The sequence below is a fragment of the Bombina bombina genome, chromosome 8 (genome assembly GCF_027579735.1).
Source record: "Bombina bombina isolate aBomBom1 chromosome 8, aBomBom1.pri, whole genome shotgun sequence".
Classification (NCBI taxonomy): Eukaryota; Metazoa; Chordata; class Amphibia; order Anura; family Bombinatoridae; genus Bombina; species Bombina bombina.
In genome coordinates this window covers 78,131,590-78,275,768 of record NC_069506.1, presented here as the reverse complement: position 1 = coordinate 78,275,768, position 144,179 = coordinate 78,131,590, and the positions used below count along the sequence as shown (strand labels likewise).

The 144,179-nt window shown below is 39.6% G+C and overlaps 1 protein-coding gene across 1 annotated transcript; it reads right to left on the bottom strand.

Annotated features, from left to right (window-relative positions):
* Positions 1-27,123: 27,123 nt before the first annotated feature.
* Positions 27,124-135,064, bottom strand: RCN2 (reticulocalbin 2). Its single transcript, XM_053690419.1, has 8 exons — positions 134,964-135,064; positions 133,535-133,698; positions 130,002-130,107; positions 109,462-109,658; positions 109,191-109,304; positions 39,890-39,986; positions 29,938-30,080; positions 27,124-27,533 (listed from the first exon to the last, which is right to left on the bottom strand). The coding sequence occupies exons 2-8, from the start codon at positions 133,682-133,684 to the stop codon at positions 27,381-27,383; spliced, it is 960 nt and encodes a 319-aa protein (XP_053546394.1). The 5' UTR covers positions 133,685-133,698; positions 134,964-135,064; the 3' UTR covers positions 27,124-27,380.
* Positions 135,065-144,179: the final 9,115 nt, after the last annotated feature.

Genomic DNA, 144,179 nt, shown 5'->3' with positions numbered 1-144,179 from the left:
GTCTGCTCAGAGCAGGCGGACAGGTTATGGAGCAGCGGTCTTTGTGACCGTTGCTTCATAACTGCTGTTTCTGGCGATGATACATATGCCCCTAAGTCTCTTGCAAAATCCTGACCTTGTTTGTGCATTAGTAATCTGTACCAACCAGATATCTTATAGTTTCCGGCTATATAAGCCTTTATATATGGTTCTAATTCTGACCACCTCCATATTCTGCCATGATCCCAAATGAGATCTGAAAGGAGATATCTAATCTAAAGATAAGCATAGAACTTCTTATTATGCAGAGAAAATTTATTTTAAATTATGGACCAGGATGCATATTTGGTTTCTTTCAGCCAGTCTACTGCAATTTTTACAATACATAACCAATTTTAAAATTAGTGAATGTTAGACACCCCCCCCCCCCCCCCCCAAGCATCTTATTAAGGATAATCTGTTTAGGGAATTACACCCCTCCAATAAACCTTGAACATTAAAGGCTGGAAATTCCAAGCATAAAGCTAACACCTTACACTCACCTACTCCTAGATAGTGAGCACTCAGTCTGAGTGCATCTAGAGATCAGAGTAACATGAAGTCAAAACTATAAAGTGACAGTGCTAAACATAGGGGAAGGCAAAGCTAGAACCGCAGATCAGCTAATCAGATTTTCTAGTGTTTTCCATGTCTACTTAATGCCCCTCTTTTGGTCGGATTATTTTTCTTTTAGAAGAAAACTGTAGTGTACTCTGGAAGTTTTACCTTCACAATACCTGTTTAAGGAACACTGTACTGTTAAATAGTTTTCCACTTAGTGTTTATTCAATGTCTTTTTATACCAGATGCAGACTATTAAATGTATGAGAACATTTTCCTTTTGGTTTATTTTTGTATTTGAAAAAGCGGCACAACCCATTTAAACTACATCCATTTGAACATGGCAACTCAAATAGGTTAAGTCTGCAGGAACAGAAGATGTCCTCTTATATTTCTCTAAGGCCAATACTTAGGCATTCATTTTTTTCATTTTCAATGACCACATTATATAGTAGAAAAAACTGGACTACAGAAAAACCCTTCTTTCTAGTTTAGTAGTTTTGTTGAACCAAGAATGAAGCTGAGCAAAGAGGTTACCTCTAGAGTGGTAGCAATCAAACCTAGAATCTAATACAGTCCACTGAACAATGATGGATTATTATCCTGAAATAAATGGTTGTATTAAAGGGATACTAAACCCAATTTTTTTCTTTCACGATTCAGATAGAGCATGCAATTTTAAGCAACTTTCTAATTTACTCCTATTATCATTTTTTCTTTGTTCCCTTGCTATCTTTATTTGAAAATGCCGAAATGTGGGATTAGGAGCCGGCCCATTTTTGGTTCAGCACCAAAAACTTGGGGTTAGTATCCCTTTAACAGTTTTGTAGCCCTTTTTTTCTGGCAAGAACACTCCACACATTTGTGTGCAGGAAAAATGATAGAAAATAAACCTGTCTGATAGCACTAGAGAACTTTTTTAAGATATAGGGGCATATTTATCAAGCTCCGAATGGAGCTTGATGCCCGTGTTTCTGGCGAGCCTGCAGGCTCGCCAGAAACAGCAGTTATGACAAAGTTATGTCACAAAGACCGCTGCTCCATAACCTGTCTGCCTGCTCTAAGCAGGCGGACAGACATCGCCGGAAATCAACCCGATCGAGTACAATCGGGTTGATTGACACCCCCTGCTGGCGGCCGATTGGCCGCGAGTCAGCAGGGGGCGGCGTTGCACCAGCAGCTCTTGTGAGCTGCTGGTGCAATGCTGAATACGGCGAGCGTATTGCTCGCCATATTCAGAGAGGTCTGTCGGACCTGATCCGCACTGTCGGATTAGGTCCGACAGACCTTGATAAATAGAGGCCATAGACTCCTCAACCAGATCTTAAAAGAGCCTGAATAACCATGGAGCAGCCTCTTTTGCTGACAAATACTTTACTCGCCTTATCATACAGATAACGTTTGTTGCATTCAACCGATGTCTTATGTTCAGCAATTGTCATATCAAATTAAACTAATTCAAACTGGAAATTAAAGCATTGCTATTACACCTGGGAATCTTGAAATAATTTGAATATTGAGAATATGTAGGTCAGCATCATTAAAAGGACATCAAAACCAACATTTATTCTCTCATGATTCAGATAGAGTATACAATTTTAATCAACTTTTCAATTTACTTATATTATTAGCTGAACACATTGGGCGAGCCAATCACAAGAGACATATATGTGCAGTCACCAATCACCAGCTAGCTCCCAGATATGAATTGCTGCTCATGAGCCAGCCTACCTAGATATGCTTTTCAACAAAGGATACTAAGAGGAAAAAAAATAATGTAAGGTAATCGGAAAGTTGCATACAATTTTATGCTTTATCTGAATCATGCAAGGTTATTTTTTACTTTACTGTCCCTTTATTTTTAAATTATGTATTCAAGAAAATGACGGTTAGTTACTCATATTCCAACATGCTACTATTACAGATATATTATTCTGAGTAATTAAAGGGCTAGTCTACTCCTGAGGAGGCTTATGTCCCTCTATCTCATAGGCCAAACGGATAATGCTCCTCAACCAAAAAGACAGTGAAGTGGAAAAGGGCCTTTGCCCCTTACACTTCCCTGAATACACAACAAATAACGACGAAGTCTATATGAAATACTTCGTGGCCTGAAGATAAAACTTCAAGGCCCGAACCACATCCAAGTTATGAAGTAACCTCTCCTTAGACGAAGAAGGGTTAGGACACAAGGAAGGAACTACTATCTCCTGATTGATGTTACGCTCTGATACCACCTTGGGGAGGAAACCCCATCCAGTGAGAAGTACAGCCTTATCAGCGTGAAAAATCAGGTAAGGAGGCTCAAATTGCAAGGCCGCTATAACTCAGAGACGATGCAATAGCCAGAAGAAATAGAACCTTCCAGGAAAGAATCTTAATGACAAGCGCATGCATAGGCTCAAACGGAGCCCTCTGCTTTGACCTTAAGAACCAAGTTTAAGCTCCAAGGAGGAGCAGAAGGTCTAAACACTGGTCTGATTCTGGACAAAGCCTGAATAAAGGACTGAATATCAGGAAGCTTCTTGTGTAACAGAACCGATAAGGCCGAAATCTGTCCCTTTAAGGAACTGGCGGCAAGACCCTTATCCAGACCATCTTGGAGAAAAGCCAGAATCCTGGATACCCTAATCTTGTGCCAGGGATATCCATGTTCCTCACACCAGGATAAATAGGTCCTCCACACCTTATGATAGATGCAACGAGTGACCAGTTTCCTGGCCTGAAGGAGAGTATCAATCACTCTCTCCGAGAACCCTCTCTTAGCCAAGACTAGGCGTTCAATCTCCACGCAGTCAGCCTCAGAGAATCGATATTTTGGTGGAGAAAGGGACCCTGAACTAGCAGATCTTTGCGACAGGGTAACCTCCATGGCGGAGACGACGATATTCCCACCAGATCCACAAACACGTCCTCCGTGGCCACGACTGAGCAATCAGAATGGTCCAAGCTTGCCCGTATCTGGGTAGCTTGAAGTTGAGTCTGGATGCCATGAGGTCTATCTCCAGCATCCCCCATCTGTTGCAGATCTCCACAAACACCTCGCAATGGAGAGACCATTCCCCCGGATGAAATGATTGTCTGCTGAGAAAATCCGCCTCCCAGTTCTCCACACCCGGAGTGTGGATCGCTGAGAGCGAACAGTTGTGGGACTCTGCCCACTCCAAAATCTGAGATACTTCCCTCATGGCTAGGGGGCTTCTTGTTCCCCCCCTGATGGTTTATGTAAGCCACCGAGGTAATGTTGTCCAACTGAAATCTGATGAATCGGGATGACCCTAGGTGGGGCCAAGCCCTCAGAGCGTTGAATATTGCTCGAAGTTCCAGATAATTTATAGGTAGAGTCGACTCCTCTCGAGTCCACCTACCCTGTGCCCTTCTGGCACCCCAAACAGCACCCCATCCCAATAGACTTGGTTTTAAGAAGGATGTCCCCTGGGACAGCTGTCCCAGGCGGATCCACCAAGAGAGGGATTCTTTCATTCGGTAGTCCAGAGAAATCTGTTGGGATAGATCTGAGTGATCGCCATTCCACTGTCTCAACATGCATAACCGAAGAGGTCTGAGATGGAACCTGGCGAATGGAATGACATCTATGCTGGATACCATGAGCCCAATCACCTCCATATACCTGGCCACAGATGTCCTTGAGGAGGTCTGAAGGGTAATACAGTTGGACGCAATCTTGGAACGTCTCTGATCTGTCAAAAATATCTTCATAGATATGGAATCTATTATCATACCCATAAATTCCACCCTATTGCTGGGGACCAGAGAACTCTTTCCTTCATTTATCTTTCATCCGTGGGATCAAAGGAGAAGAGCCCTCGAGTGGCCCTCCACAAGACTGTAGGACGGAGTCTGGACAAGGATATCATCCAGATAAGGAGCCACCGCAAAACCTCTGGCTCTCGCAACCTCGTGCAGCGCTCCCAGAACCTTCGTAAAGATTCTTGGAGCAGTCGCCAGACCAAACGGTAGGGCCACAAAGTGGAAGTGTTGGTCCAGAAATGCGAACCTAAGGAACCTGAAGTGGTCCTTGTGGATTGGAATGTGAAGGTAAGCATCCTTCAAGTCTATTCATCATAGATTGCCCCTCTTGAACTAGGGGCAGAATTGATCTGATCATCTCCATTTTGAACGATGGGACTGACAGAAATTTGTTTAGACACTTTAGGTCCAGAATTGGACGGAACGTGCCCTCCTTCTTTGGGACCATGAAAAGGTTTGATTAGTACCCTAGACCCCTTTCCGCTAGCGGTACTGGAACCATTACTATGAGAGAGGAGAGAGATTCCTCACGCATCTCTCTTCTCTGGCCTTGAGGATAGGTTTGACAGGAGGAATCTGCCCCTGGGCGGATGAGTCTTGAACCCTATCCTGTAACCCTCTGCGAAAACCTCAGTGAGTCGGTGGCGGTTAGGAGTCGGACTGTGTGGAGTCAACTGTCAGGAGTAGGACAGGACGTCAGGAGGAGGACTAGGAGCCGGAGGAGCGTAGTAGCCAGAGAGGTATGACCTGACCCCACCGTGACCGTCTGTCACCTGACAGACGGTCACGGTGGGGTCAGGTCATACAACAGGTGAAGTCTCAGTGAGTGCTTGAGTCATTCTATCTATTTTACATGTTAACCAACTTGTGGATGCATTTTCAGGAGTATTATCAAGCATGTCTGTATTAACATTCAAGCTCCTTTAAGCATCAAGTGATATAATTTGTTCTTTGATCTGCAATGTCCTTGATTAAGTCACAAAAATCTCCCAGGGAGTGTGGAAAGTTTAACTTCAAAATATCACAGTTTTTGTGTATTTGAATAAGAACTTGAACTTTGGCATTGAATATTTTTTGCAAATGAAAGTCCCAGTTTTTTGTTTTTTCCACAAATATTTTAGAGGGGTGTGATTTTTTTCTTATAAGTCATTTACAAGAATTTCTGAGTAATATTACAATTGCATTTTGAAAAATATTTTTGCCTGTTTCTTCTTATGGATGGCTGTTTCCTATTTTAAAAAGCATGAAACAAAATGTATTCAATGTTGAGAGAACATATACTCCTAGCAGCAATAGTTGCATAAGATATACATTATGTTATTTAAACGTTTATCCATTGTGTTATTTAAAAAGTTTGATTATATAAAATTGCAGTTATTAGTTAAGTCATAATAACACAGAATTGTATATTGGCAGAATGCAAAAAATTAATAAATTTTTCAATATCTGTCTTGTTATTATGAAAACTAATAATGCGGTGCAACTGCCATGAATTGCAGATGATGTGTTAAAGGGACACTGTACCCAAATGTTTTCTTTTGTAATTCAGAAAGAGCATGCAATTTTAAGCAACTTTCTAATTTACTCCTATTATCAATTTTTCTTCATTCTCTTGCTATCATTATTTGAAAAAGAAGGCATCTAAGCTTTTTTTTGGTTTCAGTACTCTGGACAGCACTTTTTTATTGGTGGATGAATTTATCCACCAATCAGCAAGGACAACCCAGGTTGTTCACCAAAAATGGGCCGGCATCTAAACTTACATTCTTGCATTTCAAATAAAGATAACAAGAGAATGAAGAAAATTTGATAATAGGAGTAAATTAGAAAGTTGCGTAAAATTTCATGCTCAATCTGAATCACGAAAGAAATTTTTGGGTACAGTGTCCCTTTAAGGCATCAATTAAATGCTGGTCCCCTCACTGTAACTATCCCCCTGAACATCAGACCCCCTAACTTTAACTGTAACCATTGGATCCCTTCACCTCAACTAACTCCCTAACAGCCTGATCCTCAATGCTCTAACCCTAAACCCACCACCACAACTAACCCCCTAACAACAGCCCTCCCACCTCAACTAACCCCTAACCTCAAGTCCAGACCCTCCACAGCAACTAAACCCCTAACCATTAGACCCCCACTGATGGCATTTTACACCATAACCACAGAACTCCCAACCACAACTAATCCCCTAATCAACAGATTCTCCACCATAATTTACCCCCTAACAGCTAGACCCTATAGTTCTTAACCCCCTATACACCGGACCCCATGCCACAGCTAACCCCTGAGCAACCAGACCTCCATAGTAACTAACCCCTTACATTGCCCCTTTAACTAGGCCTGTACTTAGGGGAGCATCACATTGTAAGGTCCAGTTCCATGGCACAACGTCTAACCTCTCTTAAGCTCTGTAATGTTTTAATTATTATTTGTATTACAAATCAGGGATCCATGGTTGTCTTATGGGTGTGCATGTTACCCCTCATAATCCCTGGTCTCTGGTTGTGAGAATCATATGAGGCAAATATGAGATAAAATTATTTTGGGTAGGAGGTTCAGGGGAACAGAAACTAAATGCATCACAGTCTCAGCTTTATGCAATGGTAGATCCTAAAGGAGCATTAAATACAGTAGAACTGCATGATGAACAAATGCATTATAAGGAGTCAAAGCAATAACATATTCTCTGAATTTCAGTTGAGTAGTAGATTTTGTGTCTGAAAATTTTACTGACAGTCATCAGGGAATCATAAACTCATAATAAGTAGGGTGACCATATTGCAGCTTTAAAAAGGGACACATATGAAAAATACATATGTCAGGGCTGTTTTCAGGGCTGTTTAAAGAAATGTTTTGTATGTGAACCCTGGCGTGTATTTTTCATATGTGTCCCTTTTTAAAGCAGCAATATGGTCACCCTAATAATAAGGTAATAAGTGATTTACTCCGTTAAAGGTCTGGAACCGGGCTTGCAGGAAATGTGTAACGGATGTCAGGAACAGGACAAGGTCACTGACAGATAAGCAGAACCAAGCGTCAGCACCCAGGGGTAATCCAGAAGAATACTCAGTGTCCTCTCCAAAGAGCAATAAAAGAGTATCCCTCAGGAACCAAATGTCACAGCAGATAGAGGGCCAGATTACTAGCAGCGTGTTAACAGTTACACACAAGCAAAAAGGGGTTTATCGTGGGTGTTTGCTCGCATCAGGTTTATCACTCATATTACAAGTTGAAAGTAAATGCAATTGCTTGAGAGCAATTGAATTTAAATTGCATCGGGATAGTGCATCCTCAGAGCTCTGGTTAACTGTTTTGCTAAACAAAAAAGAGTTACAAAACACATTAAAATGCATTACAAAACACAGTTACATTCATAATAACACTAATAAAAATTATTAAAAAAAAATATTGCTCAAAAAAGTTATAAGGGCTAAATGATATGAGGTATCAGTTGTAAGAAACAACAAAGGCTGGCATAGAGGTACATACATATACATGTCTAAAAAAAAATATATATATATATATATATACTATATATATATATATATATATATATATATATATATGTGTGTGTGTGTGTACATATGTATTTATGTATTTATATGTGTATTTATGTAGTTACAGACATATTTACACATATAAATGCATAAGTATATATGTATACACATATATAAGTGCATCTGAGCCCTTTGCAGTTAAAGGGACTGGAAACCCAATTTTTTTCTTTCATGATTTAGAAAGAGCATGCAATTTTAAACAACTTTCTAATTTACTTAGATTATCTAATTTGCTTCATTGTCTCGATATCCTTTGCTGTAAATCATATCTAGATAGGCTCAGAAGCTGCTGATTGGTGGCTGCACAGATGCCTCATGTGATTGGCTTACCTATGTGTACTGCTATTTCTTTTAGAAAATGATACCTAATAAATGAAGCAAATATATAATAGAAGTAAATTGGAATGTTGTTTAAAATTGTATCCTTTATCTGAATCATGACATTTTTTTTGCGTTTCATGTCCCTATAAGAAGATGAAAACATGTAAAAGCATATTTATGCAATATTTAATAAAGTGTTATATTGTGTATTTACTGTACATATTTCACAATCGAATGTTCTGCACATAGCATAATATATTTTTAAATAGATATTCCTTTTTATATCTGTATATATCTATACCTATATATAATCATGCATATATATATATATATATATATATATATATATATATATATATATATAGGTATATATATATTGTACCAAAATACCATCATATATGTCTGCATCTGTATAAGTGTGTGTGTGCATCTGTATGAGAGTGAGAGTGTTTATGTATCTGTATGAGTGTCTGTGTGCATCTGTATGAGTGTGTGCGCATCTGTATGAGAGTGAGAGTGTTTATGTGTCTGTATGAGTGTCTGTGTGCATCTGTATGAGTGTGTGTGTGTGCATCTGTATGAGAGTGAGAGTGTGTGTGCATCTGTATGAATGTGTGTGCATCTGTATGAGTGTGTGTGCATCTGTATGAGAGTGTGTGTGCATCTGTATGAGAGTGAGAGTGTGTGTGCATCTGTATGAGTGTGTGTGTGCATCTGTATGAGAGTGAGTGTGCATCTGTAGGTAGGCTAAGGAGCAGCAATGCACTACTGGGAGCAGCTGATGATTGGTGGTTGCACATATATGCCTCTTGTCATTGGCTCATTTAATATGTTCAGTTAGCACGCAGTTGTGCATTGCTACATATCCTTCAACAAAGGATAACAAGAGCATGAAGCAAATATATTAATAGCAATAAATTGGACCTGCAACCTGCCAATTTTATCGTAAATTAAAGATGCCTCTGTCAGGTTCATATATGTGTTTCTCGAGTGTATCATACCCAATGCCTCACCAGCTTCTGACATCACTGCACGTCACTGTCGCAGCAGGCTGCTGGCATTGAGACTTGTCTGAGCGAAAGGGACGAAAAGTAGAGCCCTTAGGCTTGTTCTTCTTATCCTGCAGAAGGAAAGCACCCTTGCCTCCCATAACCGTGGATATGATAGAGTCCAGTCCTGGACCAAAAAGAACCTTCCCCTGAAAAGGGAGAGATAGTAGTCTAGACTTGGAAGTCATGTCAGCAGACCACGACTTTAACCATAGAGCCCTGTGGGCTAGCACTGAGAAACCTGATGTCTTGGCATTCAGGGGAATAACCTGCATGTTTGCATCACAGATAAAAGAATTAGCTACTCTTAAGGCCTTAATCTTTTTCTGTATCTCCTCGAGGGGAGTCTCCACTTCGACCATAGCTGATAATGCTTCACACCAATAGGTAGTCGCACCAGCCACCATAGCGATTGCCTCTGCCGGTTAAAAAACGAACCCCGTTTACAGCAATGAGGAGATCATTTCTCTTTGACATATAATATTAAACTGAGGTTCTATTAAACTCTATATATAATTTTTCTGTACAAATTGGTGCATACTATTTCAAACCAATATCCTTACTCATTGGCCCCATATGATATTTTATAGATAGATAGGTTAATAATTTGGGCTATATACTGCTATGACAGACCATGTAAACTTGTCTAGAGTTCTATAGATTGCATGTCTAGAGTTATTGCCGCTTTATATTTGTACTCTGTTCTTTTTTTTTTTTTACTAAGAGTGTACCACACTGTTATCTTTGTTTATCTGCAAATACCTGTTGTAATATTTGCTCACAACCTCAATAAAAATATATTTTAAAAAAAAAAACGAACCCTGTGAGTTTAAACATCTTTCTCAACATAGATTATAATTTTTTTATCCATGGGCTCCTTGAGCGACGAACTTTCCTCGAGGGGAATAGCCATACGCTTAGCGAGCGTGGAGATAGCTGCAAACACTTTAGGAATGCCCCCCCCCATAGCTCGATCTGAGAGTCGGGAATGGGGAAAAGCTTCTGAAAAGAGGTAGAAGGAGAAAAGGACGAGCCAAGTTTCTCCCACTCCCTCCTAATAATAGTAGACATCTTCACGGGAACTGGGAAGGTCTGAGGCACCACCCTGTCCTCATAAACCCTATCAAGCTTAGGGATCAAAGGTTCTTCCGGAAGTTTAGGTTCCGGAAACTCCAACGTAGCAAGTACTTCTTTCAGTAAAAAGCACAAATGCTCCATTTTAAACTTAAAATCTGGCTCCACCGCAGCCAGAGGTTTAGAAGATGTCGATTCCGTCCCAGAGAGAGCGCCCTCCGAAGTATCGGAGACGTCCTCATCAGCAGATAATCTATCAGAGACATCCAACAGAGTAGATGACCCCTGGGATGGAAGGCTATGACTTTCCCTTTGCTTGCGATTCGCAGGACGTGGTAGGGTATGAAAGACCTCAGAAACCGCTGTTTTCAACTGGGCAGCGAAGTCTGGCGGCCAAGAGGCCCCTCCCTTGGGAGGATCAGTAGGGCCCTGGGGAACTGCATGTGTAATTGAAGATGAATGTAGGGAACGCACCTCGCGAGACGGAGAGCCCTCAGAGGTGGACGACTCAGTATTACTAAATATCTTATTCTTTTTAGACATTGCAATCTTGTCAAAGAATGTGGAACACAGTTGAGCAGACGGATTAACCTGTACCTCCTCACAATAAATACAGGTATTAGGTTTAATTAAAGAGGGAGTATCCTCTAACATATCAGAGTCCTCCATAGTTTACACCTTTAATACGGACTAGATAGATTAAATGGCACCTTTATACACCAATGGCCGGGGCACTCACCACCTCCTATGACCCGGACCACAGAGAAACCGTTACGTCTCCCGCAATTGCCGATCAGGAAAGAGGATGTTGAAGAGGCCACACCCGGTCACATTGAGTGTCATGCAAGACCACCCCTGCATTATCGAGAAAACGCACCAAAAAAAAGGCCTAGCCGATCTCTGACTGTTCACACATTACTAGAGCAGCATCAAACACAATAAAGATATTATGCATAACCCCCCCCCCCCCAGTTCAATAATCCCTCTTCCAGGGATATTAACCCTTGATTCTATACAGATAAAGGAGACACACTGTGACCCTGTCTTCATGCGTTATCATATGTGTATAAATGAAACGATCTTACCAGAATCTATGCCGCGGAACAGGAACACGGCCTTTCAAGTGCGACACGTTAGCAGCACCGCTCCTGACATGGACTTGAGTTCATAAAGCAGGCAGTGAAAGTCGTCAACGCTGATTGCTTAAGGAGCTGTTAATCATGAGTTGGGATGGTTTCGCAGAAAGACTCTCCCTGCATCTCCGGACTCTAACTTTCACCCATGCTCTCACTGAGAGGCTGACAGGGTTACTTAAAACTCCAGTCCCATTTTGAAGAGTACTACCCTGCATAAGAGACTACTCCAATCTTCTAACACTTCTCTGCCAACGTCCTTTGACGAAAGGCAAAGAATGACTGGGGGGTGAGGGGAGTGGGGGAGGTATTTAAGCCTTTGGCTGGGGTCTCTTTGCCTCCTCCTGGTAGCCAGGTTCTTAATTCCCACAAGTAAGGAATTAAGCAGTGGACTCTCCTCCCATTAAGATGTAAACTAGACATGTGCATTCTGAGGTTTCAGATACCTCCGATAGCTGAAGAGGAACGCCATTTAGCTATTTTTAGAGCCAAAATTATTCTTGTAAAATGGCAATACACTGGGTTCTGGATTTGCACAGATTTTTGGGTGTTGCAGTTTCACAAGTATAAATTTGGCTCTGAAAATAGCCGAAAGGCATGAGCGGCTGCCTTCTTCCGGATTCAGAGGTATTTCAAACCTCGGAAATCACATAACTACTAATAACTAATTAAGCTTAAACTTCAGAAATAAATACTGGCAGACTTGTTGGGATTTTTTTTTATTCTTATCTGCAGTCAAAATCTGTTTAATTTCTCTGAAAAAAAAAAGAATGTCAAAATTGGAGAAAGATCATAATCTCATTTCTTCGTCTGCCCCAAAAAACTATTTGTTTCAGGTTGCAATTGTCATGTAAAAGGTGAGATATCATTTTAAGCTATGTCTATATATATCATGTTGATTAATTCATCTATATATGAAACTATTTTAAATATAACTTCTGTACTATAAGTTGCATTAAGGACCTGATTTCAGGATGCCTGGGGTGACCAAATACACATCTCAGAGTTCAAAACAGACATTTGTTACCCAACCATAAGGTATAAACTTCAAAAGAGCTTGTGTTCTATGATCTATATCAGGTTAAAATCTAATTTAAATTGACAAGATAAACGTGTTACCTAGAGATGCCCCCTCTGGACCGCAGCCTAGAAGTCTGCAAGTGATCAGTTCTTTGAAGCTAGCAAGATTTCAAGATGACCAGCAATTTAAATAATTCACACTTCAGTGCAAAATAGTACACACTGAGTTTCAATACACGAAGCTCAGACTTACGTCTATATGGAAGGCATGTGGAAGATGTCAATTTTTAAGTTTAGACAAATGGTCCATATAGTTTTTATATAAATTAATATGCCCAGATTATATGAATCCAGGGGATACATCACATGTTGCAGTATATACATTAAATATGAAGTAGAGTGAACAAATAGTTGTATTGGTGAATTAAAAATGTTTAGCAAACTGTTTCAGAATGAATACATAACATTTTCTTTTGTTTTTCAGTAATCTAATGTACAAATGAGGTTCCAAATACGGCTAGTAGATACTGGTATAAATAAAGCCTATGTAATGTGTGCCCTGAATCATATCATATAGTTTATGCACTCAATATTAAAGTGATATCCACAGATATGCAATATTTGTAGTAAATGGAATAAGATCAGATTCAAAAATATCTATCTAATTGATTACTACAGAATTCCAATTGCAGGTACGTATGGAATATGGAGAGGACTGGAAAATGTGGTGTACACTAAATATGGAATATACTGTAGTTATATTAAAATGGAATGATGCTCAAATATAGATATGGCTATATGATTAAATACATCAGACTGCTACTTACAGACTATATATAGGATATAAAATAGTAGGAAATATAGATCATATGTATATATATATATATATATATATTCTAAGTGTATCCATGTTTAGTCTCAAAAATACATGTTAAATTATATTAGATGGGCTATATACTGAACAAATAGTTTATTAAAGCTGGGAAATTATAGATGTATTAAATGTACATTTCTATAAATATATATATATATATATATATATATATATATATATCTTTAAACAGTTAATATCTTTGACAAATGAAACTACATTCCTACTCCTTTTGTTCCCCCAGTGTTCAATACAAGAATTGCAGCCAAAGAAATTCAATCATAGGGATTGGATAACCAAAAGGCAATTCCCCAGTAACCTATGAGATGTGAGCTCCGACTTAAAGGGCGTATCTAGAGTCTACGGAATGATTAGAGAATGAAGGGATGGTTAATGACTGATATAAGCTGCCACACTATGCAAGAAAGGTAAACAGACTCACTTTGTAAAACAGAGATACACACCGTTTAGGCCTACTTTCTCTGAATCCTGGCTGGAAAACTCTCTTTGGGCAAGAGAGATACTCTCTGACCTGTACCATTGCAAAAAAAAATTATGCTTACCTGATAAATTTCTTTCTTTCCGGACATGGAAAATCCACAATGTCATTCAAATTACTAGCGGGATATTCAAGTCCTGGCCAGCAATAGGAGACAAAGAGCAGCCCAGCAAATCTGTTAAGTGTAACTTCCCTTACCTATAATCCCCAGTCATTCAGCCGAAGGAAAATGGAAAAAGAAGAAACACAAGGATGAAAAAGGTGCCTGAGGTTTACTCAAAATAACTGCCGAATTATATTTTAAAAAGAGGGCAGGATCGTGGACTCTCCATGCCCGTTTTTTTTTAATCAGGTAAGCATACATTTAGTTTTCTTTTCTAAGGCATGGATAGTCCACAACGTCATTCCAATTACTTGTGGGAACCAATACCCAAGCTAGAGGACACGGAATGAACAGGGAGGGAGAAAAAGGCAGGAGGACCTACACAGAACGCACCACCGCTTGAAGAACCTTTCTCCCAAAAGAAGCCTCAGCCCAGGCAAAAGTATCAAATTTGTAGAATTTGAAAAAAGTATGCAAAGAGGACCATGTTACCGCATTGCAAATCTGTTCCACAGAAGCTTAATTTTTGAAAGCCCAAGAAGAGGAGACAGCCCTAGTGAAATGAGCTGTAATTCTCTCAGGAGGCTGCTGTCCAGCAGTCTCATAAGCCAAACAAATCATACTTCTTAACCGGAAAAAAAGAGTAGTAGAAGTGGCCTTCTGACCTTCACGGTTCCTCGAGAAAACAACAAAAAAGGGCAGAAGATTGCCTAAAATCTTTAGTAGCTTGAAGGTAAAACTTTAGAGAACGCACAACATCCAAGTTATGCAAAAGACGTTCCTTTTGAGAAGGATTAGGACAAAAAGAAGGAACTACAATTTCCTGATTAATGTTTAGATCCGACACCACTTTATGGAGAAAACCCAATTTAGTACGAAGGACCGCCTTATCTGCATGAAAGATAAGGTACAGGGAATCACACTGCAGAGCTAAAAGTTCAGAAACTCTGGGAGCGGAAGAAATAGCAAGGAGGCACAAAACCTTCCAAGATAACAACTTTATATCAACAACATGCGTTGGCTCAAACGGAGCCTGCTGCAAAACACTAAGAACTAGGTTAAGGCTCCAAGGAGGAGCAACAGGTTTAAACACAGGCCTGATTGTGACCAGAGCCTGAACAAAGACTTGAACATCTGGCAACTCTGGATAGACAGGGCAGAAATCTGACCTTTCAGAGTACTGACTGACAAACCTTTCTCCAGGCCATCCTGAAGAAAAGATAAAATTAGTGGAATCCTCACCATACTTCAAGAAAAACCTTTAGCTTCATACCAAAAAAGGTATTTATGCCATACCTTATGGTAAAACTTACGAGTAACAGGTTTACGAGCTTGAAGTATCAATGACTGCCTCAGAAAAACCGCGTCTAGACAGGACTAGGCGTTCAATCTCCAAGCAGTCAGCTTTAGAGAATCTAGATAATGGATGGAGGAATGGACCCTGAATGAGAAGGTCCTTCCTCAGAGGTAACTTCCAAGGAGGAAGAGATGACATCTTCACAAGATCTGCAAACAAGATTCTGCGAGGCCAGGCAGGAGCTATTAGGATCACAGATGCTTTCTCCTACTTGATCCGAGCAATGACTCGTGGAAGGAGAGCAAACAGAGGAAACAGGTAAGCTAGCCTGAAATCACAAGGAACCGTCAGGGCACCTATTAGGGTGGCCTGAGGATCTCTTGACCTTGAACAGTCCTATGGAAGCTTGGCGTTCTGACGAGACGCCATCAGATCCAATTCCAGAACCCCCTAAATGAGGGCTATCCTGGCCAACAGCTCCGGATGGAGAGCCCACTCCTCGGGATGAAAAGTCTGTCTGCTCAGAAAATCTGCCTCCCAATTGTCCACTCCTGGAATGTGGATGGCAAATAGCCAGCTTCCGCCCACTGCAGAATACGAGTCACCTCATTCATGGCTCACGAACTCTGAGTCCCTCCCTGGTGGTTGATGTAAGCCACTGAGGTGATGTTCTCCGACTGGAATCTTATAAACTGGACTAATGATAATTGAGGCAAAGCTGTCAAGGCATTGAAGATTGATCTCAACTCAAAGATGTTTATGGGAAGAGAGGACTCTTCCCGAGACCACAGGCCCTGAGCCTTCAGAGAACCCCAAACAGTTTCCCAGCCTGACATCCATAGTCACAATCACCCAGGAAGGTCTCAGGAAACAATTTCCCCGAGATAGATTTTCCTGGGAAATCAACCACGAAAGAGAGTCTCTTGATAGGGGGTCCAGATTTATCCTCTGTGATAAATCTGAATGGTCTCCGTTCCATTTACGGAGCATGCAAAGCTGCAGTGGTCGCAGATGGAACCGAGCAAAAGGAATGATGCCCATAGAAGCCACCATCAGACCAATCACCTCCATGCATTGAGCCACTGATGGAGGAAAAACAGACTGGAGGAAAAGGCAAGAATCCAGAAGTTTGGATGTTCGTCAGGAAAATCTTTATGGACAGAGAATCTATGATTGTCCCTAGGAAAATCACTCTTGTAGATGGAACTAGAGAACTATTTTCCAGATTCACTTTCCACCCGTGGGAACATAGAAAACATAACATCTCTGTATGATATTTTGCTAGTTGCAAAGATAACGCCTGAACTAAAATGTTGTCTAGATAAGGCACTACAGCAATTTCCTGGGATCTGATTACTGCCAATAAAGCTCCCAGAACCTTTTTGAATACTCTGGGAGCTGTGGCAAGATCAAAGGGAAGAGCAATAAACTGTAAATGCTTGTCCAGAAAGGCAAACCTTAGAAACTGGTAATCATCCCTGTGGATGGGAATGTGTAAGTACGTGCCCTTCAGGTCTATGGTCGTCATGAACTGACCTTCCTGAACCAATGGAAGAATAGAACGAATAGTTTCCATCTTAAAGGACGGAACCCAGAGGAATTTGTTGAGGTACTTGAGATCTAGGATTGGTCAAAAAGTTCCCTCCTTTTTGGGAACCACAAATAGATTTGAATAGAATCATAGACCCTGTTCCTCTAGAGGGACTGGAACGATAACTCCCAGGGAAGATAGGTCACTTACGCAATTTAAGAAGGCCTCCCTCTTTACCTGGTTTGAGGATAGTCTTGATACGAGAAATTTGCCCTTTGGAGGGCGAGACTTGAATCCTATTTTGTAACCCTAGGATACTATGTCCACAGCCCATGGATCTGGGACATCGCACATCCAAGCCTGCCGAAAAAGAGAAAGCCTGCCCCCCACCTAATCCAAAACTGGATCAGGGGCAGACCCTGATGAGGTACTTGAGATCTAGGATTGGTCAAAAAGTTCCCTCCTTTTTGGGAACCACAAATAGATTTGAATAGAATCATAGACCCTGTTCCTCTAGAGGGACTGGAACGATAACTCCCAGGGAAGATAGGTCACTTACGCAATTTAAGAAGGCCTCCCTCTTTACCTGGTTTGAGGATAGTCTTGATACGAGAAATTTGCCCTTTGGAGGGCGAGACTTGAATCCTATTTTGTAACCCTGGGATACTATGTCCACAGCCCATGGATCTGGGACATCGCGCATCCAAGCCTGCCGAAAAAGAGAAAGCCTGCCCCCCACCTAATCCAAAACTGGATCAGGGGCAGACCCTTCATGCTGATTTAGAGTCATCGGAAGGCTTCTTGTTTTGTTTTCCCATATTCCAGGGCTGGCTGGTCTGGTTTGGAAGAAGAAGAGGCAGACTTCTGTCCCTTAAGATTCAGAAAGGAACGAAAATTAGAAGTCTGACGACCCTTAGGTCTATTTTTCTTGTCCTTAGGTAGGAAAGATCCCTTTCCACCCGTAATCTCTGAAATAATCTCCGTCAGCCCAGGTCCAAACAAGGTTTTACCCTTATAGGGCAAAGCCAAAAGCTCGGCCTTTGAAGAAACATCAGCTAACCAAGATTTTAAGTACAGAGCTCTATGAGCTAGATATCTTAGCTCCCAGTCTAATTACCTGCATGTTGGCATCACAGATAAAAGGTATTGGCCAGTTTAAGAGCCTTGATCCTGTCTTGGATCTCCTCTACTGTAGTCTCTTCTGAAATCAGATCAGACAGGGCATCACACCAATAAGATGCTGCTCCCGCAACCGTGGCAATACTTGCCGCAGGTTGCCACTGTAAACCCTGATGGACGTACATCTTTTTAAAATAAGCCTCCAGCTTTTTATCCTTAAAAGAACAACTATCCTCTATAGGAATGGTAGTTCTCTTAGCTAGAGTAGAAATCACACCTTCTACCTTAGGAACTATGCGCCATGAGTCTCGAATAGAGTCACCAACAGGAAACATATTTTTAAAAACAGGGGAAGGAAAAAAACAGGACCCCTGGCTTATCCCATTCCTGTGCTATAACTTCTTCATACCTAGAAGGATAAGGCCCTTACCTGAGATCCAGTTGTAGGACAGATGCTGCTACATAGGAGTGACAGGCACTTCGCTCCCTGTCATGGACCTGTAGAAAAAGAAAGAACAGAGTAACTAACTCAGGCTTTCTGCAAAGGGGTAGCAAAATGTTAAAAGTAAAGCAAAGACTACCTCGCCGCCTTTTAACTGCTTAAAAGCCACCACTACTCTTACTAAAGAGATTGACATGGACACAGCTAGACCCCAATCCTTTCTGGCAGGGAAGAGTACCCATAAAAGGATTAATATCTTAAGACACCAACTTCGCACAACCTCCAATGACAGAGGCAAAGAGAATGACTGGAGATTATGGGTAAGGGAAGTTACACTTAACAGCTTTGCTTGGTGCTCTTTGCCTCCTCCTGCTGGCCAGGAGCTGAATATCCCACTAGTAACTGGAATGACGTTGTGGACTCTCCATGTCTTAGGAAAGAAATAGTGATACCTTTACGTATGACCATAAGAAATATCTGGAATATTGAACTCTCAAATTGGTTAATTGGTAATGTATTAAGCGGTTTGGTGTTGTTATATTTTTAATGTTTTAAAGCAAAGATATTCTTTATTGCTGTAGTTTAATTGAAGCTGGTATTTAAAGAGTTACTTTATAGTTGCAACGCTAGTATTAAATAGAGCAGTGTATTTAATATATTAAATATACTAGTGCTTAGTAATTTATTATTGAGAAAATGGCCAGGCATTAATATTTATAAATTCAATGGAGTTACTGTGATATATTTTAGAAATTGCATTTACAATTGTGGCTAATTTGGAACTATTTAATGCTATTAAGTGGTATATGTTGAGTTGATAAATTAGTGTAAAAATCTCTGGCTGATTATTTAAAGTATTATAAGACTATTTTTGGGTAATTTAGTGAATTGTATTCCCTGGAAATGTCATTAGATTTGTGGGAGTTAAGATTTTACTGTGAGATTTGGATATAACGTTGTTAAATAAGCTATATATTAAATTGGTTAATATTTCTGGCTAAATACAAATTGTTCTTGTGAAATTCATGTGGGATATTTGTTTAAGTGATTCATTTTGAGTTAAGGTTAATTTATAGAAATATAGTGTCCATAATACTGAGGTACCTTTAATTCATTCTGAGCAAAGGTTAATTTATAGAAATATTTCGTCCATTCATGGGATAATAGACAATATCTGTTGAATAGTAATTTATCTAAATATCTCTATAGCCTGCTTTATATTTTAACATTGTATTGATAAATTGATAGATATAACTGGTCATAGGTGATATTCAGCTACTACATATATATAATCAATGTCTATATAAAGAATAACTGATCATAATTTAGGAATATTTTATATTGAGATTAAATATTAATGTTTAATAATAACATTGTTGTCAAATGTATAGATATCTCAATAGTGTTATTTTAGGGTACACTACAGAGATTTAACATCTTACTGGAGTAGAGAAGCAGAAAGGTAATGCGCTTACCGGAGACCGTGGTACTGTGCTGTGACCAGTACTACTAAGCCTGCTATAGCACTTAAGTCAGTGGCTAGTACACTGTCAGATCTGATTCCTCCCGGGGCTTTATCCTGGGGCCAAGGAATGGTGCTGTCAGCGTTTCTATGTCCAGCAACTGAGGTGTGTTGCTCAATTGGATTTAAAACAGAAATAGAGTGAACAACTTCCCAAGTTTAAAAGATTTTAAATCAGCTTTATTATAACGCGTTTCTCAACCACCAAGGGTCGTTTCTTCAGATATCAAAGCGAATAAAAAGTATTACCAAACTTGACAATTTATACACATTGAATACATAAAAAGGAAGTTGTCACATAAATTACAAACCAATGAAAAACATTTCAAGACTCACCTGAGAGGCCAAACAAAGGGCTTCACAGGTGTTACAATGGGTGTGAAAACAGCATTGAAAGGTCATAATTATTTAAAATTGAATCAGCTGTAGACTTCAGCTAAAAGAAGGTCTTAGATCCATAAACATAGTATATTAAAAAAGACACAAAGACAAAAAATAAAAAAATACAAAATACATAAAAGCAAAAATCTGCAATTCCAAATATCAAATTTAAAATTATATAAATTGTTTTTGTATATAAACATATGATGCTCAAAGAAATTGCACCTATAAAATATATTGGAATGTGATAAAAATCAAATAATCTAAAATGAGAGAACCATGACAAGTTCAAGTGTGTATTGTAATGTGTCTGAGAATTTTGTTGTATATTTAAAGGGATATTTGTTGTATATTTAAAGGGCTATTTGCAATACATTGGATATAGAGATATATCCAAATATTAATTCCAAGCTGGTATATAAATGATGTGTGAAATGATACCTAATGTACAATCATGGTATGTGTGCATAGAAAAATAACAATAATGGTTATATAAAAAATGAGCAAGTAAGATCTATTATAAGTAAAAGACGAGAAAGTGTATTTGATGTTTTTTTATTTAAAGGGACATTTGCAACGAGAGATGTGTCTGTACTTGGTGTATTTCAATTCTAAGTAGTAAAACTAAAATGTAAAAAATATACTAGTGTGCGAATCTTGCATGGAGTGTTGTCAGTTAGCATTTATTGTAATGGAATGTAAGAACATGGTAGTGCTGAAGACTGTTTTTTGGTATACTAGCAATATTGGAAAAAATGAGATAGCCCATGAACATCTTAGATGTTAGCAGTGTACTTAATAGGCATCTATTTTCAAAGCTGTTTGTACATAGTGCCTAAAAACTGATCTCCATTTTGTTTCTAATCTCACCACTATGAGATGAGTTATAGAATTCATGGAAAATATTAGACGATATGTCTTTGACAAAAATGTAACATGTATGAAAAAGGGACAGACCTCAATATTGTTGATGGAAAGGGTGCATGTGTGAAATGTAAGGACAAAGATGATGTTACGATCTGTCTGTTGGTGAGTTGTACTAGCAATATCGATAAAATTGAAAAAACCTAAGGACATCTTTATTGTTTATTAACAGTGTACTAAATAGGCCTCTATTTTTAGAGCTATTTGTGTATAATGCTTATTGACAGTATGTTTGATAGACCTCTATTTTTAAAGCTATTTTTGCATAATGTCGAAAAACTAATCTCCATTTATGTTTTTATTCTTGCCACTATGGAAAAAATTATGAGATTCAAAAAAGTATTAAACGGTATGTATTTGGCATGTGTGTAGCGTGTTGGAATAATGTACAGACCTCTGTATTGTTGATGAAAAAAAGTGCATATATTGTGAAACATTGTGGATGCATGTATCTTGTGTATTATTAATTGTAACAAAAAAGGTTATAGTGTGTTGGTGTATATGAAGTCTTATGAGTATGAATTTAGATATATGGTATAAAGTGGTGTAAAAGTGATGTTAAGTTCAATATCAAAAATGGATGAACTGCAATTGTTGCTACAATAGGCACTCAGACACAGAAAACAATACATCCATATTGTCACAAATGTAAATGTATGGATTTGATGTTAGATGTAATCAGTGTATGGATATGGTACAGAAAAAGCAAAATAATGAAATAAAGGCTATATTGTAGTTTGGGGGTGTGTAGGGGTTGTGAAACCAGAGGGTAAATTAGTTAGCTGCAGTGGTGATGTCAATCAATTGAAGGCTGCCAGATCTAAATTGGCATTGAGCCCCAATGGATATAGTGTTCTTAAACGATATATCCAAAATGTTTCACGTTGTCTCAATTTGAGTAGTCTATTGTAATCATTATTTTTTGGAACAAAATCAATCGGAATGTAATTATAGATATAAGGATTTCCATTATGTTTTGTCAAGCAATGATGGGGTATGCTGTGTTTGATGTTCTTTTTTTTACTGTTCTTACAGTTTCGATGGTGTTCACCCCACCTCGTACGAAGTCTCCTTGATGTGCGGCCTACGTACTGGAGGCCACATATGCACTCCATGAGGTATACTGTGTAGGAGGACTCACAGTTGAAAAAAATAGAAATCTGAAAATTTTCCCCTGTAACTGTGGATTTAAAAAATTTTATGCCAGATTTAATAATTTTGCATGTCCCACAGCCAGATTTGCCGCATTTGTATAGCCCACATAACCCAAACAGACCTTTATTTGGTATTTGGATGTGATTTTTATTTGTTCTCTGAACATGTTTGACTTTTTTGCTGGGGGCTAGTTTGCTTCTTAATGTAGGAGCTCTTCTATAAACTATTTTTGGTTTTTCTTTTACCAGATGTTTAAGTATGGGATCTCTTTGAATGATGTGCCAATGTTTGTGTAATATGTGTTCTAATTGTTGAAAATCGGAATTGAATTGTGTTATAAAAAGCGTCTCTCTTGTCATGGTGTCTTGTGATTGACTATTCGCTTTTTTATTGTTGGTTAGAATATCATTTCTATTTAATGATGATGCCCTTTCTAGAGATCTATCTAATAGATATCGAGGATATTCTTTTTCTAAAAACCTATTATATAGGATTTGGCTTTGTTCCAAAAAAGTACTGTGGTCTGTGCAATTTCGTCTGATTCTTCGAAATTGGCTGTAAGGGATATTATGGATCCACTTTTTGTGATGATTGCTCTTGTAGTTGAGAAAACTATTGCTGTCTACATCTTTGAAATAGGTTTTGGATTTAATTTGATTGTTGTCAATGCTTAGATTTAAGTCCAAATATTCAATATGTGTTGTTTGAATGTTAGCTGTAAATTCGATACCCATATCATTTTGGTTGAGATATTCTGTAAATTTGATTGCTGTAATATTGTCCCCTCCCCAAAGAAAAATCAAATCATCTATATAGCGGCCATAGAAGACCAGGTCTGACCCCAAGTTTGCCGAATAGATGTACTTTTCTTCAAATAATCCCATAAATAGGTTGGCAAAACTTGGGGCAAACCTGGTCCCCATGGCCGTACCTTTAGTCTGCAAATAAAAAGGGTCTTGATATAAGAAATAATTGTGTTGGAGTATAAAAAGAATGCTTTCTAAAATAAAATCACGTTGTAGGTCTGGTAAATAAATGTCCTTTTTAAGGAAATGTTCAATTGCTTGTAAACCTAATGTATGTGAGATATTGGAGTATAGCGAACTGACGTCGCATGTTATCCACAATAAATTTTTGCCTTCTATACTGATGTTATTCAAAAGTTGCAGTAAATGGGAGCTGTCCTTGATGTATGAAGGTAATGTTGTTACATGTTTTTGAAGATGCTGATCTACAAAATATGACAGATTATATGTAAGATTGCCTATTCCAGCGATAATGGGACGTCCTGGTGGATTATTTTTATTTTTATGTATTTTTGGTAGGTGGTAATAGTGGGCTATTCTGGGATTTTGTATTTTTAAAAAATCTTTTTCGTTCTTATTTAATATCTTTAAGGAAAAACCTTTGTCTATGAGTTTAGTGTATGTTTGTAGATATGTGTTAGTTGGATCTTGGTGTAAAATCCTGTAATAATTGTTATCATCCAATATCCTATTTGCTTCTGTAATATAATCCTCTAAATTTTGTATAATTATTCCTCCGCCTTTATCGGCATCGCGGATAATGATATTGGGATTATTTTGTAAACTATGGACAGCTTTTTTGTGACTTAGATAAGCATAGTTTATCTTTTGTTTTTTGGAATGTAGTGCTTTCTCGAAGTCTTCCAAAACCATGCTTTGGAAGAGTTCAATATAATCTTTTTTTACATTGGTCGGATTGAAATTTGATTTGATTTTGACATCAGTGTGTATGTATTCATTAAATAAATGGGTAGTGAGATCCTCAGTTTGTGAATATATGCATGTTAGATCTTTGTTCGATGGCATTGGATCAGTTAATATGACTTGTATATTGGGATTGGCTATTTTACTCGATTTAAGTTTTTTGTTGGCAAAATATTTCTGTAGTGTCAATTTGCGTGTAAAGTGGTTAAGATCTACAAAAATGTCAAACATTCTGGGTGTATTAGGTGGGCAAAAAGATAAACCTTTCTTTAAAACTTTTTTTTCGGGAATGGATAATTCATAAGATGACAAATTGAAAATCCCTTGGTCTAATCTGGATAGTTTCTTTTCCTTGGTGGCAAGGGCTCTACCTCTAGAGCCTCGTTTTCTGTAATATGAGGTCTTTTTCCTGCTCTTATTAATGGACTCTCGTTCCTTGTACTGGGACCTGACCCTAAAAAATGAGTAGAATTATTGCTAGTGCTGGGAGTTTCAGAGTCTGTAGCTAGATTTCTAGGTTCTGAAGATAAAACACTGAACCTATTTGGATGTTCATAGTATTCCTGTTCTTTAGGATAAGTGTTCATGTGTTGAGTGGTGGGATTAGTAATTCTTGGTCCCATATATTGGGATTTCTGAAAATTGGAACTAGGTGAATTGTGGTCTGATGTCATATAACGATCAGCATATACATTGGAGGGTTCTAGTATCCGATTTCTGGGATTATGATGTGTTCTCTCAGATTGGTGTGTATATTGGGGTTCTTGTTGGTGGTGTCGTTGAGTTTGATAGGATTGATATGAAGGTGAAAAAGATGTATGTGAGCTATGAGGTCTGTTGTAATTATGGTTAAGGCGTGTTGAGGTCTGTCCCTTTTTCATACATGTTACATTTTTGTCAAAGACATATCGTCTAATATTTTCCATGAATTCTATAACTCATCTCATAGTGGTGAGATCAGAAACAAAATGGAGATCAGTTTTTAGGCACTATGTACAAACAGCTTTGAAAATAGATGCCTATTAAGTACACTGCTAACATCTAAGATGTTCATGGGCTATCTCATTTTTTCCAATATTGCTAGTATACCAAAAAACAGTCTTCAGCACTACCATGTTCTTACATTCCATTACAATAAATGCTAACTGACAACACTCCATGCAAGATTCGCACACTAGTATATTTTTTACATTTTAGTTTTACTACTTAGAATTGAAATACACCAAGTACAGACACATCTCTCGTTGCAAATGTCCCTTTAAATAAAAAAACATCAAATACACTTTCTCGTCTTTTACTTATAATAGATCTTACTTGCTCATTTTTTATATAACCATTATTGTTATTTTTCTATGCACACATACCATGATTGTACATTAGGTATCATTTCACACATCATTTATATACCAGCTTGGAATTAATATTTGGATATATCTCTATATCCAATGTATTGCAAATAGCCCTTTAAATATACAACAAATATCCCTTTAAATATACAACAAAATTCTCAGACACATTACAATACACACTTGAACTTGTCATGGTTCTCTCATTTTAGATTATTTGATTTTTATCACATTCCAATATATTTTATAGGTGCAATTTCTTTGAGCATCATATGTTTATATACAAAAACAATTTATATAATTTTAAATTTGATATTTGGAATTGCAGATTTTTGCTTTTATGTATTTTGTATTTTTTAATTTTTTGTCTTTGTGTCTTTTTTAATATACTATGTTTATGGATCTAAGACCTTCTTTTAGCTGAAGTCTACAGCTGATTCAATTTTAAATAATTATGACCTTTCAATGCTGTTTTCACACCCATTGTAACACCTGTGAAGCCCTTTGTTTGGCCTCTCAGGTGAGTCTTGAAATGTTTTTCATTGGTTTGTAATTTATGTGACAACTTCCTTTTTATGTATTCAATGTGTATAAATTGTCAAGTTTGGTAATACTTTTTATTCGCTTTGATATCTGAAGAAACGACCCTTGGTGGTTGAGAAACGCGTTATAATAAAGCTGATTTAAAATCTTTTAAACTTGGGAAGTTGTTCACTCTATTTCTGTTTTAAATCCAATTGAGCAACACACCTCAGTTGCTGGACATAGAAACGCTGACAGCACCATTCCTTGGCCCCAGGATAAAGCCCCGGGAGGAATCAGATCTGACAGTGTACTAGCCACTGACTTAAGTGCTAGCGGTAAGCGCATTACCTTTCTGCTTGTCGTATTATCCTTTTTAAAGCAATATCACGCTATGTGGCGCCCTCTCCATTTCTCTTCTTAAACAGTGCCATCCCTGCTCTCTGGGAACAAGAGGAGCTGCCTGCACAGGAACCTTTGGATTAAAAAGACCACCAGACCGATATAGGACTGCAATCATCTCTTCTTAGACTCGTTATTTGAGTGAGACACACTTGGGTTTTATTAATACTTGTATTTTGTATTTTATATTATCTATAGTAGCGCGCCTTCGTATCTCCCAGTGAGATACTACACCATCTTACTGGAGTGTATTGACAAAATTCTGCTATATTAATTGGACATATCGCTGATAATAGTTTTATAATACTATTAATTATTAATATTCATAATTACAATACGTAGCACGTTGGTGGCAATTGCTGCTGATAAATACACCAACATTAAAAACAACCATACCACTCTACCCAAAACAAATAAAAAACAGGAGAAGTGCATTTCAGGAAAGAAGATTGTGTCTGAAGACTTCAAATTTCTGAGCAGTTAATTTGCATATAGAGTACCATTTTCTTTGGTTTTATATCTCCAAAACCAATATACAAATCATCATTGTTGGAAAAGTGTAAAAATGTGATACCGTCTCAAAACAGAAAGAAACTCGAAATAAAGTAAGAGTGAAGATTATATAACGGGTGAGGAACATTTGTAGACATAAACACTATTTAAATAAAATTAACTTTATGTGCTGTCATAATAAAATATTACAGTTAAAGTAAACTATACCCGTTACAAATGAAAACAGTTTGATCGGTAAAGTGATATTACAAACAAAAAATGGGAAACTAGAATTCTTATTTATTGACACAGTGAAAAAAGTAACAATGCAGAACATCAAATACTATATTTTTTGGTCAATATTAATAATAACCCATTTAGACAACTATTGGTATAATTATTAAAAATCATAAAATATTCTTAAGGTTATTTTCCTACATGTAGCTTATTAAGTATAAAGTTGCGTTGTGTTTGGTAAACTATAAATAACAAATAATAAAAAAATGAATAATCCACATTAGGTCAATCCTAGTGTCATTAAAGCTCATCATGGTAAAAGTGTTCATCTAGCAATTGTCTGCCATAGTCTGTAGCTTCACTGGTAAGAAATATATCCCGACTTTTTAGAATTTCACTTTCACTCAACCTTCCGTCTCCATCTTTGTCGATTTCCTCAATTAGGTGATTTGCCTAAAACAAACAAATTAGTACCAAAAACAAAAAGTTAGCTCTGGCTTTATGGGATTCAAAAATAATACTTAGTGTAATTAATGGCAAACATGGTACAGTTAAACACATTTTTAATGTAAACTTCTTGAACATGAAGGTCTGGCTCCAGTCTTTACTCTTTTGTTTTACTTATTTATTCAAGTATTACTTCTTGGTGAAAACTACAGATTTAAGAGAAACTTCAACTTTTCATTACTATATAAATTATATTTTAAAGATGCATTCTCTGAGCAAGTGTGGTGTCATATACATAACAGTATAAAATTAATAAATAAGGTATTGGGTAATTATGGTAGACCAGCTGTTGGCCAGACATTCAACTTTGCTTAAATTAAATATTCATACAGTAACTGTCTTCCAACAGGACACCTTTTAGAATGTATACACAGGCTGCATTCCCTGGGCCCTCAAAATACTCAAATAAAACCATGAGTGCAACAAGAGGAAGGTATGCACCCTAAGGCAGAATGTGCTGTGAACAGAGATGTCATTGCAGAAAATGCAGCATGTCTGCAGAAAGAATAGGACACATACATGAATTGTTAGTGATTTTGCTTTGCAGTGCTGGTCCACATCAGGCTGTTCTCTTCAAACAGTACTGTGCACTGGCTGCATTTTGTAAGTTTTCCTTAACACAGTGCAGCCACGGCAAAGCACTGCATGAAGAGAACAGTCAAATAGAGAGGAGCGCTGCAAACCGGCAGCACATTTATTGATGACTGGCTATCAGGGATTTTTTTCAATTCTGCCCCCTAGTCTTTCCTGGTCTGCAAAGATGCAAATGGTCTGCAAAGACATTCTTCTGAGCAATGAACCTTTTTATTACTACATTTTTACCATAAAATTATGTGATGTTAGACCAAGAGCAAAGGAAACCAATTGATTCAAGAAACATTTTAGACGTCTTTTTAAAAAAAAAAAAAAACTTTCTGCAGCTACTTTGCAAAGCAATTTTCAACTGCTGCAATATATTACAAAACTTTAAAAAAATGGCTTTATTCTCCAGTTAAATCCTCACAGTACAATTGAGCTGGTGCTTTAGTGTAACTGTCTAATTTAAAATTGCATTTAATTTCAAAATGACTCGCAGAACATTTTTCACAAAAAAAAAAAAAATCATAAAGTGAAAAAAGTTCCGCCTCTGGGGATATGTGTACTGAAATACTACAGAGTAAATTAGCTACTGAAACGTTTCATATAACAGAATGGATAAAAGGCTAATGTGAAGGGGAATCCAAGCATTAAATCAAAATGTATTTATATGACTTAAAGTGATGGTAAAGTTAACCGGTATTGAAGACATCAAATCATTTTTCAATAGTAAATTTATGTAGTCGCTAAGTTTTTTTTAATATTACTGCTTTGTTTTTAAAAATATATATATTTCAAATTCCCTACCGTTTCTCACCGACTCCTCCCAACCCCTACTTCCGTGTTCTGCATTATTTGACGTTTTGAGCGGTCCCACCCGCTCTATACCTTGCTCAAAAGCGCATTCCCGATTCTGAATCTAACTGCGCATGCGCAAATCGCCTATGCTGCTTTGCACAGAGCATGTGATAATCGCTGATGAGCAGATTTCAAAGTATAATGATGTGGTTGTCCGTAAGAAGTTGACAACGTAACTTGTGATTCCCCCAAACAATTAGGACGCATGCGCAATACGGGAGCGCACGCTGTTCTTTAGAAGAAGGAAAAACAAATGGCGCATGCGCAGATGATTTAAGTTGCGGATGACGTCAAGTGACGGTCGCCTAATGGCCAGAATTTCAATTGGATCGCATAACAACGTGATCAATAGATAAAAAAATAAAAAAAATTATACGGGTTGAATTATCGGACGTTAATAAATTGCATTTGTAGGGGTGATAACTTTATTTCTACTCAAATAGATAAAAACAGATGAATGAAACATATTGATTTTACACAATTGATGCTATACTGGATCGAGATTAAGGTAACTTTACCATCACTTTAATTAAAAGGGCTTAAATAATAAATTCAATTTTAAAACCTGTCACCTTTATTTACAGTCTCTCTTCAAGAAAGTTAAAGGGATATGAAACCCGAACTTTCTATATAAACTTCAGTTATCAAATGTTCTTCATTCTCTTAATATAATTTGTTGAAAAGCAGAGAGGTAAGCTCAAAAGGGTGCAGAAGTCTACAGCACTATATGGCTGTAGTTTTGCTAAAATGTAATCCATATGCAAGAGCACTAGATGGCAGACCCCAACCTAAGTGTCTCTGCAACAAAGAATACAATTGGAATGAAGCAAATTTGATAATAGAAGTAAATTGAATTGTAATTAAAGAACATTTTTGGGTTTCATATAACTTTAATGAAACCGCTTTTGAATTTTACCTCATCAAGAGAAACGCCTTCATTGTTGGGAACAATCCAAGAAAGCAGTTCTTTTGGATTCAGTCGGCCATCACCGTCTTTGTCATAATCGTTGGAAAATCTGTCTTTTTCCACAACTATCCAATGTGGATCTACATCCATACCTTAAACAAAATGTAAAAACATGATTAATGTTAGCTTGATGCTTACATCAGTAGCGCAAAATGCACTGAATGTCCTCCATTTAGGTTGACAAATTGCTGGTATTTTAAAAACAGGCACAGTAGAAAGTTCTGACAGTTCAGTAAATATAATTTAACTACTTTTCCTGTGGACATCAATATGTCCTCCTCTGCAAGTGGCAATTCTTTCCTTGTGCACAAGTAACTTTGCAGTAGCTTGGACGTTGTGTAGAGTTACATCATCAAGGTGGCCATAACTCAACACCCACATAACACAGAGACATACAACCTTCTCGATTGAAAGAAGGGAGACTTTCAGGGCTATTATGTATCTAAGACACAGGTAATCACAATAAAAAACAGAATTTATGTTTACCTGATAAATTACTTTCTCCAACGGTGTGTCCGGTCCACGGCGTCATCCTTACTTGTGGGATATTCTCTTCCCCAACAGGAAATGGCAAAGAGCCCAGCAAAGCTGGTCACATGATCCCTCCTAGGCTCCGCCTACCCCAGTCATTCGACCGACGTTAAGGAGGAATATTTGCATAGGAGAAACCATATGGTACCGTGGTGACTGTAGTTAAAAAAATAAATTATCAGACCTGATTAAAAAACCAGGGCGGGCCGTGGACCGGACACACCGTTGGAGAAAGTAATTTATCAGGTAAACATAAATTCTGTTTTCTCCAACATAGGTGTGTCCGGTCCACGGCGTCATCCTTACTTGTGGGAACCAATACCAAAGCTTTAGGACACGGATGAAGGGAGGGAGCAAATCAGGTCACCTAAATGGAAGGCACCACGGCTTGCAAAACCTTTCTCCCAAAAATAGCCTCAGAAGAAGCAAAAGTATCAAACTTGTAAAATTTGGTAAAAGTGTGCAGTGAAGACCAAGTCGCTGCCCTACATATCTGATCAACAGAAGCCTCGTTCTTGAAGGCCCATGTGGAAGCCACAGCCCTAGTGGAATGAGCTGTGATTCTTTCGGGAGGCTGCCGTCCGGCAGTCTCGTAAGCCAATCTGATGATGCTTTTAATCCAAAAAGAGAGAGAGGTAGAAGTTGCTTTTTGACCTCTCCTTTTACCGGAATAAACAACAAACAAGGAAGATGTTTGTCTAAAATCCTTTGTAGCATCTAAATAGAATTTTAGAGCGCGAACAACATCCAAATTGTGCAACAAACGTTCCTTCTTTGAAACTGGTTTCGGACACAGAGAAGGTACGATAATCTCCTGGTTAATGTTTTTGTTAGAAACAACTTTTGGAAGAAAACCAGGTTTAGTACGTAAAACCACCTTATCTGCATGGAACACCAGATAAGGAGGAGAACACTGCAGAGCAGATAATTCTGAAACTCTTCTGGCAGAAGAAATTGCAACTAAAAACAAAACTTTCCAAGATAATAACTTAATATCAACGGAATGCAAGGGTTCAAACGGAACCCCCTGAAGAACTGAAAGAACTAAATTGAGACTCCAAGGAGGAGTCAAAGGTTTGTAAACAGGCTTAATTCTAACCAGAGCCTGAACAAAGGCTTGAACATCTGGCACAGCAGCCAGTTTTTTGTGAAGTAACACTGACAAGGCAGAAATCTGTCCCTTCAGGGAACTTGCAGATAATCCTTTTTCCAATCCTTCTTGAAGGAAGGATAGAATCCTAGGAATCTTAACCTTGTCCCAAGGGAATCCTTTAGATTCACACCAACAGATATATTTTTTCCAAATTTTGTGGTAAATCTTTCTAGTTACAGGCTTTCTGGCCTGAACAAGAGTATCGATAACAGAATCTGAGAACCCTCGCTTCGATAAAATCAAGCGTTCAATCTCCAAGCAGTCAGCTGGAGTGAAACCAGATTCGGATGTTCGAACGGACCCTGAACAAGAAGGTCTCGTCTCAAAGGTAGCTTCCAAGGTGGAGCCGATGACATATTCACCAGATCTGCATACCAAGTCCTGCGTGGCCACGCAGGAGCTATCAAGATCACCGACGCCCTCTCCTGATTGATCCTGGCTACCAGCCTGGGGATGAGAGGAAACGGCGGGAACACATAGGCTAGTTTGAAGGTCCAAGGTGCTACTAGTGCATCCACTAGAGCCGCCTTGGGATCCCTGGATCTGGACCCGTAGCAAGGAACTTTGAAGTTCTGACGAGAGGCCATCAGATCCATGTCTGGAATGCCCCACAGCTGAGTGACTTGGGCAAAGATTTCCGGATGGAGTTCCCACTCCCCCGGATGCAATGTCTGACGACTCAGAAAATCCGCTTCCCAATTTTCCACTCCTGGGATGTGGATAGCAGACAGGTGGCAGGAGTGAGACTCCGCCCATAGAATGATTTTGGTCACTTCTTCCATCGCTAGGGAACTCCTTGTTCCCCCCTGATGGTTGATGTACGCAACAGTTGTCATGTTGTCTGATTGAAACCGTATGAACTTGGCCCTCGCTAGCTGAGGCCAAGCCTTGAGAGCATTGAATATCGCTCTCAGTTCCAGAATATTTATCGGTAGAAGAGATTCTTCCCGAGACCAAAGACCCTGAGCTTTCAGGGATCCCCAGACCGCGCCCCAGCCCATCAGACTGGCGTCGGTCGTGACAATGACCCACTCTGGTCTGCGGAATGTCATCCCTTGTGACAGGTTGTCCAGGGACAGCCACCAACGGAGTGAGTCTCTGGTCCTCTGATTTACTTGTATCTTCGGAGACAAGTCTGTATAGTCCCCATTCCACTGACTGAGCATGCACAGTTGTAATGGTCTTAGATGAATGCGCGCAAAAGGAACTATGTCCATTGCCGCTACCATCAACCCGATCACTTCCATGCACTGAGCTATGGAAGGAAGAGGAACGGAATGAAGTATTCGACAAGAGTCTAGAAGTTTTGTTTTTCTGGCCTCTGTCAGAAAAATCCTCATTTCTAAGGAGTCTATTATTGTTCCCAAGAAGGGAACCCTTGTTGACGGGGATAGAGAACTCTTTTCAACGTTCACTTTCCATCCGTGAGATCTGAGAAAGGCCAGGACAATGTCCGTGTGAGCCTTTGCTTGAGGAAGGGACGACGCTTGAATCAGAATGTCGTCCAAGTAAGGTACTACAGCAATGCCCCTTGGTCTTAGCACAGCTAGAAGGGACCCTAGTACCTTTGTGAAAATCCTTGGAGCAGTGGCTAATCCGAAAGGAAGCGCCACGAACTGGTAATGTTTGTCCAGGAATGCGAACCTTAGGAACCGATGATGTTCCTTGTGGATAGGAATATGTAGATACGCATCCTTTAAATCCACCGTGGTCATGAATTGACCTTCCTGGATGGAAGGAAGAATAGTTCGAATGGTTTCCATCTTGAACGATGGAACCTTGAGAAACTTGTTTAAGATCTAAGATTGGTCTGAACGTTCCCTCTTTTTTGGGAACTATGAACAGATTGGAGTAGAACCCCATCCCTTGTTCTCTTAATGGAACAGGATGAATCACTCCCATTTTTGACAGGTCTTCTACACAATGTAAGAATGCCTGTCTTTTTATGTGGTCTGAAGACAACTGAGACCTGTGGAACCTCCCCCTTGGGGGAAGTCCCTTGAATTCCAGAAGATAACCTTGGGAGACTATTTCTAGCGCCCAAGGATCCAGAACATCTCTTGCCCAAGCCTGAGCGAAGAGAGAGAGTCTGCCCCCCACCAGATCCGGTCCCGGATCGGGGGCCAACATTTCATGCAGTCTTGGTAGCAGTGGCAGGTTTCTTGGCCTGCTTTCCCTTGTTCCAGCCTTGCATTGGTCTCCAAGCTGGCTTGGCTTGAGAAGTATTACCCTCTTGCTTAGAGGACGTAGCACCTTGGGCTGGTCCGTTTCTACGAAAGGGACGAAAATTAGGTTTATTTTTTGCCTTGAAAGGCCGATCCTGAGGAAGGGCGTGGCCCTTACCCCCAGTGATATCAGAGATAATCTCTTTCAAGTCAGGGCCAAACAGCGTTTTCCCCTTGAAAGGAATGTTAAGTAGCTTGTTCTTGGAAGACGCATCAGCCGACCAAGATTTCAACCAAAGCGCTCTGCGCGCCACAATAGCAAACCCAGAATTCTTAGCCGCTAACCTAGCCAATTGCAAAGTGGCGTCTAGGGTGAAAGAATTAGCCAATTTGAGAGCATTGATTCTGTCCATAATCTCCTCAAAAGGAGGAGAATCACTATCGACCGCTTTTATCAGATCATCGAACCAGAAACATGCGGCTGTAGCGACAGGGACAATGCAAGAAATTGGTTGTAGAAGGTAACCTTGCTGAACAAACATCTTTTTAAGCAAACCTTCTAATTTTTTATCCATAGGATCTTTGAAAGCACAACTATCCTCTATGGGTATAGTGGTGCGTTTGTTTAAAGTGGAAACCGCTCCCTCGACCTTGGGGACTGTCTGCCATAAGTCCTTTCTGGGGTCGACCATAGGAAACAATTTTTTAAATATGGGGGGAGGGACGAAAGGAATACCGGGCCTTTCCCATTCTTTATTAACAATGTCCGCCACCCGCTTGGGTATAGGAAAAGCTTCTGGGAGCCCCGGCACCTCTAGGAACTTGTCCATTTTACATAGTTTCTCTGGGATGACCAACTTGTCACAATCATCCAGAGTGGATAATACCTCCTTAAGCAGAATGCGGAGATGTTCCAACTTAAATTTAAATGCAATCACATCAGGTTCAGCCTGTTGAGAAATGTTCCCTGAATCAGTAATTTCTCCCTCAGACAAAACCTCCCTGGCCCCATCAGACTGGGTTAGGGGCCCTTCAGAAATATTAATATCAGCGTCGTCATGCTCTTCAGTATCTAAAACAGAGCAGCCGCGCTTACGCTGACAAGTGTTCATTTTGGCTAAAATGTTTTTGACAGAATTATCCATTACAGCCGTTAATTGTTGCATAGTAAGGAGTATTGGCGCGCTAGATGTACTAGGGGCCTCCTGAGTGGGCAAGACTCGTGTAGACGAAGGAGGGAATGATGCAGTACCATGCTTACTCCCCTCACTTGAGGAATCATCTTGGGCATCATTGTCATTATCACATAAATCACATTTATTTAAATGAATAGGAATTCTGGCTTCCCCACATTCAGAACACAGTCTATCTGGTAGTTCAGACATGTTAAACAGGCATAAACTTGATAACAAAGTACAAAAACGTTTTAAAATAAAACCGTTACTGTCACTTTAAATTTTAAACTGAACACACTTTATTACTGCAATTGCGAAAAAACATGAAGGAATTGTTCAAAATTCACCAAATTTTCACCACAGTGTCTTAAAGCCTTAAAAGTATTGCACACCAAATTTGGAAGCTTTAACCCTTAAAATAACGGAACCGGAGCCGTTTTAAACTTTAACCCCTTTACAGTCCCTGGTATCTGCTTTGCTGAGACCCAACCAAGCCCAAAGGGGAATACGATACCAAATGACGCCTTCAGAAAGTCTTTTCTAAGTATCAGAGCTCCTCTCACATGCGACTGCATGCCATGCCTCTCAAAAACAAGTGCGCCACACCGGCGCGAAAATGAGGCTCTGCTTATGCTTTGGGAAAGCCCCTAAGGAATAAGGTGTCTAATACAGTGCCTGCCGATATTATTATATCAAAATACCCAGATAAAATGATTCCTCAAGGCTAAATATGTGTTAATAATGAATCGATTTAGCCCAGAAAAAGTCTACAGTCTTAATAAGCCCTTGTGAAGCCCTTATTTACAATCGTAATAAACATGGCTTACCGGATCCCATAGGGAAAATGACAGCTTCCAGCATTACATCGTCTTGTTAGAATGTGTCATACCTCAAGCAGCAAGAGGCTGCACACTGTTCCCCCAACTGAAGTTAATTGCTCTCAACAGTCCTGTGTGGAACAGCCATGGATTTTAGTTACGGTTGCTAAAATCATTTTCCTCATACAAACAGAAATCTTCATCTCTTTTCTGTTTCTGAGTAAATAGTACATACCAGCACTATTTCAAAATAACAAACTCTTGATTGAATAATAAAAACTACAGTTAAACACTAAAAAACTCTAAGCCATCTCCGTGGAGATGTTGCCTGTACAACGGCAAAGAGAATGACTGGGGTAGGCGGAGCCTAGGAGGGATCATGTGACCAGCTTTGCTGGGCTCTTTGCCATTTCCTGTTGGGGAAGAGAATATCCCACAAGTAAGGATGACGCCGTGGACCGGACACACCTATGTTGGAGAAACAACAATGTTCTTCAGTCACCAATGAGGTTTGGTTAAGGGAGTTTTAAAAGAGAACCTTTTTGTTTTAAAAGGGATAGGGGACTATTACAGAACGCATAACCCCAGCACAGCTTTACCTAGAGGGAAATAAAACCCCACAATAGAACAATGTCAGTTTCTATTTTAAATTGAGGCAATCCCTGCACCATTTAGGCACCAGGGTAGATTTTATTAAGGAGGAGGACTCTTTCAAACACATTAGTTTAGTTCCCTCTTTCCAGTAAGCTTTTTAATTCCTATTTTATTTGTAGGTGATGGGTATAAAATTGTAATAACCTACCTATTTTATTTACTGGACAAGGGATTTCTGTAAAATACGGCATACATTACACACACAAAATACCACTCATATGAAGGAGGGACGTATCCTCTTTCAAATTATACATATCATGGTCATCTAGGTGGCAGGAGATTTTCATATAAATTATAGTCACATGACAACTTGAATGCTCTTCAATATAAAACCTAACCTAAAACCCAGTCTAAAAATAAACAAAGACTGATCTTTCAAAGTAGGGGACCCACTTTCAAATGAAAGTCACATGCCCAGGCAGCTATCAGTTTTCACCACGGCACAGTATCATTTGAAGGACCCTATGTATATACAACAAATTATTGGGGAAAGGGGTAGTGCCTCCCTCAGCCCACAACATATAGAGGAAGTTTACACCCCTTATTTAAAAGAAGCAATCCTCCTCTTTAAATGTTTCTATATCAGTAGAGCTGGCAAAAGACTGTCATAATAACACATATATCACAGCACAGGTCTTATTTAAGGGGATCTGGTAACTCTTAAAGAGACATTGAACACTAAATACATTTTCTAAGAATAGTACTGAGGTTTTGCCCCGCCCCTTTTTAGTCATAGGTTCCGCCATCTTGAAGTCTTTCACTGCATTGCAGTGCTAATATGTTTGCAGGTTTCTGAAGGAGAGTTGCAGCACATGTGCAGTGTACGCTAGGTTACACAATGGCAGCACCCATAATTATAAGGATTAATCATATAATTCCAAGCACTATGAATGCAAATTAATTTATTAAGCATATTAATATATTATAACAGGACCACAACACTGTATAGATATAATATACACAGTATTGATTGCTAAAAAGGGGCCCCAACCATGCGCTTATTCATTCCTCATGCATACATTTTTATTTTATTTTTAAAAATGAATAAAAAAATGAATTAAAAAAAATATCCCCAAGGTGTCCCAAGGGGGGACCGTTATCATCAACTTGACAAAGTCATATATAGACTCGCTTGGCATATATGTCCAGCATCACTTCCAATGAAATCAGCTCAAGAGATATATCAGTGTACACAGCTGTTTTTAAGTTGGAGTCTATGTCAACATAATTGTATCTCCCAAAACCAGCTTGTATGAACTTGTTTCAGATCAAAACAGATGCAATCATCACAGTGCCAGTTCAAATAGCCAAGTTCTATGAATGGTAATTATTCCTGCCAGTATGTAAGCATAGCAGTAATGACTCCCTTTAACCACAGTATTGCAGAGTGCGAAACTTATCCCAATATCCTCTCAGATATGCAAGCCCTTGCATGTGCCCTTATATGTGCAATTGTGGGACCATAATATACTTGCGGTTGCTAGTTGGGACCACAGGATAATGCTGGTTACTTAGCCGTTGTAACCCGATCCAGATACTGATACTTATCTGCTTGTCGTGACATCTACATGCATCGGTCACTATGCAGGTTACAACGACTATGTAACCAACATTATCCTGTGGTCCCAACAAGCAACTGCAATTATATTATGGTCCCACAATTACACATATAAGGGTAGATGCTAAATGCATAACGTAAAAAAAATTAACCACAGAAGTGTGCAAAGATGTGGAAGCCAAGATTACAGCAGACTTGGATTGGGTCATGGCCAGTGCAAGGTCTTGCATGTTATTTACCTCCCCATTTTAGTGTACATTGCTGCTTGTTTGTGTTGCAAGAGTGGGACCTAGGGCTAATGGTGCTCTCCACTGCTTGCGTTGCCTGTTCAATTTCATTTATATATATTATCAGGGCCCACTCTGGCATTTATGGAGCCCTGGGCAAGACAATGTTGTGGGGCTCCTCAGACCTGCCCTATTATTCCCCTTCACTTCTATGGCCAACCATTGTCCCAACATTTAGTGTGTCCTATATAAAGAATAACACCATATATTTATACCTCCTGATATCATAAACACTTCTTCATAAACTAAATACAGGATGTACATTGCCCCTTCTCATACACTCACCTCTGATGGCAGTGTGGAGCCCCCAAATGTGCAGTAGACGGGGCGAGTGCCCCTCTCGCTCCTGCCCAAAGGTCAGGCTTGTTTATTATATATTTTATTTCAAACTATATAAAACATATATAATTTCAGAGGTTTTTTTTTTTGTAATCAGTGGGTGAATACTGACATAAGAGTCAAAAGCTTTAAAAAAATCAATAAAGAAATATAAATAGTATGGGTTTTATTTTATCATTTAAAACATTCTAAAATAATCATGAAAAACAATATGAACAAACCCCTGATCATACTAACATGTTTCTTGGAATATTATATTGGCTGTGTTAATTAGCACAAATTATACAAAACAATTAAAAAGATATAGCTGAGATGGCCGATTTCAAAATATAATTTATTACATTCTCCAATACTTTAAAAATGTCACATAAAACTAGGTCTTTATTTCTATATTTATTCTTTATTATCTATTTGAATTTTAAAACTGCCCTGGTAACATTTTGGCGGAATGGCAAATCCTAGTGACAAACCATAAATAAATGTAGAAAGTCTTCAGCACCAAAGAGTAAAACTCATAATTCTTTTATTTCAGCATCCAGATAAAACAAGCTGGAACGTTTCGGCCATCTTGGCCTTTAAAGTGAATGTCAAGTTTGATGAATCAGTGCCCAGTTATTAAAAACAGGGGCACTTTCATTCATCAAACTTTACATTTCACTTGTTTTGTTGAAATGCTTCCCCCGCCCGTTGCAAGCTTCTTCATATGTCAAAAATGACGAATCCAGCTTCCTACAATCACGGCGTTGCCTCAGGCAATGATTCCCCTGAGGGGGGAAACCGTGATTGGAGGATGCCGTATTCATCATTGCTGACGTATGAAGTGACGAGCGGCAGGAGGGGGAATCGCTGGAGCGGCTTTCAAGATTAAAAGGTAAGTATTTTAACAAAACTAGTGAAACGTAAAGTGCCCCTGTTTTTAATAGGATTCTTAAAAACCGGGCACTGATTCATCAAACTTGACATTCACTTTAATCATGCAAGATGGCCGAAAATGTTGCAGCTTGTTTTATCTGGATGCTGAAATAAAAGATTTATGAGTTTTACTCATTGCTGCTGAGGATTTTCTACATACATATTTGGTTTGACGAGTAAGCAGTAACCCTGCCTGCGTGGACCAGATAATTATTTGGAAGCATTAAACCCAGGATTTTCTGAGCCCAGTATATATACTAGTGACAAACCATAATTAAACATTAATTAACCCTTATTGATTAAACTTGCCTGGATCTCGTGTGTAGTCGCCAAGGTATTCCTCTAAACTCACAAAGCCATCGTTATCTTTGTCATGGTCATCCAATGCACCCTCGATGACAAATTCCTATAGAAATGGATGAAATGTGTAGTAAAAATAAATAAATCCAAAATTATAAGCACCTTCTACAGGGAGTGCAGAATTATTAGGCAAATGAGTATTTTGACCACATCATCCTCTTTATGCATGTTGTCTTACTCCAAGCTGTATAGGCTCGAAAGCCTACTACCAATTAAGCATATTAGGTGATGTGCATCTCTGTAATGAGAAGGGGTGTGGTCTAATGACATCAACATCCAATATCAGGTGTGCATAATTATTAGGCAACTTCCTTTCCTTTGGCAAAATGGGTCAAAAGAAGGACTTGACAGGCTCAGAAAAGTAAAAAATAGTGAGATATCTTGCAGAGGGATGCAGCACTCTTAAAATTGCAAAGCTTCTGAAGCGTGATCATCGAACAATCAAGCGTTTCATTAAAAATAGTCAACAGGGTCGCAAGAAGCGTGTGGAAAAACCAAGGCGCAAAATAACTGCCCATGAACTGAGAAAAGTCAAGCGTGCAGCTGCCAAGATGCCACTTGCCACCAGTTTGGCCATATTTCAGAGCTGCAACATCACTGGAGTGCCCAAAAGCACAAGGTGTGCAATACTCAGAGACATGGCCAAGGTAAGAAAGGCTGAAAGACGACCACCACTGAACAAGACACACAAGCTGAAACGTCAAGACTGGGCCAAGAAATATCTCAAGACTGATTTTTCTAAGGTTTTATGGACTGATGAAATGAGAGTGAGTGTTGATGGGCCAGATGGATGGGCCCGTGGCTGGATTGGTAAAGGGCAGAGAGCTCCAGTCCGACTCAGAAGCCAGCAAGGTGGAGGTGGAGTACTGGTTTGGGCTGGTATCATCAAAGATGAGCTTGTGGGGCCTTTTCGGGTTGAGGATGGAGTCAAGCTCAACTCCCAGTCCTACTGCCAGTTTCTGGAAGACACCTTCTTCAAGCAGTGGTACAGGAAGAAGTCTGCATCCTTCAAGAAAAACATGATTTTCATGCAGGACAATGCTCCATCACACGCGTCCAAGTACTCCACAGCGTGGCTGGCAAGAAAGGGTATAAAAGAAGAAAATCTAATGACATGGCCTCCTTGTTCACCTGATCTGAACCCCATTGAGAACCTGTGGTCCATCATCAAATGTGAGATTTACAAGGAGGGAAAACAGTACACCTCTCTGAACAGTGTCTGGGAGGCTGTGGTTGCTGCTGCACGCAATGTTGATGGTGAACAGATCAAAACACTGACAGAATCCATGGATGGCAGGCTTTTGAGTGTCCTTGCAAAGAAAGGTGGCTATATTGGTCACTGATTTGTTTTTGTTTTGTTTTTGAATGTCAGAAATGTATATTTGTGAATGTTGAGATGTTATATTGGTTTCACTGGTAAAAATAAATAATTGAAATGGGAATATATTTGTTTTTTGTTAAGTTGCCTAATAATTATGCACAGTAATAGTCACCTGCACACACAGATATCCCCTAAAAACAGAATTTATGTTTACCTGATAAATTACTTTCTCCAACGGTGTGTCCGGTCCACGGCGTCATCCTTACTTGTGGGATATTCTCTTCCCCAACAGGAAATGGCAAAGAGCCCAGCAAAGCTGGTCACATGATCCCTCCTAGGCTCCGCCTTCCCCAGTCATTCGACCGATGTAAAGGAGGAATATTTGCATAGGAGAAATCATATGATACCGTGGTGACTGTAGTTAGAGAAAATAAATCATCAGACCTGATTAAAAAACCAGGGCGGGCCGTGGACCGGACACACCGTTGGAGAAAGTAATTTATCAGGTAAACATAAATTCTGTTTTCTCCAACATAGGTGTGTCCGGTCCACGGCGTCATCCTTACTTGTGGGAACCAATACCAAAGCTTTAGGACACGGATGATGGGAGGGAGCAAATCAGGTCACCTAGATGGAAGGCACCACGGCTTGCAAAACCTTTCTCCCAAAAATAGCCTCAGAAGAAGCAAAAGTATCAAATTTGTAAAATTTGGTAAAAGTGTGCAGTGAAGACCAAGTCGCTGCCTTACATATCTGATCAACAGAAGCCTCGTTCTTGAAGGCCCATGTGGAAGCCACAGCCCTAGTGGAATGAGCTGTGATTCTTTCAGGAGGCTGCCGTCCGGCAGTCTCATAAGCCAATCTGATGATGCTTTTAAGCCAAAAAGAGAGAGAGGTAGAAGTAGCTTTTTGACCTCTCCTTTTACCAGAATAAACAACAAACAAGGAAGATGTTTGTCTGAAATCCTTTGTAGCCTCTAAATAGAATTTTAGAGCACGAACTACATCCAAATTGTGCAACAAACGTTCCTTCTTTGAAACTGGATTCGGACACAAAGAAGGCACAACTATCTCCTGGTTAATATTTTTGTTAGAAACAACTTTCGGAAGAAAACCAGGTTTAGTACGCAAAACCACCTTATCTGCATGAAACACCAGATAAGGAGGAGAACACTGCAGAGCAGATAACTCTGAAACTCTTCTAGCAGAAGAAATTGCAACCAAAAACAAAACTTTCCAAGATAATAACTTGATATCTACGGAATGTAAGGGTTCAAACGGAGCCCCTTGAAGAACTGAAAGAACTAAATTGAGACTCCAAGGAGGAGTCAAAGGTTTGTAGACAGGCTTGATTCTAACCAGAGCCTGAACAAAAGCCTGAACATCTGGCACAGCCGCCAGCTTCTTGTGAAGTAAAACAGATAAAGCAGAAATCTGTCCCTTCAAAGAACTTGCAGATAATCCTTTCTCCAAACCCTCTTGTAGAAAGGATAGAATCTTAGGAATTTTTACCCTGTTCCATGGGAATCCTTTCGATTCGCACCAACAGATATATTTTTTCCATATTTTATGGTAAATTTTTCTAGTTACAGGCTTTCTAGCCTGAATAAGAGTATCAATGACAGAATCTGAGAACCCACGCTTTGATAAAATCAAGCGTTCAATTTCCAAGCAGTCAGTTGGAGTGATGCCAGATTCGGATGTTCGAACGGACCTTGAACAAGAAGGTCCCGTCTCAACGGTAGCTTCCATGGTGGAGCCGATGACATATTCACCAGGTCTGCATACCAAGTTCTGCGTGGCCACGCAGGAGCTATCAAGATCACCGAAGCCCTCTCCTGATTGATCCTGGCTACCAGCCTGGGAATGAGAGGAAACGGTGGGAACACATAAGCTAGGTTGAAGGTCCAGGGCGCTACTAGTGCATCTACTAGAGTCGCCTTGGGATCCCTGGATCTGGACCCGTAGCAAGGAACCTTGAAGTTCTGACGAGACGCCATCAGATCCATGTCTGGAAAGCCCCATAATTGAGTTATTTGGGCAAAGATTTCCGGATGGAGTTCCCACTCCCCCGGATGAAATGTCTGACAACTCAGAAAATCCGCTTCCCAATTTTCCACTCCTGGGATGTGGATTGCAGACAAGTGGCAGGAGTGGAGCTCCGCCCATTGAATTACTTTGGTCACTTCTTCCATCGCCAGGGAACTCCTTGTTCCCCCCTGATGGTTGATATATGCAACAGTCGTCATGTTGTCTGATTGAAACCTTATGAATTTGGCCTTTGCTAGTTGAGGCCAAGCCTTGAGAGCATTGAATATCGCTCTCAGTTCCAGAATGTTTATCGGGAGAAGAGATTCTTCCCGAGACCATAGACCCTGAGCTTTCAGGTGTTTCCAGACCGCGCCCCAGCCCACCAAGCTGGCGTCGGTCGTTACAATGACCCACTCTGGTCTTCTGAAGCTCATCCCTTGGGACAGGTTGTCCAGGGTCAGCCACCAACGGAGTGAATCTCTGGTCCTCTGATCTACTTGGATCGTCGGGGACAAATCTGTATAATCCCCATTCCACTGTCTGAGCATGCACAGTTGTAATGGTCTTAGATGAATTCGCGCAAAAGGAACTATGTCCATTTCCGCAACCATCAAACCTATTACTTCCATGCACTGCGCTATGGAAGGAAGAAGAACAGAATGAAGTACTTGACAAGAGCTTAGAAGTTTTGATTTTCTGGCTTCTGTCAGAAAAAACATAATTTATGCTTACCTGATAAATTCCTTTCTTCTGTTGTGTGATCAGTCCACGGGTCATCATTACTTCTGGGATATAACTCCTCCCCAACAGGAAATGCAAGAGGATTCACCCAGCAGAGCTGCATATAGCTCCTCCCCTCTACGTCACTCCCAGTCATTCGACCAAGAATCAACGAGAAAGGAGAAACCAAGGGTGAAGTGGTGACTGGAGTATAATTTAAAAGATATTTACCTGCCTTAAAAAACAGGGCGGGCCGTGGACTGATCACACAACAGAAGAAAGGAATTTATCAGGTAAGCATAAATTATGTTTTCTTCTGTTATGTGTGATCAGTCCACGGGTCATCATTACTTCTGGGATACCAATACCAAAGCAAAAGTACACGGATGACGGGAGGGATAGGCAGGCTCATTATACAGAAGGAACCACTGCCTGAAGAACCTTTCTCCCAAAAATAGCCTCCGAAGAAGCAAAAGTGTCAAATTTGTAAAATTTGGAAAAAGTATGAAGCGAAGACCAAGTTGCAGCCTTGCAAATCTGTTCAACAGAGGCCTCATTCTTAAAGGCCCAAGTGGAAGCCACAGCTCTAGTAGAATGAGCTGTAATTCTTTCAGGAGGCTGCTGTCCAGCAGTCTCATAGGCTAAACGAATTATGCTACGAAGCCAGAAGGAGAGAGAGGTAGCCGAAGCCTTATGACCTCTCCTCTGACCAGAGTACACGACAAACAGGGAAGACGTTTGTCGAAAATCCTTAGTTGCCTGCAAGTAGAACTTGAGGGCACGAACTACATCCAGATTGTGTAGAAGACGTTCCTTCTTTGAAGAAGGATTCGGGCACAGGGAAGGCACCACGATCTCTTGATTGATGTTCCTGTTAGTGACTACCTTAGGTAAGAACCCAGGTTTTGTACGCAGAACTACCTTATCTGAGTGAAAAATCAAATAAGGAGAATCACAATGTAAAGCTGATAACTCAGAGACTCTCCGAGCCGAAGAAATAGCCATTAAAAATAACACTTTCCAAGATAACAACTTTATATCAATGGAATGAAGGGGTTCAAACGGAACTCCTTGTAGAACGTTAAGAACAAGGTTTAAACTCCATGGCGGAGCAACAGTTTTAAACACAGGCTTGATCCTAGCTAAAGCCTGACAAAAGGCTTGGACGTCTGGATTTTTTGACAGACGCCTGTGTAACAAGATGGACAGAGCTGAGATCTGTCCCTTTAATGAGCTAGCCGATAAACCCTTTTCTAAACCTTCTTGTAGAAAGGACAATATCCTAGGAATCCTAACCTTACTCCAGGAGTAACCTTTGGATTCGCACCAGTATAGGTATTTACGCCATATCTTATGGTAAATCCTTCTGGTAACAGGCTTCCTAGCCTGTATCAGGGTATCAATAACCGACTCAGAAAACCCACGTTTTGATAAAATCAAGCGTTCAATTTCCAAGCAGTCAGCTTCAGAGAAGTTAGATTTTGATGTTTGAATGGACCCTGTATCAGAAGGTCCTGTCTTAGAGGTAGAGACCAAGGCGGACAGGATGACATGTCCACTAGATCTGCATACCAAGTCCTGCGTGGCCATGCAGGCGCTATTAGAATCACTGATGCTCTCTCCTGTTTGATTTTGGCAATCAATCGAGGAAGCAGCGGGAAGGGTGGAAACACATAAGCCATCCCGAAGTTCCAAGGTGCTGTCAAAGCATCTATCAGAACCGCTCCCGGATCCCTGGATCTGGACCCGTAGCGAGGAAGTTTGGCGTTCTGGCGAGACGCCATGAGATCTATCTCTGGTTTGCCCCAACGTCGAAGTATTTGGGCAAAGACCTCCGGATGAAGTTCCCACTCCCCCGGATGAAAAGTCTGGCGACTCAAGAAATCCGCCTCCCAGTTCTCCACTCCCGGGATGTGGATTGCTGACAGGTGGCAAGAGTGAGACTCTGCCCAGCGAATTATCTTTGATACTTCCATCATTGCTAGGGAGCTTCTTGTCCCTCCCTGATGGTTGATGTAAGCTACAGTCGTGATGTTGTCCGACTGAAACCTGATGAACCCCCGAGTTTTTAACTGGGGCCAAGCCAGAAGGGCATTGAGAACTGCTCTCAATTCCAGAATGTTTATTGGCAGGAGACTTTCCTCCTGACTCCATTGTCCCTGAGCCTTCAGAGACTTCCAGACAGCGCCCCAACCTAGTAGGCTGGCGTCTGTTGTTACAATTGTCCAGTCCGGCCTGCTGAATGGCATCCCCCTGGACAGATGTGGCCGAGAAAGCCACCATAGAAGAGAATTTCTGGTCTCTTGATCCAGACTCAGAGTAGGGGACAAGTCTGAGTAATCCCCATTCCACTGACTCAGCATGCACAATTGCAGCGGTCTGAGATGTAGACGTGCAAAGGGTACTATGTCCATTGCTGCTACCATTAAGCCGATCACCTCCATGCATTGAGCTACTGACGGGAGTTGAATGGAATGAAGGACACGGCATGCATTTAGAAGCTTTGTTAATCTGTCTTCTGTCAGATAAATCTTCATTTCTACAGAATCTATAAGAGTCCCCAAGAATGGGACTCTTGTGAGAGGAAAGAGAGAACTCTTCTTTTCGTTCACTTTCCATCCATGCGACCTTAGAAATGCCAGAACTAACTCTGTATGAGACTTGGCAGTTTGAAAGCTTGAAGCTTGTATCAGAATGTCGTCTAGGTACGGAGCTACCGAAATTCCTCGCGGTCTTAGTACCGCCAGAAGGGCACCCAGAACCTTTGTGAAGATTCTTGGAGCCGTAGCCAATCCGAATGGAAGAGCTACAAACTGGTAATGCCTGTCTAAGAAGGCAAACCTTAGATACCGGTAATGATCTTTGTGAATCGGTATGTGAAGGTAAGCATCCTTTAAATCCACTGTGGTCATGTACTGACCCTTTTGGATCATAGGTAAGATTGTCCGAATAGTTTCCATTTTGAACGATGGAACTCTTAGGAATTTGTTTAGGATCTTTAAATCCAAGATTGGCCTGAAAGTTCCCTCTTTTTTGGGAACCACAAACAGGTTTGAGTAAAACCCTTGTCCTTGTTCCGACCGCGGAACCGGATGGATCACTCCCATTAATAACAGATCTTGTACACAGCGTAGAAACGCTTCTTTCTTTATCTGGTTTGTTGACAACCTTGACAGATGAAATCTCCCTCTTGGGGGAGAGAATTTGAAGTCTAGAAGGTATCCCTGAGATATGATCTCTAGCGCCCAGGGATCCTGAACATCTCTTGCCCAAGCCTGGGCGAAGAGAGAGAGTCTGCCCCCCACTAGATCCGGTCCCTGGATCGGGGGCCCTCGGTTCATGCTGTCTTTGGGGCAGCAGCAGGTTTCCTGGTCTGCTTGCCCTTGTTCCAGGACTGGTTAGGTTTCCAGCCTTGTCTGTAACGAGCAACAGCTCCTTCCTGTTTTGGTGCAGTGGAAGTTGGTGCTGCTCCTGCTTTGAAATTCCGAAAGGGACGAAAATTAGACTGTCTAGCCTTAGCTTTGGCTTTGTCTTGAGGCAGGGCGTGGCCCTTACCTCCTGTAATGTCAGCGATAATTTCTTTCAAACCGGGCCCAAATAAAGTTTGCCCCTTGAAAGGTATATTAAGTAATTTGGACTTAGAAGTTACATCAGCTGACCAGGATTTTAGCCACAGCGCCCTACGTGCCTGAATGGCGAATCCTGAGTTCTTAGCCGTAAGTTTGGTTAAATGTACTACGGCCTCCGAAATGAATGAATTAGCTAGTTTAAGGACTCTAAGCCTGTCCGTAATGTCGTCCAGCGTAGCTGAACTAAGGTTCTCTTCCAGAGACTCAATCCAAAATGCTGCCGCAGCCGTAATCGGCGCGATGCATGCAAGGGGTTGCAATATAAAACCTTGTTGAACAAACATTTTCTTAAGGTAACCCTCTAATTTTTTATCCATTGGATCTGAAAAAGCACAGCTATCCTCCACCGGGATAGTGGTACGCTTAGCTAAAGTAGAAACTGCTCCCTCCACCTTAGGGACCGTTTGCCATAAGTCCCGTGTGGTGGCGTCTATTGGAAACATCTTTCTAAATATTGGAGGGGGTGAGAACGGCACACCGGGTCTATCCCACTCCTTAGTAACAATTTCAGTTAGTCTCTTAGGTATAGGAAAAACGTCAGTACTCGCCGGGTACCGCAAAGTATTTATCCAACCTACACAATTTCTCTGGTATTGCAACAGTGTTACAATCATTAAGAGCCGCTAAAACCTCCCCTAGTAATACACGGAGGTTCTCCAATTTAAATTTAAAATTTGAAATATCTGAATCCAATCTGTTTGGATCAGAACCGTCACCCACAGAATGAAGCTCTCCGTCCTCATGCTCTGCAAGCTGTGACGCAGTATCAGACATGGCCCTAGTATTATCAGCGCACTCTGTTCTCACCCCAGAGTGATCACGCTAGCCTCTTAGTTCTGGTAATTTAGCCAAAACTTCGGTCATAACAGTAGCCATATCTTGTAATGTTATCTGTAATGGCCGCCCAGATGTACTAGGCGCCACAATATCACGCACATCCCGGGCGGGAGATGCAGGTACTGACACGTGAGGCGAGTTAGTCGGCATAACTCTCCCCTCGCTGTTTGGTGAAATTTGTTCAATTTGTACAGATTGGCTTTTATTTAAAGTAGCATCAATACAGTTAGTACATAAATTTCTATTGGGCTCCACCTTGGCATTGGAACAAATGACACAGGTATCTTCCTCTGAATCAGACATGTTTAACACACTAGTAATAAACTTGCAACTTGGTTACAATCTTATTTAACAAAAACGTACTGTGCCTCAAAGAAGCACTAAACGATTAAATGACAGTTGAAATAATGAACTGACAAAACAGTTATAGCATCAATCCTTAAAAACAACACAACTTTTAGCAAAGGTTTGTTCCCATTAGTAAAGTAACAATAATTAAATTTGAAGCATAAAAATTACAGAGCAACGTTTTTAATCACAGTCAATATATAAGTCTCACAGCTCTGCTGAGAGAATCTACCTCCCTCCAAAGAAGTTTGAAGACCCCTGAGTTCTGTTAGAGATGAACCGGATCATGCAGGAAATACAAGAGTAACTGACTGGAAATTTTTGATGCGTAGCAAAGAGCGCCAAAAACGGCCCCTCCCCCTCACACACAGCAGTGAGAGAGAAACGAAACTGTCACAATTAAAACAAGCAACTGCCAAGTGGAAAAATAATGCCCAAACATTTATTCACTCAGTACCTCAGAAAATGCAAACAATTCTACATTCCAGCAAAAACGTTTAACATAATAAATACCTATTAAAAGGTTTAATGTACTTTTAACAGAGTAATTCCAGTGAAATACCATCCCCAGAATACTGAAGTGTAGAGTATACATACATGTCATTATAACGGTATGGCAGGATTTTCTCATCAATTCCATTCAGAAAATAAAAACTGCTACATACCTCAATGCAGATTCATCTGCCCGCTGTCCCCTGATCTGAAGCTTTTACCTCCCTCAGATGGCCGAGAAACAGCAATATAATCTTAACTACTCCGGTTAAAATCATAGTAAAAAAGCTCTGGTAGATTCTTCTTCAAACTCTGCCAGAGAGGCAATAACACGCTCCGGTGCTATTGTAAAATAACAAACTTTTGATTGAAGTTATAAAAACTAAGTATAATCACCATAGTCCTCTCACACATCCTATCTAGTCGTTGGGTGCAAGAGAATGACTGGGAGTGACGTAGAGGGGAGGAGCTATATGCAGCTCTGCTGGGTGAATCCTCTTGCATTTCCTGTTGGGGAGGAGTTATATCCCAGAAGTAATGATGACCCGTGGACTGATCACACATAACAGAAGAAATCTTCATTTCCAAGGAGTCTATTATTGTTCCCAAGAAGGGAACTCTTGTTGACAGGAATAGAGAACTTTTTTCTACGTTCACTTTCAACCCGTGAGATCTGAGAAAGGCTAGGACAATGTCCGTATGAGCCTTTGCTTGAGGTAGAGACGACGCTTGAATCAGTATGTCGTCCAAGTAGGGTACTACTGCAATGCCCCTTGGCCTTAGCACCGCTAGAAGGGACCCTAGTACCTTTGTGAAAATTCTTGGAGCAGTGGCTAGTCCGAATGGAAGTGCCACAAACTGGTAATGCTTGTCCAGAAAGGCGAATCTTAGGAACCGATGATGTTCCTTGTGGATAGGAATATGTAGATACGCATCCTTTAAATCCACCGTGGTCATGAATTGACCTTCCTGGATGGTAGGAAGAATTGTCCGAATGGTTTCCATCTTGAACGATGGGACCTTGAGAAATTTGTTTAGGATCTTGAGATCCAAAATTGGCCTGAATGTTCCCTCTTTTTTGGGAACTATGAACAGATTGGAGTAAAACCCCATCCCTTGTTCTCCTAATGGAACAGGATGAATCACTCCCATTTTTAACAGGTCTTCTACACAATGTAAGAATGCCTGTCTTTTTATTTGGTCTGAAGACAATTGAGACCTGTGGAACCTTCCCCTTGGGGGTAGTTCCTTGAATTCCAGGAGATAACCTTGAGAAACTATTTCTAGCGCCCAAGGATCCTGAACATCTCTTGCCCAAGCCTGAGCGAAGAGAGAGAGTCTGCCCCCCACCAGATCCGGTCCCGGATCGGGGGCCAGCATCTCATGCTGTCTTGGTAGCGGTAGCGGGCTTCTTGGCCTGCTTACCTTTGTTCCAGCCTTGCATCGGTCTCCAGGCTGGCTTGGTTTGAGAAGAATTACCCTCTTGCTTAGAGGATGTAGAATTTGAGGCTGGTCCGTTTCTGCGAAAGGGACGAAAATTTGTTTTATTTTTAGCCTTAAAAGACCTATCCTGAGGAAGGGCGTGGCCCTTTCCCCCAGTGATGTCTGAAATAATCTCTTTTAAGTCAGGGCCAAACAGCGTTTTCCCCTTGAAAGGGATGTTAAGCAATCTGTTCTTGGAGGACACATCCGCTGACCAAGACTTCAGCCAAAGCGCTCTGCGCGCCACAATAGCAAAACCTGAATTTTTCGCCGCTAATCTAGCTAATTGCAAAGTGGCGTCTAAGGTAAAAGAGTAAGCCAACTTAAGTGCTTGAACTCTGTCCATAACCTCCTCATAAGAGGATGCTTGATTGAGCGACTTTTCTAGTTCCTCGAACCAGAAACACGCTGCTGTAGTGACAGGAACAATGCATGAAATTGGTTGTAGAAGGTAACCTTGCTGAACAAACATCTTTTTAAGCAAACCCTCTAATTTTTTATCCATAGGATCTTTAAAAGCACAACTATCTTCTATAGGGATAGTGGTGCGTTTGTTTAGAGTAGAAACCGCCCCCTCGACCTTGGGGACTGTCTGCCATAAGTCCTTCCTGGGGTCGACCATAGGAAATAATTTCTTAAATATAGGGGGAGGGACAAAAGGTATGCCGGGCCTTTCCCATTCTTTATTTACAATGTCCGCCACCCGCTTGGGTATAGGAAAAGCTTCGGGGGGCACCGGGACCTCTAGGAACCTGTCCATCTTACATAATTTCTCTGGAATGACCAAATTGTCACAATCATCCAGAGTAGATAACACCTCCTTAAGCAGAGCGCGGAGATGTTCCAATTTAAATTTAAATGTAATAACGTCAGGTTCAGCTTGTTGAGAAATTTTTCCTGAATCTGAAATTTCTCCCTCAGACAAAACCTCCCTAGCCCCTTCAGACTGGTGTAAGGGCATGTCAGAACCATTATCATCAGCGTCCTCATGCTCTTCAGTATCTAAAACAGAGCAGTCGCGCTTTCGCTGATAAGTGGGCATTTTGGCTAAAATGTTTTTAATAGAATTATTCATTACAGCCGTTAATTGTTGCATAGTAAGGAGGATTGGCGCACTAGATGCACTAGGGGCCTCCTGAGTGGGCAAGACTGGTGTAGACATAGAAGGGGATGATGCAGTACCATGCTTACTCCCCTCACTTAAGGAATCATTTTGGGCAACATTATTATCAGTGGCATCATTGTCCCTACTTTGTTTGTCACATTCATCCATATATTTAAATGGATAGGAACCTTGGCTTCCGAACATACAGAACATCGTCTATCTGATAGTTCAGACATGTTAATAGGCATAAACTTGATAACAAAGCACAAAAAACGTTTTAAAATAAAACCGTTACTGTCTCTTTAAATTTTAAACTGAACACACTTTTTTACTGAATATACGCAAAAGTATGAAGGAAATGTTCAAAATTCACCAAAATTTCACCACAGTGTCATAAAGCCTTAAAAGTATTGCACACCAAATTTGAAAGCTTTAACTCTTAAAATAACGGAACCGGAGCCGTTTTTACATTTAACCCCTATACAGTCCCTGGTATCTGCTTTGCTGAGACCCAACCAAGCCCAGAGGGGAATACGATACCAAATGACGCCTACAATAAGCTTTTTCAGTGGATCTGAGCTCCTCACACATGCATCTGCATGCCTTGCTTCTCAAAAACAACTGCGCATTAGTGGCGCGAAAATGAGGCTCTGCCTATGACTAGAAAAGGCCCCCAGTGAAAAAGGTGTCCAATACAATGCCTGTCTGTTTTTTTAACAAAATTGCCAAGATTAAAATAACTCTCCGAAGTTATAAACCATTAAATATGCTTATATAGTAATCGTTTTGGCCCAGAAAAATGTCTACCAGTCTTTAAAGCCCTTGTGAAGCCCTTTTATTCTTATATTGAAAATTAAGAAAATGGCTTACCGGATCCCATAGGGAAAATGACAGCTTCCAGCATTACCAAGTCTTGTTAGAAATGTGTCATACCTCAAGCAGCCAAAGTCTGCTCACTGTTTCCCCCAACTGAAGTTAATTCCTCTCAACAGTCCTGTGTGGAAACAGCCATCGATTTTAGTAACGGTTGCTAAAATCATTTTCCTCTTACAAACAGAAATCTTCATCTCTTTTCTGTTTCAGAGTAAATAGTACATACCAGCACTATTTTAAAATAACAAACTCTTGATTGAAGAATAAAAACTACATTTAAACACCAAAAAACTCTGAGCCATCTCCGTGGAGATGTTGCCTGTGCAACGGCAAAGAGAATGACTGGGGAAGGCGGAGCCTAGGAGGGATCATGTGACCAGCTTTGCTGGGCTCTTTGCCATTTCCTGTTGGGGAAGAGAATATCCCACAAGTAAGGATGACGCCGTGGACCGGACACACCTATGTTGGAGAAATAGCTATAACTAAAAACAAACTAAAAACTACTTCCAAAACTATTCAGCTTTGATATTAATGAGTTTTTTGGGTTCATTTAGAACATGGTTGTTGTTCAATAATAAAATTAATCCTCAAAAATACAACTTGCCTAATAATTCTGCACTCCCTGTAGTATCAAAATATTTTTGGCATATAGTAATAAATGTGATTAAAGGGCAGTGATACTCACGTGTATTCTATCATTTATATGAAAGAGCAGCAGTTAAATTATTATTTTTTTGTATGAGAATGTAAAAGGGACATTTACTCATATGCTACATCACTTGAAAGTAAATGCAGCATATCTATATAAAAATAAAAACTTACAAATGACCATCTCTATGTAAAAAAAAATATTAACCTCAACATTTCTTCAGCTCACCAGAGTAAGTGCTCTGTGTGATCCAGAGCAAAAGAGCTCCTCACCAGTCTTAAATTTTCCCAAATGGCGAACGCAGGTGAACAGGTTTTCTGTTTGAGAACTTGTCCACCTGCAGCTTGATAAATTCTCCTGTTAGACTTGCGAGTATTAGTGTTGGTATATTGGTGACAAAAGAAAAGAGATCCTCCTGGTTTGTCTGTGGAGTGTGAAACTTATCCCAATATCCTCTCATATATGCAAGCCCTTGTATGTGCCCTTATATGTGCAATTGTGGGACCATAATATACTTGCGGTTGCTCAGAAACAAAAAAAATTACTGCGAATTCAGGGTAAATGGGAGGGATTTATAGCTCTGTTATGTTTGGGTGCTATTGTCACTTCCTAGTGGACTGGTGGGTAATTTCTAGACGTGATGCCTCATGGACTCTCACCATCTGATGAAATAAATGTTATTCTGAAATGTAACCCGTTCCATACCCTCTTTTGGAGTCATTATGCAGTTCTAATAGAGGGTTACATAGGCAAAATATTTGGAAGTGCAAATGGCTCGTGTACAAACTCACTGAGAACCAAGTGACTTCACCACTGATGTCACCATCCTAAACACACAGCAACCCACAGATGATCAGTAGCATATCATATCAAGTACAACAAATTGTAAGAGCACAAATAGGAAATGAATGAATTACAAGTAAAATATTAGTCACATTGATAAATGATACCAGACTATATATAATTATAAATAGCAGCAGAGAGAGATGCTTTTCCAGAGCTGCAGAAACAGTACAGCACATTTACTAGAATTGTTCCCCCAAGAGTAGCGAGCAACACACTTTTAAAGATTATCAATGTTAATTAAAACATAAAAATTATTAGGTATGCGCATTTTCGGATATTTAACATTTTTCTGTGTAAACGAATGCTGAAAATGGCCGCGAGTGTACTAATCTTGATGTGCCAATTATAAAAAATATTAAAAGGCCCGGTAGAAGTGAGATGGTACTAATGTAATGCGCTGTGCATCAAAGTGAAAGGTCTGACAACTTAAAGGGACACTGAACCCAATTTTTTTCTTTCGTGATTCAGATAGAGCATGCAATTTTAAGCAACTGTCTAATTTACTCCAATTATAATTTTTTTCTTCATTCTCTTGGTATCTTCATTTGAAATGCAGGAATGTAAGTTTAGATGCCGGAACATTTTTGATGAACATCCTGGGTTGTTCTTGCTGATTGGTGGATAAATTCATCCACCAATGAACAAGTGCTTTCCAGGATACTGAACCAAACAAATAACTTAGATGCCTTCTTTTTCAAATAAAGATAGCAAGAGAACGAAGAAAAATTGATAATAGGAGTAAATTAGAAAGTTGCTTAAAATTGCATGCAAGAGGGGTAATCCGGAACACGGTCTAAACTGCTGGTCGTAGCAGAGAAGAACAAATACAAAGCAACTGCTTCCCAAAATACACCCTGAGTGTCGTAGCAGGCTGCAGATCAGACCAGAAACAGCCAAAGGGAAATACACAAAGTTGCAGGCACTACTCGGTTAGGGTCAAAATAAAATTTCTACTTATTATAAAAGTAAAAGAGGTGTATACCCAGACATTACACAAACACAAGAGAACTGTCTTACACGTTTCGCGCCCCCTTGTGGCGCTTAATCATAGACTGCAGGTGTAAAGAAAAGGAGACCAATTTATGCCAATAGCAGTAATTGATTAACTCCTTACTACCCACACAAAAATGCTAAAAACACACACAGTGTAAATTAAAAAGCAACATAGCCCAAAAATGATGAACACAGAGAAGTGATATACAAAATAATAAATATATAGATAATCATATACATATTTTAAACCCGCATAAATATGCATGGCAAAAAAAAAACATGAATGGATGCTTGTAATAATGATAATAATTACAATAATTAAAATAATTAAATGATAACGACAGCAGTAATATTAAAACAACCATACAGTAAGAGCATGAACCTATGAAGATAGAATGACAATATAATGCAACAAAATGTATAATAAATGACCATAAAGTATCAGCTATGTGAGATGTATATTTTGCAAAAATCAGAATGCAAAAAATGCATCATTTGGAACAAAAAGTGTTATTAAACACATAAGCCAAAGAACATAAGACTACCTAAAGAGATAACTGATATTGCATTACACAAGAGAAAATAATAATTAGTTGTCAATGAAATAACTAATGTCAAATTCTCTATTCATGCCTAATGGGGTTTTAGTTTTAAGTTTGAGAATCCAAAATAATTCTCTTTTATCTAAAATCTTATTCTTATTCCCTCCTCTCATGGGTACACGGCCTAGATCAATGGCTTAAACAGACATATTAGCTTTGTTAGTGAAATGAATGCCATTAAAGTGGCTAGCAACCGCAGACTCCTTAATGTAATTTTTCACGTCCCTAGCATGTTCTCCTACTGTTTTTAGAACAAACTTGTTTTTCTTACAGCGCTTGTGTATGAAACGACCTATAGCTCCTGTCTAAGGCAGGTCCCCAGATGCCCGCGGTGTGAAATACAGTTAAAGAAGTAATTAGATAGGAGCGCCAAAAAGGCAAGGCCAAGGGGTAAAGGAATAGTTGATTTGATATAATCACAATTGGAAATGATCCTGTGGGTATTGTATAAAATTGGACTATAAAGATTAGAATAGTCCTAATAATAATAATTCCGGTGATCGGTGAACACAAGTATGGGAATTTTAGTGCCCTCCAGCAAGTGTCGCCAGTGTTCGAAAGAGGATTTGATCATTATAACATGTTCTGAAGTTATAATTGTTTTTGGGGGTCTGCACCTGATCTTGAAACGGCTAAATACCTCCTAGATCTTTAAATAAATATTTTTGCTGTTAAACTATAGCAGCCAATCAGTAGTTGGACCTGCAGCTGCATGCTTAAAAGGACACTGAACCCAAATTTTTTCTTTCGTGATTCAGATAGAGTATGCAATTTTAAGCGTTTCGCGCACCCTGGTGGCGCTTAATCATAGACTACCGGTGTAAGGAAAAGGAGATTAACTTTTTTAAAGTTTAAAGTCTTATCCTTTTCTAGGGAGTTGAGAAAAAGAGTAGGAGAAAGGAATAGTTGATTTGATATAATCATAATTGGAAATGATCCTGTGGGTATTGTATAAAATTGGACTATAAAGATTAGAATAGTCCTATCTTATGTGTTAATAGATTCGTTAAATGCGTGAATTCCAAGCGTATATAGCCCTAAACTTAATATAGGGGTGGTGGTAATATTCACTGAGTGGGGTGCAAGTGTAAAATCAAAATTATATGTATAGTACAGCAAAGATTTACATGAGAAATCGATGAGTGGCACAGAGAATACGTATTTAAATAAAATAACAGAGTTTAATATCAATTACATACACAAATACGGATCCATATTAACATTGGTATTACCTTAAAAACAATATTTTGGTATTACCCTAAAACAGTCTTAGTAAATAAAGTCTATCTAATCAAGAACTTCACATATATAAGAAAGGGGGGAGCGTAGTACGTTGTCAGGTTTTATTCTAATGGATAAGCCTGCTAAATATGGAGGTGTGCAGGAATAGAAAATAATAGAAAATAATGACAGTGATTAAAACACAACGAGCGTTAGCCCATCTAGTAGTAAGGTGGGCTAAAATTTATAAATAAATAGTTAAAACCTTAGTAATGGGAAATCAACATATAAGCAATATAGTATGTTATAGCAATTTTAAAGCAGATGTAAGATAATATAATTTAAAATAACAGTATAATAAATAAAAAATATATAAAAAATATTGGAGAATAGCGTGGTCTCCAGTGAAAATAGTGAAAGTCCAAATTAGTGAGAAATAGTTCAATCCGTGAGAAACATGTAATCCAAAAATTATGCAATGAAAATTCAATCCACAAAAAATTATAAATTTAAAAATATATAATTCCTTCAAAAAAGTTTTGTAGTGATGTCTCAAAAAATGAAAAAATAGAAAATAGGTGGCTAGTGTGTGCACAAACTAGTGAACGTGATCACTGAAAAACCATATAAAAATTTGAAAAACTAAGAGGGCTTATTATTCTCAAATAGTAGTACAATCAGCTTCCTGATAGCAAAGGTCCCTTAGATGGCGAAAACAATAGTTTAAGAAATGAGAATAAAAAACGAAGTTCGAATAAAAATAAAACAAAAATAGAAAAAAGTGTCTGGGAAGTCCTCAAAACCTGTAAATAAAAAATAACAACATAGTGTGATATTGCTATTAATATACAATAGTTAAAAGGAATAATGCTCACCATATACTTGTCAACGCGTTTCGGCCTGCAGTAGAGGCCTTTCTCAAGACTAACATATGGTATGGGTGAGCAACAGCCTTTAAACCCTTTTCTAACCAATCACAATCCTCTATAATTGCGCCATAATTTTGGCGCCAAATAATTGCTATTCAGGAAATGGTAACCCGGAAATGGTAACCCGCATGTGTTTAACTGTTGGACCTTATTTTGTTATGGTCCCAATATCGTATTTGTTTCTACATTTTAATATTGTTTCGCTTATTCTTATAGAAGTTTGGGCATATAGCCCCATTTAACTTGTCTTACCTATGTTGTTTAGGCTTTTCTATATGTCCGTAATTGTCCCAATTATGTTATTGGATATCCCCTTCACTCGGAAGTCAATTCAACTTCCTGTTGGTGGGTTTGGTTTCACCGGATGTTATGTTCCGTAAAACCGGAAGTGTGAAAATTACGTACTTCCGGTTTGGTCGCCAAAACTTGGCCAGTGTTTATCTTCCGGGTTAGATTATGGTTTGTGTTTCGAGTAAGTGATTGGTTAGAATATGGACCAAAATGCCCTTGTATGGCTAATTGTAACCTCTAGTTGAGAGATTAGACATATTTTTAAGGGGTTATTCTGTTTGTTTTAGGCGATCCAAATCCCTTTAAAGATATTGGAATTCGCCCTGTACTAATATATGGTAAAAGGTCATAGGATTACAATATTATGGTATACATCATACTCGACTGAAATCTTCAGAAGACAATATTGCAGTGTGTAATATTATGCTTGATTTATATCAAGCATAGATCTATCCTATATTATGAAAGGTAGAAAATATAATATTAGAAAAGAAAAATGTTAGAAAAGGAAAATATATAACTAAAACGTCGAGATTGGAGGATTAAATGATGTGTCGCTGAACTAATAATAAGATATCTGGAAGAAATGTAAATCTACAAATTGCGGTTTTATGTATGGGAGGTCTATCAAAGCATATGTCTGTACAAGGATTTCTGATATTCCTGGGACTGGTCAATCGATATCAATGTGTTGGTTTAGACTGTGTTACAGCTTATTGTCCCTTAGGGTCATATTGTGGCTTCATATATCTTGTATATGATGTCTGTTTGAATTGTTGCTAAAACAGTAAACTATGTATGGCAGATTGGCTCCTAATTTAATTAAATCCCACACATATAGGTCTGTAAAGGATATAACAAGGCTTCTGAGTGGTATGTTTGTTCTCCTTATTTTTGGGGATTTAAGAAATTATTGGTGCTTGCAGTAACTAGGAAATCTCTTTAGTTTATCATCCTTTGGTTTTCTAGGTCCTATTTGTATCAACTATCGGTTAATTGATGTGATAAAGGTATTCCTGGGTGTTGTGAAGTATATCCTATTCTAGAGCTTAATCTGCTGCTTTGAGGTATGGAGACCTTTCCATTTGAGGTGAAACTCTCTGAATAAGTGCCCTGCATGCTTGTGTCACTTGCTTTTCCAAAAAGGAGGTCTTTCATCAGAAACTTGGGGAGGTATCTTTGTCTCCATAAGTTGTTATTGTCTTAGACTTAGTAGATGGCAAAGGTCTTCCTTATTATTTAAACCCTTTGGGTAAAGACAGTCCAAATCAAAAATCCATTTTGATTCTGCAATCAAGAGCTTTTTTTCATAATTGCCTCCCCTCCAGTTTGGTTTTATTATTTGGATTCCGTAGAATCTAAGGTCCTTGATGTTCCCTCTATGATGGATAGAAAAATGGCTGTATAGGGCAGTGTCGGTGTTACCATGTTCGATCTGTAACAAATGTTCCCGTATTCTGTCTTTTAGACATCTCAAGGTCTGACCGACGTATTGAAGGCCACAGCTACATTGTACTATGTAGATTACGCCTTTGGTGCTGCATCTTATCAAGTTCTTTATCTCATATTTGATGTTGGAATTGTGGGAGAGGAAGTTCTTAGTCTTCAGTCCTCTTTTACACGCCTTGCAGCTAGGGCACGGGAAGAATCCTTTAATATTTCTCCCTAGTAAATCCTTCACTTGGGTCATTCTCAGACGTGGGATGCTGGGGGATATAATATTCTTGAGGTTATCCGATTTTCTGTAGATAAATCGGGGTCTGCTGATCAGCGTTTCTCCTATGATATCGTCATTTTTCAATAGGTGCCAGTGTTTTTCCAGTATCCTCTCAATGGTGCGTCTATTCTCGCTATATTGCGTGATAAAAGCGACATCTATGGAATTGGTGTTGGTATTGGTTTCCTTCCTCTTGTCTCTATATTTGAGGAGCTCCTTACGGTCTCTACTTCTGACCTCCTCAATATCCTTATTAAGTTTCCCTTCATCATATCCTCTCTCCAGGAAGCGTGTTTTTAATGTTAATATGGATCCATATTTGTGTATGTAATTGATATTAAACTCTGTTATTTTATTTAAATACGTATTCTCTGTGCCACTCATCGATTTCGCATGTAAATCTTTGCTGTACTATACATATAATTTCGATTTTACACTTGCACCCCACTCAGTGAATATTACCACCACCCCTATATTAAGTTTAGGGCTATATACGCTTGGAATTCACGCATTTAACGAATCTATTAACACATAAGATAGGACTATTCTAATCTTTATAGTCCAATTTTATACAATACCCACAGGATCATTTCCAATTGTGATTATATCAAATCAACTATTCCTTTCTCCTACTCTTTTTCTCAACTCCCTAGAAAAGGATAAGACTTTAAACTTTAAAAAAGTTAATCTCCTTTTCCTTACACCGGTAGTCTATGATTAAGCGCCACCAGGGTGCGCGAAACGCTTAAAATTGCATACTCTATCTGAATCACGAAAGAAAAAATTTGGGTTCAGTGTCCTTTTAAGCATGCAGCTGCAGGTCCAACTACTGATTGGCTGCTATAGTTTAACAGCAAAAATATTTATTTAAAGATCTAGGAGGTATTTAGCCGTTTCAAGATCAGGTGCAGACCCCCAAAAACAATTATAACTTCAGAACATGTTATAATGATCAAATCCTCTTTCGAACACTGGCGACACTTGCTGGAGGGCACTAAAATTCCCATACTTGTGTTCACCGATCACCGGAATTTGGAATGTCTCCAAACAAGCAAGACCATATCAGCCCGCCAGCTCCGTTGGAGTCTCTACTTCACCAGGTTTAACTTTCATATTACGTACGTTTATTAATCAACTGCCAGCCTTCAATGGCACATGCAATTAACCGATAAAACAAATGCACATGCGTTCAATAGTGCCTCTTTGGACAAATGCATTTGCAAATACATTAACAGCATATGTGCTTACTTTGTGCAAATTCTATATGAGCTAGAATGTATTATACAGTGAGCTATATTGATAAGACTTGAAAATTTAAAAAAGATTATCTTTACAAAGTAGCTTTGATTTGTAATAAAAGTGCACTTATATTGCATTAGAGTGTAAAATAATGTATTGTTTAAATATGATTTAACACAATTTACTGACCCTTTTAATTTGAAAAAAATAGTTGAATAAGAAAATTATATAACAGCATAATCTTTAAGATAAGAAAAATAAACAAAAAACTAGGCATGTGCATTTGTCTATTTCGGGCAATACGAAGATGGCGGCCTTAAGCCACATTCGTCAATATTTGAAGCTGGATATATTCTTGTGAAAGTACAACATATATCTGATTTTGCACAAATCTTAGTGTGTTGCACTTTCACAAGAAACAATCGGGTTCCGAAAATTGCCAAACGCGGCTTGCAACTGCATCTTCAACATTCGGATCTGCCCGAAATAGACAAATGTACATGTCTACAAAAAAACTAAAAGAAACTGGCATATTGGAGACTTTTTAACTAGGTTTTTGCAAGGATTTTCAGAAACGTTAATGGAAGCAAAAGATTTGGTGCCCAAGCAAAAGTAGCACATGACAGATAATTTGAATGATCATTCTTTGCTTAACAAATAATATTAAATCATGAGATTTGTGCAATTAATGATTTGATATTATTTTAATTAATTTTATAATTACCATACTTGAACATCCGAACACTTTGCAATCATAAATGCAAGTTTCATTGTTTAAAAAGTATCATTTGTACTAAGTGGTCATGTGTTAGAATTTTAACATTTAGAAAAAGCTGTGCAAACAGGTAAGGAATTTCATTCTAAATAGGCTAAAATAGGTTTTTAATAAGTCAGAGGTGTAGAATGTGAAAACCTGAAAATCCACGGAAAATCTCCCGAAATAGTATTTCCTTTTTTATTTCCTTTATGAGCTTTGAATACTCCTCATGCACGCTAAACGGGTTATTATGACAAAAAAAAATAAATGTTCTAATTTCTTAGAGAATGAAATTTTAGCACTTGTGACTTTGCAAGTTTATATGTTTAACCCTAGGAAAGGGATTAAACATGTGGTCAACGTACCACAGCTGCAGAAGGGCCAATAACAGCAGCAGTCACACGACAGTTGAGGATATCATAATTATTTATACTGATTGTATTTATTGTTAATTAAAAATAGCTAGTTTTATTCTGTTTATTATACAGATTGAATCAAGGGACAGAAAACAAATTAACAAAAATTATGTAAAAAAATACAACAATAAGAATAATAATCACCCGGGCTTGGATATAATGTATTAGAAAATCACTTCTAATGCATTTAAATTGGGGCCTGAGTCAAGTGAATTAAATATTTTTAATGGTGAAAGAAATGAAATATTTGTCAGGGTTTTTACCGGTTTTGTTTGCCATGTGCTGCTGGCAGCCATTTTACGTACCTCTCTTGCTGACTTTAGTGCATACTGTGTGATGCTGCTCATTTCCTGCACTTCCTTTTATGGCCAGACTGGTGTGAGACAGGATGCAGTGTCAGAATTGTGATGTCATCACTTATTATTTAAAGGGCCTCTGTTCACTATACTTTGCACTTGCGTTGTCTCAGACCTGATTGTGAGAGTTCCTGTGTATTACCTGGCTGTCTGACGTCCCTCCTGGTTCCTGATCCCTGGCTTTTTCCTGACTCTGCTGTTTTCCTTGTTCCTGATTCCAGCTCGTCTGACTACGTGCTTTGGATCCTGACTCGGCTCGTCTGACTATTCGATTTGGCTCCTGACTCGGTTCGTCTGACTATTCGCTTTGGCTCCTGACTCGGCTTGTCTGACTACCAGCTCTGGTTTTGATTCCTGGCTTGTTTTTTAACTTGTGGACTTTTTTTTATTATTTTTTGCTATTATTAAAGGTGTGATTATTTTTGCACTTCTCGTCTCAGTCTGATTCCTGGCACCCTGACATTACACAAGGGACATGAATCCTGATGGTGCTGATAATCCACCATTACCTGCCATAATTTCCAGGATGGATGAACAGGATCACCGCTTGGATCAATTTGCACTAGCCCTGCAAACCCTGCTGACTCACACTGCACATTTGAACCAAAGTGTCCCGCAAGTTATGGCTGCTCCTGTTTCCGCTGCTGCACTTAGTCCTACCAGGAGCATGTCCGGTTCTGCACCTCTACCTCAGCGATATGGAGGCGATCCTAATCGGTGCAGAAGGTTTTTGAACCAGGTGGGCATTTACTTTGAGATGTTACCTCAGGCGTTTTCCTCTGACAGGTGGGATTTCTCATCTCGTTACTCTCTGACACAGCTTTTGCCTGGGCTAATCCCTTGTAGGAGACTAATAAACCTGTGATTTCAAATTACCCTGAATTTGTGGCCTCCTTTCGAAGGGTATTTGATGTTCCCGGCTCGCTCCTTCTCTGCTGCTAAACGGCTCATGTCCATTCTGCAATGTACAAGATCTGTTGCTCAGTATGCCATTGAGATCCGTACACTTGCCGCAGAGGTAGGTTGGAACAATGAAGCCCTTGTTGCCGCCTTCTTTCATGGGCTCTCTGATGCGATTAAAGACAAAGTTGCTGCCAGAGATTTACCTGAAGATCTCGAGGCATTGGTGTCTTTTTTTATCCTAATTGACATCAGACAAAGTGAGAGGCCGTCTTTCAAGGAGCGTTTGCGGAAGCCTCCTGTTCTGTTGTCTCCTACGTGTTCGTTCTTACCCATGCCTCCCTCTCCTCCCATCCCTCCTGGTCCCGAGTCACCAGGTACTGCTGAGTCGATGCAGTTGGGATTCACGTGTCTCTCCGTGGCGGAGAGGGCCTTTAGGAGGAGGGAGGGGCTCTTGTGGGTTACAGGGCCACCTTTTGAAGTCTTGTCCTACACGGCCGGGAAACGCTTACACCTAAGGTCCTGTCGGGGGCAGACCTTGGGTGGTTTATCCTCGTCCCCAGAACCGCTAAAGGAGAAACCTTTGGTCACGGTTGTCCTTTCCTGAGTGGACTCCTCCATAGTCACCTAGGCTCTTGTTGACTCCGGTGCTGCGGGCTATTTCATTGACAGTGCTTTTGTATCAAAACACTCCATTCCTGTTTTGCCTCGGTCCGTTCCGCTTGCTATTGAGGCCATTGATGGCAGGCCCCTTCCGCACGCACTCGTTAGTCACGAAACTGCTCCGTTATCCATGGCTGTTGTGGCTCTCCATTTTGAAACCCTCCAGTTCCAGGTTATAAACTCTCCGCATTTTCCGGTTGTTCTGGGTTATCCCTGGCTTCAAAAGCACATTCCCAGTCTCGACTGGCGCAGGTCCGAAATCTTGTCGTGGTCTCCGCAATGTATTTCCACTTGTCTTCGGAAATCAGTTAAAGTCTTGTGCACTTCTTCGGTATCTCAATTGCCAGAGGAGTACCGAGAGTTCCTAGACGTTTTTGACAAGGTGCGTGCATGTACGTTGCCTCCTCACCGGTCTTACGATTGTGCCATAGACCTGCAACCCGGAGCCATTCCTCCTCGAGGCCAGGTTTACCCTCTGTCTGTTGCAGAGAATTGTGCTAGGGAGGAGAATGTTGCCGATGCTCTGTCAAGGGGGATCATCCGCAAATCCTGCTCTCCTGCAGGGGCTGGCTTCTTCTTTGTGAAGAAAAAGGGTGGCGAGTTAAGACCATGCATCGATTATAGGGGTCTTAATCGTCTTACCATTAAGAATGCTTACCCTATTCCGCTCATTACGGAACTCTTTGACCACCTCAAGGGAGCTACGGTCTTTACTAAACTTGATTTGAAAGGAACGTACAATCTCGTTAGGATCAAGGAGGGTCACAAATGGAAAACAGCATTTAACACCAGGAGCGGGCATTATGAGTATCTTGTAATGCCCTTTGGCCTATGTAATACTCCTGCTGTTTTCCAGGAATTTATTAATGATGTCCTACCAGCTATGTTGTAACAGTGTGTTGGGGTGTACTTAGACGACATCCTCATACACTCACCCACACTTGAGGCTCATCGTTCTGATGTTACACGGGTTCTTCAGAGACTACGTGATGAAACTCGAGAAATGTGAGTTCCATCAGACTCAAGTAACCTTTCTAGGTTATGTTATCTCCGTTGCAGGGTTATCCATGGATCCTGACAAGTTATCTGTGGCCTCGCCCAGTTGGTCTTCGGTCTATTCAACGTTTTTTGGGGTTCGCCAATTACTATAGAAAGTTTATTATTTTCTTGCTTGGTCAAACCTATCACAGACATGACCTGTAAAGAGAATGATCCACTCCATTGGTCACCTACTGCCATTAAGGCCTTTGATAGTCTTAAGACTGCCTTTGCTGCCGCTCCAGTTCTGGCTCATCCTAACCCTGTCCTGCTTTTCGTTCTTGAGGTCGATGCGTCTGAGACTGGAGTAGGTGCCCTATTGTCCCAACGTCCTATGCCTGACGGTTCCCTGCATCCTTGTGGTTTCTTCTTTAAGAAATTGTCTCCAGCGGAGAGCAATTATGAAATTGGCGACAGGGAATTACTGGCCATAATTTGGCACTTACGGAATGGAGGCATCTTCTCGAGGGTACTAGCGTGCCAGTGCTCATTCTTACTGACTACAAGAATTTAACTTATCTATCTGAAGCAAAACGTTTGTCGCCCCAACAGGCCAGATGGGCGCTATTTTTGTCTCGGTTTAATTTTGTGGTCTCTTACCTGCCTGGAAGTAAGAATGTTAGGGCTGATGACCTCTCTCAATTTTCACCTCTGTCCAAGGAGGAGTCTGTACCTACTCCAGTTATACCTCCTGACCATATTTTGGCTACCATACAAACTAATTTGACTTCTCCCTTGGGGGAGGAGATCCTAGCTGCACAAACCAATGCACCTCCTGAGAAACCTAGTGGTAAGTGTTTTGTTCCTGAGAATCTTCGAACAAAACTTTTGCACACTTACCACTATCCTAAAGCCGCAGGTCATCCAGGCAAGAACCAAATGATTTGGTCTGTCACTCGACAATTCTGGTGGCCAGGTCTTCGTTCTGATGTTGCTGCGTATGTTGCCTCCTGCTCAGTTTGTGCACAGAATAAGACTCCTCAACGTTTTCCTGTGGGTCTTCTTCAACCTATTGCTAATGGTGAGCCTCCTTGGACACATCTTTCCATGGACTTCATTGTTGAGCTCCCTGTTTCCAATGGCAATACTGTTATCCTTATGGTGGTTGATCGTTTTTCTAAAATGTCACATTGCATTCCCTTGAAGAAGTTGCCTACCGCTCAGGAGCTTGCTTCAATTTTTGCCCGGGAGGTCTTCCGTTTACATGGGTTACCCAAGGAGATAGTGTCGGACTGGGCTTTGTCTCCAGATTTTGGCGTTCCTTTTGTGCTCAAATGGGGATTCAGCTTTTCTTCTCCTCGGCATATCACCCTCAATCCAATGGGGCTGCGGAACGGTCTAATCAAGCTCTGGAACAGTTCCACCGTTGCTATGTCTCAGATCACCACAATAATTGGTCTGAACTGTTACCTTGGGCAGAGTTTGCTCATAATAGTGTATTAATGCTTCATGGCGAATTATGGGTTTCAACCATCCTTGTTGCCCGATTCATTCATGTCTCAGGGTATTCTGGCTTTGGAGAAGCATCTCCGGCAACTCCGTTCCACGTGGGTGTAGATTCGTTCTATGCAGCGCCAAAAGTTCCAGGCTGATCGTAGGCGTCTGCCCGCGCCTTTCTACCAGGTTGGTGAGAGAGTTTGGCTTTCCTCCAGCAACTTGAACCTTCGTGTGCCTTCCAATAAACTGGCTCCCCGTTATGTTGGTCCTTTTCGAATACTCCAACGGGTCAATCCTGTGGCTTACGCTCTTGACCTTCCTCCTGCAATGCACATCTCCAATGTTTTTCATGTCTCTCTCTTGAAACCATTGGTTTGTAACCGGTTTACCACTGTGTTGCCTCGTCCCCATCCTATCTTTGTTGACAACCATGAGGAGTATGAGGTCAGCAGCATTATTGACTCTTGTATGTCCAGGGGCCGCGTATAGTATTTGGTTTACTGGAGGGGCTACGGTCTGGAGGAGCGTTCATGGGTTCCCTCCTCCGGGCCTTCTATGCCTGTTTCCCCAATATGCCTTTTGTCCTCCCATGGGGGGAGGGGTCGTTGAGAGGAGGGTACTGTCAGGGTTTTTACCTGTTTTGTTTGCCATGTGCTGCTGGTAGCCATTTTACTTACCTCTCTTGCTGACTTTAGTGCATACTGTGTGATGCTGCTCATTTCCTGCACTTCCTTTTATGGCCAGACTGGTGTACATCATCCGTGTGAGACAGGATGCAGTCTCAGCATTGTGATGTTATCACTTATTATTTAAAGTGCCTCTGTTCACTATAATTTGCCCTTGCGTTGTCTCAGACCTGTTTGTGAGAGCTTCTGTGGATTACCTGGCTGTTTGACGTCCCTCCTGGTTCCTGATCCCTGGCTTGTTCCTGACTCTGCTGTTTTCCTTGTTCCTGATTCCGGCTTGTCTGACTACTCACTATGGCTCCTGACTCGGCTCGTCTGCCTATTCGCTTTGGCTCCTGACTCGGCTTGTCTGACTACCAACTCTGGTTTTGATTCCTGGCTTGTTTTTTGACTTGTGGACTTTATTATTTTTTGCTATTATTAAAGGTGTGATTATTTTTGCACTTCTCGTCTCAAGCTGATTCCTGGCACCCTGACAACATTAAAATATAAACATAAAAGTAAGCTGTTTGAATTACAAATATATGTTTGTTTACTTTAATCCATTAAATGGGCAACTGCATGTGGTATTCTTGTATTTCACTCTTCTTTGGCACACTAGGGGATATATTACAAGTGGAGCAAAAATTAGAGCTCTCGCTCACGCGATAAGTTTGTTAGATGGAGGGTTTTTGCCAGTGTTGGTTTACACTCGTATTACAACTTGAAAGTAAAAGGTTTGCGCACAAGCATAAACCCGACACACACAAAAAAATATCACAACCGCGTTAACTTCTCACGTATAAGTCAATGGACTGGTGAAAACTTCCCATACTTGTGCACTAACCCGACCGCATATATTCAAGAGCACTAAACCCAAAATGAAATATTAATATTTCACATTCCAATGTTCTTTACATAGCAGAATATGTTCTATTTATTCTTAAATACATATTTACACCTAGAGCTATATATTTATTCCTATAGATATATAGGTACAGATATATATTTTACATGAACAGTATCAGATATATTTCTAGATTGTAATTTCCCACGAGAATAGGGCCCTCAATTTCTTCTGTATTTGTTTGAAAAATGTTGTATCATCGCTGTACCTTTGTACCCATGGACAACGCTGCGGAATTTGTTGGCATAATATAAATAGAAATATATATTTAATAATAAAAAGTACATTATTTTCCATGTGAAGAACATAGGAATGTCAAATATGCGTTTTATGTATCGGCGTTCGCAAATGTAAATTTTAATGCGGTTGGGGTATCACACATGAAAACTTAGTAATCCTATGGTGCATTATTGAAATATTAGATATAAAATATTTAAAAAAAATTATAAAATAATTAGGAATGTAACAAGAGATTATTAAACATACTGTAAAATAGATAGATATATTCTATGGATTATTTAGAATATTTTATAGTATGTTTAAACATACTATAAAATATTTGAAATAATCCATAGAATATATCAATCTATTTTACAGTACATTTGATAATTGAAAAAATTTAAATAATGCATAAATGGACATGAGAATCTACAGGACATTGCCATAAAGGAGTTAATAAAAAAAGTCTAAAAGCAAATGAAATTCAAAGAGTTTATAATAAATTGCTGTTCTTTATTCACAGTAGAAACTAATACTATTGCATTGTTTTCACCCCAAGGCTGAACAAGGAACAAGGAAACACCTACTCAGGTAGTTTCAAACAACCATAAAAAAAGGAAAATAAAAAAGCCCCAGTATTATATTATAACAAGTAAAACTAATTTATCAGAAACATATTAAAAGCACAAATAGGAAATAAAAGAATTGCAGGTAAAATGATAGTCTCTATGAAACATCACACTAGTTTCATACCTACAGGGCACTTAATTAATGATAAATGACACATGACTATATGTAATTATAAATAGGTACTTTTTTATATTATACACCTATTTAAAGGGACATGAAACCCCAAAAAATTCTTTAGAACATACAATTTTAAACAACTTTTCAGTTTACTTCTAATATCAAATTTGTTTCATTCTCTTGCTATCATTTGTTAAAGGAGCAGCAATGCACTACTGGCTTATAACTGATAACATGGGTGAGCCAATGATAATCAGTATATATATGCAGCAACCAATCAGCAGCTAGAACCTAGGTTCTTTGCTACTCCTGAGCTTCCTTAGATAAACTTTTCAGCAAAGGATAACAAGAGAAGGAAGCAAATAAACTAAAAGAAGTAAATTGGAAAGTTGTTTAAAATTGCATGCTCTTTCTGAATCATGAAAGAAAAAAAAAAAAACAACTAAATTTATGCTTACCTGATAAATTACTTTCTTTTACGATATGACGAGTCCACAGATTTCATCCTTACTTGTGGGATATTAACCTCCTGCTAACAGGAAGTGGCAAAGAGCACCACAGCAGAGCTATATATATATATATATATATATATATATATATAGCCCCTCCCTTCCCCTCCACCTCCAGTCATTCAGCCGAAGGTTATAGGAAGAGAAAAGGAAAGGCTAAAAAGGTGACTGAAGTGTTCAAAAAATAAAATAAAATAAACCTGTCTTAAAATAACAGGGTGGGCCGTGGACTCATCATATCGTAAAAGAAAGTAATTTATCAGGTAAGCATAAATTTAGTTTTCTTTTACAAAGATATGACGAGTCCATGGATTTCATCCTTACTTGTGGGAAACCAATACCAAAGCTTTAGGACACGGTTGAAAGGGAGAGACCAGACAGTATCCTAAACGGAAGGCACCACTGCTTGAAGAATCTTTCTCCCAAAGATAGCCTCAGAAGAAGCAAAAGTATAAAATTTGGAAAATCTGGAAAAAGTGTGAAGGGACGACCAAGTCACAGCCTTACAAATCTGTTCAACAGATGCATCGTTTTTAAAAGCCCATGTGGAAGCCACAGCCCTAGTAGAATGAGCCGTAATTCTTTCAGGAGGCTGCTGTCCAACAGTCTCATATGCCAGGCGGATGATACTTCTTAGCCAAAAAGAAAGAGAGGTAGCCGTAGCTTTCTGACCCCTAATGAAGATGATTGACGGAAATTCTTAGTTGTCTGTAAGTAACGTCCAAAATATGCAACATACGCTCCTTCTTAGAAGAAGGATTAGGACACAAGGAAGGAACAACGATTTCCTGATTAATATTTTTATTTGAAACAACCTTAGGAAGAAATCCAGGTTTGGTACGTAAAACCACCTTATCAGAATGAAAAATGAGATAAGGCGAATCACACTGTAATGCTGAAAGCTCAGAAACTCTTCGAGCAGAAGAAATAGCAACCAAAAACAGAACTTTCCAAGATAACAGTTTAATATCTATGGAATGCATAGGTTCAAACGGAACCCCTTGCAGAACTCGAATATCTAAATTCAAACTCCAGGAAGGAGTAATAGGTCTAAATACAGGCTTAATTCTAGATAGAGCCTGACAAAAAGACTGAACATCTGGTATATTTGCCAAACGTCTGTGAAACAGAATTGACAAAGCTGAAATTTGTCCCTTTAAGGAACTCGCAGATAACCCTTTCTCCAATTCCTCTTGGAGAAAAGACAGAATCCTAACTTTACTCCATGAGTAACCCTTGGATTCACACCAATAAAGATATTTATGCCATATCTTATGATAAATCTTTCTAGTGACAGGCTTTCTAGCCTGTATCAAAGTACTAATAACTGAATCAGAGAATCCTCAGAGAATCCTCGCGATAAAATCAAGCATTCAATCTCCACGCAGTCAGCTGCAGAGAAATTAGATTTGGATGTTGAAAAGGACCTTGAATGAGAAGGTCCTGTCTCAATGGAAGTTTCCACGGTGGCAGAGAGGACCACTAGATCCGCATACCAAGTCCTGCGTGGCCACGCAGGCGCTATCAGGACCACTGACGCTCTCTCCTGTTTGATTCGAGCAATCACGCGTGGAAGGAGAGGAAACGGTGGAAACACATAAGCTAGGCTGAACGACCAAGGTACTGCCAAGGCATCTATCAGTTCGGCGTGAGGATCCCTTGACCAGGATCCGTATCTTGGAAGTTTGGCATTCTGTCGGGATGCCATCAAATCCAATTCCGGTCTGCCCCATGTGAGAATCAATGAGGCAAATACCTCTGGGTGAAGTTCCCACTCCCCCGGATGAAAAGTCTGTCGACTTAGAAAATCTGCCTCCCAGTTCTCTACTCCTGGGATGTAGATCGCTGACAGATGACAAGAGCGGGCTTCCGCCCAACTGATTATCTTGGATACCTCTATCATCGCTAAGGAACTCCTTGTTCCCCCCTGATGATTGACATATGCCACAGTTGTGATGTTGTCCGACTGGAATCTGATGAATTTGGCCGAAGCCAACTGAGGCCACGCCTGAAGCGAATTGAATATCGCTCTCAGTTCCAGGAAATTGATTGGAAGAAGAGACTCCAGTTGAGTCCAAACACCCTGAGCCTTCAGAGAGGCCCAGAAGGCTGGCATCTGTTGTCACTATCACCCACAAGGGTCTGCGGAAACAAATCCCTTGGGACAGATGATCCGGCGACAACCACCAAAGAAGAGAGTTTCTAGTCTCTTGATCCAGATTTATCTGAGGAGATAAATCCGAATAATCCCCATTCCACTGTCCGAGCATGCACAGTTGCAGTGGTCTTAGATGAAAGCAAGCAAACAAAACGATGTCCATTGCCACTACCATTAATCCAATTACTTCCATACACTGAGCCACTGATGGCCGAGGAATGGACTGAAGTGCTCGGCAAGTATTTGTTTTTCTGACCTCCGTCAGAAATATTTTCATGGTTACCGAGTCTATCAAGAAAGGAACCCTTGTCTATGGGACAAGTGAACTCTTCTCTATGTTCACCTTCCAACCGCTAGTTCTCAGAAAAGACAACACTGTGTCCGTGTGAGACTTTGTCAGATGATATGTTGACGCCTGAATCAGAATATCGTCCAGATAAGGCGCCACCGCTATTCCTCGCAGTCTGAGAACCGCCAAAAGAGACCCTAGAACTTTTGTGAAAATTCTGGGTACCGTGGCCAACCCGAAAGGAAGAGCCACGAACTGATAATGTTTGTCCAAGAAGGCAAACCTTAGAAACTGATGATGATCCTTGTGGATTGGAATATGAAGGTAAGCATCCTTCAAATCCACGGTAGTCATATATTGACCCTCCTGGATCATCGGTAAAATTGTTCGTATAGTCTCCATCTTGAATGATGGAACTCTTAGAATTTTTTTTAGACACTTGAGATCTAAAATGGGTCTGAACGTTCCCTCTTTTTTGGGAACCACAAATAGGTTTGAGTAAAACCCCAGTCCCTGTTCCAATTCTGGAACTGGACAAATTACCCCCATAGTAGAAAGGTATTTTACACAGCGTAAGAATGCCTCTCTTTTTATCTGGTTTGCAGATAATCTTGAAAGATGAAATCTCCCTCTTGGGAGAAAATCCCTGAATTCCAATTGATAACCGTGGGTCACTATTTCTAGTGCCCAGGAATCCTGAACATCTCTTGCCCAAGCCTGAGCAAAGAAAGAGAGTCTGCCCCCTACCAGATCCGGTCCCGGATCGGGGGCCACCCCTTCATGCTGTCTTAGGACCAGCAGTGGACTTTTTGGATTGTTTACCCTTATTCCAGTTCTGATTGGGTCTCCAGACTGACTTAGATTGGGTAAAATTCCCTTCCTGCTTTGAAGAGGAAGATGAAGCAGGGGGTCCTCCTTTAAAGTTCCGAAAGGAACGAAAATTATTCTGTTTACCCCTCATTTTAACCGACTTATCCTGAGGTAGGGCATGGCAATATCAGAAATGATTTCCTTCAATTCTAGCCCAAAAAGGGTCTTACCTTTAAAGGGAATGGCTAAAAGCTTATGTTTTGATGACACATCAGCAGACCAAGATTTAAGCCATAATGCTCTATGTGCTAAAATAGCAAATCCTGCATTTTTTGCCACTAATTTAGCAATTTGAAAAACGGCATCGGTAATAAAAGAATTAGCTAGTGGGGGGGCGGAGCCAACCACCGCTGGAGCAAGACGTGCTCTAATGCAGCTCCTGACTTTTGAGGCACTTTTATGGAATAATGTACAAGTATAAACCCTGAAACCTTTATTTATTCTATGCTGAAGACCCTAGATACATGCCTAATGCTATTTATCATATAGGAACATATCATTTTTGCGGACATGCCGTTACCATACACCTCTAAGTGAAGTGGAGCCACGCGGTATCAATGCCATCTTGATTCGTTGTGCTGCTCTCACATTTACAAGTCAGCCTGACCGGCCTGAGACCATCAGTTCTACGACTGACAATGGGGGATTCCTACTCTGAAATAAGAGCCTGCTTGGTGGAATTGGGACACCGCATGATGAGTCATTTCAATAGCCTGACTAACGTCATTAGGTGCGGCTCTGATTATAACATGGCGTTCGCTGAGACACTGGTGAAGCAAGAGGAGTTTCAATCCCATGTACATCTACCTATGACTGTAGCATATCCGCAACAAGGTGCAGCACCGGCACTGTCATGTCAGACACCAGTAGCCATTTCACAATTCATCTCGCATGCAATGGGGGAAGCTGTTTGTTCAGTGGAAGAGGAAAGATGGTGGCTGTCTGATATTAGATCATTTGTATTTGATCACAGCATTTCTGAAGTCATCTCAACCCGGAGGGAACCTGGACTGGGCTCCGATAAATTTTTGACCTCTTACACTCTCAGATCCTACATTAGCCAAGAGGAGACGCTACACATACACAGATGGGCTATCATTCCGGATTCCATGGAACGCATTTCGACTGGCAAAGTTTTGTCTCTTACAGGCTGGACATTTTGTCTGTTTGAGCAAGCAAGCATCCGCTGCTCTTTTATTTGCAAGGACATGCCACAAATAGATGTTATACCTTCTCTTGCAGTTCCTAACACAGGAGTGGGTTGAATTATTTATACTTTTGGACTCACTCCCTAGCGTGATAAAGTTTCGTGCTGAGGAGGTCACCATGATTGCCAGCCCACTCCTGCAAAAGAACTCCACCGTTTATACAGGCTTCCATTATGCTACAAATAGTAGAGGCCATGCAGGCTAATTTAAAAGTCCATAGTTGTTTATAGGCTGAGTTAACCTCATACCCTGTTTGATTTTGCAGAGTTGTATTGTTTGTAATATGTATATCAATACTCCTTTTTTTCCTTTTTCTTTTTATTAACCCTCCTGTAATCCTAATAGTGTTCACTTAACATTTGATCTGATGGGTTTTTCATATAGGAGGAACTACACCTGGACTCTCCTTAACTTAATAGGTTTACAACTGTTAGAAAGCAATGCAGCCTGCATATATGTAGAGGCCCTGTATAGAGATACATGGTGTATTGTAAGCAACCCTCATGACTCACTTGTTTAAGCATAAATATGCTTTATATACCTTTAATGGCTTAATATATGCTCTCTGATAGCTCTTACATTATATATAGTATAACCACGCTGCCCTAAGACACACTTTCGTTGTGATTAGGTGAGAAATATCTAATCCCTGCAATGTAATACAACTACCCCTATTTTTCTTTAATACTACTTATTTAAGCAGTCCAACCCTTATGTTTGCTATGTCAGTAAGTATACTTAACTGCTCTCAAGTGTCTGATTGATACTAATAGCTTGGTCCTATTGTGTACATCTCCCACAGGAATATGTTTCTGCTTCCTTGCTATTAAGTACACGTTATGTATTTGTTATCTTTGGTCCCATGACTGTTTATGGGGTTATTATATAACCTAATATTAGTTAGGTCTTATTTAGTTTATGTTGTTTTCATAACTGACATTTCACCTTCTTAAGTATATGGAGCAGAAGAGCACTACTACATATATATCTAATTATTTTTCCCTTACTCTTATGTTTTTCTGGGTTGGACACCACTAGACATAGGGGCAGGTTTAATCTATTGTTAATAATAACTGTTAATACCATACTATATAATTCTAACTTAACTTTGACGGCTAGAGCCGTTTTTCTCTTTTCATATTGTTAATGCTTTAGTAAAGACAATACCTCCCATGCCTCCCATATAATAGATTCTTCCGACCTTAAAACATTTTTCTTACTATTATATTCAGCCAGGCTTAGGCTGTTTATTCATGAAGCCACTTAGTTTCTAGCATAAAAGTCTCTCATAATCTATATTTTCTCTCAGAATTATCCCTGGTTTGTTTTACATGTGTTATTAACTACCTCCCATGTTCATGCTGAAGCTTTTTATATGTATGTTCAAAGGCTGCCATATCACTTCTATAGTACTAGTAAAGCTCACAGCTTGTTAGGTGCCCATATCCCTATTAGTAAGCAGGGTATATTGGTTGATGATGAAAAGGTCCGTTTATAGATTCTGCTGGGCCGTGTCTACTGGGAAAACACGGTCCAGCATATAAGTTTTTATCCCTTACTCATAAAGGCGTGTGAGCTTTGACTGCAAGGCGCTAGACATATCTTGTGCTACAAGTTATAAGATAAAATAACTAAATTGGTTCAAAGTATCTGGGCTCTAATTGACAGTATGTACGGTGTCATATTATCCGTGGTAGTGTCAGTGAGCATACATGTAATTTAGACTCTCCCTAGTTTACTCCGGTTCTTTATAATGTGTTTAATAATTATTGTTGTCTATATGGGTGTACGTGATCTCTCTATTACTTAAGTGTTGTGTTATTTTTATATGTATTATTGACTATAATTTTCTGTGACTATACAACTGCAATTCCTAGTTTATCTAAGCTCTTATTCACATCTCTAGCACATAATAGTTTTCTTGATTGAGCCTCTCTCCTCCCTTTCCCGCCGGTACTTATGCCTGCGGGTCATATCCCTTCTCCCTCTCCAACATCGCCTAGAGGTGGCACTCCCCCAGGAGAGGGGCTCACCCAGAAGTCTCCCAAACCCCCTAGTCTCCAATTAATCTGACGACCCCCCTCAATTTGACAATATATTATATGACTTTAGGCCCCCCTCTATAGGAATATAAAGGTTTAGATGAGTGTGATTGTATTTATATTAAGTAATAACACCCTGGTCTCTCCTAAATTTGTCCCTAGCGTAAACACACTAACTGGCTCCGCCCTCCACCCCCCCCTTCCCCCCTATTACATTTTGAGCGGCTCTTGCCCGCTGCATCCCTCTTCCCCATATAACTATAGAGTCGCCCCCTCCCTAGTTTTACCCTCATCTGATTAGCTACCTTACTTGTATTTGTATATAACTAGGAGAGGATCATTTTTGCTTATACTACATCTGTTATACTCTAAAACAAAACTGAAGTCTCTTTATGTGATGACCCATATCGTACGGAAATGTTTGTGATATTAGAATAAATTGTCTCCTAATTTTGCTCTGTACACATTGTTTTGTGAATGTCTTGTGACATATCTTATACTCTGTACTGGTGTTTGACTTCAATAAAAAGATATTTAAAAAAAAAAAAAAGAATTAGCTAGCTTAAGAGCTTTAATTCTATCTAAGATGTCATCTAACGGAGTCTCAACCTTAAGAGACTCTTCTAGAGCCTCAAACCAAAAAGCTGCTGCAGTAGTTACTGGAACAATGCAAGCCGTAGGTTGTAAAAGAAACCCCTGATTAACAAATAATTTCTTTAGTAAGCCCTCTAACTTCTTATCCATAGGGTCCTTAAAAGCACAACTATCCTCAATTGGTATAGTAGTATGCTTAGCTAGAGAAGATATAGCTCCCTCTACTTTAGGGACCATTTGCCATGAGTCCCGAATGGTATCTGATATGGGAAACATTTTCTTAAAATTAGGAGAGGGAGAAAACGGTATACCTGGTCTATCCCATTCCTTTCTAATAATTTCCGAAATTCTCTTAGGAACCGGAAAAACATCAGTGTAAGTAGGAACTTCCAAATATTTATCCATTTTACACAACTTCTCTGGAAGAATCACAATAGGATCACAATCATCCAGAGTCGCTAAAATCTCCCTAAGTAACAGGCGGAGGCGTTCAAGCTTAAATTTAAATGACATAGCATCCGAATCTGTCTGAGGCAAAACATTCCCTGAATCAGAAATTTCACCCTCAGACAGTAATTCCCTGATCCCCAACTCAGAGCACTGTGAGGGAATATCAAAAATAGCTAATAAAGCATCAGTGGATTCAGTATTTACATTAATACTTGACCTACTGCGTTTACCCTGCAACACTGGTAATTTAGACAATACCTCTGTAAGGGTAGTTGACATAACTGCAGCCATCTCCTGCAGAGTAAAAGAATTAGATGCATTAGAAGTACTAGGCGTCGCTTATGTGGGCGTTAAAGGTTGTGACACTTGGGGGAGAATTAGATGGCATATCCTGATTCTCTTCAGACTGAGAATCATCCTTAGGCACACTTTCTTTATTTAAAATATGTTTTTTACATTGTAAGGCCCTTTCAGTACAAAAGCTACACAATGTAAGAGGGGGTTGCACAATGGTTTATAAACACATAGAACAATGAAAAACCTTAATGTCAGACATGTTGAACAGACTAGTAGTACCACAAAAGTCGTATAAACACTTATTTATTGCAAAAAAAAAAACATTTGAAAAAAACGTGTACTGTGCCTTTAAGAAAGAAAAAGTGAACAATTTTTCCAAAATGCTCAAAAAACATTAAATTAACCCCAAATTTGACTAAATATCGTTGGTTAATCCAAAAATTACTGCACCCAGAAGCAAAAGCAGAAATGAGGCTTTAGAAGTACTAATATCAACTGTTAATCAAAAGATAGATACAAAATACCCTCTGCACCTCGCCACAGCAGACCTGCCCCTAGGGTACTTCAAAACAAGTTTCCAACCCTTCAGACCAACTACACAGTCCAGGAGCCTTCCAAGTTACTGTTTGCTGCTGCTTAGCTTGAAGGAAGTGCGCATCTGAGCGCGTGAAACTAAGCTCCGCCCCTTAAGGTCAAAGTCAGAGTAGGCCCAAACAAAACCACATGGAAGTGCGGTTTTGCACCAAAGTAAAAGTATACACAGAATTACAACCCTCAAACACAAAACAAACAAGATTTAAATGCAAAAAAACAAAAACAAAAATGTAACACATCGTTTTTTACATTGTCTCCCATGTCACATAATGCCCAAATATCAACTAAAGAAAAATATAATATAGGGACTCTAGTAACATCCCTCTCATAATAGGATTTACTGCTTACCCTATTCCCATATAGGGAAATAATGCCAGCCAGTTCTGATACACCAAGTCTCCTCAGAAAAAAAAGGTTGCACATACCTTAATGCTGTTTGTAGCATGAAACCGGTCTCCACACTGAAGATGTCTCATGGTTACCTTCAGAAGTCTTTGTGGGAACCAGTGTGGATCTTAGTTACAACTGCTAAGATCATCAACCTCAGGGTAGAAATCTTCTTCCATATCCCCCTGAGGAAAATAGTACGCACCGGTACCATTTAAAATAAAAAACTTCTTGATTGAAGAAACTAACACCTCACTTTACCATGTCTTCCTAGTATAACACAGGCAAAGAGAATGACTGGAGGTGGAGGGGAAGGGAGGGGCTATATATACAGCTCTGCTGTGGTGCTCTTTGCCACTTCCTGTTAGCAGGAGGTTAATATCCCACAAGTAAGGATGAAATCCATGGACTCGTCATATCTTTGTAAAAGAAATTGGGTTTCTTGCCCCTTTAACATCATTACTTTATATCTATGTTTCTGCTTCTAGGTGCACTTTTAATATAATTAAAGGGACACTGTACTGTAAAACGTGTTTCCCTTTAAAACAGATTCATCTCTCTTTCTCTCTCATTAATTTGAGATGCTGTCTCCTGTTTACACAGATTTTCTATGGAGAATACAACAGTAATAATTTTTTCAGCATAGATGGTGGTTTTAACAGGCAAATTGAGCTATTTCAGATACCAAAATAAAGGTAATAGAGCTGTTTGTACACAATATAATAAACTCCAGTGGGTAAAATAGATCATTGGGAAAACGTTAAAGGGAGACATTTTTACAGTTCAATATCCCTTTAATTCCCTGAAGTGTAACGGTTTTAGTAAGCCTTCAGTTATACAGGTAGAAAACCCATTACCAAACGGTTTGGGACCGGAAAAGATTTGAATTTCGGAATAGGATTTTGGAATACTTGAATCTGTAAAATGATACAGTTTGGAGAGGAGATGGAATCAAGTGTAAACAACAATATCTTATGTCATTTAGGCAATATTTACATGTCATAATACAGCTTATACATGTAACCTAAAGGTAGTTTTATATCAATTGTAATAATTTGTATAAATAGTACCCTCAGAAAGATAGTACAGTACTGTAATCAGAAAGGTAATAGTTCTTGTTTTAAATAAATATAAACTATCAATTGCATTTTAGAGCACACAAACCAAACCAAAGATCCAAGTAGAAAAGATTGTGAAGGGGAAAATAGTATTTTTTTTATTTATTTTTAAATATCAATTAAAAAGTTTGGATTACAGAAAAATGTTTGGATTTTGGAATTCTGGATTTGGGGATTTGTGTCTGTACAGATAAAAAATGTCTATAATAGTGTCATTATCAAGATTTTCTAAATCCTAAACATACTAAGGCCTAGTTAACTTTGAGGTGGAAAATTATGGAGACTGGTGATAAAAACATTTATTTCCATTAAAGTCTACGGAGATTTACATCAGTAATAATCAAGAAAACCAAGGCAAAAGCTGCACTCTCAATAGGGAAGAAAACTTTATTAACAAGCAACGTTTTGGGGCTCCTGCCCCTTTTTCAAGGTTGACAAAGGGGCAGGAGCCCTGAAACGTTGCTTGTTATAATAAAGTTTTCTTTCCCTTTTGAGAGTGCAGCTTTTACCCTGGTTTTATTGATGTGTGTTGGAGCTTTGGGATTGCTCTGAAAAGCTGGCGCCCACTGTTTTCTTAAAAGAATGAAAATTCAGTAAGGACTTGCAGTGCATACTTATTTGTGAGTATACATCAGTAATAATATCAGATGTATATTCACAAACACAAAGGGAGCTTTTAACTATTTTACAAATTATTTGGAATAGCCCATAGTAAAGTGAGAAGGTGTTGTTATTATTATTATTATAATTCAACCCATGGACAGCGCTGCAGAAATTGTTGGCGCTTTATAAATAAAGTATAATAATAATATATATAGAAATATATATTTACTAATAAAAAGTGCATTATCTTCTATGTAAAGAACATAGGAATCTAAAGTATGCATTTTATGCATCGTGGTTAGCAATTTAGATTTTAACACGTCGGGCTAGCGAACATGAAAACGTATTAATCTTAGGGCGAGTTATTGAAATATATAAAAAATATTTTTCTTAAATTAATAAAAATTATTAGAAAGTATAAGACATACTGTAAAATATTCTAAATAATACATATATCTATATATTTTACAGTATGTTAATTAAAATAACTAAAACAATGCATAAATGGATATGAAAATCTACAGGACATTGCCATAAAGGAGCTAATAAAAAAAAGAATCTAAAAGCAAATGAAATTGAAAGAGTTTATACTAAATTGCTGTTCTTTATTCACAGTAGAAACTAATACTAATGCATTGTTTTCACCCCAAGGCTGAACAAGGAACAAGGAAACACCTACTCAGGTAGTTTTGAATGACTTTCAAATTTACTTCTACTGTCAAATTAAATTAATTCTCTTGGTATCATTAGTTGAAAAGAAGGTAGGTAGCCTCAAAAACACAATATGGCAGCAGTTTTACAATAATGTTTCAGTGCTAGGGATGCACCGATACTAGTATCGGTATTGGTACCGATACCAAGTACTTGCACCAGTACTTGTACTCGTGCAAATGCACCGATACTTAAACCGATACCTCCAGATCTTACCCATACTCCATCTTGCGGCATTTTTTCAAACTTCATGTTCCTATTTCATTTTAAGCTGGAGTAGAGACTTAACTAAAAATTGTTCACTTCTGTTCTGCCAATAAAAAATTCTGTTATTTATATTATTGTATGTCTGAGAGCAGTGCCCCAAAAGCTGCTATAAAGCTGGAAGCCTACATGGGAGACATCACTATACCTCATTCAGACAAACCCCTGAAGTACTGGGCAGTTAATAAACTGAGATTTAATGACCCAAAATATATTTCTGCCCCATGCAGTAGTGTGGAAAGTGAAAGAATGTTCAGCTTAGCGTCAAACGCCCTTACTGAAAAAAGAAACAGACTTATAGTTGAACATGCAGAGATGCTTCTGTTCCTTAAAAAGAACTTGCCACTAACTTTTGAAAAAATGTATTCTAATTGCTAGATTGCCTGTTATACTGCTAGTTCTCATCTTGCACAATTATGCTCAAAACATACTGTACTCTGAGGAACATTCTTAGCTTATATAATTGCAGGAAGAGTGTTCATAGGACATATTAAGTTAATTCCTATGAATACTCATCCTACAATTATAGGACTAGATTACATTTGATTGGTAAGCTTTACCAATGCTCTGTTCACATTTCCAACTCCATAGACTTTAATGGAGTTGGACATGTAATGAGAGCATTGGTAAAGCTTACCAGTCAATGTAAACTATCCCATAGTGTTGTTCCCCGTGATTAAACAGTGCACTGTTATATTTTTAACTGTATTGCACTTTTGTTTGGTTGTGATTTTACATTTGTTATGTATTGTTGTTATTATTAATATATTTGATCGTAATATTTTTATATATAAACATGTTCTGTGAAATTTCTTCGAGTTTTAACAACTTTGTGACAACAAGCAAATAAAACTGATTTATTATTCTATAATGTCTTTTGAATTACTTTTCTTCATAATTATAAAGAAGCTATCTTAAATCATTAGTCTGTATTGTGCTTGAGAAACTGTCACATGACATTAAAAAAAAAGTATCAATAATGGGTATCGGCAAATATTTGGAAAAAAGTTTCGGTACTTGTACTCTGTCTTGAAAAAAAAGGTATTGGTGCAACTCTACATTTGACAGTGTAATACATTTGCAAGTACTCTAGATGGCAGCAGTATTTCCTGCCATGTATTGCTCCAGATCTGTACGCTACCTAGCTAGGTATGCTCAACACAAAAATTATGTGAAAACAAATTGGAAACATTTTTTTTTAAAACTGTATGTTCTATCACAAAGGAAAATTTGGGGTTTTGTTTCCTTTTAAGCATCTTGTCCTTACTCCAAAATTTTTACTCTGCGAAAAATAAAATGTGCCCTTTTTTGGGCAACAAATCATTTTCAGTTGTTTTTCTGTTTATGTGAGCATTTTTAAATGTCGTTCATCAAAAACTGACCTCCGAGCAGGCTGAATGCTGAGTGTTTCATGTATGTGTAGAATGAGAGTAATAGAACTGAATTAATTTGCATCATATTCCCAGGTTCAAAGGTAAAAAATTAATGTTAAAGGGACAGTTTACTCAAAAAACATGTCTCCCCTTTAATTTGTTCCCAATGATCCACTTTACCTGCTGGAGTGTATTAAATCGTTTACAAGTATTTCCATTAGCCTAATATTAGCATTTAAAATAGTTTATTTAGCTTGTGGTATTCCCACCCATCCTGAAAGTTTTTGGCCTCAAGGCCAAGCTGTGTTAACAGAGCCAGTAGAAGAAATTACACTCCCAGTGGGGTATAGAAGAGATAAGGTAATAAAATGTTAATTTTCCAATGTTCTCTCCAAGTATTGGTGATTCGTTTATGGACAGATATAAGATAAAGAAGCAGGTATATGTACACAATGTGATAAAGTAATGAGATCTGATTATACCTACAAGCTCAGCCCATTTTATTAGGTTGTGGCTTCAAAACACAAAATCAGCTAAACTAACTAAACTAAAAAAAAGTAATTGGAAACACATTAAGGGAAAAACTATTTTATAGTATACTGCCCCTTTAAGATGGAAAAAGCAGAATGCACAAAAAAAAGTGCAGACGTTTGTACATAAAAAGCTTAAAAGGGACATGAAACCCAATATTTTTCTTTCATGATTCAGATAAAGCATACCACTTTAAACAACTTTCTAATTTATTTATAGTATCAAATTTGCTTTGTTCTCTTGGTATCTTTAGTTGAAAAGCTGTGACGTAAGCATGTGTCCGAAGCACTATATGGCAGCAGTTGTGCAAGAATGTTATACATTTGCAAGAGCACTAGATAGAAGCACTATTTCCTACCATATAGTGCTCCGGATACCTACCTAGGGATCTCTTCAACAAAAAATACCATGGGAATGAAGCAAAATTGAAAATAAAAGTAAATTGGAAACTATTTATTAGATTGTATTCCTGCCTGAATCACAAAAGAAAATTGTGGGGTTTTATATCCCTTTAAAATATGTTTGTACCGCTATAATATAATATGGACAGCAACGTTTTAGGGACATAAAACCCTTTTTTTCTTTCATAATTCAGAAGCTTACAGTTTTATAAAAACAAAAATCCAATTTACTTCTATTATTAAATTTGCTTCATTCTCTTGGTATTTTTTGTTGACAAGAATACCTAGATAGGTACAGTGCACACGTCTGGAGCACTGTATGACATTAGTTTTCTGTAAACACTGCTGTCCATCTAGTTCTCTTGTAAACGTATAACATTGTTAAAAGCATTCTTGCAAAACTGCTGCCATTTAGTACTTCAGACGCTCCTGAGTCTACACACCTGCTTTTGAACAGAGGATACTATGAGTACAAGGTAAATTTGATAACAGAAATAAATTGGAAGGTTTATTAAATATAAATACATTTATACAGGTTTATGAAATGTGAGAGTCTTAAAAATTTTGGGTTTCATGTCCCTTTAAAGTGGTAAATAACAAAAAAACAATACTGACAAGTAACCACATAAACTGCTAATTAATATGCTAATTAATTTATGCCACATTAAAGAATCTTAAGGTTAGACTGACTCATGGTAGCACCTTTGTAAACTATCAGGACTAGATGTAGGGGTTTGGTGATCAATGTGAGATAACGACCTAATGTTATGTAAACTGCTGAATCCATCTGTGAAGTTAAAGGGACATAAAACACACACATTTTCTTTCATGGTTCAGATAGAATACACTGATTGCTCCAACACAATTCACAGTAGAGAACCCGAAAAAGGGGGCGCACAGAGAGATGTGAACAATAAATGTAAATGTAACAATGCATAAATATCAATACACATATGTACAATAGAGCAGTATTAATAAAATGTCCCGAACAGGATGTGCAATCATGTGGAACCTCCACAGGGGACTAAGAGATGATGGCCGCTCTCCTCCTCACAGACAAGTCAGGATATAACTATAAAGCAAACACAAAACAGAGGGGCGCCTCATGTGTAGATCGACCGAACCAAAACCAGATAAACATAAATGATAGCCAAAGGGGTACTCACATTTACCAATAGCACCCTTATGTGCTAGTAGTGACAAGCTGATATATCAGGGTGTATAAGCTCACCCTCTCCTGGCTCCAAACAGGATCAAGTTCAGGACGCACAACTCACGCAGATGCAGTACTTCAATGAGCGGTTAAAAGGAAGGCGCTTTCACTTTGCTTGAGTTAAAAATGGTTTATTAAAATCACATTTAAAAACAAAAAGCAGTGAGTGAAAGGGGCATCAATGCTAGCCCCCGACATGCAACGCGTTTCTCGGCTTGACAAACATATGCCTGATGAAACGGCTGTTTGTCAAGCCGAGAAATGCGTTTCAGATAACACATGATGAACACTGTGATAAAACTGATATAGGACTCAAATGTAGGGAGACTTTATCAGTCTCAATGAGTTAAAAGATTTAGGCCTAGATTTGGAGTTTGGCGTTAGCCGTGAAAACCAGCGTTAGAGGCTCCTAACACTGGTTTTAGGCTAACTCCGGTATTTGGAGTCACTCAAAAAAGGGTCTAACGCTCACTTTCCAGCCGCGACTTTTCCATACCGCAGATCCCCTTACGTCAATTGCGTATCCTTTCTTTTCAATGGGATCTTTCTAACTCCGGTATTTAGAGTCGTGTCTGAAGTGAGCGTTAGACATCTAACGACAAAACTCCAGCCGCAGGAAAAAAGTCAGTAGTTAAGAGCTTTTTGGGCTAACGCCGGTTCATAAAGCTCTTAACTACTGTACTCTAAAGTACACTAACACCCATAAACTACCTATTTACCCCTAAACCGAGGTCCCCCCACATCGCCGCCACTCGATTTATTTTTTTTAACCCCTAATCTGCCGACCGCAAAGCGCCGCCAGCTAAGTTATCCCTATGTACCCCTAATCTGCTGCCCCTAACACCGCCGACCCCTGTATTATATTTATTAACCCCTAACCTGCCCCCCACAACGTCGCCGCCAGCTACCTACAATAATTAACTCCTAATCTGCCGACCGCAAAGCGCCGCCACCTACATTATAGCTATGTACCCCTAATCTGCTGCCCCTAACACCGCCGACCCCTATATTATATTTATTAACCCCTAATCTGCCGCCCTCAACGTCGCCTCCACCTGCCTATACTTATTAACCCCTAATCTGCCGACCGGACCGCACCGCTATTATAATAAAGTTATTAACCCCTAATCCGCCTCACTAACCCTATAATAAATAGTATTAACCCCTAATCTGCCCTCCCTAACATCGCCGACACCTAACTTCAAACATTAACCCCTAATCTGCCGACCGGAGCTCACCGCTATTCTAATAAATGTATTAACCCCTAAAGCTAAGTCTAACCCTAACACTAACACCCCCCTAAATTAAATATAATTTTAATCTAACGAAATTAATTAACTCTTATTAAATAAATTATTCCTATTTAAAGCTAAATACTTACCTGTAAAATAAATCCTAATATAGCTACAATATAAATTATAATTACATTGTAGCTATTTTAGGATTAATATTTATTTTACAGGCAACTTTGTAATTATTTTAACCAGGTACAATAGCTATTAAATAGTTAAGAACTATTTAATAGTTACCTAGTTAAAATAATTACAAAATTACCTGTAAAATAAATCCTAACCTAAGTTACAATTAAACCTAACACTATACTATCATTAAATTAATTAAATAAAATACCTACAAATAAACCTAACACTACACTATCAATAAATTAATTAAATACAATATGTACAAATAACTACAATGAAATAAACTAACTAAAGTACAAAAAATAAAAAAGAACTAAGTTACAAAAAATAAAAAAATATTTACAAACATAAGAAAAATATTACAACAATTTTAAACTAATTACACCTACTCTAAGCCCCCTAATAAGATAACAAAGACCCCCAAAATAAAAAATGCCCTACCCTATTCTAAATTACTAAAGTTCAAAGCTCTTTTACCTTACCAGCCCTGAACAGGGCCCTTTGCGGGGCATGCCCCAAGAAGTTCAGCTCTTTTTCCTGTAAAAAAAAACATACAATACCCCCCCCCCCAACATTACAACCCACCACCCACATACCCCTAATCTAACCCAAACCCCCCTTAAATAAACCTAACACTAAGCCCCTGAAGATCTTCCTACCTTGTCTTCACCCTGCCAGGTTCACCGATCCGTCCTGAAGAGCTCTTCCGATGTCCTGATCCAAGCCCAAGCGGGGGGCTGAAGATGTCCATGATCCGGTAGAAGTCTTCATCCAAGCGGGGCAGAAGAGGTCTTCCATCCGATTGAAGTCTTCATCCAAGCGGGGCAGAAGAGGTCTTCCATCCGATTGAAGTCTTCATCCAGGCGGCATCTTCTATCGACATCCATCTGGAGCAGAGCGGCAGCATCCTGAAGACCTCCGACGCGGAACATCCATCCTGGCCGACGACTGAACGACGAATGACGGTTCCTTTAAATTACGTCATCCAAGATGGCGTCCCTCGAATTCCGATTGGCTGATAGGATTCTATCAGCCAATCGGAATTAAGGTAGGAATATTCTGATTGGCTGATGGAATCAGCCAATCAGAATCAAGTTCAATCCGATTGGCTGATCCAATCAGCCAATCAGATTGAGCTTGCATTCTATTGGCTGATCGGAACAGCCAATAGAATGCGAGCTCAATCTGATTGGCTGATTGGATCAGCCAATCGGATTGAACTTGATTCTGATTGGCTGATTCCATCAGCCAATCAGAATATTCCTACCTTAATTCCGATTGGCTGATAGAATCCTATTAGCCAATCGGAATTCGAGGGACGCCATCTTGGATGACGTCATTTAAAGGAACCGTCATTCGTCGTTCAGTCGTCGGCCAGGATGGATGTTCCGCGTCGGAGGTCTTCAGGATGCTGCCGCTCCGCTCCAGATGGATGTCGATAGAAGATGCCGCCTGGATGAAGACTTCAATCGGATGGAAGAGATCTTCTGCCCCGCTTGGATGAAGACTTCAATCGGATGGAAGACCTCTTCTGCCCCGCTTGGATGAAGACTTCTACCGGATCATGGACATCTTCAGCCCCCCGCTTGGGCTTGGATCAGGACATCGGAGGAGCTCTTCAGGACGGATCGGTGAACCTGGCAGGGTGAAGACAAGGTAGGAAGATCTTCAGGGGCTTAGTGTTAGGTTTATTTAAGGGGGGTTTGGGTTAGATTAGGGGTATGTGGGTGGTGGGTTGTAATGTTGGGGGGGGGGTATTGTATGTTTTTTTTACAGGCAAAAGAGCTGAACTTCTTGGGGCATGCCCCGCAAAGGGCCCTGTTCAGGGCTGGTAAGGTAAAAGAGCTTTTAACTTTAGTAATTTAGAATAGGGTAGGGCATTATGTTATTTTGGGGGGCTTTGTTATTTTATTAGGGGGCTTAGAGTAGGTGTAATTAGTTTAAAATTGTTGTAATATTTTTCTTATGTTTGTAAATATTTTTTTATTTTTTGTAACTTAGTTCTTTTTTATTTTTTGTACTTTAGTTAGTTTATTTCATTGTAGTTATTTGTAGATATTGTATTTAATTAATGTATTGATAGTGTAGTGTTAGGTTTAATTGTAGGTAATTGTAGGTATTTTATTTAATTAATTTAATGATAGTATAGTGTTAGGTTTAATTGTAACTTAGGTTAGGATTTATTTTACAGGTAATTTTGTAATTATTTTAACTAGGTAACTATTAAATAGTTCTTAACTATTTAATAGCTATTGTACCTGGTTAAAATAATTACAAAGTTGCCTGTAAAATAAATATTAATCCTAAAATAGCTACAATGTAATTATAATTTATATTGTAGCTATATTAGGATTTATTTTACAGGTAAGTATTTAGCTTTAAATAGGAATAATTTATTTAATAAGAGTTAATTAATTTCGTTAGATTAAAATTATATTTAATTTAGGGGGGTGTTAGTGTTAGGGTTAGACTTAGCTTTAGGGGTTAATACATTTATTAGAATAGCGGTGAGCTCCGGTCGGCAGATTAGGGGTTAATGTTTGAAGTTAGGTGTCGGCGATGTTAGGGAGGGCAGATTAGGGGTTAATACTATTTATTATAGGGTTAGTGAGGCGGATTAGGGGTTAATAACTTTATTATAGTAGCGCTCAGGTCCGCTCGGCAGATTAGGGGTTAATAAGTGTAGGCAGGTGGAGGCGACGTTGTGGGGGGCAGATTAGGGGTTAATAAATATAACATAGGGGTCGGCGGTGTTAGGGACAGCAGATTAGGGGTACATAAGGATAATGTAAGTAGCGGCGGTTTACGGAGCGGCAGATTAGGGGTTAAAAATAATATGCAGGGGTCAGCGATAGCGGGGGCGACAGATTAGGGGTTAATAAGTGTAAGGTTAGGGGTGTTTAGACTCGGGGTACATGTTAGAGTGTTAGGTGCAGACGTAGGAAGTGTTTACGCATAGCAAACAATGGGGCTGCGTTAGGAGCTGAACGCGGCTTTTTTGCAGGTGTTAGGTTTTTTTTCAGCTCAAACAGCCCCATTGTTTTCTATGGGAGAATCGTGCACGAGCACGTTTTTGAGGCTGGCCGCTTGCGTAAGCAACTCTGGTATCGAGAGTTGAAGCTGCGTTAAATATGCTCTACGCTTTTTTGGAGCCTAACGCAGCCTTTATGTGGACTCTCAATACCAGAGTTATTTTTATGGTGCGGCCAGAAAAAAGCCGGCGTTAGCTTTTCGGGTCGTTACCGACAAAACTCCAAATCTAGCCGTTAGAAAGCACGTTAAATAGGTATAACAAATTGATGTTAGTGAATTATGATCACTCCTTTAAGCACAAAAATAAATCAAATTTTTACCCTTTACCCTTTTTTTTTTAATTTAAAATTATTTTTACATTTTTTTTTTGGTTTCCAACTTTCCGTCTGCCTGCTACGCATATCACGTGGTTGACATGTGATTGATACCTAGTAGGTCACAGATCATCTTAACCTATTGGTGCAGCTCAGCCGGAACTGAAACTATTCCCATTGGCGGCTTATTGGCTCCTGACTGCACTTGTAATATACTCAATCGGCTCATGACTGCACAAGTAGTCAGTGAGTGGGACAGCAGTGTGTTTGCAGCGCGGGCAGCAGTCAGTCGGACTTGCAGAGCTCTGAGGGCAGCAGCTTAAACACTGAGCTGAAGTCAAAGTGTTGTTGTTTTTTGCAGCTAGCTCCCAGTAGTGCATTGCTGCTCTTGATATATGGATAGGAAGTGGAAGCTTAAAAATGCTTGACGATGAAATGCGAGTATCTTTATCTAATATTCCACTAAATATTCAGAAACTGTGTTCATCCCATTAACCTCACACATCCCATTAAAAACAGAATTTATGCTTACCTGATAAATTTCTTTCTCTTGTGATGTATCGAGTCCACGGATTCATCCATACTTATGGGATATTGTCCTTCCCTAAAGGAAGTGGCAGAGAGAGCACCCACAGCAGAGCTGTCCATATAGCTCCTCCCTTAGCTCCACCCCCCAGTCATTCGACCGAAGGCTAGGAAGAAAAAACAGAATTTATGTTTACCTGATAAATTTCTTTCTCCAACGGTGTGTCCGGTCCACGGCGTCATCCTTACTTGTGGGATATTCTCTTCCCCAACAGGAAATGGCAAAGAGCCCAGCAAAGCTGGTCACATGATCCCTCCTAGGCTCCGCCTACCCCAGTCATTCGACCGACGTTAAGGAGGAATATTTGCATAGGAGAAACCATATGGTACCGTGGTGACTGTAGTTAAAGAAAATAAAATATCAGACCTGATTAAAAAAACCAGGGCGGGCCGTGGACCGGACACACCGTTGGAGAAAGAAATTTATCAGGTAAACATAAATTCTGTTTTCTCCAACATAGGTGTGTCCGGTCCACGGCGTCATCCTTACTTGTGGGAACCAATACCAAAGCTTTAGGACACGGATGAAGGGAGGGAGCAAATCAGGTCACCTAAATGGAAGGCACCACGGCTTGCAAAACCTTTCTCCCAAAAATAGCCTCAGAAGAAGCAAAAGTATCAAACTTGTAAAATTTGGTAAAAGTGTGCAGTGAAGACCAAGTCGCTGCCCTACATATCTGATCAACAGAAGCCTCGTTCTTGAAGGCCCATGTGGAAGCCACAGCCCTAGTGGAATGAGCTGTGATTCTTTCGGGAGGCTGCCGTCCGGCAGTCTCGTAAGCCAATCTGATGATGCTTTTAATCCAAAAAGAGAGAGAGGTAGAAGTTGCTTTTTGACCTCTCCTTTTACCTGAATAAACAACAAACAAGGAAGATGTTTGTCTAAAATCCTTTGTAGCATCTAAATAGAATTTTAGAGCGCGAACAACATCCAAATTGTGCAACAAACGTTCCTTCTTTGAAACTGGTTTTGGACACAGAGAAGGTACGATAATCTCCTGGTTAATGTTTTTGTTAGAAACAACTTTTGGAAGAAAACCAGGTTTAGTACGTAAAACCACCTTATCTGCATGGAACACCAGATAAGGAGGAGAACACTGCAGAGCAGATAATTCTGAGACTCTTCTAGCAGAAGAAATCGCAACTAAAAACAAAACTTTCCAAGATAATAACTTAATATCAACGGAATGTAAGGGTTCAAACGGAACCCCCTGAAGAACTGAAAGAACTAAATTGAGACTCCAAGGAGGAGTCAAAGGTTTGTAAACAGGCTTGATTCTAACCAGAGCCTGAACAAAGGCTTGAACATCTGGCACAGCTGCCAGCTTTTTGTGAAGTAATACCGACAAGGCAGAAATCTGTCCCTTCAGGGAACTTGCAGATAATCCTTTTTCCAATCCTTCTTGAAGGAAGGATAGAATCCTAGGAATCTTAACCTTGTCCCAAGGGAATCCTTTAGATTCACACCAACAGATATATTTTTTCCAAATTTTATGGTAAATCTTTCTAGTCACAGGCTTTCTGGCCTGAACAAGAGTATCGATAACAGAATCTGAGAATCCTCGCTTCGATAAAATCAAGCGTTCAATCTCCAAGCAGTCAGCTGGAGTGAAACCAGATTCGGATGTTCGAACGGACCCTGAACAAGAAGGTCTCGTCTCAAAGGTAGCTTCCAAGGTGGAGCCGATGACATATTCACCAGATCTGCATACCAAGTCCTGCGTGGCCACGCAGGAGCTATCAAGATCACCGACGCCCTCTCCTGCTTGATCCTGGCTATCAGCCTGGGGATGAGAGGAAATGGCGGGAACACATAAGCTAGTTTGAAGGTCCAAGGTGCTACTAGTGCATCCACTAGAGCCGCCTTGGGATCCCTGGATCTGGCCCCGTAGCAAGGAACTTTGAAGTTCTGACGAGAGGCCATCAGATCCATGTCTGGAATGCCCCACAGGTGAGTGACTTGGGCAAAGATTTCCGGATGGAGTTCCCACTCCCCCGGATGCAATGTCTGCCGACTCAGAAAATCCGCTTCCCAATTTTCCACTCCTGGGATGTGGATAGCAGACAGGTGGCAGGAGTGAGACTCCGCCCAAAGAATAATTTTGGTTACTTCTTCCATCGCTAGGGAACTCCTTGTTCCCCCCTGATGGTTGATGTACGCAACAGTCGTCATGTTGTCTGATTGAAACCGTATGAACCTGGTCCTCGCAAGCTGGGGCCAGGCCTGGAGAGCATTGAATATCGCTCTCAGTTCCAGAATATTTATCGGTAGAAGAGATTCTTCCCGAGACCAAAGACCCTGAGCTTTCAGGGATCCCCAGACCGCGCCCCAGCCTATCAGACTGGCGTCGGTCGTGACAATGACCCACTCTGGTCTGTGGAACATCATCCCTTGAGACAGATTGTCCAGGGACAGCCACCAACGGAGTGAGTCTCTGGTTCTCTGATTTACTTGTATCTTCGGAGACAAGTCTGTATAGTCCCCATTCCACTGACTGAGCATGCACAGTTGTAATGGTCTTAGATGAATGCGCGCAAAAGGAACTATGTCCATCGCCGCCACCATCAACCCGATCACTTCCATGCACTGAGCTATGGAAGGAAGAGGAACGGAATGAAGTATCCGACAAGAGTCCAGAAGCTTTGTTTTTCTGGCCTCTGTTAGAAAGATCCTCATTTCTAAGGAGTCTATAATTGTTCCCAAGAAGGGAACCCTTGTTGACGGGGATAGAGAACTCTTTTCCACGTTCACTTTCCAGCCGTGAGATCTGAGAAAGGCCAGGACAATGTCCGTGTGAGCCTTTGCTTGAGGAAGGGACGACGCTTGAATCAGAATGTCGTCCAGGTAAGGTACTACTGCAATGCCCCTTGGTCTTAGCACCGCTAGAAGGGACCCTAGTACCTTTGTGAAAATCCTTGGAGCAGTGGCTAATCCGAAAGGAAGCGCCACGAACTGGTAATGTTTGTCCAGGAATGCAAACCTTAGGAACCGATGATGTTCCTTGTGGATAGGAATATGTAGATACGCATCCTTTAAATCCACCGTGGTCATGAATTGACCTTCCTGGATGGAAGGAAGGATAGTTCGAATGGTTTCCATCTTGAACGATGGGACCTTGAGAAATTTGTTTAAGATCTTGAGATCTAGGATTGGTCTGAACGTTCCCTCTTTTTTTGGGAACTATGAACAGATTGGAGTAGAACCCCATCCCTTGTTCTCTTAATGGAACAGGATGAATCACTCCCATTTTTAACAGGTCTTCTACACAATGTAAGAACGCCTGTCTTTTTATGTGGTCTGAAGACAACTGCGACCTGTGGAACCTCCCCCTTGGGGGAAGTCCCTTGAATTCCAGAAGATAACCCTGGGAGACTATTTCTAGCGCCCAAGGATCCAGAACATCTCTTGCCCAAGCCTGAGCGAAGAGAGAGAGTCTGCCCCCCACCAGATCCGGTCCCGGATCGGGGGCCAATATTTCATGCTGTCTTGGTAGCAGTGGCAGGTTTCTTGGCCTGCTTTCCCTTGTTCCAGCCTTGCATTGGTCTCCAAGCTGGCTTGGCCTGAGAAGTATTACCCTCTTGCTTAGAGGACGTAGCACCTTGGGCTGGTCCGTTTTTACGAAAGGGACGAAAATTAGGTCTATTTTCTGCCTTGAAGGGCCGATCCTGAGGAAGGGCGTGGCCCTTACCCCCAGTGATATCAGAGATAATCTCTTTCAAGTCAGGACCAAACAGCGTTTTCCCCTTGAAAGGAATGTTTAGTAGCTTGTTCTTGGAAGACGCATCAGCCGACCAAGATTTCAACCAAAGCGCTCTGCGCGCCACAATAGCAAACCCAGAGTTCTTAGCCGCTAACTTAGCCAATTGCAAAGAGGCGTCTAGAGTGAAAGAATTAGCCAATTTGAGAGCATTGATTCTGTCCATAATCTCCTCATAAGGAGGAGAGTCACTATCGAGCACCTTAAGCAGTTCATCAAACCAGAAATATGCGGCAGTAGTGACAGGGACAATGCATGAAATGGGTTGTAGAAGGTAACCCTGCTGAACAAACATCTTTTTAAGCAAACCTTCTAATTTTTTATCCATAGGATCTTTGAAAGCACAACTATCCTCTATGGGAATAGTGGTGCGTTTGTTTAAAGTAGAAACCGCTCCCTCGACCTTGGGGACTGACTGCCATAAGTCCTTTCTGGGGTCGACCATAGGAAACAATTTTTTAAATATGGGGGGAGGGACGAAAGGAATACCGGGCCTTTCCCATTCTTTATTAACAATGTCCGCCACCCGCTTGGGTATAGGAAAAGCTTCTGGGAGCCCCGGCACCTCTAGGAACTTGTCCATTTTACATAGTTTCTCTGGGATGACTAAATTTTCACAATCATCCAGAGTGGATAATACCTCCTTAAGCAAAATGCGGAGATGTTCCAATTTAAATTTAAATGTAATCACATCAGATTCAGCCTGCTGAGAAATGTTCCCTAAATCAGTAATTTCTCCCTCAGACAAAACCTCCCTGGCCCCCTCAGATTGGGTTAGGGGCCCTTCAGAGATATTAATATCAGCGTCGTCATGCTCTTCAGTAACTAAAACAGAGCAGCCACGCTTACGCTGACAAGGGTTAATTTTGGCTAAAATGTTTTTGACAGAATTATCCATTACAGCCGTTAATTGTTGCATAGTAAGGAGTATTGGCGCGCTAGATGTACTAGGGGCCTCCTGAGTGGGCAAGACTCGTGTAGACGAAGGAGGGAATGATGCAGTACCATGCTTACTCCCCTCACTTGAGGAATCATCTTGGGCATCATTGTCATTATCACATAAATCACATTTATTTAAATGAATAGGAATTCTGGCTTCCCCACATTCAGAACACAGTCTATCTGGTAGTTCAGACATGTTAAACAGGCATAAACTTGATCAGAAAGTACAAAAAACGTTTTAAAATAAAACCGTTACTGTCACTTTAAATTTTAAACTGAACACACTTTATTACTGCAATTGCGAAAAAACATGAAGGAATTGTTCAAAATTCACCAAATTTTCACCACAGCGTCTTAAAGCCTTGAAAATATTGCACACCAATTTTGGAAGCTTTAACCCTTAAAATAACGGAACCGGAGCCGTTTTAAGCTTTAAACCCCTTTACAGTCCCTGGTATCTGCTTTGCTGAGACCCAACCAAACCCAAAGGGGAATACGATACCAAATGACGCCTTCAGAAGTCCTTTATAAGTATCAGAGCTCCTCTCACATGCGACTGCATGCCATGCCTCTCAAAAACAAGTGCGCAACACCGGCGCGAAAATGAGACTCTGCCTATGCTTTGGGAAAGCCCCTAAAGAATAAGGTGTCTAAAACAGTGCCTGCCGATATTATTATATCAAAATACCCAGATAAAATGATTCCTCAAGGCTAAATATGTGTTAATAATCAATCGATTTAGCCCAGAAAAAGTCTACAGTTTAAATAAGCCCTTGTGAAGCCCTTATTTACAATCGTAATAAACATGGCTTACCGGATCCCATAGGGAAAATGACAGCTTCCAGCATTACATCGTCTTGTTAGAATGTGTCATACCTCAAGCAGCAAGGGACTGCAAACTGTTCCCCCAACTGAAGTTAATTGCTCTCAACAGTCCTGTGTGGAACAGCCATGGATTTTAGTTACGGTTGCTAAAATCATTTTCCTCATACAAACAGAATTCTTCATCTCTTTTCTGTTTCTGAGTAAATAGTACGTACCAGCACTATTTGAAAATAACAAACTCTTGATTGAATAATGAAAAACTACAGTTAAACACTAAAAAACTCTAAGCCATCTCCGTGGAGATGTTGCCTGTACAACGGCAAAGAGAATGACTGGGGTAGGCGGAGCCTAGGAGGGATCATGTGACCAGCTTTGCTGGGCTCTTTGCCATTTCCTGTTGGGGAAGAGAATATCCCACAAGTAAGGATGACGCCGTGGACCGGACACACCTATGTTGGAGAAAGGAGAAACTATAGGGTGCAGTGGTGACTGAAGTTTTTTAAATAAAAATATACTACCTGTCTTAAATAGACAGGGCAGGCCGTGGACTTGATACATCACAAGAGAAAGAAATTTATCAGGTAAGCATAAATTCTGTTTTCTCTTGTAAGATGTATCGAGTCCACGGATTCATCCATACTTATGGGATACCAATACCAAAGCTTTAGGACACGGATGAAGGGTGGGACAAGACAGGTACCTTAAACGGAAGGCACCACTGCTTGTAGAACCTTTCTCCCAAAAATAGCCTCTGAAGAAGCAAAAGTATCAAATTTGTAAAATTTGGAAAAAGTATGAAGCGAAGACCAAGTCGCCACCTTACAAATCTGTTCAACAGAAGCCTAATTTTTAAAAGCCCATGTGGAAGCCACTGCTCTAGTAGAATGAGCAGTAATTCTTTCAGGAGGCTGCTGGCCAGCAGTCTCATAAGCCAAACGGATGAAGCTTTTCAGCCAAAAGTAAAGAGAGGTAGCCATAGCCTTTTGACCTCTCCGCTTACCAGAATAAACAACAAACAATGAAGATGTTTGACAGAAATCTTTAGTTGCTTGTAAGTAGAACTTTAAAGCACGAACCACATCAAGATTGTGCAACAGACGTTCCTTCTTTGATGAAGGATTAGGACACAGAGAAGGCAAAACAATCTCCTGATTGATATTCCTATTAGAAACAACCTTAGGAAGAAACCCAGGTTTGGTACGCAAAACCACCTTATCTGCATGGAAAACTAGGTAAGGTGAGTCACACTGTAAAGCAGATAACTCAGAAACTCTTCGAGCCGAAGAGATAGCTACTAAAAACAAAACTTTCCAAGATAGAAGCTTAATATCTATGGAATGCATAGGTTCAAACGGAACCCCTTGAAGAACATTAAGAACCAAATTTAGGCTCCATGGTGGAGCAACAGGTTTAAATACAAGCTTGATCCTGACCAAGGCCTGACTAAACGCTTGAACGTCTGGGACATCTGCCAGACGTTTGTGTAAAAGAATAGACAAAGCAGATATTTGTCCTTTTAAGGAACTAACTGATAATCCCTTCTCCAATCCTTCTTGGAGAAAGGACAAAATTCTAGGAATCCTAATCTTACTCCATGAGTAACCCTTGGATTCACACCAACAAAGATATCTACGCCAAATCTTATGATAGATTTTCCTGGTGACAGGCTTTCTAGCCTGAATCAGGGTATCAATGACCGACTCAGAGAAACCACGCTTTGATAGAATCAGGTGTTCAATCTCCAAGCAGTCAGATGCAGAGAAGTTAGATTTGGATGCTTGAATGGACCTTGGATTAGAAGGTCCTGCCTCATTGGCAGAGTCCACGGTGGAACAGATGACATGTCCACCAGGTCTGCATACCAAGTCCTGCGTGGCCACGCAGGCGCTATCAGAATCACCGAAGCTCTCTCTTGCTTGATTCTGGCAACCAGACGTGGGAGGAGAGGAAACGGTGGAAATACATAAGCCAGATTGAAGGACCAGGGCACTGCTAGAGCATCTATCAGTACCGCCTGGGGATCCCGGGACCTGGACCCGTAACAAGGAAGTTTGGCGTTCTGTCGGGACGCCATCAGATCCAATTCTGGTGTGCCCCATAGCTGAGTTAGCTGGACAAATACCTCCGGATGGAGCTCCCACTCCCCCGGATGAAAAGTCTGACGACTTAGGAAATCTGCCTCCCAGTTTTCTACCCCTGGGATATGGATTGCTGAGAGATGGCAAGAGTGATCCTCCGCCCATCAGATTATTTTGGTTACCTCCATCATCGCTAGAGAACTCCGTGTTCCTCCTTGATGATTGATATAGGCTACAGTCGTGATGTTGTCCGACTGAAATCTGATGAATTCGGCCGTAGCTAGCTGAGGCCATGCCTGAAGCGCATTGAATATCGCTCTCAGTTCTAGAATGTTTATCGGGAGGAGAGATTCCTCCCGAGACCATAAGCCCTGTGCTTTCAGGGATTTCCAGACTGCACCCCAGCCTAGCAGGCTGGCATCTGTCGTTACTATGAGCCACTCTGGCCTGTGGAAAACACATTCCCTGAGACAACCACCAGAGAAGAGAATCTCTGGTCTCTTGGTCCAGATGCAGTTGAGGAGATAAATCTGCATAATCCCCATTACACTGTTTGAGCATGCATAGTTGCAGTGGTCTGAGGTGTAGGCGGGCATAAGGAACTATGTCCATTGCCGCTACCATGAGTCCGATTACCTCCATACACTGAGCCACTGATGGCCGAGGAATGGAATGAAGAGCTCGGCAAGTGATTAAAAGTTTTGATTTTCTGACCTCCGTCAGAAATATTTTCATTTCTACCGAGTCTATCAGATTCCCTAGGAAGGAAACTCTTGTGAGAGGGATGAGAGAACTATTTTTTATGTTCACCTTCCATCCGTGAGATCTCAGAAAAGCCAACACGATGTCCGTGTGAGACTTGGCTAGCTGGAAAGTCGACGCCTGAATTAAGATGTCGTCTAGATAAGGCGCCACTGCTATACCCCGCGGTCTTAGAACCGCCAAAAGGGACCCTAGCACCTTTGTGAAAATTCTGGGAGCCGTGGCCAACCCGAAAGGAAGGGCCACAAACTGGTAATGCCTGTCCAGAAAGGCGAATCTGAGGAATTGATGATGATCTCTGTGAATAGGGATGTGTAGATACGCATCCTTTAAATCCACAGTAGTCATATATTGACCCTCCTGGATCAGAGGAAGAATAGTCCGAATAGTCTCCATCTTGAAAGATGGTACTCTGAGGAATTTGTTTAGAATTTTGAGATCCAAGATCGGTCTGAAAGTTCCCTCTTTTTTGGGAACCACAAACAGGTTGGAGTAATAACCTAGCCCTTGTTCCGCTCTTGGAACTGGGCGGATCACTCCCATGGTATGTAGGTCTTCTACACAGCGTAAGAACACCTCTCTCTTTGTCTGGTTTGCAGACAATTGAGAAATCTGAAATCTCCCCCTTGGGGGGGGGGGGAGTCTTTGAAGTCCAGAAGATATCCTTGGGACACAATTTCTAAAGCCCAGGAATCGTGAAAATCTCTTGCCCAAGCCTGAGCGAAGAGAGAGAGTCTGCCCCCTACTAGATCCGGTCCCGGATCGGGGACTACCCCTTCATGCTGTCTTAGAGGCAGCAGCAGGCTTCTTGGCCTGTTTACCTTTGTTCCAAGCCTGGTTAGGTCTCCAGACTGACTTGGATTGGACAGAATTCCCCTCTTGCTTTGCTGCAGGGGAAGCTGAAGCGGGACCTTTGAAGTTCCGAAAGGAACGGAAATTATTTTGTTTGGTCCTCATCTTATTTGTTTTATCCTGAGGGAGGGCATGGCCTTTCCCTCCAGTGATGTCTGAAATAATTTCTTTCAGTGTAGGCCCGAATAGGGTCTTTCCTTTGAAAGGGATGTTCAACAACTTAGATTTTGATGACACATCAGCAGACCAGGACTTAAGCCATAACGCCCTGCGTGCTAAAATGGCAAACCCTGAATTCTTTGCCGCTTATTTAGCCATTTGGAAATCTGTAATGAAAGAATTAGCCAACTTAAGGGCCTTAATTCTATCCATAATATCCTCTAATGGAGTCTCCACCAGGAGAGCCTCTTCTAGAGCCTCAAACCAGAAAGCAGCTGCAGTAGTTACAGGAACAATGCATGCAATAGGTTGGAGAAGAAAACCTTGATGAACAAAAAATTTCTTTAGGAGACCCTCTAATTTTTTTATCCATAGGATCTTTGAAAGCACAACTTTCTTCGATAGGTATAGTTGTACGCTTAGCAAGAGTAGAAATAGCTCCCTCCACCTTAGGAACAGTCTGCCACGAGTCCTGTATGGTGTCAGATATGGGAAACATTTTCTTAAAAACAGGAGGGGGAGCGAACAGAATACCTGGTCTATCCCACTCCTTAGTAACAATAGTTACAATCCTCTTAGGGACTGGAAAAACATCAGTGTAAACAGGAACCTCTAAGTATCTGTCCATTTTACACAATTTCTCTGGGACCACTATAGGGTCACAATCGTCTAGAGTAGCTAATACCTCCTTGAGCAATAAGCGGAGGTGTTCAAGCTTAAATTTAAAGGCCGTCATATCAGAATCTGTCTGAGGGAGCGTCTTTCCTGAATCAGAAATCTCTCCCTCAGATAACAAATCCCTTACCCCTACTTCAGAACATTGTGAGGGTATATCGGATACGGCTACTAAAGCGTCAGACGGCTCAGCATTTGTTCTTAACCCAGAGCTGTTACGCGTTCCTTCTCCCTCAGATAACAAATCCCTTACCCCTACTTCAGAACATTGTGAGGGTATATCGGATACGGCTACTAAAGCGTCAGACGGCTCAGCATTTGTTCTTAACCCAGAGCTGTTACGCTTTCCTTGTAAACCAGGCAGTTTAGAGAAAACCTCTGTGAGGGTTTTATTCATAACTATGCCCATGTCTTGTAAAGTAAATGAATTTGACGCATTAGAGGTACTTGGCGTCACTTGTGCGGGCGTTACTGGTTGTGACACTTGGGGAGAGCTAGATGCTAAACCCTCATTTCCTTCTGAGAATCATCTATTGCAATATTTTTAAGTGCTAAAATATGCTCTTTATAATTTATAGACATATTAGTGCAAGTGGGACACATTCTAAGAGGGGGTTCCACAATGGCTTCTAAACACATAGAACAAGGATTTTCCTTGGTGTCAGACATGTTAAACAGGCTAGCAATGAAACAAACAAGCTTGGAAAACACTTTAATCAAAGAAAATTACACTTTAAACAAAAACGGTACGGTGCCTTTAAGAGAAAAAAAGCTGCACAAACACTGCAAAACAGTGTAAAAAAGCAGTAAACAAAACGAAATTTTTACAGTAGCATCATAAAGCCTTAGTAACTTTGCACCACTATGCAAATAAACAATTAACCCCTTAATGTAAAAACCGGATTGAAAAAACTTCAAAACCGGTAAAATAACGTTCAGCACCTTGCCACAGCTCTACTGTGGCGCCTACCTGCCCTTTAGGAACGATTTGTGGGGGAAAAAACTCTTTACAGCCCTCAAATACAGCAGGAATCTCTGGAGAAATAGCTGGATGCTTCTGAGGTAAATAAACTGTAAACAGGCCCCTCCCACCTCACTCGATGTTATGGGGCCTAAAAGAAACACCACAGAGTGTTTCTTAAACTAGCCATGTGGGTTAACAAGCCACAAAGACCCCTTAAAGTGCCTCAAAAAACGTTTTATTTGTAATTAAACCAAAACGTTTTTTCCTATTAGTGTCACCAGTAACTATGAGCCATTTATGCAAGCTTGGATTCCTCTTTTACTGAATACAGCTTACCTTTCCCTCATGGGGATATTGCCAGCCTTTTCTAGAAATAACACAGTCTGTCTAGAAAAATATAGACTGAACATACCTTAATGCAGTTTATCCTGCAAACTGTTCCCCCAACTGAAGTTTTCCTGTACTCTTCAGCCCTTGTGAGAACAGCAGTGGATCTTAGTTACAAAATGCTAAGATCATCATCCTCCTTGCAGAAATCTTCATCCCTTTTCTGCCAGAGAGTAAATAGTACACACCGGTACCATTTAAAATAACAAACTTTTGCTTGAGAAAATAAAAACTAACATTTTTGTCACCACACTCCCTTTGCCCTTCCTAGCAGTTAAGCAGGCAGAGAGAATGACTGGGGGGTGGAGCTAAGGGAGGAGCTATATGGACAGCTCTGCTGTGGGTACTCTCTCTGCCACTTCCTGTAGGGAAGGAGAATATCCCATAAGTATGGATGAATCCGTGGACTCGATACATCTTACAAGAGAAATAGTAAGAAGCTATTGGTGTTATTAAACTTTTTTTAATTCTTGCACATACATACTGTTACTTGTAAATACATTTCGTTATTATATAATTTATGTGTCCGTATCTCTTAAAACAAGTTAGTTTAACCTCCTGTTTGCTAGTACAACTGAATTACTGTGTCGCGAAATGATGTAGGTCTAAAAAGTGTGTCACCAACATGAAAAGTTTGGAAAGCTCTGCTTTACACAGTAGGGGGCATTTAATAAACACTTTTCAAAATAAAGTAAAAAAAACAACTAACAGATTTGGCCTCTAAAACTAAAAAAAATACTAAAATTGGAGACAATTTAACAACAGAACAACGTAGAGCCCCAAAAGAACCTGAAGATAATGATCAAATATGGATCACTCAAGAGGACAAAGGAGCCATTGTGGTGGTTAATACAAGTAACTATTTACAGGAGGCATACAGACAATGGAACACAGACCTCTACATAGAATTTACTTGTGATCCAACTAGCCATTTTAAAAAGGACATGACTGACATATTTGACACAGCAATAGAGGGAGGTTTTATGACCTCAGACTTGATTACCTACTTAACAGTGGACAATCCCGAAGTACCTATATGTAAAATGGCACCAAAAATACATAAAACCTTATCTAATCCCCAGGTTGGGTGACAGTGGCAGGAATTGACTTACTTTTTGATAAATTGGGTGAATGGCGACCATATTTAACAACCAGTGGTCACTGCCCTACCTGGATATATAAAAGACAGTACTTATGTGATTCAACAATTAGATAAAGTAACCAGGATGAAACAATACAACTGGTTCACGATTGATGTAATAGCCCTCTAATCTAGTATCCCTCATAGAATTAGTCTAACAGCCTAAGATTAAATGCTTAGAAGATATACACAGGAGTTTATCAACTTCATTGTGCATATTATGGAATTTTTACTAACACAAAAACATAATTTATGCTTACCTGATAAATTCCTTTCTCCTGTAGTGTGATCAGTCCACGGGTCATCATTACTTGTGGGATATTAACTGCTCCCCTACAGGAAGTGCAAGAGGATTCACCCAGCAGAGCTGCTATATAGCTCCTCCCCTCTACGTCACCTCCAGTCATTCGACCAAGGACCAATGAGAAAGGAGAAGCCAAAGGGTGTAGTGGTGACTGTAGTATAACTTAAAAAGTATTTGCCTGCCGTAAAAAACACAGGGCGGGCCGTGGACTGATCACACTACAGGAGAAAGGAATTTATCAGGTAAGCATAAATTATGTTTTCTCCTGTTAAGTGTGATCAGTCCACGGGTCATCATTACTTGTGGGATACCAATACCAAAGCAAAAGTACACGGATGACGGGAGGGACAGGCAGGCTCTTTATACAGAAGGAACCACTGCCTGAAGAACCTTTCTCCCAAAAATAGCCTCCGAAGAAGCAAAAGTGTCAAATTTGTAAAATTTGGAAAAAGTATGAAGCGAAGACCAAGTTGCAGCCTTGCAAATCTGTTCAACAGAGGCCTCATTCTTAAAGGCCCAAGTGGAAGCCACAGCTCTAGTGGAATGAGCTGTAATTCTTTCAGGAGGCTGCTGTCCAGCAGTCTCATAAGCTAAACGAATTATGCTACGAAGCCAAAGAGAGAGAGAGGTAGCAGAAGCTTTTTGACCTCTCCTCTGACCAGAGTAGACGACAAACAGGGAAGACGTTTGTCGAAAATCTTTAGTTGCCTGTAAATAAAATTTAAGGGCACGAACTACATCCAGATTGTGCAAAAGACGTTCCTTCCTTGAAGAAGGATTTGGGCACAAGGATGGAACAACAATCTCCTGATTGATATTCCTGTTAGTGACTACCTTAGGTAAGAACCCAGGTTTAGTACGCAGAACTACCTTATCCGAGTGAAAAATCAAATAAGGAGAATCACAATGTAAGGCTGATAACTCAGAGACTCTTCGAGCCGAGGAAATAGCCATTAAAAATAGAACTTTCCAAGATAACAACTTTATATCAATGGAATGAAGGGGTTCAAACGGAACGCCCTGTAAAACGTTAAGAACAAGGTTTAAACTCCATGGTGGAGCCACAGCTTTAAACACAGGTTTAATCCTGGCCAAAGCCTGACAAAAAGCCTGAACGTCTGGAACTTCTGACAGACGTTTGTGTAACAGAATGGACAGAGCTGAGATCTGTCCCTTTAAGGAACTAGCGGATAACCCCTTTTCTAAACCTTCTTGTAGAAAAGACAATATCCTAGGAATCCTAACCTTACTCCAAGAGTAACCTTTGGATTCGCACCAATATAGGTATTTACGCCATATTTTATGGTAAATCTTTCTGGTAACAGGCTTCCTAGCCTGTATTAAGGTATCAATAACTGACTCAGAAAAGCCACGCTTTGATAAAATCAAGCGTTCAATTTCCAAGCAGTCAGCTTCAGAGAAGTTAGATTTTGATGTTTGAAAGGACCCTGAATCAGAAGGTCCTGTTTCAGAGGTAACGACCAAGGTGGACAGAATGACATGTCCACCAGATCTGCATACCAAGTCCTGCGTGGCCATGCAGGCGCTATTAGAATCACTGATGCTTTCTCCTGTTTGATTCTGGCAATCAATCGAGGAAGCATCGGGAAAGGTGGAAACACATAAGCCATCCTGAAGGTCCATGGTGCTGTCAAGGCATCTATCAGGACCGCTCCCGGATCCCTGGATCTGGACCCGTAACGCGGAAGCTTGGCGTTCTGTCGAGACGCCATGAGATCTATCTCTGGTTTGCCCCAACGTCGAAGTATTTGGGCAAAGACCTCTGGATGAAGTTCCCACTCCCCCGGATGAAAAGTCTGACGACTTAAGAAATCCGCCTCCCAGTTCTCCACTCCCGGGATGTGGATTGCAGACAGGTGGCAAGAGTGAGACTCTGCCCAGCGAATTATCTTCGATACTTCCATCATTGCTAGGGAGCTTCTTGTCCCTCCCTGATGGTTGATATAAGCTACAGTCGTGATGTTGTCCGACTGGAACCTGATGAACCCCCGAGTTGTTAACTGGGGCCAAGCCAGAAGAGCATTGAGGACTGCTCTCAATTCCAGAATGTTTATTGGAAGGAGACTCTCCTCCTGATTCCATAGTCCCTGAACCTTCAGAGAATTCCAGACAGCGCCCCAACCTAGTAGGCTGGCGTCTGTTGTTACAATTGTCCAGTCTGGCCTGCTGAATGGCATCCCCCTGGACAGATGTGGCCGATAAAGCCACCATAGAAGAGAATTTCTGGTCTCTTGATTCAGATTTAGAGTGGGGGACAAATCTGAGTAATCCCCATTCCACTGACTTAGCATGCACAATTGCAGTGGTCTGAGATGTAGGCGTGCAAAAGGAACTATGTCCATTGCTGCTACCATTAGTCCGATTACCTCCATGCATTGAGCTACTGACGGGTGTTGAATGGAATGAAGGACACGGCATGCATTTTGAAGTTTTGTTAACCTGTCCTCTGTCAGGTAAATCTTCATTTCTACAGAATCTATCAGAGTCCCCAGGAAGGGAACTCTTGTGAGTGGAAAGAGAGAACTTTTCTCTTCGTTCACCTTCCATCCATGCGACCTTAGAAATGCCAGTACTATCTCTGTATGAGACTTGGCAGTTTGAAAGCTTGAAGCTTGTATCAGTATGTCGTCTAGGTACGGAGCTACTGAAATTCCTCGCGGTCTTAGTACCGCCAGAAGAGTGCCCAGAACCTTTGTGAAGATTCTTGGAGCCGTAGCCAATCCGAATGGAAGAGCTACAAACTGGTAATGCCTGTCTAAAAAGGCAAACCTTAGATACCGGTAATGATTTCTGTGAATCGGTATGTGAAGGTAAGCATCCTTTAAATCCACTGTGGTCATGTACTGACCCTCTTGGATCATGGGCAAAATTGTTCGAATAGTTTCCATCTTGAACGATGGAACTCTTAGAAATTTGTTTAGGATCTTTAAATCCAAGATATAATCACCATAGTCCTCTCACACATCCTATCTAGTCGTTGGGTGCAAGAGAATGACTGGAGGTGACGTAGAGGGGAGGAGCTATATAGCAGCTCTGCTGGGTGAATCCTCTTGCACTTCCTGTAGGGGAGCAGTTAATATCCCACAAGTAATGATGACCCGTGGACTGATCACACTTAACAGGAGAAATTTCTTTACTTTTGAAGGAAATTTTTTTCTACAAAAGAAAGGAACTGCTATGGGGGCAAAATTTGCCCCCTCATATGAAAATATATTTATGGGGTAATTTGAAACCTAATACATATTTTCTAATGCTTCGCTCTTTTCAGATAATTTAATACTATATGGTAGATATATTGATTATGTGATCATCATTTGGAGAGATACTGATAAGTAAACTACAACAGTTTATGAATTATCTGAATGAAAATGAAGCTAATATAAAATTCACCTACAATACAGACAAACACAGAATATCTTTCTTAGACTTGGATATATCAGTGGATGTGAAAAAAAATCTTACAATAAAAAATAAAGTACACAAAAAAGAGACTGCAAGGAATACAAGATTAAGAGGTGAATCTTGTCACCCCAAACATACAATAAGGGGTATTTCAAGAGGCTAATTTATAAGACTAATGCATAATGCATTAATGCATAAAGTGCCAAACCATAGCTGAGAGTGTCTTAAGTAATGAAAACATACTTACCGAAAGACACCCATCCACATATAGCAGATAGCCAAACCAGTACTGAAACAGTTATCAGTAGAGGTAATGGAATATGAGAGTATATCGTCGATCTGAATAAGGGAGGTAGGAGATGAATCTCTACGACCGATAACAGAGAACCTATGAAATAGATCTCCCGTGAGGAAAACCATTGCATTCAATAGGTGATACTCCCTTCACATCCCTCTGACATTCACTGTACTCTGAGAGGAATCGGGCTTCAAAATGATGAGAAGCGCATATCAACGTAGAAATCTTAGCACAAGCTTACTTCACCACCTCCATAGGAGGCAAAGTTTGTAAAACTGAATTGTGGGTGTGGTGAGGGGTGTATTTATAGGCATTTTGAGGTTTGGGAAACTTTGCCCCTCCTGGTAGGATTGTATATCCCATACGTCACTAGCTCATGGACTCTTGCCAATTACATGAAAGAAATGCTCTAAGAACATTACTTATCAAAATCAATCACAAGCACTTATTGAGCAACTTATATCTAGGGGATACAAGAAAACAACACTGGATAAGGTTAGAAATTAAGTAGCTAGGATACCTAGAGTGGAACTTATACAATATATAGTAACAAAAAAATTGAAATCTACTTCCAAATGTTTTTTTGTTACTAGATATAGTAAACAATATAACAAGTACATGTAAAAGTTGTACTAATGTTTGTAAGTTCAGGACGTTTAGTTCTACAAACAATGGGTTAACATTCCCGGTCAATACCAGAATTACCTGTAATACAGATTATGTAATTTACCTTATAACATGTAAATTATGCCTGTTTCAATATGTAGAGGTTACTACTAGAGCCCTAAAAGATAGAATCAGGGACCACTTACTGGCAATAGAAGAACCTAATTCTAAAACTCCTATAGCCAACAATTTTCAAAAAGATGAACATGGTGTAAACTATTTTTCATTTTTGGGGATAAAACACATTAAAAAGGACCCCCTAGGAGGAGATAGGACTAAACTATTATTCCCTAGAGAGGTCTTCTGGATCTTTACTCTAAAGACCTGTCACCCAGAAGGTATCAGAGACTTATTTTTTTAAGAAAACTTTAAATTGCGTATCTATGGTGTCTTATAGGTGTAAAAAAAAGTAAACATAGTATCTATACATTTTAAATATACCTATATGAGCACCATGGAGATGCAAAAAAATATTTAGTGGGGGGGGGTGTTGAGGGAGAAGTCTTTTTTTTGTCCTCTGTCAGAAAAAAAACTACTGTTTATTTGAAATTCAGAGTAAGTGCTATTGCATTGTCTTTTTACTATAGACTTTTTAATTATGCAATTCTACTGCATTGAGTGGTCTTTTAAGCTAATATTTGCCTATCTAAAACTTTCTAAAACTTTCAAAAAGAGGGACAAAGACTAAGCTAAAATAAGCTAAAAATTAGTGGGCAATGCAAGGAAGTGGCTTCTAAGGCTAATAAGATACTAGCATGCATTAAAAGAGTCAGAAATACTAAAGATGGAGAATGTCAGTATCTATCAGGAATGCCTGCCATATTTGCTATTGTCCCTGTGTAATTGACTGTTAATAACGGTATCTATTGTTTGAGCTATTGAATCTATTGTAATAAAATTAATGTTTTGTAAGATTGTACAATTTGACATATGCTAATAAAAGCGTTTTCAACAAAAAAAAAGACTCAGAAATACAAGGGAGTAAAGCATAATTCTGTTGATTTATAAAATCCCTGGTAAGACCTCACCTTGAGTATGGAGTGCAGTTCTGGGAACCAATTTTAAAAAGGGGTATTGCAAAATTAGAAAAAAGTTCAGAGAAGGGCTTCTGAACTAATATTTAAATTATTAAATGGACAGTAAAGTCAAAATTAAACTTTCATTATTTGAATAGAATAGAACCTGCAATTTTAAACAACTTTCCAATTTACTTCTGTTATCAAATTTAGAGCTCAGGATTGTGCACGTCTTTAGAACTCTATGGCAGCAGTGTTTTGCAACATTGTATAGTTTTGCTGATTTTAAGACTCCTAATCAAGCCCCAAAGTTTTAGATGTATACTGATGTCTACAGATTCCTGCGGCTCCTGTTTGTATAATCTGTCTTTATATATGCAGGGAAGGGGGAAAGTGTCTGCTGTTCCTGTTATCCCAGCCCCTTTCAGTGAGTGTCTCAGTGTATCCTCATCAACAGTGTTAAACTGGGAGCTTCTAAGTAAGTTTTTAAAAGGTTTTATTCTGAATTCTTAGATCAGTATCTGTGCATATCTGTGAAGCTATATGAAGATTGGTGTACACTTTCCCTTAACAAGGGTTAAATTATCCAGTGTTATACTCCTTACCGACATATGATTCGATTCTTCTGGGTGCTCAAAATCGGTAAATTCATTCAAGTTCAAACCTTGAACGCCATCTCTGTCTGCATGCTCAAACCGCTTTTTGTCCTTCAAATGAATCTTAAAAAAAGGAAAATAAGCTATTCTTATTATTACTATCTTAGAAGAAACAATTGTACAAATTAAAACTTGACACACAAATATAATACATATGGTTGTTTTAAGGAAGAAAAATAAAGAAAATATATTAAACTCTTGCAATCGTATTTGCTCTTACCAGTCTAAAGGATTCCTCCTCATCATCTTGAAGAAAGGCATCTTCATCATATTCAATGATACGATCATACATATGAATATTATATTCTTCCCAGGTAACAATCCCATCACCATCCTTGTCAACATCGCTAAAATGCTCCTTTGTATCTTCTATGATATAATGCTTGAAAGCCTTCTGGATCCACAAACTTAGCTCATCTGAAGAATTGTGATATAGACAATTTTAAAGGTTTTATTTACATGCAAGTAGTTTATTCTAGATTTCCAAAGAAAATAATAAACATTTCCAAGTAATGTATTATAGGTTAGTTAGCTGTTGGAAAAACAAAAATCACTTGGTGGCGCTATATTGGCGATGTGTTTGGCATATGGTGGGGTGACATACGATCCCTTTTATATTTTGTTGCTGACTTAAAGGGACACTAAACCCAAATTTTTTTCTTTCATGATGCAAATAGAGCATGCCATTTTAAGCAACTTTCTAATTTATTACTATTATCAATTTTTCTTCGTTTTATTGCTATCTTTTAAAAAAAAAGCAGGAATGTAAACTTTAGGAGCCAGCCCATTTTAGGTTCAGCACCCTGGATAGTGCTTGCTTATTGGTGGCTACATTTAGCAAACCAATAAGCAAGCATAACCCAGGCTTTAAACCAAAAATGGGCCGGCTCCTAAGCTTTACATTCCTGCTTTTGTAACTAAAGATATAGAGATATGCAAGTGTAGTGTCTTACTTAAAATAGTGTGAGGTGTGTTCTGTAGATTTCTAGAGGACACAAAGAATACAATTGTGAACAACAGTGAAAAAGATATTGTGATTACCAGGACTTATATCCTGACTATACGAGATAAAGGGGAACTGTATCTGCTACGGGAAAAGTTCCAAGTGTTTTATAGTGCTAGTAGTCTCAAAACGAAAGAACAAGTGGAGGATGCTGTGTGTTCTTTCGTTCTTTTGTTTTGAGAATTGTAACACATGTAGTAATTTTTCTTCACTTTGCTACAATCCTTTTCACTGTGTTGTCATTATATATACTATATTTTATTGTATCAGTATAAGTTACTTTTTATAACACATTATTTCACTGCATTAGTATATGTAGCACATTTCTCTAGATCAATTGTAGCTGCTATTTTTACTACTAGCACTATAAAACACTTGGAACTTTTCCTGTAGCAGATACAGTTCCCCTTTTTTCTCGTATAGTCAGGATATAAGTCCTGGTAATCACAATATCTTTTTCACTGTTCTTCACAATTGTATTCTTTGTGTCCTCTAAAAATCTACAGAACACACCTCACACTATTTTAAGTAAGACACTACACTTGCAAATCTCTATATCGCCTCCCTTTCGGAGGGAGGCGCTCCTTTAAGCTTTTACATATTGTTTATCTGGAACGATTGTGTTAGGTTATCGTTCAAACCTAGTGAGCTTGTGCGGTTGTACACGTGGCGCAGATCACTGCATATTATTCACTTTTAACTAAAGATAGCAAGAGAATGAAGAAACATTGATAATAGTAGTAAATTAGAAAGTTGCTTAAAATTGCATGCTCTATCTGAATCATTAAAGAAAAAATGTAGGTTTAGTATCCCTTTAAACAATGCAGTAGCAGGGTTGGAATTTTTACTGACATGGAATGAAAAAATGGTGGTGTTTTTAGATACCAGGGTATACAAACAGGGAAAACAGCTAAAATTTGATTTGCATGTAAAATATACCGAGATAAATACTTTGTTTTACTTATAATAGGGGATTAGTACAATCACTTCCTAGAATGCATTGTAAGCGAAGAACATTTACAAGACAGCGTTTACAGGAAATGAAGCAGAAACTTGTGAGTGGGGGTACCCCCTAGATTTAAGTATAGATTGAAAAGTCTGTAACAAAAATATAAATAAAAATACAAAGGATACCAGAATGGTGTTTGTAACTCAGCATAGTGTATACAGTGACAAGGTGACTAAGATTTAAAAAAAAACATTGGCATATTTTACAAGATTGCAATCCACAAATTGAGGCTTTTCAACAAAGTCCATTAATGGCGTATCGAAGAGTTAGAAAAAAAGATCAATTGGTTAAATCCAATATTGGCCCAGAAAAGGGTCTAAAACAAACTTATTTAACAACTAAACCAAACAGGATGTTACCCTTGCATGGGTTGTGTGAGCTGTCACTCCATCATTAGTGGAGACAGTTTCACACACCCCAGCAGGGGCAACAAATACATATGTTGTTTATCTTATTAAGTGTCCATGTTCCTTGGTATATGTAGGAGAGACAATAAACAAGGTCAAAGACCGTATGAGTCAACATAGATCCAATATTAGGCGAGGTGACACACAAGCAGCAGTGTCATTTTATTTTTTACAAGCAGAACATCAAATTAGCCAGCTTTGCTGGCAAGTTATAGATCATGTGAAACCACTCAGGGGAGGTGGGGATTGAGAAAGGATGTTGAAACAACATTAATTATTTTGGATACATGAATTGGATACTATGGTACCAAAGGGCTTCAGTAGGGATTTTGATTGCTCTATTGTTTTATGATTCTAATACAATTTTGGAAAAATGTTTCAAGAGAATTAAGACAGTATATATTGATTAATCTGTATATGTCACATAGGTGAAAAAAAAATTGTTATATATATTTCTAGAGGAAGAGTTTACAAAAAGGTTGTTTTACCTGAACAAAAAATTTAATGTAATGTGGAATTTTAACCACAAGTAGGCGGTTTATAATAATGTATAAGATTATGCATACAGGTGTGTTGGAAGATAAGTTAGCAACTTCCTGTATAAAAAAAGCCAAAATTGTAGTAAAGGTGTATGCACCCGAAACGTTGCATGATTTATTTTAAAAATTATCCAAAAAAAGGAAAATATTTTATATCTAGATTGTAAGTTCCCACGGGAATAGGGCCCTCAATTCCCCCTGTATTTGTCTGTAAAATTTTGTCTTTTATTGTACTGTTTCTCAATTGTACTTTTTCCTTGATTGAGATTGGATATCACCGTTCTTGACTGGGTACAAGCTTACAAACATCAGTAATAATCAAGAAAACCAAGGCAAAAGCTGCACTTTCAAAAGGTGAAGAAAACTGTATTAACGTTTTGCGGCTCCTGCCCCTTTCTCAAGCTTGATAAAGGGGCAGGAGCCCCGAAACTTTGCCTGCTAATAAAGTTTTCTTCACCTTTTGCCTTGGTTTTCTTGATGTATGTTGGAGCTTGGGGAATGCTCTGAAAAGCTGGCACCCACTTGACTGTTTTCTAAAATGAAAATTCAGTAAGGACTTGGAGTGCATACTTATTTGTGAGTATACATCAGTAATAATATCAGATTTATATTCATTGACACAAAGTTTTTATAGGGAACTTTTAACTATTTTACAAATTATTTGGAATAGCCCATAGTAAAGTGAGAAGGTAATATTATTATAATTATTATTATTCTACCCATGGTCAGTGCTGTGGAATATGTTAGCGCTTTATAAATAAAGAATAATAATAATAATATGAAATTGGTGCTGTCAACATTATATACTTTTCAGATGATTTGAAGAGGTAAGCAGAGACCTCGGTCTACAACGGCACCTTTAAAGGGACACTGAACCCAAATTTTTTCTTTTGTGATTCAGATAGAGCATGAAATTTTAAGCAACTTTCTAATTTACTCCTATTATCAATTTTTCTTTATTCTCTTGGTATCTTTATTTGAAATGCAAGAATGTAAGTTTAGATGCCGGCCCATTTTTGGTGAACAACCTGGGTTGTCCTTCCTGATTGGTGGATAAATTCATAAACCAAAAAAAAAGTGCTGTCCAGAGTTCTGAACCAAGAAAAAAAGCTTAGATGCCTTATTTTTCAAATAAAGATAGCAAGAGAACAAAGAAAAATTGATAATAGGAGTAAATTAGAAAGTTGCTTAAAATTACATGCTCTATCTGAATCAAGAAAGAAAAAAATTGGGTTCAGTGTCCCTTTAAGTCCTATTGGCAGCTGAGTGATATTCAGGACTTGCTTAATGTGCAATAATAAATCTAGACATTTTCTTTCATATAGAGGGTTCAGTCGAAGCAGAAAGATCTGCAGACAAATATCACACATACAGTCCTATTAAAACCATGAAAATCTTGTGAAATACACCCACCCACCAATTACAATCACACATTTGACAGCAATAGCTTGTGTAACTCAGGGACGTACGTAAATATTCCCCAAGAGTGTGTCCTGTTCTGTTGCAAGAAACAATACGGGTTTGAAGTTATAAAGCCCATATTGTCTATTCAAAAATGGCAGGAGTGTGTATTTTACACACACCTATGCCTATTTGTAGGACAAAAGTGATCCAGTTCTTTGCTAGAGAGCTCTATTGTAAAGAAAAATGGCTCTGTCAGTAGTTTGGTGCAGGTGGGAAACCTAGAATTATATTTACATTAAATGCTTCATTAACATTTTTTCATCAACCAAATAAATGTATAGCTTTGGGAGGCTGTCTCTTTTGGAGCCAGGTCTGACAGCGCTGACATCCACCAGAATAAGCAGTGTCTGGCACAGAGGAGGGTAGCTCCTGTTAGAGGACGAATGATCATGGTACACAAGAATGACGCCTCTGTGCTGCCTCAGTACCTTTTGGCCTCTGGAGTGCTAATATATCCGCCACAATACGGGTTCACGTGGATGCCATAGATTTGGGTATGGCTTCACCTATATGAACATATATTATGGCAGCATATGCTAGCATTCCACTGATGGATCTTTGAATCCTGCTGATAAGCTTGGATGAAGTTGAGCCTTCTCTGACCTTACTGCACTATGACATAGTTGGGGAAAAAGGAAGAAAAGAACGACACATTTGTGATAAAAAGGCAATGCAATAGCACCTAGTCTGAACTTCAAATGAGTAGTAGATTTTTTCCAGACAAATTTCAAAGGTATGTCAATTTCCACTCCTTCTGTATCATGTGACAGTCATCAGCCAATAACAAATGCATATAGGTATATTCTGTGAATTCTTGCACATGCTCAGTAGGAGCTGCTGAGTCAAAAATTGTAAATATAAAAACATTGTGCCCGTTTTGTTAATGGAAGTAAAATTGGAAATTTGTTTAAAATTGCATGCTCTATCTGTATCATGAAAGTTTAATTTTGACTTGAGTGTCCCTTTAAAGAGACATTCTAGGGTAAATAAATAAAAATCTGTATTGTTAGAATAATTATTACAATCATTAAAAAAATGTTCAAACTGTCTTGCACAGCTGTAGGGTTTTCAAAGTTGTGCTCATTTTAGTCCAGTTAAGTGGGTTTCCATCAGCTACATACTTCACTGCAGTATTGCATTCCATTAGAAAATACCATATGCTGAGCTTTTTGCAAGATTTTTGGATGCATCTTATTAAAGAACTTTGACTTTTTCAAAAATCATTTTGGCTTCTTTAGAACAAATTTGTGCTGTTCATGTTCACGCTGATATTTTTAGTGTCAAGTTGTTTGTGCATGCTGAGTTTACATATTAATAAATACAAATGTTAAAGGGACAGTCAAGTCCAAAAAAACTTTCATGATTTAAATAGGGAAGGTAATTTTAAACAACTTTCCAATTTACTTTTATCACAAATTTTGCTTTGTTCTCTTGGTATTCTTAGTTGAAAGCTAAACCTAGGAGGTTTATATGCTAATTTCTTAGACCTTGAAGACTGCCTCTAATCTGAAAGCATTTTGACCACTAGAGGGCATTAGTTCATGTGTTTCATATAGATAACGTGAAGTTACCCTGGAGATAGCACTGATTGGCTAAAATGCAAGTCTGTCAAAATAACTGAAACAAGGGGGCAGTTTGCAGAGGCTTAGATACAAGGTAATCACAGAGGTAAAAAGTGTATTTCTACAACATTGTTAGTTATGCAAAACTGGGGAATGGGTAATAAAGGGATTATCTTTCTTTTTAAACAACAAAAAATTTGGTGTTGACTGTCCCTATAAACTATGAAACCTATTAACACAGAGAATGTGATTATCAAAATGTTTATTGTAATTAAGTGTTTAGATACATAAAAAAAGTGTATTATAAAATGACAATAAATGATGTAGCATTTATAATTCCATAAGTGATAAATTGATATTAATTGATAAAGGGCTAATAAAAAAATGTCAGCATATGAACAAGTACAATTTTAACATGTTCAGCATATTTTTAATTTTAGAGGATTTTCCTCTGGTCATTTTATTATTATTAGTGATTAAAAGTTCATTTTAATATAATCACATAATTACATATTTACTCAAGGTACATTGTTTTCTCAATAACCGCATACCTATTATAGGGAAGAGTGCTAGTATTAACCCCCTACTTAGGTCTTCTTACCCACTTTTTTTCTGTTATTATATTACTTAGGGGGCAGCACCGAACTCACGTTCAGGTCATTATTCCCTATCCTTACTTATTACTAGTGCCAGCTTTACCTTATCTTATTGATAATATAAGTAAATCATAAAAAAATTCTGCTTGTAGGGTGTGTTACTATTCACTAATAAAGCAGTGAGGGTTCTTTTAATCAGTCAACTACTAGCTTCAAAAGAAAGTGTAAATGCATTAACTTTTTATTATGCACTTGTTGATTATTAATTATTAATGGTCATTTAAAGTGCCACAAAACATGTTGAGATCTGTGCATATCCTAAAAGGGCTAATTAAGTAAAAAAAAGTTTGCATAAAAAAAATTGTTTAAAAATTGCTGGCAAGTATTTTAAAATAATTTTCAAAAATAAGCAAAATTACTTAAAAAGCCATGCTGTCTGGAGTAGTCTACTCCACCCCCCTTATCAGTGTTTAGCTTCAGAAACACAGGCATTGTATTTCATAGCAGGTTATTTGCTTCTAGGCATGCTCCAGCAGATAATCACAATTGTGTGGGGGGAGTCAGAGCTGTACAATTCCAAAACTTAAAAGAAAGAGTTAAATTTGCTGGTAAAGTAATTAACGTACATATTATTATATGTTGTCTCTATCCCAACTTGTTTTATGTCCCTTTAATTAGCACTCATCATTAAATATAGGCCCCTTATAAAAGGGACAGGGGAGAAAACCCAAGGCTTGAAACCCCAGCTGAAAAGGTTGGTATAAGACCCATATATATATATATATATATATATATATATATATATATATATATATATATATATATATATATACAGAATATTACAGATATATAGGAATATCTATTAACAAAATACTTAGAACATATTCTGCTATTTACAGGACATTACAGTTATTAAAGGGACATTAAACACTTTGAGATGGTATGGTAATATAAAATGATAAATTGTATATAATAAAACAACTCTGCAATATACTTTCATTATTTATTTTGTCCTCTGTGCCGGTAATTCCATTCTGAAATTGTGAGCTTTTCAGTTCCTGTTAGAAATGGAAGTGCAGAACACTGTTAAATCCAGCACAACCATTGGCTGCACACTCTAGTGACCTATTTATAACTGACCCTAATTGGCCACAGCAGAGAAGGTAACACAAGTTACAACATGGCAGCTCCCAGTGTTTTATAGACACTAAAACTTTACACTTATTTTGTCACTTTTTAAACAACTAATGAAACTTTAAAAAATACATCTACATGTTACTCATGGACTAATCTTTTCTTTGAATGTATCATTCTATCTAGCATGTATTTAGTGTTTAATGTCCTTTTAAATATAAATATTGAATTAATATGCTTTTTACACGTTTTCATCTACTTAATTGCAAAGAGTTCCAATACACTTCTATATATGTCTATATATGTGTACATATATATTTATGTGTTTATATGTGTATATATGTCTGTAAATACATAAACACATAAATACATATGTACACACACACACACATATATATATATATATATATATATATATATCAGTGACGTGCGGTGAGATCACAGGTTGGTGAGGCGCTAGCTATGATACTCGCGAGAAGAACATATATAGAGTGAGGGAAAGGGAGAGGGTAAGTGAGAGGAAGAGGGTAAGGAAGAGGGAGAGGGAAAGAGAGGGAAAGGGAGAGAGGGAAAGGGAGAGAGAGAGGGAAAGAAAGGGAGAGGGGAAGAGAGGGAGGGAGAGAGAGAGAAAGGGTGGGGGAGAGAGAGAGAGAGGGGGGAAAGGGAGTATATACAAGTAATGTGTATATATAGGTGTATTTAGTTTTTGTGTTTTACAATTGTGCTGGTCAGGGTGTAACATAACAATTTTTTTTAATGGGTTTTCCAAAGTAAATGAGGAGGAGGAAGGACAAAGAGAGGAGGGAGGAAGAGGAAAGGGAGGGATGCATTTGTGGGTGATTAAACTGTGCCACATAAAGTTCAATTATTTGTTAGACAGGTTTTTAATAATGACTGCATAATGTGTTATGTAGGCAGTTACTGTGCACATAATTTTAACACATTACACAGTCTTTGATTATTAAAAGCCTGTCTCACACATTTCTGATTTTTTGTATAGGAAGCAAGGAGCTGTATCACACTATTGTAAAAGTCTAAGATAAAACACATTTTCGGGTTTCTTGGTATATATCTCAAGAAACCAGAAATGTTAGCTTTCTTATATTTTATTTTACACTATAACAGAAGAGTTTTAAACAAAAAATAAACAATTATGTTTTTTTAAATTTATTTTATCTTTTGAGATTTTACTTGAGTTCCCCCATTTGCTTTCCATGCAGTGGTTTAAAAGAAGTAATAAAGCTAAACAAAATATGAGCAGTTTAAGAGACTTATTTATGGCATGCATTTCATGGGCAATAGTTTCAGGGCAGTTAAAATAATTAAATACAAAACTTAAAATATAAATGCTCTTTAAATAAAAAACAGAATTTATGCTTACCTGATAAATTACTTTCTCCAACGGTGTGTCCGGTCCACGGCGTCATCCATTACTTGTGGGATATTCTCCTCCCCTACTGGGAAAGGCAAGGAGAGCACACAGCAAGAGCTGTCCATATAGCTCCCCCTCTGGCCCCGCCCCCCAGTCATTCGACCGACGGTTAGGAGAAAAAGGAGAAACTATAGGGTGCCGTGGTGACTGTAGTGTATAAAGAAATTTTTTTCAACCTGATTAGAAAACCAGGGCGGGCCGTGGACCGGACACACCGTTGGAGAAAGTAATTTATCAGGTAAGCATAAATTCTGTTTTCTCCAACATTGGTGTGTCCGGTCCACGGCGTCATCCATTACTTGTGGGAACCAATACCAAAGCTTTAGGACACGGATGAAGGGAGGGAGCAAATCAGGTTACCTAAATGGAAGGCACCACGGCTTGCAAAACCTTTCTCCCAAAAATAGCCTCCGAAGAAGCATAAGTATCAAATTTGTAGAATTTGGCAAAAGTGTGCAGAGAAGACCAAGTCGCTGCCTTACATATCTAATCAACAGAAGCCTCGTTCTTGTAGGCCCATGTGGAAGCCACAGCCCTAGTAGAATGAGCTGTGATTCGGTCAGGAGGCTGCCGTCCGGCAGTCTCATAAGCCAATCGGATAATGCTTTTCAGCCAGAAAGAGAGAGAGGTAGCAGTAGCTTTTTGACCTCTCCTCTTACCAGAGTAAACGACAAACAAAGATGAGGTTTGTCTAAAATCTTTTGTTGCTTTCAAATAGAACTTTAAAGCACGAACAACATCTAAATTGTGTAATAAACGTTCCTTCTTTGAAACTGGATTTGGACACAGAGAAGGAACAACTATCTCCTGGTTAATATTCTTGTTGGAAACAACTTTTGGAAGAAAACCAGGCTTAGTACGCAAAACAACCTTATCTGAATGGAAAACCAGATAGGGTGGATTACACTGCAAAGCAGATAATTCAGAAACTCTTCTAGCAGAAGAAATAGCAACCAAAAACAGAACTTTCCAAGATAGTAACTTAATATCTATGGAATGTAAAGGTTCAAACGGAACCCCTTGAAGAACTGAAAGAACTAAATTTAGACTCCAAGGAGGAGTCATGGGTCTGTAAACAGGCTTGATTCTAACCAAAGCCTGAACAAAAACTTGTACATCTGGCACAGCTACCAGTCGTTTGTGTAACAAGACAGATAAAGCAGAGATCTGTCCTTTTAGAGAACTAGCTGACAACCCTTTATCCAAACCTTCTTGGAGAAAGGAGAGAATCTTTGGAATTTTAATCTTACTCCAGGAGAATCCCTTGGATTCACACCAACAGATATATTTTTTCCATATTTTATGGTAAATCTTTCTAGTCACGGGTTTTCTGGCTTGGACCAGAGTATCTATCACAGAATTTGAAAACCCACGCTTGGATAAAATCAAGCGTTCAATTTCCAAGCAGTCAGCTGCAGAGAAACTAGATTTGGATGTTCGAATGGACCTTGTACTAGAAGATCCTGTCTCAAAGGTAGCTTCCATGGTGGAGCCGATGACATATTCACCAGGTCTGCATACCAAGTCCTGCGTGGCCACGCAGGAGCTATCAGAATCACCGAGGCCTTCTCCTGTTTGATCCTGGCTATGAGCCTGGGAAGGAGAGGAAACGGTGGAAACACATACGCTAGGTTGAACGACCAAGGCGCCACTAATGCATCCACTAGAGTTGCCTTGGGATCCCTGGATCTGGACCCGTAGCAAGGAATCTTGAAGTTCTGACGGGACGCCATTAGATCCATGTCTGGAATGCCCCATAATTGGGTTAACTGAGTAAAGACCTCCAGGTGGAGTTCCCACTCCCCCGGATGGAAAGTCTGACGACTCAAATAGTCCGCCTCCCAGTTGTCTACTCCTGGAATGTGAATAGCAGATAGATGGCAGGAGTGATTCTCTGCCCATTGGATGATCTTGGTTACTTCCTTCATCGCTAGGGAACTCTTTGTTCCCCCCTGATGATTGATGTACGCAACAGTCGTTATGTTGTCCGACTGAAATCTTATGAACCTGGCTTCCGCTAGCTGAGGCCAAGCCAGGAGCGCATTGAATATTGCTCTTAGTTCCAAAATGTTTATCGGGAGAAGCGACTCTTCCCGAGACCATAGGCCCTGAGCTTTCAGGGAGTCCCAGACCGCGCCCCACCCCAAGAGGCTGGCGTCGGTCGTAACGATGACCCACTCCGGTCTGCGGAAACTCATTCCCTGAGACAGGTGATCCTGGGTCAACCACCAGAGAAGTGAGTCCCTGGTTACCTGGTCTACTTGAATTTGGGGGGACAAGTCTGTATAGTCCCCATTCCACTGATTGAGCATGCACAGCTGTAATGGTCTTAGATGAATTCGAGCAAAAGGAACCACGTCCATTGCTGCGATCATTAGCCTATTACTTCCATGCACTGAGCTATGGAGGGTTGAGGAATAGAATGAAGAACTTGACAAGCGTTTAGAAGCTTTAGCTTTCTGACTTCTGTCAGGAAGATCTTCATTTCCACAGAATCTATTATTGTTCCCAGAAAAGGAACCCTTGTGGACGGTGACAGTGAACTCTTTTCTATGTTCACCTTCCACCCGTGAGATCTGAGAAAAGCCAACACAATGTCTGTGTGGGCCCATGCTTTGGAAAGAGACGACGCTTGGATTAGGATGTCGTCTAGATAAGGTGCTACAGCGATGCCCCTCGGCCTTAGGACCACTAGAAGGGACCCTAGCACCTTTGTGAAAATTCTGGGAGCAGTGGCTAAACCGAATGGAAGAGCCACGAACTGAAAATGTTTGTCCAGAAAGGCGAACCTCAGGAACTGATGAAGAGTTTTGTGGATTGGGATATGCAGATACGCATCCTTTAGATCCAATGTAGTCAAATATTGACCCTGCTGGATTGTCGGCAAGATTGTCCGAATGGTTTCCATCTTGAAGGATGGAACTCTGAGGAACTTGTTTAAAATCTTTAAATCCAGAATTGGCCTGAAAGTTCCCTCTTTTTTGGGAACCACAAACAGGTTTGAGTAAAAACCTAGACCCTGTTCCCCGGAGGGGACTGGGTTTATCACTCCCATCTTTGATAGGTCTCTTATACAATGTAAGAATGCCTGTTTCTTTATCTGGTCTGAAGATAAGCGAGACAGGTGGAACCTTCCCTTTGGAGGAAGTCCCTTGAACTCTAGCAGGTATCCCTTGGAGACTATCTCTAGTGCCCAGGGATCCTGAACATCTCTTGCCCAAGTCTGAGCGAAGAGAGATAGTCTGCCCCCTACCAGATCCGGTCCCGGATCGGGGGCTACCTCTTCATGCTGTCTTGGTAGCAGCAGCAGGTTTCTTGGTCTGTTTACCCTTGTTCCAGCCTTGCATGGGCTTCCAAGCAGGTTTGGGCTGGGCCGCGTTACCTTCTTGTCTAGCGGCAGTGGAGTTATTAGCCGGTCCGTTCCTGAAATTGCGAAAGGAACGAAAATTAGACTTGTTCTTAGCCTTAAAAGGCCTAACCTGTGGGAGGGCATGGCCCTTACCCCCAGTGATGTCTGAAATAATTTCCTTCAATTCCGGCCCAAAAAGGGTCTTACCCTTGAAAGGAATATTAAGTAACTTAGTCTTGGACGACACATCTGCCGACCAGGATTTTAGCCAAAGCGCCCTCCGCGCTACTATAGCAAAACCTGAGTTTTTCGCTGCCAATTTGAAAAGCGGCATCCAATATAAAGGAATTAGCTAACTTTAATGCGTGAATTCTGTCCATGACTTCTTCATAGGAAGTCTCTTTCTGGAGCGACCTTTCTAGTTCCTCGAACCAAAAGGACGCCGCTGAAGTGACAGTAATAACACACGTAGCTGGTTGAAGGATGAACCCTTGCTGAACAAAAATCTTTTTAAGCAATCCTTCCAATTTTTTATCCATAGGATCTTTGAAAGCGCAGCTGTCCTCTATAGGAATAGTTGTGCGCTTCGCTAGTGTTGAAACAGCTCCCTCAACCTTCGGGACCGTCTGCCATGCGTCCCTTCTAGGGTCTACTATGGGAAACATTTTCTTAAATATAGGAGGTGGGGCAAAGGGTACACCTGGCTTCTCCCACTCCTTATCCACTATATTGGCTACCCTCCTGGGTATTGGAAAAGCGTCGTCGTGCACTGGGACCTCTAAAGATTTGTCCAATTTGCACAACTTCTCTGGTACTACCATAGAATCACAGTCATCCAGAGTAGCTAACACCTCCTTAAGCAAAGCGCGGAGATGTTCTAGCTTAAACTTAAATGCTACTATATCAGGTTCTGCCTGTGGAGAAATTTTTCCTGAGTCTGAAATTTCACCCTCAGACAGCCCTTCCCTCACAGCCAATTCCGATTGATGTGAGGGTAAAATAGATAAGGCATCGTCAGCGTCTGATTGTTCATCCTTTTTATCTATATTTAAAACTGAACAATCACGCTTTCTCTGAAATGCTGGCAGTTTGGATAAAAGATTTGCTATAGAATTATCCACTACTGCTGTTAATTGTTGCATAGAAATAAGCACTGGCGCGCTAGGTGTCGCCTGCGCGGGCAAAACTGGTGTAGACACAGAAGGAGAGGACGTAGAACTATCCCCACTACCTTCATTAGATAATCATCTTGGGCAACATTATGAAATGTAACAGAGCTGTCCTTATTTTGTTTGGATGCTATGGCACAATTATCACACACACTCAAAGGGGGAACCACATTTGTCTCTACACACACAGAACATAGGTTATCTGATGGTACAGACATGTTAAACAGATTTAGGCAGGCAAACAATGCAATAAAAACGATTTTAAACAAAAGCGTTACTGTCTCTTTAAAAAATAAATGACACACTTTATTTCTGAATGTTCAAAAAACTATGAAGGCAATATCCGATTTTTATGAAATTTGGACCCCAGTGACTTAATGCTTAGAAAGTATTGCACAGCAAATATGGAGACTCTAGCTCTTAAAACAAGCAAACCGGAGCTAATTGTTGGATTTAACCATTTTTATACACCACAATCCCTGCTACAGCATTGCTGTAGCTTTTTACCTTCCTTAGGTGTCAATCATCCACAGAAAAAAGCCTTCTGGGGTCACTTTCTGAGCCACAGGACCCTCTCACATGAAACTGCATGCACTGCCTTAAAATCAACTGTGCAGCTGAAGCTCCAAAATGAGGCCTCCTCCCTCAGTATACTAGAGTGAAGGGGCCTTCCTGACTAGATTTAGGTGTCTAAAACAAGCCAGATCAATAAAAAACGTCCCCAAGTGTGTATAAGTTTATAAAACATTTCAAATGTCATGGTATTGTAATAAAAACCAATCGATTTGGCCCCTAACAGTGTCTACCAGCATAAAAATCAAAAAGGGGAAGCCTGTTATCTTTTTTGCTGAGGTGAAAGAAAAATGGCTTACCGTTTTCCCTGAGGGGAAAAATGACTGTAATCTAGCATTAGCCTGTGTTGTTAGAAGGAGACTAGTCATACCTGAAGCAGATGAGTCTGCAAACTGTTACCCCCAACTGAAGTTCTCTGGTTTCAACAGTCCTGCGTGGTAACAGTAATGGATTTTAGTTACTTGTGCTAAAATCATAGCCCTCTTAAACAGAAATCTTCATCACTTTTCTGTTGTAGAGTAAATAGTACAAGCCAGCACTATTTTAAAATAACAAACTCTTGATAGAAGAAATAAAAAACTACAACTAACACCACAAACTCCTCACCATCCCCGTGGAGATGCTACTTGTTCAGAGCGGCAAGGAGAATGACTGGGGGGCGGGGCCAGAGGGGGAGCTATATGGACAGCTCTTGCTGTGTGCTCTCCTTGCCTTTCCCAGTAGGGGAGGAGAATATCCCACAAGTAATGGATGACGCTGTGGACCGGACACACCAATGTTGGAGAAAACAACACAGGAACAGTTACTTGCTATAGATACTGTATAAAAATCTATGTGTGTGTGTGTGTATTTGTGGAAGGTGTTCATGTGTACCTTAACATCAATGAGTATTAGGAAGCTGTACATTATAGGAGCAAATTGGTTAAATAAACCAAGCATTTGTGTAAGCTGCAGAGAGGGCCAGCACATAAGAGAAACAGATGTTATCAGTGCTGCTGAGGGTCACAGCAGAACGATTTAAACACAGACCACTAAAATCATCATAAACAGATAACCTCTGGCTCCTCTTACCTCTGATCTTTGTCTGTGTTTAAATCCTTGCCGTTCTGCTGTGACACACTCAGAGTCAACACGGCTCTCAGGCAGAAAGAAGGGGGAGGGGATTTCAGACGGTGCAGCTCTCTCTGTGAGGTTTAGCAAAATCCACAACTTATCTGCTTGCAAAAAAACCTATACAAATGCAGCTGCCTCTACAGTGTGTTTATCCAGATGAAGATCATGACGCTATTGATTAATCTAATGCTGCTGCAGAAACTGAATTTATATCATGCACATATAAATTCAGTTTCTGCAGCAGCATTAGATTAATCAATAGCGTCATGATCTTCATCTGGAATGGATAAACACACTGTAGACAGTTTAGTGTACCTTTCTAATCAACCTGGTCCTTGATAGTTCATGACTTCAACTGCAATAGTGCACCACAAGTCACAGAGACACTCGACTCACCTTACACTCTGAGAGCCACTGTCTGACCCCAGTCACCCCACGCCAGCCTGAGAGGCCTGAGCCTGGAGCCACCGTCACTGTGAACATCTGCTGCTCTGTTGTGTCAGTGAAGTCACGACCACTGGCACCTGACCTAATAGTATGATGGTTAACCATGTTTACTTTGTTTGCACTGCATATATATACCGCACCACTCGCACTGAGCTGACTGACTCAGAGTCTCAGGCTGAGCTTTCAGTCACACCGGTCCGGTCACTGTGTAGTCTGACGTCGATATATACAGTCTCTCTAGTAGGTCTCATAGTTAGACACTAACAGTCAGTCACTGAGTCAGTCTGAGCAGTGCGTGTATGTGTATTATTATTATACCTCAGCCATGCCTTATATACAGCTCCATCCTGTGTATTACACCACAGCCGTGCCTTATATACAGCCCCATCCTGTGTATTATACATTGCTATGCTGCCGTGTACAATGTACACGGCAGCATAGCAATGTATAATACACAGGATGGGGCTGTATATAAGGCACGGCTGTGGTGTAATACACAGGATGGAGCTGTATATAAGGCATGGCTGAGGTATAATAATAATACACATACACGCACTGCTCAGACTGACTCAGTGACTGACTGTTAGTGTCTAACTATGAGACCTACTAGAGAGACTGTATATATCGACGTCAGACTACACAGTGACCGGACCGGTGTGACTGAAAGCTCAGCCTGAGACTCTGAGTCAGTCAGCTCAGTGCGAGTGGTGCGGTATATATATGCAGTGCAAACAAAGTAAACATGGTTAACCATCATACTATTAGGTCATCAGTACATCAGTGGAATAGTGGATGGATGGACACTGACAGTATAGACTCCGACTACTAACCTTAGTTCCTTGCTTCTTCTCTCGACTCTTGACTCTTATTTCCCGCCCGCAACTCAGCCCAGAGACTGACATACTGATGTCTGATTGGCTGAGGGGCGGGCAGGCAGGGCTGAGGGCTCCCGAGGCTTGAAAAGTCAAGCCTCCGGTGGGAGCAGTATATGGGCCGCAAGAGAGACTGCTGCATAGCTATTATTCCCCACTGGGTGGCAGTCTCTAGCGGCCCATATATACAACAATACACAGTTACATTCATATTGCGCAATGAAAGGATAGCTGGCCTCTCCTTTCTTGCGCAATATGAATGTATTACTTAATACTACGTTTTTTTTTTTTTTTAAACAAAAATGGCAATAAAATAATGCATTTGGTGGAGGGGTGGGGGGGTCACCTTTTCAGATAAAAAAAAAAATGGAAAAAAAATATATATATATTTTTTATTATTATTTTTATAAATAAGGCTGTAATGCACCATTTGGCCAGGGGAGGCACTGCCTCACCTGCCTCCTATGAGTGCACGTCACATATACATCTTTAGACATGAATATGTATGTATCTTAATGTTAAAGTCCTTTGCCTGCCTTTTTTTCTCATATCCTTTTAACTTTTGTGTGCAATATTTTTTTTAATCATTTTTATTAGACAGTGTTAAAGTGAGTGTAACTGTACTTTGAAATGTATTTTGAAGTGCTTTGTGCAACATTTTAATTAGAGTTAACCACAGCTCTGAGAACGCTGTAAGGATTCTCAAGTAAATCAATATTGCGCTAGCGAACTCGAGTTTTCTCTCCACTTGTAATATCAGCGCAATTGAAATGGAGCGCAAACGATCATGAAAACACTAGCACAATAATTTGTGCGCCACTTGTAATCTGGCCCAGAAGGCTGCAAAAATAACTAACTTCTTACTAGTGCCTGACACCCTCTGATCCACCCCCCTTAATTAGTTTATGATCCCGGGTGTCGCCTGCTGAACATGTATGCGTGTGCTATTTTTTACTTGTGTGTGAGTGTGAGCGTCACAAGCGTGCATGCATGCGCAAACTGCTGGCCCTTGTTACCCTTACTGAAGCAGTGCACATAGTATACACTGTTTTTTGAGGACAACTGCTTCATGTGCAACATCATCCGTAATATTACTGCACCATATTGGGCATGTGTGCAAGCTCACGGACTTCAAAGACTGTGTTCTACTAAATAAATAGCTGAACTTGCCACTTCCGTTTATGAAAACCGGATGGGAGCAGTTTTGATGAAAGAATTTTAAGCCGGATTTAAACAGATTTAAGGGGCGTGAAAGCCAAAACAATTTATTTCATGATTCAGATAGAGCATGCAATTCTAATCAATTTTCTAATTTACTTCTATTATCAAATTGTCTTCAATCTTTTGCTATCTTTTATTTAAAGGCAGTGGTGTAATCTTAAAGGGATACATTTAGCCACCAATAAGCAAGCACTACCCAGGTGCAGAACCAAAAATGGGCCGGCTTCAAAGTTTACATTCCTGCTTTTCAAATAAAGATAAATTCACCCACCAATAAACAAGTGCTGTCCAGGGTACTGAACCAAAAATTGGCTGGCTCCTTAGCTTAGATGCCTTCTTTTTCAAATAAAGATAGCAAGAGAATGAAGAAAAATTGATAATGGGAATAAATTAGAGGATTGCTTAAAGGGACACTGAATCCACATTTTTTTCTTTCGTGATTCAGATAGAGCATGCAATTTTAAGCAACTTTTTAATTTACTCCTATTATCAATTTTTCTTCGTTCTCTTGCTATCTTTATTTGAAAAAGAAGGCATCTAAGCTAAGGAGACAGCCAATTTTTGGTTCAGTACACTGGACAGCACTTGTTTATTGGTTGGTGAATTTCTCCACAAATCAGCAAGAACAACCCAGGTTGTTCACCAAAAATGGGCCGGCATCTAAACTTACATTCTTGCTTTTCAAATAAAGATACCAAGAGAATGAAGAAAATTTGATAATAGGAGTACTTTAGAAAGTTGCTTAAAATTGCATGCTCTATCTGAGTCACAAAAGAAAAAAATTGAGTTTAGTAGCCTACCTAGGTATCTATTTAACAAAAAATACCATGAGAACAAAAAAATTTGATAATAGAAGTACATTGAAAACTTTTTAAAAATGGTATGGAGTGAATCACAAAAGAGCATTTTTGGGTTTCTTTTCCCTTTAACTGTGTTTCGTAACAGAGGTATTTTATAATTATAGTTTTCAACTACATGGTTAAAGCGCCATACAGTAGAATTGCATAATTGACAAATTCATAATAAAAAGACAACGCAATACTGTTCTATGTCAAATATACAAGTGCAGGTTGTCTCAACAATTTTTTTATTTCTGAAACTCAGGGAGCGCTTTCTAACCCTTCCTGAACAAAACCCCAATTTCCTAGTTAATTTTTTTTAATTGTCCATAACTTTTTTTTCTGCAAGTGTTATACGACTCCACATTGTGTTTTTTATAAGCTGATTCTTTTTATGGTATATTTAACACCTTCGCTACAGGGAATTTCAGAGAAAATACTGGGGAATTTTTTTACCATTTTTGCTATCACTCACTTTAAACCCATTTACCCATGAAAACTATATTTATATATATAAGTATACAGCCCAAGGTATTGATCTAGGCCCATTTTGGTATATTTTTGAGGCCACAATTTGGCAACCAAATAGGACCATATAAAAAATAAAATTGTTAACTTTTTCGCAAACTTTGTGATTCTCACTGAAAAGCTTCTCTGGGGTCCCCTTTGATCAGAAACAGCAGACATGGCTTTTGCAATTGTTTTTTTTTTCTTTCCCATTAGATGCCTGCTAATTGCAGCTGCACACCACACTTCTGAAATTCCCAGTATTGAAGGGGTTAATCAGTTAAAAAACCACTACAGTAGAATTGCATAATTAACAAGTTAATATTAATATAAAGACAATGTAACAAGTTAATATTAATATAAAGACAATGTAACAAGTTAAAATTAATATAAAGACAATGTAATAACACTTACTCTGAATTTCAAATAAGCAGTAGATTTTTTTTTCTGACAAATTTATCTTTTCCCCATTTGCCGGCCCCCTGTATCATGTGACAGTCATCAGCCAATCACAGAGTAGAATACGTATATAGCCTATGAACTCAGTTGTTCACAAACAAAGTGAAAATGAATGGAGAATTTATAATCTCAGTTTAAAAAAAAAATTAAACAGTTAATAATTTTATATATTGATATATGTAGAGGAGTCCATAAAGGAGAAAGGCGTTATGAACTGGGTTACCTGGTTCCCAGGATTTGTCAAGCCCAAATATAATATATATGTAAACACTATCTACGTTACTCTATGGATCCATAAATGTATTGATATATAGGAGAAAACTACACACATTTTAGGAGCCAAATAGGTTGTTTTGTACATGCTGTAGATACAAATGTAAGAATATTTTTTTTTTAGGATAGCAGCTCAATGGCTCTTGGCATTTGACAAGACACACCTTATTCCTAAAATAAATGTTATTGACTTAAAAAAAATACATGCTCTAAACTGTTAGAGCATGTCATTTTATCGACCCTTGGGTACTGTGTGTTTAACCCACGCAAAGGGAAAATGTTGCTGATCATCTAAATTGCGCGACTACAGCTGCTGATTGGATCAGCAGCATTTTACAATCGGGTGCTCTGTATGTATGTATGTATTGGGTACTTCTAAAGCGCAGCTAATCACCCGTACAGGTCTCAAGGCGCTGCTTATTTTATCGACCTCAGAAAGAATGAAAGGCTGAGTGGACATAGCCGGGGATCGAACCTGCAACCCTTGGGTTACTACAGAGCTCAGCCACAGTGCCTTAGCATGCTGAGCTATCTGACCCGAGCAGTATTTCTACAGTTTGTTTAACTTCTTTGCGGGGGTTAAACACACAGTAGTCTAGGGTCAAAAGACTTAAAAATACATGGTCAAATGGATTAGAGTATGTCATTTTTTTACTATATAGGCCCTTAAAGTTTTATCTATTTTTGTCTACCCCTTGGTCACCACATTCGTTAAACCCTTCACCAGCCAAACCATAAAGCTGTAGCTGCCACAAATAATTAGGAAGATATAATGCATTTATACAGGATTACCTTGTGTAAGATATCCATCAGAATTGCCATCAATTTTAGAAATAATAGAGTTTAGCCTTCTCAATTGCTCATCTGGACTTAGTCGATTGAACGTCTCTACTTCTTCCTTAGGAGAAAAAATAGACCACTTCATTTTAAGTATTTGTTGGGATATTTTAAATCAGAGGTCTCAAATTACAATACATAACTATTAGTTAATATGTCTTTATAGGGACACTCAAGTCAAAAAGTAAATTTATGCTTACCTGATAAATTAATTTCTTCTATGGTACGACAAGTCAATGGATTCATCCTTTACTTGTGGGATATTATCCTCCTGCTAACAGGAAGTGGCAAAGAGCACCACAGCAGAGCTGTCTATATAGCTCCTCCCTTAGCTCCACCCCCCAGTCATTCGACCGAAGGTACAGGAAGAAAAAGGAGAAACTACAAGGTGCAGAGGTGACTGAAGTTTAAAATCAAAAAATATAATCTGTCTTAAAATGACAGGGCGGGCCGTGGATTCGTCCCTCTTTTGAATTTTGAAATGTTGGGAGGTATGCACCCGGCTTATATTTAATGACCACCGGCTAAAATTGTAGCCAATATTAAGATAAAAATAGGCAATATTAAAAATGTTTTTGCACAATTTATCATTAAATACATTTATGTATGATATGGAAAGCAGAAAATTATATAATATTAGAAAATATTACAATGCCATTACCTGGCTAATTCATAATGCCACCCGGCTGGCAAAAATTTCTGTGCAGAACACTGAATATATTATATTAAACTATATTGTTAATTATTATGCAGTGAGGCAGTATAATTTCTAACTTTCCACACTTTTTAAAGTCTTTGTGATTAAACTCTGATAATAATGGAATTTCTAAGGTTTGTTTACAGTACATAAATTTATATATATGGTGTGTAAGTAATGTGCATGTCTAGTGTATGTGTGTAGTGTGCCATTTGTTTGTGTAGTGTGTATGTTTAGTTTTCTATTGGTTGTAATGTGTGGCATGTGTAGTGTGCTGTTTATGTTGTTTGTATTGTTCTGCACAGTGCGTGTAGTGTAGTGGTTTTGTGTGTATATGTACATTGGGGCGTCCACTTATACTGTATACATAAAATAAATCCAGGAAACCACTGCTGGTACAAACTGCCATTCAGGCTATAGAACCGTACAGATCAATATCTACTACAGCCTTTACAAACCTCAGTTGCCAAATTGCTACTGAGCATGTCTTCACTTATTTTATCAGCCGTTCGCTTCAATTGAGCATGCTTGAAATATATTAAAACAGGGTGAAAGTAAACCCCGATAACACCAAATTTAACACACCTGCTCCCCATTCACACCTGAGACCTTGTAACACTAACGAGTCACATTCACCGGGGAGGGAAAATGGCAGATTGGACCCAATTTGGACATTTCCACTTAGGGGTGCACTCACTTTTGTTGCCAAAGGTTTAGACATTAATGGCTGTGTGTTGAGTTATTTTGAGCGGACAGCAAATTTACACTGTTATACAGGCTGTACACTCACTACTTTACATTATAGCAAAGTGTAATTTCTTATGTGTTGTCACATGAAAATATATAATAAAATATTTACAAAAATGTGAGGGGTGTACTCACTTTTGTGAGATACTGTATATATTACATTCAAAAAGGTTTTGTTTTTTTACATCTATCTACACTCCATACTCCATAATGACAAATCAAAAAACTGATTTTTGATAACTTTGTAAATGTATCAAAAAGAAAATACTGAACTATCACATTGACATAATAATTCAGACTCTTTGCTGGAAATTTAGCTCAGGTGCATCCCATTTCTCTGGATAATCTTTCAGATGTTTCTATACTTTTATTGGAGTTCACCTGTGGCAAATTCAAATTGGACATGATATGGAAAGCACACACCTGTCTATATACAGTCTCAAAGCTGAAAGTGCATATCCGTGCAAAAGCCAAGCAATGAGGTCAAAGGAACTGCCTGCAGAGCTCAGATACAGGATCGTATAGAGGCTGAGATCTGAAGAAGGCTACAAAATATTTTAGGCTGTATTGAAGGTTCCCAAAAGCACAGTGGCCTCCATAGTTCTTAAATGTTGGAACAACCAGGACTCTTCCTAGAGCGGGCCAACTGTCCAAACTGAGCAATTGGGGGATAAAGGCCTTGGTAAGAGAGGTAACGAAGTACCTGATGGTCACTATGTTTGAGCTCCAGAGATCATGGTTGGAGATGGCAGAAGGACAAACATCACTGCAACACTCCACTAATCTGGACTTTATGGCAGAGTGGCCATACAGAAGGCTCTACTTACTGCAAGATACATTTTTGTACTAGCATAGGATCCGGGTATTGTTATTATTCGATTGTGTTGCCTTTGTTTCTCTCATTTTATACTGCTGTAAACATCTGGGGACCCTCAGTGAGACACCCTTTTTGCCATACTCCTTGAGGAAGAAGCAAGATCCACAGGAATTTGCCTTCACCTTCCCTAACAGCAGGAAACACTGAGACTCCACATCGAATGCGACACCTCACATTGGATTGAGGTTGGCTCTAGTAAGTTACTGTCCACAGGGATTTCACCTGCTCCTGCTTCTGACTCCAAGTGCTTAGTTATTCTGACTATTAACAGTGTTATATATTATATATTATGTCAGCATACACCTGTTTATGTTGGTATCCTTTTTAATGAGTGTACTGGCTGATTTTACTGACCACCCGGCTTAAAATGTTATCAATATTAAATATATAAATTTTCAATGTTCTTTGCACAAATTATCATTAAATAAATTCATGTCAAGTTATGCAATTATTTTGTGCTTTAGATAGCAGAAAATGTTATAATATTAGAAAGTATTACACATTACACTGCCCCCACTCGGCTACTTATAATACCACTCGGCTGGCAAAATATTCTGTGGAGAACACACAGACATCTATAAACATAACATAACCATAATGTCTGGTAAAAACATTTGCAAAGCCTTTAAACAGAGAAGCTGTATGTGCAAAAATATTGAGCTGATTTAACTAAATGTAAAAAAAAATTGTTCCATCTGTTTAAATCTTTAAAGGGACACTGAACCTACATTTTTTTTCTTTCATGATTCAGAAAGAGCATGAAATTTTAAGCAACTTTCTAATTTACTCCTATTATCAAATTTTCTTCATTCTCTTGCTATCTTTATTTTAAAAGCAGGAATGTAAATCTTAGCAGCCAGCCCATTTAAGGTTCAGCACCATGGATAGCGCTTGCTTATTGGAGGCTTACATTTACCCACCAATAAGCAAGCATAACCCAGGTTCTTAACCAAAAACGGGCCGGCTCCTTTGCATCACATTCCTGCTTTTTAAATAAAGATAGCAAGAGAACGAAGAAAAATTGATAATAGGAGTAAATTAGAAAGTTGCTTAAAATTGCATGCTCTATCTGAATCATGAAAGAACAAATTTGGTTTTAGTGTCCCTTTAAATGAAGGTGTGATATTACATATGTTTTCTTATCACTTTAAGGTTAATATTGCTTACCTCTCCTCCGAGGAACATCTTTTTGTCATACTCAAGATTGTGCTCCCCATCCTCATAATGTTCTTCTGTGTAAGGGTTGTCAGAATCTTCATGAGCAGCACACAACGTTAAGAAAACCAAGGAGAAAACTACAAATCTGTACAACATCATTACTGATGGAATCCCTGTAAAGTAAATACAAAAGGGGGATTACATTTCTACACACTTTTATAAGGGACAGGGCAATATCCAACTTCTATGTCACAGTCAGAGATTGAGGGACATAAAATTGCAAAAAGAAAATGCTTTAATGTTGGTGCATTTTATAATTGCTCTGTTTCTTGCATATAACTGATCAGTAATGCACTGGAAGCTAGCTGAATACATCCAGTGAGCCACTGATAGGGTTGCCACCCAGCCGGTATTTTACGGACTTGGCCGGTATGTTTAAGGTTCATATCAATGTAGAAAATAAATAATAAATATTAAAAGAAAGCCCTTGTCAAAGTGAAACTTCTTCGGAGTGTGATGAATACTAGTTATAAATAAATTATCATATGGTATAGGACACGGTGTCTCTAAAGAGGTGCGCAAACCAAACGAGACAAGAATCACAAAGGAGAACAGTTACCATTGGCAGCACTCTTGTAATGGTATGCAGATGAGGAGACCTGTGGGGACAGATAAGGAAACAACAGCCTGATGAAACGACCTATACAGTCGAGAAACGCGTTGCTGGTTTTAAATTGTGTTTTAATAAATTTTGATGCTCTCTCTTACTTGCTCTACGCATTACTTTACTCCTGTCACGATACCTCCATATTTCCACGGAGGTAGAGTACTGGGCCTGCCACACTTGGTGGGCTGTATCGTTACACACAGAGGTCATGTAGGACGCATTGGGATTCCTGACTGGCGAACGTTCTCCACGTGGTCTGGTCGGCGTAGTAGTCTGTCAGGCGACTCTCTGAGGTTCCGGCCTGCTCTGTTAGGCACCATCCAAGTGCCGCTCCCTATGTGAGTACCCACCTGATCTGGGCTTGTCTTTGTCCTGTTTGTCTCATCTGTACAGACGATATTGTTTTATGAGGCACCTCTTCATCTGTCCCCACAGGTCTCCTCATTTATAAATAAATGAGCATTTAAAATTGGTCCTAGCAGCTTTAGTTTTTGAGTTATGCTGTTTCATTATTTATTCAAATTTATGTTAATGAGCATGGCCGGTATTTTGTTCCAAGAAAGGTGGCAACCCTAGCCACTAACAAGAGGCATATGTGTTTAGCCACTAGCTAGCTCCCAGCAGTGCACTCGCATTCCAGCATCCCCTTATCTAGCACTTCTTTAAAGAGGCAGTAAACATTTTTTTTAATTTTTAGAATTCAATTATTATAAATAATGTACAATTACTTTTTTTATAATCCAAATGTGCTTTGTTATATACAAATGTTACCTTCAAAAATGCCCTTCAGTCCTCCAGCAGGATCACGGTCGTCCAATTCAGAGATGAGCGCTCAAGCTAAGCATTCCTCTAGCCGCATGCTCAGATAGAGCTGTCGCATGGAGAAAAAGTAATTAGGGCAGGCAGTTGCCTTCTGTGAGGCAGAACCTCTTGCTGCTAATATAAATTAAAATAAGCATCACCTAGGGAGGGAGGTGGCTGGAGCGAGCCACTGCAGGACAACTTTGAAGATAACATTTTTATATAACAACGCAGATTTCAGTGATAATAAAATAGCAATTGTAAATTAATAAAAAATAGTGTCACAAATAACCGTGAATAATTAAACACAAGTGAGAAATAAATCTCCAGAATATTAACAAAAATGTCACCAAAATGTTTTTATACTTCAACCAAAAAAGTCCTATAATTGAAGGAGAATTTACTTGTAGATTCCTCAAAAAAGAAGCAGAGAAAACACTTCCATAGCACAACACTGTATAAAACATGATCTTCTTATTCTATAAGACAATACTGAAGAGTCACTATAGCTCTGAGTTGATAGAAATTTGTAATAATCCCATCAGGTAACCGGAAGCTTCCATCTTAAAATAATTTGTTAAAAACTCTGTAATATCATAGCCTTGTATGAGGTTTAGTGATGCATATTAATACATCTGGATTTTTCAGGTCTGTGTTTCTATTAAAACAACTTCTCTCTGTGTTGCCTCTAACAACTGGCTTTCCTCTCCTTGTGGTTTACCCTAAAAAACGTTTCTTTCCAACGTACGTTTCGCCGCCATGTGCGGCTTTTTCAAGGAAAGGTGAATTGTTTATTTCAGATAAATTTGGTCAGCCATTCAAGACTTAAAGGGACATGAAACACAAAAAAAAATATTTCATGATTCAGATACAGAATACAATTTTAAACAACTTTCTAATTTACTTCTATTATCTAATTTGCTTCATTCTCTTGGTATAATTTGTTGAAGGAGCTGCAATGCACTGCTGGTTTCTAACTGAACAGATGGGTGAGCCAATGACAATCAGTATATAAATGCAGAAACCAATCAGCAGTTAGAACCTAGGTTCTTTGCTGCTCCTGAGCTTACCTAGATAAACCTTTCAGCAAAGGATAACAAGAGAAGGAAGCAAATTAAATAATAGAAGTAAATTGGAAAGTTGTTTAAAAATGTATTCTCTATCTGAATTATGAAAGAAAACTGTTGGGTTTCATGTCCCTTTAAGCACTTAAAGGGACAGTAAACACTTTTAGATTGTAAATTCCCATGGGAATAGGGCCCTAAATTCCTCCTGTATTTGGTTTTTAAATTTTGTCTTCTCTCTTACAAGTATTGTATCATTGTTTTACTTATATCAATTGTACCCATAGACAGCGCTGCGGAATATGTTGTCGCTTTATAAATAAAGTATAATAATAAAAAAAAGGCTTAAAGGGACAGTCTAGTCAAAATTAAACTTTCATGATTTAGATAGGGCATGCAATTGTAAACAACTTTCCAACTGACTTTAATAATTAAATTTGCTTTGTTCCCTTGGTGGTATTTTTGAAAAGCTAAACCTAGGTAGGCTCAAACTGATTTCTAAACCGTTGAAAAACGCCTCTTAGCTCAGAGCATTTTGAAAGTTTTTCACAGACAGTACAAGTTCATGTGTGTCATATAGATAACATTGTGCTCACTCACATGGAGTTATTTAGGAGTCTGCACTGATTGGATAAACTGCATGCCTGTCACAAGCACTGAGATAAGGGGGCAGTCTGCAGAGGCTTAGATTACAAGGTAATCACAGAGGTAAAAAGTGTATTAAACTGTGTTGGTTATGCAAAACTGGGGAATGGGCAATAAAGGGATTATCTATCTTTTTAAACAATAACAATTCTGGTGTAGACTGTCCCTTTAATTATGCAAATAGTAATCTAACTTTGCAATGCACTTTCATTGCTTATTTTGCTCCCTTTTACTATAATTTAATCCTGACAATTGTGGATTTTATAGTCCTGAAAAAAGAAAGAGTGCAGGGCAGCCTTCACAAGCCTAACTTGGCCACATATCTGTCTTTTATTTGCAGTTTGTTCTATTATCATTTTAGCTAAAACCAAACAATGGATATATTGTTAGCACAATGATAGTGGCAAGACCTGTCATCTCCAGACTCAAGTCCAGATTAGGCCCTCCAAATAAAAACTTAAAGGGACATAAACTCCAAATATTTCCTTTCATGATTTAGATAGAACATACAATTTTAAACAACTCCAATTTACTTCTATTATCAAATTTTCTTCATTTTCTTTGTATCCTTTGTTGAAAATCAGGGATGTAAGCTCAGGTGTGTGCATGTGTCTGCAGTACTATATGGCTGAATTTTTGCAACAGTGCTATACATTTGCAAGAGCATTAGATGACAGCGCTATTTCCGGTCATGAAGTGCTCCAGGCAGTTGAGAGATATCTCCTCAACAAAGAATAACAAGAGAACTGAGAAAATGTGATAATAGATGTAAATTGGATTTATTTTTTTAAATTGTACTCTCTATCTGAATCATGAAAGAAAAAAATGTGGGTTTCATGTCCCTTTAAAAGCAAACAATGTGTTAATATGTCCTAATAAAGTTCAGACAAGTAAACATATTGGAAGTCTGCAAAAACATAATTTATGCTTACCAGATAAATTCCTTTCTCCTGTAGTGTGGTCAGTCCACGGGTCATCATTACTTGTGGGATATTTGCTCCTCCCCAACAGGAAGTGCAAGAGGATCACCCAAGCAGAGCTGCTATATAGCTCCTCCCCTCTACGTCACACCCAGTCATTCGATCGAGAACCAACGAGAAAGGAGAAGCTAAAGGGTGCAGTGGTGACTGGAGTATAATATAAAAATTTAGACCTGCCATAAAAAACAGGGCGGGCCGTGGACTGACCACACTACAGGAGAAAGGAATTTATCAGGTAAGCATAAATTATGTTTTCTCCTGTTAAGTGTGGTCAGTCCACGGGTCATCATTACTTGTGGGATACCAATACCAAAGCTAAAGTACACGGATGACGGGAGGGACAGGCAGGATCTTTATATGGAAGGAACCACTGCCTGAAGAACCTTTCTCCCAAAAACCGCCTCCGAAGAAGCAAAAGTGTCAAATTTATAAAATTTGGAAAAAGTATGAAGCGAAGACCAAGTTGCAGCCTTGCAAATCTGTTCAACAGAGGCCTCATTCCTAAAGGCCCAAGTGGAAGCCACAGCTCTAGTGGAATGAGCTGTAATTCTTTCAGGAGGCTGCTGTCCAGCAGTCTCATAAGCTAAACGTATTATGCTACGAAGCCAAAAAGAGAGAGAGGTAGCAGAAGCTTTTTGACCTCTCCTCCGACCAGAATAAACGACAAACAGGGAAGACGTTTGTCGAAAATCTTTAGTTGCCTGTAAATAAAATTTCAAGGCACGAACTACATCCAGATTGTGTAGAAGTCGCTCCTTCTTTGAAGAAGGATTTGGACACAAGGATGGAACCACAATCTCTTGATTGATATTCCTGTTAGTGACTACCTTAGGTAAAAATCCAGGTTTAGTACGCAAAACTACCTTGTCTGAGTGAAAAATCAGATAAGGAGAATCACAATGTAAGGCTGATAACTCAGAGACTCTTCGAGCCGAGGAAATAGCCATTAAAAACAGAACTTTCCAAGATAACAATTTTATACCAATGGAATGAAGGGGTTCAAACGGAACACCCTGTAAAACGTTAAGAACTAAGTTTAAACTCCATGGCGGAGCAACAGATTTAAACACAGGCTTAATCCTGGCCAAAGCCTGACAAAAAGCCTGAACGTCTGGAACTTCTGACAGACGTTTGTGTAACAGAATGGACAGAGCTGAGAACTGTCCCTTTAAGGAACTAGCGGATAAACCCTTTTCTAAACCTTCTTGTAGAAAAGATAATATCCTAGGAATCCTAACCTTACTCCAAGAGTAACCTTTGGATTCGCACCAATATAGGTATTTACGCCATATTTTATGGTAAATCTTTCTGGTAACAGGCTTCCTAGCCTGTATTAAGGTGTCAATTACTGACTCAGAAAATCCACGTTTTGATAAAATCAAGCGTTCAATTTCCAGGCAGTCAGCTTCAGAGAAATTAGATTTTGATGTTTGAAGGGACCCTGAATCAGAAGGTCCTGTCTCAGAGGCAGAGACCAAGGTGGACAGGATGACATGTCCACTAGATCTGCATACCAGGTCCTGCGTGGCCACGCAGGCGCTATTAGAATCACCGATGCTCTCTCCTGCTTGATCCTGGCAATCAATCGAGGAAGCATCGGGAAGGGTGGAAACACATAAGCCCTCCCGAAGGTCCAAGGTGCTGTCAAAGCATCTACCAGGGCCGCTCCCGGATCCCTGGATCTGGACCCGTAACAAGGAAGCTTGGCGTTCTGTCGAGACGCCATGAGATCTATTTCTGGTTTGCCCCAACGTCGAAGTATTTGGGCAAAGATCTCCGGATGAAGTTCCCACTCCCCCGGATGAAAAGTCTGACGACTTAAGAAATCCGCCTCCCAGTTCTCCACTCCCGGGATGTGGATTGCTGATAGGTGGCAAGAGTGAGACTCTGCCCAGTGAATTATCTTTGATACTTCCATCATCGCTAGGGAGCTTCTTGTCCCTCCTTGATGGTTGATGTAAGCTACAGTCGTGATGTTGTCCGACTGAAACCTGATGAACCCCCGAGTTGTTAACTGGGGCCAAGCCAGAAGAGCATTGAGAACTGCTCTCAATTCTAGAATGTTTATTGGCAGGAGACTCTCCTCCTGAGTCCATGATCCCTGAGCCTTCAGAGAATTCCAGACAGCGCCCCAACCTAGCAGGCTGGCGTCTGTTGTTACAATTGTCCAATCTGGCCTGCTGAATGGCATCCCCCTGGACAGATGTGGCCGAGAAAGCCACCATAGAAGAGAATTTCTGGTCTCTTGATCCAGATTCAGAGTAGGGGACAAATCTGAGTAATCCCCATTCCACTGACTTAGCATGCACAATTGCAGCGGTCTGAGATGCAGGCGTGCAAAGGGTACTATGTCCATTGCCGCTACCATTAAGCCGATCACCTCCATGCATTGAGCCACTGACGGGTGTTGAATGGAATGAAGGACACGGCAAGCATTTTGAAGCTTTGTTAACCTGTCTTCTGTCAGGTAGATCTTCATTTCTACAGAATCTATAAGCGTCCCCAAGAAGGGAACTCTTGTGAGTGGGAAGAGAGAACTCTTCTTTTCGTTTACCTTCCACCCATGCGATCTTAGAAATGCCAGTACTAACTCTGTATGAGACTTGGCAGTTTGAAAGCTTGAAGCTTGTATCAGAATGTCGTCTAGGTACGGAGCTACCGAAATTCCTCGCGGTCTTAGCACCGCCAGAAGAGCACCCAGAACCTTTGTGAAGATTCTTGGAGCCGTAGCCAACCCGAATGGAAGAGCTACAAACTGGTAATGCCTGTCTAGGAAGGCAAACCTTAGATACCGGTAATGATCTCTGTGAATCGGTATGTGAAGGTAAGCATCCTTTAAATCCACTGTGGTCATGTACTGACCCTTTTGGATCATGGGTAGAATTGTCCGAATAGTTTCCATTTTGAACGATGGAACTCTTAGGAATTTGTTTAGGATCTTTAAATCCAAGATTGGTCTGAAGGTTCCTTCTTTCTTGGGAACCACAAACAGATTTGAGTAAAACCCCTGTCCGTGTTCCGACCGCGGAACCGGATGGATTACTCCTATTAGTAATAGATCTTGTACACAGCGTAGAAACGCCTCTTTCTTTATTTGGTTTGTTGACAACCTTGACAGATGGAATCTCCCTTTTGGGGGAGAGGATTTGAAGTCCAGAAGATATCCCTGAGATATGATCTCTAACGCCCAGGGATCCTGGACATCTCTTGCCCAAGCCTGGGCGAAGAGAGAAAGTCTGCCCCCCACTAGATCCGTTCCCGGATCGGGGGCCCTCAATTCATGCTGTCTTAGGGGCAGCAGCAGGTTTTCTGGCCTGCTTGCCCTTGTTCCAGGACTGGTTAGGTCTCCAGCCTTGTCTGTAGCGAGCAACAGCTCCTTCCTGCTTTGGTGCAGAGGAAGTTGATGTTGCTCCTGCCTTGAAATTACGAAAGGAACGAAAATTAGACTGTCTAGCCCTAGGTTTGGCTCTGTCTTGAGGCAGGGCATGGCCTTTACCTCCTGTAATGTCAGCGATAATTTCTTTCAAACCGGGCCCGAATAAGGTCTGCCCTTTGAAAGGTATGTTAAGTAACTTAGATTTAGAAGTAACGTCAGCTGACCAGGATTTTAGCCACAGTGCTCTGCGTGCCTGAATGGCGAATCCGGAATTCTTAGCCGTAAGTTTAGTTAAATGTACTACGGCATCTGAAACAAATGAATTAGCTAGCTTAAGTGTTTTAAGCCTGTTTGAAATTTCCTCTATAGTTATTGAGTCAAGAGTCTCTTCCAGGGACTCGGACCAAAAAGCGGCCGCGGCCGTGACAGACGCAATACATGCAAGGGGTTGCAATATAAAACCTTGTTGAACAAACATTTTCTTAAGGTAACCCTCTAATTTTTTATCCATTGGATCTGAAAAGGCACAGCTATCCTCCACCGGGATAGTGGTACGCTTAGCCAGAGTAGAAACCGCTCCCTCCACCTTAGGGATCGTCTGCCATAAGTCCCGTGTGGTGGCGTCTATTGGAAACATTTTTCTAAATACAGGAGGAGGGGAAAAGGGTACACCGGGCCTATCCCACTCCTTAGTAATTATCTCTGTAAGCCTCTTAGGTATAGGAAATACGTCAGTACTCGCCGGTACCGCATAGTATCTATCCAGCCTACATAATTTCTCTGGGATTGCAACGGTGTTACAATCATTTAGAGCTGCTAATACCTCCCCTAGCAGTATGCGGAGGTTTTCAAGCTTAAACTTAAAATTAGAAATGTCTGAATCCACTCTATTGGGATCAGAACCGTCACCTGCAGATTGAAGCTCTCCGTCCTCATGTTCCGCATACTGTGACGCAGTATCTGACATGGCCCTATTATTATCAGCGCACTCTGTTCTCACCCCAGAGTGATCACGCTTCCCTCTAAGTTCTGGTAATTTAGACAAAACTTCAGTCATAACATTAGCCATGTCCTGCAATGTGATTTGTAATGGCCGCCCTGAAGTACCCGGCGTTACAATATCACGCACCTCCCGAGCGGGAGATGCAGGTACTGACACGTGAGGGGAGTTAGTCGGCATAACTTTCCTCACGTTGTCTGGTGAATGATGTTCAATTTGTACAGATTGACTTTTATTTAAAGTAGCATCAATGCAATTAGTACATAAATTTCTATTGGGCTCCACTTTGGCTTTAGCACATATAGCACAGAGATATTCCTCTGAGTCAGACATGTTTAACACACTAGCAATTAAACCAGCAAACTTGGAAATACTTTTCAATTCACTTTACAAATAGTATGAAAAAAACGTACTGTGCCTTTAAGAAACACAGAAAGTTATAACAGTTGAGTATCATAAAACGGATAACTATAAAATCAAATTCTTTCCGGTAAAAATACAATTTTAGCAAAGGATTGCCCCCATTAGTAATGGAAAACTAACCCTTTAATAGCAGAAAAAAAGCACAGAATATAACGTTCTTTATCACAGTCAAAGCACAATCTCACAGGTCTGCTGTGAGTGATTACCTCCCTCAAAATAACTTTGGAAGACCCTTGAGCTCTGTAGAGACGAACCGGATCATGCAGGGAAGAAAAACAGACTTATAGCTGAATTTTTGATGCGTAGTAAAAGCGCCAAAATAAGCCCCTCCCCCTCACACACAACAGTGAGGGAGATCAGTAAACTGTCTTAAATTAAATAAAATGCCCGCCAAGTGGATAACAATAGTGCCCAAACAATATTTCACCCAGTACCTCAGAAAATTAAACGATTTAACATGCCAGCAAAACGTTTAACATCAATAAATGAATTGTCATAGAAAGCCTGCTGCTAGCCGTTTTCACTGCAAAATAGGCTAAAGTTTTATGCATACAGTATTATTCCAGTGAAGTGCCATTCCCCAGAATACTGAAGTGAAAATATACATACATGACAGCCTGATACCAGTTGCTACTACTGCATTTAAGGCTGAACTTACATTATATAGGTATTGGCAGTATTTTCTAGTCAATTCCATTCCTCAGAAAATAATACGCTGCTACATACCTCTTTGCAGGTGAACCTGCCCGCTGTCCCCTGATCTGAAGTTTACCTTACTCCTCAGATGGCCGAGAACAGCAACATGATCTTAACTACTCCGGTTAAAATCATACAGAAACTCAGGTAGATTCTTCTTCAAATTCTCCCTGAGAAGGAACAACACACTCCGGTGCTGTTTTAAAATAACAAACTTTTGATTGAAGTTATAAAAACTAAGTATAATCACCACAGTCCTCTCACACATCCTATCTATTAGTTGGGTGCAAGAGAATGACTGGGTGTGACGTAGAGGGGAGGAGCTATATAGCAGCTCTGCTTGGGTGATCCTCTTGCACTTCCTGTTGGGGAGGAGCAAATATCCCACAAGTAATGATGACCCGTGGACTGACCACACTTTACAGGAGAAAATGTTGTAATTACAAGGTATTTACTGTCCCTTTAAAGGGATAGAAAGGTCAAAAGTGAAATGTGTATGGGTGCATGAAATAGAAACATTTTTGTAATATACTTTCATTAGCAAAACTGCTTCTAGTAAAAATGATTACTGTGTTTCAGCGGCATACGCACATATCCTGTGCAACAATATTCAAACCCCATGCCTGCTCCGAGAGCTATCAGTTTTGTGTATTGCTTCTAAAGGCGTAATGTGTGTCATACAAGGTATTGCTGACTCTGAGAAGGTGTGGTGTTTGAATACTGGTGCACAGGTCTTCACAAGATATGTGCGTATGCTGCAGAAAAACAGTAATAATGTTTATTAGAAGCATTTTGGAAGTATATTAACTAGGTTGGCTATTCCTACACCATGATGTACAGACTTTAATACAACATGTTAGTTAGATGGTGCCTAACAAATAAGTAAGTGGGCACTTATTTTGGTCTTGAGTGGATAATATTGAGTTCCTCAAAGACATGGAGTATGTGTTCTCTTTGGTGGGACTGATTTTTATTCCAAGATTTGGGCATCCTGGGGTAACT

What these genes read in the sequence shown, in the direction of transcription:
- RCN2 (XM_053690419.1), bottom strand. Translation starts at nt 133,684, where the DNA reads ATGATGTTGTACAGATTTGTAGTTTTCTCCTTGGTTTTCTTAACGTTG. An exon ending in TGATGGATATCTTACACAAG is followed by an intron (nt 109,659 to 130,001) that starts GTAATCCTGTAT and finishes ACAATTCTTCAG; the next exon opens with ATGAGCTAAGTTTGTGGATC. An exon ending in AGGAGGAATCCTTTAGACTG is followed by an intron (nt 109,305 to 109,461) that starts GTAAGAGCAAAT and finishes CCTTTTTTTAAG; the next exon opens with ATTCATTTGAAGGACAAAAA.